Source organism: Hibiscus syriacus, unplaced genomic scaffold (genome assembly GCF_006381635.1).
Source record: "Hibiscus syriacus cultivar Baekdansim isolate YM2019G1 unplaced genomic scaffold, ASM638163v2 tig00112428_pilon, whole genome shotgun sequence".
In the NCBI taxonomy this organism is placed as follows: Eukaryota; Viridiplantae; Streptophyta; class Magnoliopsida; order Malvales; family Malvaceae; genus Hibiscus; species Hibiscus syriacus.
The window spans coordinates 374,338-486,293 of NW_024063329.1; the positions used below are offsets into that span (position 1 = coordinate 374,338).

The 111,956-nt window shown below is 35.1% G+C and overlaps 13 protein-coding genes and 2 pseudogenes across 14 annotated transcripts; 7 read left to right on the forward strand and 8 right to left on the reverse strand.

Moving 5' to 3' along the window:
- The first annotated feature begins 664 nt into the window (after window positions 1–664).
- LOC120179482 (pre-mRNA-processing protein 40C-like) lies at window positions 665–8,732 on the forward strand. Of its 2 annotated transcripts, none has more exons than XM_039185063.1 (15): window positions 665–832; window positions 1,036–1,200; window positions 1,698–2,310; window positions 2,430–2,593; window positions 3,075–3,112; window positions 3,730–3,808; window positions 4,989–5,450; window positions 5,568–5,651; window positions 5,997–6,137; window positions 6,251–6,357; window positions 6,929–7,052; window positions 7,278–7,421; window positions 7,534–7,680; window positions 7,936–8,058; window positions 8,222–8,732. In XM_039185063.1, the coding sequence occupies exons 2-15, from the start codon at window positions 1,090–1,092 to the stop codon at window positions 8,540–8,542; spliced, it is 2,658 nt and encodes an 885-aa protein (XP_039040994.1). In that variant the 5' UTR covers window positions 665–832; window positions 1,036–1,089; the 3' UTR covers window positions 8,543–8,732. The 2 variants fall into 2 exon arrangements, with proteins under 2 accessions (XP_039040994.1, XP_039040993.1); XM_039185062.1 differs by having other exon boundaries at window positions 665–803.
- Window positions 8,733–10,032: 1,300 nt separating this feature from the next.
- On the forward strand, window positions 10,033–10,889 carry LOC120179511. The gene is made up of 2 exons (XM_039185087.1): window positions 10,033–10,138; window positions 10,291–10,889. Exons 1-2 carry the CDS (start codon window positions 10,033–10,035, stop codon window positions 10,887–10,889), a joined length of 705 nt encoding a protein of 234 aa, XP_039041018.1.
- Window positions 10,890–14,385: 3,496 nt separating this feature from the next.
- On the forward strand, window positions 14,386–20,074 carry LOC120179485. The gene is made up of 12 exons (XM_039185067.1): window positions 14,386–14,950; window positions 15,461–15,577; window positions 15,695–15,887; window positions 16,022–16,188; window positions 16,310–16,484; window positions 16,968–17,029; window positions 17,538–17,619; window positions 18,463–18,520; window positions 18,601–18,725; window positions 18,985–19,068; window positions 19,169–19,239; window positions 19,731–20,074. Exons 1-12 carry the CDS (start codon window positions 14,499–14,501, stop codon window positions 19,864–19,866), a joined length of 1,722 nt encoding a protein of 573 aa, XP_039040998.1. The 5' UTR covers window positions 14,386–14,498; the 3' UTR covers window positions 19,867–20,074.
- A 1,647-nt stretch (window positions 20,075–21,721) lies between these two features.
- LOC120179522 (BTB/POZ domain-containing protein At3g19850-like) lies at window positions 21,722–23,806 on the reverse strand. The gene is made up of 3 exons (XM_039185100.1): window positions 23,542–23,806; window positions 22,311–23,444; window positions 21,722–22,237 (listed from the first exon to the last, which is right to left on the reverse strand). Exons 1-3 carry the CDS (start codon window positions 23,602–23,604, stop codon window positions 21,785–21,787), a joined length of 1,650 nt encoding a protein of 549 aa, XP_039041031.1. The 5' UTR covers window positions 23,605–23,806; the 3' UTR covers window positions 21,722–21,784.
- A 5,399-nt stretch (window positions 23,807–29,205) lies between these two features.
- Window positions 29,206–35,116, reverse strand: LOC120179483 (microtubule-associated protein 70-2-like). The gene is made up of 11 exons (XM_039185064.1): window positions 34,622–35,116; window positions 34,394–34,479; window positions 33,152–33,217; window positions 32,903–33,073; window positions 32,619–32,789; window positions 32,331–32,486; window positions 32,083–32,229; window positions 31,931–32,002; window positions 31,324–31,839; window positions 31,057–31,244; window positions 29,206–29,456 (listed from the first exon to the last, which is right to left on the reverse strand). The coding sequence occupies exons 1-11, from the start codon at window positions 34,878–34,880 to the stop codon at window positions 29,417–29,419; spliced, it is 1,872 nt and encodes a 623-aa protein (XP_039040995.1). The 5' UTR covers window positions 34,881–35,116; the 3' UTR covers window positions 29,206–29,416.
- Window positions 35,117–39,778: 4,662 nt separating this feature from the next.
- Window positions 39,779–47,642, forward strand: LOC120179494 (annotated as a pseudogene).
- A 977-nt stretch (window positions 47,643–48,619) lies between these two features.
- On the forward strand, window positions 48,620–49,514 carry LOC120179486 (probable calcium-binding protein CML25). Its single transcript, XM_039185068.1, has one exon. The coding sequence runs from the start codon at window positions 48,890–48,892 to the stop codon at window positions 49,499–49,501; it is 612 nt and encodes a 203-aa protein (XP_039040999.1). The 5' UTR covers window positions 48,620–48,889; the 3' UTR covers window positions 49,502–49,514.
- Window positions 49,515–54,319: 4,805 nt separating this feature from the next.
- On the reverse strand, window positions 54,320–55,216 carry LOC120179512 (ricin B-like lectin EULS3). The gene is made up of 3 exons (XM_039185088.1): window positions 55,160–55,216; window positions 54,715–54,804; window positions 54,320–54,550 (listed from the first exon to the last, which is right to left on the reverse strand). The coding sequence occupies exons 1-3, from the start codon at window positions 55,214–55,216 to the stop codon at window positions 54,320–54,322; spliced, it is 378 nt and encodes a 125-aa protein (XP_039041019.1).
- Window positions 55,217–56,284: 1,068 nt separating this feature from the next.
- On the forward strand, window positions 56,285–57,097 carry LOC120179513 (mitogen-activated protein kinase kinase kinase 17-like). The gene has a single exon (XM_039185090.1). It carries the CDS (start codon window positions 56,285–56,287, stop codon window positions 57,095–57,097), a length of 813 nt encoding a protein of 270 aa, XP_039041021.1.
- Window positions 57,098–68,444: 11,347 nt separating this feature from the next.
- Window positions 68,445–69,100, forward strand: LOC120179517. Its single transcript, XM_039185094.1, has one exon. It carries the CDS (start codon window positions 68,558–68,560, stop codon window positions 68,948–68,950), a length of 393 nt encoding a protein of 130 aa, XP_039041025.1. The 5' UTR covers window positions 68,445–68,557; the 3' UTR covers window positions 68,951–69,100.
- A 13,185-nt stretch (window positions 69,101–82,285) lies between these two features.
- LOC120179514 (protein PLANT CADMIUM RESISTANCE 11-like) lies at window positions 82,286–83,387 on the reverse strand. Its single transcript, XM_039185091.1, has 4 exons — window positions 83,183–83,387; window positions 82,844–82,915; window positions 82,512–82,724; window positions 82,286–82,402 (listed from the first exon to the last, which is right to left on the reverse strand). The coding sequence occupies exons 1-4, from the start codon at window positions 83,385–83,387 to the stop codon at window positions 82,317–82,319; spliced, it is 576 nt and encodes a 191-aa protein (XP_039041022.1). The 3' UTR covers window positions 82,286–82,316.
- Window positions 83,388–86,697: 3,310 nt separating this feature from the next.
- Window positions 86,698–87,919, reverse strand: LOC120179515 (protein PLANT CADMIUM RESISTANCE 2-like). Its single transcript, XM_039185092.1, has 5 exons — window positions 87,849–87,919; window positions 87,519–87,715; window positions 87,360–87,431; window positions 87,058–87,276; window positions 86,698–86,783 (listed from the first exon to the last, which is right to left on the reverse strand). Exons 1-5 carry the CDS (start codon window positions 87,917–87,919, stop codon window positions 86,698–86,700), a joined length of 645 nt encoding a protein of 214 aa, XP_039041023.1.
- Window positions 87,920–90,573: 2,654 nt separating this feature from the next.
- LOC120179490 (protein PLANT CADMIUM RESISTANCE 2-like) lies at window positions 90,574–91,741 on the reverse strand. Its single transcript, XM_039185070.1, has 4 exons — window positions 91,242–91,741; window positions 91,092–91,163; window positions 90,787–90,999; window positions 90,574–90,707 (listed from the first exon to the last, which is right to left on the reverse strand). Exons 1-4 carry the CDS (start codon window positions 91,573–91,575, stop codon window positions 90,622–90,624), a joined length of 705 nt encoding a protein of 234 aa, XP_039041001.1. The 5' UTR covers window positions 91,576–91,741; the 3' UTR covers window positions 90,574–90,621.
- A 4,684-nt stretch (window positions 91,742–96,425) lies between these two features.
- LOC120179525 (phosphoglucomutase, cytoplasmic) lies at window positions 96,426–102,617 on the reverse strand. The gene is made up of 19 exons (XM_039185104.1): window positions 102,587–102,617; window positions 102,404–102,494; window positions 101,645–101,726; window positions 100,633–100,688; window positions 100,001–100,114; window positions 99,798–99,860; window positions 99,580–99,699; window positions 99,400–99,500; window positions 99,019–99,078; window positions 98,816–98,915; window positions 98,548–98,705; window positions 98,358–98,453; window positions 97,796–97,859; window positions 97,624–97,705; window positions 97,384–97,559; window positions 97,231–97,307; window positions 96,995–97,127; window positions 96,796–96,912; window positions 96,426–96,712 (listed from the first exon to the last, which is right to left on the reverse strand). The coding sequence occupies exons 2-19, from the start codon at window positions 102,479–102,481 to the stop codon at window positions 96,641–96,643; spliced, it is 1,749 nt and encodes a 582-aa protein (XP_039041035.1). The 5' UTR covers window positions 102,482–102,494; window positions 102,587–102,617; the 3' UTR covers window positions 96,426–96,640.
- An 8,157-nt stretch (window positions 102,618–110,774) lies between these two features.
- LOC120179527 lies at window positions 110,775–111,640 on the reverse strand (annotated as a pseudogene).
- Between the last annotated feature and the right edge of the window lie 316 nt (window positions 111,641–111,956).

The window sequence follows — 111,956 nt, forward strand, 5'->3', positions numbered from 1 at the left end:
TTACTAATTTTATTTTAAAAAATATTTAGAATTATGATAAAAGTTCACATATGAAAATAAAAAAAACACAAATCAATATATTTCAACGATTAAATGAATTATTGTTATTCTTATAGATTTTAGGTTCAAGCACCATAGATTATAGAAATATTCGTATTTTTATTTTCAAAGGCGAGTCACATAAAAAAATTATTCATATGTCTAAATCTAATTCAAAGATCCAAAAAAAAATTAAGATGATAACAAATAAAATTAATAATAAATAAAATTAATAAATACGAGCAACATAAAATTCCTACTAATGTTAAAGCAAGATACAACGGCGAGTGCTTTAATATCCCTTCCCTTTGGGTAAACTACACATTTAGTATTTAAATTATTAATTTTGGTATATTTTAGTAATTAAAATTATACCTAATGTTTAATTTTTATTTCATTTTAGTACCTCATAATTAAAAACCTAACGCATTCAGTACCTAAAATATCAATTTTGGTCTATTTTAGTATCTAAACTTTTAATCTTTTTCAAAACTTAACGTTAAATTTTAAACTATACTAAAATGAAATAAAAACTAAACCTTAGGTACTATTTTGAAATAAATGAAAGTTTAATTACCAAAACGTATTAAAAGTGAAAGTTTAGGTACTAAAATTATAATTTACACTTTTTCTTTTCGTTTCTTGTTGTTTAGTTCCAAAAGCCCAAAGCCCCAGACCCTAACCCTAATACTCCATTCGGACCTTGACTAAAGGCATCGTCTCTATTCCTCCTTGTTTTGCTACCAAGACGGATTCCGATGAAGGTTTCTCGGTAGTCCCAGAATCCTGTAAGGTAAGTTATTTACTTGAAACACCCGTAATTTTTTTAATCAATGTTCAAACTGATTGTTCCAAAGGAAAAAAATGGTGAATAACCACGCAATCTAGTGATTCTGATTTCTTGATTGACTGTCGATAGAGTTTTTTTTAGTTCGATTTTGTTTATTTTATACACTTTTACGGTATTTGATCCCGTTCCTATATTTCCTCCTCCAGGTATCATTGCTTGTATCATCGTTCAAATTCTTCATTCAGTTTTTTTCATCGATAATGCAGCCTCCTGTACCAGTGCCGCAGGGAACCATGTCGAGTTCTGGTAGCTTTTCCTTTTCTCCAAATCCTCAGTTGGTTCAGAATGCACAAAATCAACCCTCTAAATCTGTAAGACAATGATAAAGCACTGAGTTGTAATTTCACTTTGTCGGCTCGAGTTTTCAAAAATTTCAATGCTCATTACTTTTTGACCTACAACTAGTAGGATTTTCCGCAAGTTTGGGTTGTTTGTAGCAATATTTAGGAAGCTTTGCTGTGTCAAGAATATTTTCGAATGGAGGATGGGACATAAAATTTTGCGGATTTTTAAATATGTAGGAATTAAACAGTATGCCTCAATTTTAGGCTCTGTTTGTTGTCATCGGATTTCATTGAATGGAGTCTGAATGCAGTTATAGCCGTAGTTGATTAGGGCAGTACTTCCTAACATGGTTCCTGTTCAGCCTTTGAATTCTGTGCAATCTCTTTCAATCCCATTCTCAATTTAGTACTTCACTGCTTGCAAAATGACGTCTAGCAATTGCTTATGCATCTACAGAATGGATTTGATATGGAGTTTTTTGCATGCCACTGTCTTACTAGTTGAACTTTTTGGCTGATTGCAGGATACACCAGCCACTGGTACACAAGCTGCTACTGTATCATCTATGTCAACTGTTTCTCAGCCTGGCCAATTGCTGGTCCATAACTCTTCAGATATTACAATGAATGCATCTACCACTCCCAGTTTTGCTCCTATAACTTCACGGATACCCGCCACTTCATCTTTCCCCATGTCTAGTGGATCTTCAGGAACTCCAGGAGCACCAGCACACCCTGGGTTAGTACCATCTATCCAGATGATTACTGCCTCGGCTGCTGCTGATTCTCCCTCTCCTGCAGTTCCTGGACCCAGTGCTCCCGTTTCATTAAATCCAGCTGTCCAACAACAAGCATACCCTCCCTATACATCCTTACCTCCTATGGTTTCTTCCCCACATGGATTTTGGATGCAGCATCCTCTAATGGGTGGCTTTTCCAGGCCTCCGTTTGTGTCTTACCCTAGTATTTATCCCGGACCCTTTCCTCCAACATCAGGTGGTATGCCTCATCCTGCACCATCATCTGATTCTCAACCTCCTGGTGTTAGACTTCTGGGAATGAGTCCATTTGCACCATCTACTGCTGCTCTTGCTAACCAACCATCGGCAATACAGACAGGATTACCACAAGGAATTGGTACGTCTGGGTTTTCATGCTAGATTACTGATCAACTAACAATGTAAGAGCTGTTTAACCTTCATTAGTGTATCATGAAGTTAATTTTTTCTTCATTCGTATTTCATGGGGTTCTGCAGATAATAGGAAACTTGTCCATGATGTTGGCACCAAAGCTGAAACTGTTTTCAGTGAACAATCTGATGTCTGGACCGCCCACAAGACTGACACTGGGGTTGTTTACTACTATAATGCATTAACAGGAGAGTCGACTTATGAAAAACCTGCTGGATTTAAAGGGGAGGTACATGTGGATATGTTTTCTATTAGTAACTTTGTTGGGGTGAACCATTTTTTTTATTGTAGGCATTTTAATTGACTGATACGGTTTTCAACAAATTTCCCCAAATATTGGCCGATTAGCTTTCTTTAATGGATGCTATATGAAATTTCATATACAATAAAAACCCAGAAAATGTTGGAGTATCGAACGTTAATCATATTATGCTTTTTAAATTAATCCGAAAATTCCACATTGTTTAAGTTGATATAAAACTATAAAGATTTGCATATTCGCATTTGTGTTTACTTGTGGAGTATATATGATATTATTTCTGGCTCTCCACTAGTAGCTATATTAAAGTCGAAAATCAGTTTCTGTGGTTTTTGTGTATATAAAATTTTCTATGATCAATTTTCTCTGGCATATGTGTTTTCTGGTGGCTTCTCAGATGCTAATTCAAATTAATGCGATGCCAACTTTTTTCTTTCACTTGTCTGTGCAGCCTGATCAAGTTACTGTGCAGCCAACTCCAGTTTCCGTGTAAGTTATTTACTTTCACATCCACAAGTTGCTATGTGGCCTATCTCATCAGTCAGAACTGTAATATTGACATTGCTGAATGAAATATACTGTTAATTACTTGGTTTTTAGGGGGGGAATGAGCTCTCAATTATTTTCAGAACACCATAAAAATGCAAAATACTTAATAAACTTCAAAATATTCATTTATTTACTATTCTATTGTTGGATATTTTGCAAGTATTCTCTAAAAATAACTGTAAATTTGGAGATATAATAAGTAACTATAATTTTTTTTAAATATACCTAAAAGTAACTGTAAAATAGGAAGTAGAAAAGTTACATTTAAAATTTTCTTATTTTACTAGCAATTGTTTAAAGTATTCCCTAAGAATGAGTTACATTTTATTTTTAGTATTCTTTTGAAATTTAAGAGAATATTATGTTTTTCTTGAATTCTTTTGTAATATTATTAATCAGTATTTTAAAATTGGGTATTATTGTTTAAAATATCATTTAGTTATTTAATATGCTATATTGCAGTCAACCCTTTGTGTGTTGGATATCATTTTAGTGTCTGGAGAAATTGTCGTTCTTGGTAAAATTTCATCTTAAATGTCATGTCTCTTTTTTTATAGGGAGCAATTGGCAGGAACGGATTGGGCACTAGTTACCACAAATGATGGCAAAAAATATTACTACAACAGCAAAACCAAGGTAGTGTGTCCAGTCTAATTCACATCTCTAGCCTGTTTTACTCCAATGGGCTTGTTTAATTGAATTTTTAGTGTTAATTTTTTTCCTGTTAATAGAACAATGACATGCTCTTCTGCCATATATATGTGAATTGTTTTTACTCCAAGGTAGTGTGTCCAGTCTAATTCACATCTCTAGCATGTGTTCTTTTTTTGTGTACTCTTAAGTCGGTGCTAAACACATTCGTTTATAGGATATGAATGAGTTGTGTCTGGAATTTAGTGGGTTAGAAGTGGAACTATAAGGACTGTGTTACTTGTACTCGGGTGTAACTGTTGGACACAGGTATGGTTAGACTTTTCTAAGTTTTCCATATATTAGAAAAATCCTTGGAGGTCTTATCCTCATATCCAAGAGTCGGGTATGGGTACTTAATGAAAAATGAAGAGTCCGATCAACATGGATAAGGAATTTATGGTTATGGTTATAAATGAAAGATTTTCGTCTGGAATTTTGATTTGCAGTGGTCGGACCTTAAGAATTAAAAAGCTGCTGCAACACGGATTGTGATTGTTCTAAAATTTGGGAAACAGAAGATCCAGGGCTATATAGCCAAGCTATAGTTGCTGTGAAATGCTCTGTAAAAGTGTTGCTGGTATATGGCCACAATTGGGAAGAATATTGTGCTGTTCCTAAACGTTAAATAGTAAAGTGAAATGTGCAATCAAAATTGACAATTTTTTGGGAACCTTTTTTATTTATTCAAATTTCTTCTATAAATGTAATATGAAAGAAATGCCAGTTCCTTGCCTTTAATAAGAGGATCTATATACGGATTAGTCATTAATTGCTTTAACAGTAAAATGCTTTGCTGTTTGCAGACGAAACATAATAACCAATGCCTAATGGAGTTGACTTATGTCTAAACTGCCACATTCATCAAGCCTTGTGCATTTTCAAATTAGCAGATAATGATGTTTATGTGCTGTATTCCTTTTACCTCCATGTTGCTTTTGATGATGTGTTTCCCAGGTTTTACATTATCTTCATCCTTATGAGCCTAGTTTTATTAATCACCTTTTAGGATTTTAGTGAATTTTAAGGAAACAAATAATGGACATTGCTAAAACTGTTATGCTCATTGAACTTATTTCCTAGTTATTGATATGTTCCCACTTCTCATTGTGTTTTTATCCATCAGATTAGTAGCTGGCAGATACCCTGTGAAGTTACAGAGTTGAGAAAGAAACAAGATAGTGAAGTATCGAAGGAGCGTGCAGCACCGGTATCAACTACTGATGTAGTGGCGGAAAAAGGATCTACGCCAGTAAGTTTGAGTGCTCCTGCTGTTAACAGAGGTGGCCCTGATGCCATGCCTTTAAGAACATCAGTGGTGCCTGGTTCTTCATCTGCACTGGATTTAATTAAGAAGAAGTTGCAAGATTCTGGAGTTCCTTCTTCCTCAACTGTTCCTGTCATGCCTGTAACAGCAGCAAATGATTTAAATGGCTCAAAAGCAGTTGATGTTAAGGGCTTGCAGAGCGAGAACAACAAAGATAAGGTAAAAGATGACAATGGGGATGGTAACATATCGGATTCCTCTTCAGATTCTGAGGTCGCAGACGCTGGGCCTTCCAAGGAAGAGTGTATCATGCAATTTAAGGTATCTATTGTGCCATATTTTGTTGTGTATTCTCAAATTTGGTTATCCTTGGTTTTATTACTGCCATCCAATATTGTAGCTGGAGTGAATTGTTTATCATGCAAGTGAAATTCACAGGAAATGCTCAAAGAACTGGGGGTCGCACCATTCTCAAAATGGGAAAAGGAACTCCCAAAGATAATGTTTGATCCACGTTTTAAGGTTTGTTGAGGCTAAAGATTATCTATTATATTCTCTTGTTAGTTATAGGGAACTTACCTGCTTTTGGAATTCATTGACCAGTTATCATTATGAATCTTGTTGAATGAGAAAAAGGAATACTACTAGCCGTTGAACTATATGTCATTCTTAATTATGACAAAATGATCGCTTACATATGCGAATGATGAAATGAAGGGATCTTATTTTGCAGTTAATAATTAAGATGTGCCTTCTCTTTGTTGCATGCTCTTTTAGTTGGTAACAAATTTACTTTTCCTCTTTGATGTACTTCAATATGAAGTCATATTGTTGAGTTTTAATTTCTAAAAGTGCATCCTGTTGCAGTCTATTCCAAGTCATTCTGCTAGGAGATCCTTATTTGAACACTATGTTAAGACACGAGCTGAGGAGGAACGCAGAGAAAAACGAGCAGCTCAGAAGACTGCAATAGAAGGATTTAAGAAGTTGCTGGATGAAGCATCAGAGGTTTCTTAAATTGTCCAAAACTCAGTGTCATTTTTTGTTGCATATGTTGAAAATATTGCTTTGAAACTGCCAAACTGTAGATTTTTACAACCTGATATTTTTTTATTCTAAAGGATATTGATCACAACACCAATTATCAGTCTTTCAAAAGAAAATGGGGAAGTGATCCACGATTTGAGGCTTTGGACCGTAAGGATCGGGAACTTTTATTAAATGAAAGGTAACATTACTAGGATAGACTCAATCATTATTTTTATTTAGTGTTTGTGCTTTATGCAGAAGGTCGGCAGTAATGTGAAAGAGCTACGTGACTATTCCTCTTAGACATCATTGAAAAGCTTTTAACCTTTCTTCTCTACTATTAGCTTCAATTTTTTGGTTTCTTTTATAGACTTTTACAGCATATTATTTTCTTTCTTTTCCGTTGTGCCTTCATTTTGTTTTGAAGTAAGATAAATGTCTTGGTTATATCTGTTGCTTATATCCAATTTGTTGTGTTGATCTCTCTGTGCAACATGTGTTGTGCGATTATAATCGCATGTGGTATGTTTTGATTCCAATACTTGTGTAAATTTATGTTGAACTTGTTCGGTTGACTCTAGACGGAGATGTTCTAATAATAACATTGAAAGCAGCGTTTGTAAGCAGGTAGTAGGCTAGAGACCAGATTCTAAGATTCAATTTGGGTGTGTCCTTTAGGCTTATATCTCTTTTGGTTTGAATGGTTAATGCCTGAATTTTTCTTGTCCTTTTCTCGAACTGGTTAAGAAATGTTTCTGCTTCTGTCTCAGGGTTCTTCTTTTGAAGAGAGCAGCTGAAGACAAGGCTCGAGCCATACGTGCTGCTTCTTCTTCTAGTTTTAAGGCCATGCTTAAAGAGAAAGGAGATATCAATGTTAATTCCCGTTGGTCCAGGGTATGTGCAATTTAAATTTGGACATTTGGTTAGTGGTTTTTTTTTCTTACCTTATGGAGAGAGTATGTTCCTGAACATTTAGGCATCTTGCATATCTTTTGCATCTTCCTTGGGTTGCTCACGTTTACGAGTCTGCAAGCATGTAAAAGATAAAGAGAACTGGTTCTTATCATCTTTAATAAATATGATGGAAAATATGACCCATTTTCTTACCTTTTTTTTCAGGTGAAAGATAACTTGAGGAATGATCCAAGGTACAAATCTGTTAAGCATGAGGATCGAGAGGTTTTGTTTAACGAGTACATAACTGAACTCAAAGCTATGGACGAGAAAGCAGAGCGAAAGGAGAAAGTGAGAAAAGAGGAGGAGGTATAATTTCTCTCCCCCTCTCCCTCTCCCTCTCCCCTCTCCCCTCTCCCCTCTATCTTTTATGGCATAATCAAACTAGTATTATAAGTAAGTTTGTCCTGTTCCGCAACAGGATAAACTGAAGGAAAGAGAGAGAGAGTTGCGAAAAAGGAAAGAGAGAGAAGAACAAGAAATGAAAAGGGTGCGGCTTAAAGTTCGCAGGAAGGAAGCAGTTTCATCTTTTCAAGCTTTGCTTGTGGAAACAATTAAAGATCCCCAGGTATGTTTTTTTCTCTAACAAATTTTCAGATGATACAATACGAAATCAACTGTTGTTTTGAATTTATTAATATTTACTTTGTATGACCATATGTTTTGTGGAAATCTCACTTGCTTTGTTTCCTTGTTTTATAACTTGGATAAAGTCCCGAATCATTCAACGTCAAATTAAGGTCAAAATTCTTAAATGCTTGCTTTTGTTGGTTCATTTGGAATCTGTAAACAGTTGATGCCTTTCTTTTATTAATCTTTCTAGGCATCTTGGACTGAATCGAGGTCTAAGTTGGAAAAGGATCCTCAGGGACGTGCAGCGAACCCTGATTTAGATTCATCTGATATGGAGAAACTCTTCCGTGAACACATAAAAATGCTGTTTGAGGTAATCTACAACCACGCTATTATCAATAAAGAAACTGTTCATTTACGAGTTGAAGAAACGAAAGGATGGGAAATTGTAATTTTTAAGGGATTTATTGTGCATATCGTTGAACTTCTTTTAAACAACCGTTCCCGACATAACCCTTTGATTCGGCCTCCTGTAGAGATGCTCGAATGACTTCAGAGCTCTATTATCCGAAGTCATAACTCAAGATGCAGCTGCTCAAGAGACAGAAGGTGGTAAAACAGTCCTCGATTCATGGTCAACGGCCAAACGTCTTCTGAAGCCAGATCCCAGGTATAACAAAATGCCAAGAAAAGAGAGGGAAGTACTATGGCGCCGACACGCCGAGGATATGTTGCGGAAGCAAAAATCAGCGACTGATCAAGAGGAAGGGAAGCACACAGATGCTAAAGGCAGAAGCTCTGGTGGTGATTTTAGAAGATACTCATCAGGTGCCAGGAAAGTCCATGAACGTAGATAGCTTGGTTTCTTGGGGGGAAAACTAGGAATTTGTAGAATTTGCTGATATATATATATATATATATATATATATGAGTTAGGGTCTGGTTTAGTTAGTTTCCCCCATGCTGAAGTAAAACGGGTTAAAGAAATTCACCCATATATTTATCATGTAATCAATCCATTGAGTTCTAATATTGTTACAATTTCTGTAATCGGAATTTGTTTGAGATGCTTGAGATGTAGCTTTTTTGGTCATTTGGTCTGTTTTAGTACTAAAATTTTTAATTTTTTGAAAATCATACCTAACGTGTAAGTTTTGTTTCATTTTAGTATCGCGTCGTTTAAAGCTTAACGCGTTTAATATTTAAACTATCAGTTTTTGTTTATTTTAGTATTTAAACTTTCAATTTTTTTCAAAACTCAACTTTAAGCTTTTAAATGGGGTATTAAAATGAAATAAAAATTAAACTTTAGATATGATTTTGAAAAAATTATAAGTTTAAGTATTAAAATATATCAAAATTAATAGTTTAGATACTATTGAATATAAAATGATCACTCGATTATTTATTATATTCTAAGTTTATTCTTTTTCATTGAAAAATTGACGGTATTTTTAACTAAACGTTAACTAGTTGATTATGATATGATAAAATTTGATCCCAAAATCTCAAATGATTATTATATTTTAGTCATCATATTAACGTTCAACTTAGACAACGGTTAATTTTTTAACAAAAAAATTATGATTTTAAAATATAAAATAGTTGAATAACCAAAAATCGGAGGATTTAACAAAATAACATTTTATATTTAAAGAAATATTTTATAATTTTTAATAATAAAAATACTTAATAAAATAATATTTTATAGTTATTACCATTTTTACGGTTTACGCGAAAATGATAAAGCATTTATGGATATTTAAAAAAATTATAATTTCTGTGACTTTCTTCCTCTAACCCCCTGTCCATGGCATCCAAATTTCACAAATCGAAACTCAAAGCATATTAATTATTTCTGAGATTTGTCAGTTTATAGGGGTGAAAGAGAAACATCTCACAAACTTCATTGCCTTCACTGTATAGTTCTTCGTCTCTCAAGCAACAAGCACGGTGGTAGTAATAATAATAGCTGCAATGCTGTCAGTTCAGTGAATTTAGCATCTTTTTTCGTATTTTTGTTTTTGGACTGTTAGATTGAAAGGAAATCGGTCATCATTTTCATGGATTACGAGAGAATACAAAAGCCTCAGGTACGTATTCTTCTCGCAAATCTCCCCCTTTTTTACAGCTTTTTCTTCGTTCAATGCTTTGTTTCTTTGTTATTTTTGGTGAAGTGAGAAAGCGAGCTAGAAAGAAAGAGGAGATTTCGATTTCATTTTTCAAATTTACACATTTGCTGATCTTTTGCTCTAATCCATTTGTAACTGAAGAAAAGGAAATTCAAATATTTGTTTGTGAAAATGCGTAGAGCGGAGGTGGATTTTCCCCGGCTAAGCTAAGGACTATGCTATTAGGAGTAGAAAAAAAGAGAAAGCAACAACATGAAGAAGAACAAGCTGAATCTTCAATAGATTTAAGATCTCAACTTTCTCACCTTGATGATGATTCAGGTATTTTTCAATTTTATTTTATTTATTGTTTATTTATTTATTTTTTCATTTGATTCATATGAAAATAGATTCAACCACACAAAAAAAGTTGAAGAGAGTGGAAAGAGAGTAGAGACTGTTGATTTTTATTTTTAATTTTCTTTTTTGTGCAGGGAAAAGTTGTTCTGATAGTTGCAGAGATGTAGATGTGGTGAGTGTTCTTCCAGAATGTTCCACTTCTACAACAGCAGATTCCATGGCTGCTTTGCAGAATGGTGGCAACAGAAGATCAAAGGATCATTCTTTATGCACGACGCAGAACCAGTTCATCGAGGATCATCATGGTTTAGATTATGACAGTGGACATGACAACATGAGTGTGTCCTCATCAATCTTTGAGTTTCAGAAGACCGAACGGGAGCCGCAAAGGGTTCCCCTTGGTCCATTCTCTAAGCCAGCTCCATCTAAATGGGATGATGCCCAGAAATGGATAGCTAGTCCTACTGCGAATCGGCCAAAGGCAGGGCTGGCTGGCCAAGGGGTGGGATCAAGAAAAGAGGGTAATGTTGGTTACGGGAGACAGTCGTCTTCTAAGGTGGTTGTTGAAGTTCCAGATCAAAGGATGGTTCCTTTCGAAGAGCCAGATACAAAACGGGTCGATATGAATCATGCCAAGAAGGATGATGGGATGCAGAAGTTCGTGAATTGGGAGAGTGATTCATACCCGGTGACCGGTTGTGGATTCATATGGGAAGCCTGTACTGATGATTGAGAATTCTGTTGCAGAGAAGAAAGGGAGTAAGGTGTACAACTCATCCTATCAATAAATTTGTTGCTTACGGTAAACTAATGTCCAAGTCATTTACAGTCAAACTTGACAGCATCCGCATTCCAGAGATCATAGGAGAAACTCAAAAAATTCCCGAATGAAAGAAGGCAGTAGAAGAAGAACTTTCAGATCTTGAAAACAACAAAACCTGGACTATTTGTTATCTTCCTAAAAAAAAAAAAAAACAGTTGGTTGCAAATGGGTCTTCATAGTCAAATACAAGGCATATGGCAACATTGAACGGTATAAGGTCAAACTTGTGGCAAAATGGTTTACTTAAACTCAGGGAGTAGACTATCAAGAAAATTTTGCTCCAGTTGCAAAACTCGACACTGTAAGAGTACTTTTATCCTTAGCAGTTAATAAGGATTGGACCGTCAACTTGATGTCAAAAATACATTCCTCAATGGCAATCTTCAAGAGGAGGTTTATATGCAAATTCCACCAGGTGTGCAGATGAAATCGAAAAATCAGCAGGTATGCAAGTTATCGAAGTCATTATATGGACTAAAATAATCCCCTCGTGCCTGGTTCGATAGATTCACGAAGGTACTCTTACAAGACAACTATAAGCAATGTCAATCTGATCATATTTTGTTTGTGAAGACCAGTTCAAACAATAAAAGGACAATCTTAATTGTCTACGTTGATGACATCATCATCACTGATGATGACTTCAGAGAAATCGAAAATTTGAAGACATTGCTAGCAAGAGAATTTGAAACCAATGACTTAGGAACCTTGAGGTATTTTTTGGGCATGAAAGTGGCAAGATCAAAAAGAATGGATTGTCATAAATCAGAGAAAGTATATTATGAACTTGCTTTCTGAAATTGGATTTACAGATTACAAGCCTTCAGAAACTCTCATGGAAGCAAATCTAAAGTTAAAGGAAAATGGAAGTCCAGTAAACAAAGAACAATATCAAATGTTAGTGGGCAAGCTCATCTACTTGTCACTTACAAGACCAGACATAGCCTTCTCTGTGAGTATTGTGAGTCAGTACATGAATGATCTTAGAGAAAAACATTTGGAAGCAGTATATCGTATTTTAAGGTATTTGAAGATGACATTGGGTCATGGGTTAATTTTCAGAAAACATGAAGATAGAACAATCAAGATCTTCTCAGATTCAAGTTGAGCTGGAGAGTTAACAGATAGGAGATCAACAATCAATTATTGTTCGATTGTTTAGGGAAATTTGATGACTTAGAGAAGCAAGAAGCATGTCATAGTTTCTAGAAGTAGTGCAGAAACAAAATATCGGACAATGACACTTGGAATTTGTGAAGGCATTTAGTTACAACAACTCTTAACTGAGTTAAGAGTTAGCGACAAAACCCACTTTAAATTTCAAAGCAATAACAAGTCGGTTATAAACATTGTTAAAAATCTGATACAATATGACAAAATTAAGCATGTAAAGATAGACAAACACTTCGTTGCATAAAAGGTGAATGGTGAAACCGTAAGACTCAATTATGTCTCTTCAAAAGATCAATTAGCCGATATTTTGACCAAGATACTTTTAAGAATCATTTTCGACGATATTATATCCAAGTTAGGTCTTTACAACATTCATGGGGAGTGTGAGTTATGGTTTAACATTTATTTCCATCCTCACCATCATCCGATTCAGCGCCACCTTCGTCCACGGCGCCGGAAAAGATCGGACCACATTTCCGACGACTTCGCCTCGGCGTACAAGGAGCAAAACCCTGACCCTGGCCCTGGAAAAAACTCATCCCACCGATATGAAAACACGAACCGCAACATCTCAGTCTTGGAGAATTGTGAAACCTTCCCCCGCTGCTGCAAACGTGTTCCGAAACCCCAACCGACAAATTACAACAACGAGGCGACACAAAGCTTGTCATAGTACCCCGTAAAAATTTACGAAATTCCCAAAGCTTTAAAGGGAAGAAGAGAGTGAAAGTGAAGAACTTGAAACAGTGAAGATGGTTGAGAAGGAGAAATCTAATGAATTTAAACTAGAGAGAGATAGAGCCATTGAGATTGTTTTTGTTAGAGAAATGTGGGTTGGGTTTAGGATAGCGTGTGAGCCAATGATCTTCTCTTCCCCCACTCAATTAATCAACACCGTTGCCTTTCCCTCCTAAACTAAAACTGAGTTCGTTGGAATTTTCCACAGCAATTGTACTCGTAAATATACAGTTTTGGTTTCCAAACTTCTTTTCAAGATTCAATTTGGTATTCAAGTTTTTTCCCCTAGCTAAATACTTGAATTTGACTTTAAAGTCCGAGCCAATTAAGTAATTAAACTTGAATTCTTAGCACGAATCGAGTAGCTTCCGTGGTGAAGGAGATAATGTTATTTTTTGAAGACTCAAGTTCGAGCAACAAGAATGTCAATGTGTAGGTATTCAATTTTAAGAAGTTCATACTCATCTTTGAATAAATATTGCCGGGTATTTACCTTAGATTTATATAAAAAAAACTTGAATTCTTAGTTTAATTAAATAAGGCATAACGTCTAAATTAGGCCACAACGTTTATAAAAATGGTCATCTTGCCTTCTATTATATTTTTTGGAGCATTTTATCCATCAACGTTTCATTTAGGATAAAAAAGTCTCTAACATTTGATAGAATAATCATTTTGTCCATTATTCTTTTTTTTTTTGAAGCAATTTAGTCATCAATGTTTTATTTTAGGTTTAAAAAGCTCATATTTTAGAGTGTTAATCGTATGTTAACTAAAGTTTCTCATATGTATAGGGAGTTTTTTGCTTCAAAGTGAAACGTTGGAAGTCAAAATGTTCCGCAAAAAATAATAGGGGCCAAAGTGATCATTTTGGTAAACATTGGGGTTATTTTTGGAATTATGAATTCAAGTTTAGTAATCATATAACAGTTCGATAAATTTAATGATCATTTTATAAATTTTAAAAAATTTAAATAATCATCAATTTTTTAGCTCATTCGAATTCAATTGAAGTATAATATTTTACTCGTTATTTGATTTAACTTAAGTTAATAACAGTTCTATCCAATTCAAAACTGACTCGATTTTTAAAGTAAAAGCTATCTTATATATATATATTGTAATTTTTTTCTTAGGTAAAATAGGAACTTAATTGGAAAGTATAGAGAAAATATTATAACAATTATCTATAAATATATAAAAGATCAATGATATTTTTATTTTTCGATCGAATATTTTTCACTTTAAACTTGAATTCAATTCGACATCATCTTTCAAGAGATCAACCCGACTAGGATCTAAATTAATAAATAAATTAAAAAATCAAAATTAATCGATTTCGAATCAAATATTAATCCTTGATTATGAGTAGTTTAAGTATCTTAATCTATAACAAAGCAACTTTAATGAAAGTAAATATGAACCTTCAAATTCAACAATTTTGCCCAAAATGTATAAACTTATGTATTTATTGATGATCCTTTTAAACGAAACTCCAAAGCCAAAGTAGCAGTTCAATTAAAGCACAAAAATGCTCAAAAAATGATTCATCTAAAACCCTAATTTCAAACCCTCACCCCTTTTATTTTTCTCTTTCAGAAATGATTAATGGTAGCGATGATGATGATGCAGCAGGCGTCACCGCCGAATCCTCCACCACCTGCTTCCGACGCTTCACTTAGATCCCCTACACCAACTCCCACGCAATCCCCTCTGCCTCTCCGCCCGCGTCAGCCCCTCGAGCATTTCGCTGTTCCGATCTCCGCCGCGCATCCTTCCGGTGAGCCTCTCGTAAACATGGGGACTACCCAACTTCCACTCGCCAGGGTTAGGCTATCAGATATTTCTCCCTATGATGGTGCCCCATCTGCTTCCTATGTGAGGGCCGTAGACACTTTTTCCGGTTCTTTGATGCGGCATAATGCGGTGGTGATTGAGTTTGGGAACGAGGATGCTGCATTGATGCGTTGCGCGCTGGAAGCCGCGCGGTTGTACTTTAGGAGTAGGGTAAATACTGTTGGAAAAGGAAGCCGTGGGGTTTATATGTATAGGGCTGGAAGGTATGTGTGTTTTCTTCTGTCTGCTCTATTGGAAAAAAATATATATATATTGCTTTTTCTGTTCAAAATTACTTTCAGTGTTTAAACTAGCTAAAGTTTGTCTCTTTGCTCCGTATAACAATAATTCTTCAGGTCTGGCAATTGAGCTTATTGCTAAAGCTCGTTAATTATTGAAACAGCATTCACCATGAGTCAGATTGCTTATCAAAATATTTGAAAACCAAGAATACTATATGAAGAACACATATTGATTTAAAAAAAAATTATTTATGTTAATCTTCTATGTCTTCCCTAGTTGCTATGCAATTTTGCAGCATTGTTAGTAATAACTAGAAGTAGTTTTGTTGTGGACCTTTTCACTTAAATATTTTTTGACACAATAGTTGTACCTTTTTTCCATATGAAGAATCTTGTAAGTTATAATCTCTTAACTGACGCAATAGTTTATACATATAAATATATAATTACTTTTTGGACAATTGGTGACAAATCATTGGCTTCTTGTGGTAGAGCTTTGGAAGATTGTGACTCGTCTCCACCATGCATGGCTGATATATTTAGGTGCATGGGGAAGGCAGCTCGTGTTGCTTTATCTGCAATAGCAAGGCACCTGCGTTTACAAAGCGAGTAAGGATGGTGATGTTGATGATGAATTATTATATTCATTAATTTGCTTAATTTTACTTTCTGCCTAAGGCATTGGTTTTGATACTAAAATGCAAATTATGTATTATACTTATACAGCGTGTTCAATCATCTACTTGACGATACTCCATTACCTGCTAACGAGGTGTCTTCATCAGTGCTTGTTGCAACATACTCTCACATATCTTTGCAAAATGGAAAGGGGGCTCTTGGAGGAGGGAAGCTGGGAACAACTGCTGAAGTTGAGAAGGGGTTATTGACATTGATTTCTTCAGATGGTGCTGGTCTACAGGTCTCTTTATTTTTCTCTCTTGACAGAAGAAAAAATGGTTCTTTGACATAGGGATTTTCATAATCAAGTATTTTTTCATGCACATGTATGCATGATCCTTTTGGGGCATATCTGTTAAATATTTTCTGTCTTAGGTTTGTGACCCCAACGGTCGTTGGTACCTAGCAGATGCTGGATTAGCTCCTGGGGATATTTTACTTATTACTGGCAAGGCACTTAGCCATGCCACTGCTGGTCTTCGTCCTGCTGCCTCCTATAGAGCTGCTCCTGAGTACATATCAGGCATTAATAATAGTGGCAGGTAACTTGTAGTCATGTACTCATGTTTTGTTCATGCTTTGCTGCTTCTACTGTGGTAGCAAAGTTAGTTAACTTGTACTTCTCGACTCAAGTGAGTAACCCTTTGCAGCACTTGTTATCAGGACATCACTTGCATTTAGGCTCATGCCACAAGGCAATGCTATATTGGATTGCTCTCCAGTTGCAGCTGCTGGTCATGTAATTCCACAAAGCTGTGTACCAATATCCGTTAGCCAGTTTATGGATGAACTCTCTGCAGAAGAAGATGTAGGGTGCAATCGTTCTGATAATACATGTGTAAGTGCAGACTTGTTGCATTTCATGCAATGATTATCAGGTGCAAAAGCAGAATATAGGAAAAAACAAGTGATGGTGAATAACTCTCTATCAGATATAAGTATTTTTATTGTTTTAACTGATTTTAAGGTGTTTAAATAGTCCTTTGGAGAATTTGAAAGCTGATTTTGTGTATAAAATTATGCTGTACCATGTTGAGTTGCTTCTCTTCTTACTTAGGAAATCAATATCTGTCTTTGTTTACTTTTTATTGTGAAAAGTTTCAACACATGTGGGCCTGGTGGTTGATTGAAAATTTGAAAGTGGTATTGTTTACTTTTTTTATTTGATCCCCAGTTTCTTGGAAACATTTTATTTGTCGCACATGATTTCCCCTTTTTTAACGAACCTACTTTATTTTTGTTGCTTGCATATTGCATTTTGATTTTCGTATTTAAGCTCAATTTTTGTTAGAAAACCTTATCATGAATTGTGGATTCCCAGGGAGCTCAAAACAATTTGAATAAGCAGCCTTCGTTAAGAAGTGTTCTCTCAGACCCCTTGTCGTAAGTTGTCTCAGTTTCACTCTCCTTTTTCCCTTTCCGTCGGTTAAGCTATTTTGTTACCTCTTTTTAAGTTTTGATTGAAATGCATCCCTAGCATGTCTTAGTATCAATAAAATTGCTTATAATCATATTGTGACTTGTGAGTGAATCACCATAACTAAGTCATTGTTGAAAGTTCCGACCCCTGTTTCCCCTAGTCTTTCCTTACACCTTTGAACTGCAGCATCTTCCAGTAACACAAATCTTTTTATAGGACTTTTCCAGGCTATTCTCCCTCATGTATTATAGACCTTAAATTGCTTTTCTCATTTTGTGCTTAATTGGCACTGCATCCACCTTTCCTAGGATGCGCTATCTGTTTTAAGCCTTCCTGAAATACAATGAGCTAAGGTATTTGCATAAAACTAGAAAGAAACTAACATGTACCATGGATATAGAAATACATTTCTCTTTACACATGTACCATTTCTCTGCTGATTTATTTTGTTGGTTTTGCCTTGATGCTTAGTGGTGCTTTCCTTGAAGATGCTATGGTTGTTTCTTGTGGACATTCATTTGGTGGTCTCATGCTGAGGAGGGTCCTTGATATGGTAAGAATAATATTGCAATTAACAAAAATGGAAATGCTACTCTGTTTTCAGGCTGCATGGGTTCTGCATTAAAATGACTGTTCTCATCTTTCTTGGGATTTAGAGGTGAATCATTGTTTAAATGCAGGGTGAGTTACTAATTTGATGTTCAATAGATTATTTAATAATAAAGTAACACCAGCATCTCTCTTTTCTGAGAGCTTTCTCTGTGGCCAACACTATCTCTAACAACTCTTCATGTCCTTCGAAAAGAGAGCAAATGAGAGGTAGACGAAGGCCACACCTATTAATTAGAAATTTAGCTCTCTCGACATGCTAGGAGGCACTTGCAATTCTTTTTGAGGGAAAAACTAAAACCTTTTTAGGCCAAAATATTTTCAACGTGTCTAAAGCTGCTGTGTTTTTTATGGATAGAATTCTTAAGATACAAGTTAGATAAATAATTTTGGTTTTCTTAAACATGGAGGTGCACCTTCATTTAATCTGTTGGTAAAATCAAAATATTTTGATCACCTTACGCATTTTTGAATCATCTTCAAAGTCTACTTTAGTTAGTGGGGTTAAATTCCTTTTTTATTCTTTTATTGCAAAAAATGGTGTCAAGTTCTAATCAGGCAATCTGCAAACTAATATAAATATTAAAGGAGTTAAAATATAAATCTGACATGCCAAGAGGTCTGCTAATTTGAAGGAAAGGAGATGTCATTTTGTGGCATATATAGGCTGTTTTTTGGTTATCGTACATCTATCATTTTCCTGTTGTTTTCTTTTGTTTACAATGGATTTATTACCTTAGATGGGAAGAGACAAGAACCATAACCACAATTGTTGTTTGCATCACAGTCAAGATGTACGCTTTGCGGTGCAGACATAGACTCTGGATCATTGATCCCTAATATTGGTATGATCTGATAGATTCAAATATTTTCTCCATCCTTTTCTTCCTCCTCTTGAACCATTTTTCTCCCTTTTGTCGCTCAGCTCTAAGAGCTGCTGCCGCAGCTGTGAAGCAAGAGGATAATCGAAGGCTATTCCATAATGCAGCTCTCCGTAAACGACGAAAGGAAATGGGTGACCAAATCGATTTATCAAAGAGATCGAGCAGGGTATACTCCAAATTTCTTGACACAGTCCTTTCAAACTTCTGTTCGGCATGCATAAACTCTCAGCTCGTTTGCAAATGCTAATGGGAAGGGATAGATTCCACATGGGCAAAAAATATTGCTAGAATTTACTAAGTTCAGCAATGTTGCTTCTTGAAATCTGGTTATTTCTAATGCTTTTAGAATCAAACTTTCCAAAGGTAAATCGCTACAGCATTGTTTTCAACTTCATATTTGACGCTTGTCAAATGCTTTTCTGTAGGATAATGGAGATTTTGGTGCTAACAACGGGTTGCATAGGGGTGTGCAATATCCATTTTCGGAGAACGAGAAGGTGTTAATTAAGGTTACATTTTGCCATCTCTTTATTGCCAACTATTGATTATGGTTTTCCCGCCATAAAAGTTAGATTGAAATTTGACACGGAGTGTATACTGATCGTAAAGGGAAACAGGAGAACACCAGAAAAGTTTGTTGGAAAGGAAGCCATTATTACATCCCAATGTCTCAATGGCTGGTGAGTTGGATTGTTCCGAGATCTTACTGTTACCAATGCACGAAACCTAATCGGATAAGGAAAAATACAAATTAAGATGCTAAATCCTAATGTAAACGTAGAAAACCAAATGTAACTCTAGATTTATAAGATATTAAAATCAAGCCTCTTAGAGACAACAATGGCAATAAAATAAAAAGTAGGCTAATCCCTCAATTAGTAGCATCATAATGTTCTATGGTTGACATGCATTACCGTTGTTTTCAGAACCTCAAGTAGGGGAACGTATACGATATTTAAAATTTTATTTCCTTCACTCTCATCTATTATAGGAAGAATGTTTCTCTCACAATGCATTCATTTCATTTATATCGAGTCAACTTTTGTTCCTCCTCCCTCCCCGCCGCAAAATAAAAAATAACCGAATTAGACATGTTAGCACATCAGAGAGAGGATGGGAGCTTTAGATATTAGTGGTGAAAGTTCCCATGGTTTTCATGAAATTCTTGCAGGTATTTGCTTAAGATCATCGGAACCGGTGAGAATGTTCGTCTACAATATCGATCTCTTTGTAAGATGACCAACCCTCAATCCACCACGGAAGAAGATAGATTTCCTTCGCAACCGATTCAGAACAGTAGCTCATAGTCATAGATGTAATTACCTTTTACTCACGTCATTAAAAGAACCCTCAAAATACCAAGAGGAATAGGGAACTCGTCCGGCTACCATAGATATGCAATTTGCTTCTCTTTGGTTTCCTTTTACTATGCTGCTGTTGTATTTGAATGTCGTTTATTTATCCGGGAAAAGTTGGGTATTTCACTCCCAGTATCGTGTAAGAAACTCTGCTTAGCGACAAAGGAACTACGGAATACATGTATTATACGACCAGCTTGTGTGTTTTTGCATGTTTGCCTCTATTTTCTCGAATACGTTCATGATCGTTTGTTTATTTTTTGGAAAATTCGAACGACGAAGGAATCAATCACTGTTGTTGGCAGTTGAGCCGATTATTAAAACAACCAAACCACTTTACACAAGCAAAATGTTGTTTGTTTAATGTTGGAAAAAGATGGTGCAGATGGTGTTCTTTAGGTGAAATGGTCCTACAAGCCTAAATTATTCTGTCTTTTTCATCTAAGTTCTAAAGAAAAAAAACCTTCTCTTCAACCATTGAAGTAATTTCATACGTTCAACAAATCAATTAATAATTGATAATATTAATTAATAGTATATGATACAATAGACTTGAATATTTGGTTTCAAAATTATTAAAAACAATCACGGGAGCAGCAGATATAATCCAGTTGGGATTATTATATTTAATCACATGAACTTCTTGGCTGGAAAATACAATGACACATCCAAGTCGGTTTGGAATACACACCTTACACTCTTGGCCTTTTCCCCCACAATCTCCTTTTTTTTCTTTTTAATTATTATATATATATATATATTTAGTTAATCTCAGGTAAGTACAAAACAATATATGTTCTGAGATAACTTTTAACAAATTTGACATTGAACACTCACACTCGTAACATTTTTTGTACTCGAACCCGGAAACTCAATGAATAATAACAATTCATTTACCGCCGACGTTACTTGATTCATATATATATATATATATATGGGATAATATCCAATTATAATGTGTAAAACTAGTTTAGTTTTACATTTTAGGATCATTAGAAAAAGAAACAAGGAGTTAATCTCAGCATTTGATTTTTATCAATCCAATAGTCCTAAAAAGATTAAAACTAATAAAAATTTATACAATATAAGTGAATCGTAACCCATATATATATAATGTATCGATAATGTATAATTTTATACATTTTAGTGAATTAATTAATGTTACACTATAAAACTTTGAATAAATTAATTTTTAGTTCTTCAACTTAATATATATTTTAATTCGAGCATCAAACTTTTTTTTTGTTTATATTAAATGATAAATTTCTCATATCTAGTCACTTGATTATATGAGATTCTGAGATTATAACAAGTGATCAAATTTAAGAGTGTCACATTTATCAAAATTACCCAAAAAAAAATAGTTCAGGACTAATGTGTAAAATAAGATTCAAGGACTAAATCTTACTTTATCCCTAAAAGTGTTTATTATATATAAACACTGCATTTGTTTTTTCTTTTCTTCTCTCAATTTGTTTAAGAACTACTTTCTTGTCAAGATTTGTATTTTTCTTTGGTTAATGGTGCAATTTGATTTTGTATTAATATATTTTGTAGATTCAATACTTTCAAAAGTTTATTTAATTTAATATTTTGTTATTTGTATTAAATTGAATAATTTATAATTTAATGGAGAGATTATTGAGTTGAATAATTTATAATTTAATAATATAACAAAAAGGAAAACTTGTCTAAATAAAATGAAGAAAAAATATATTTAAAGATAAAAATACAATAGCAATGTAATATTATGTACTTTTCAAAGTTACCATACATTTTCTCAAACCAAAAATTAAAAAAGAAAAAAAGGTGAATCCCCTTTGCTCCAATTTTGCAAGAACCAGCCCCCTTTTTGTACAAACAAATTTCAGCAAAATCTTGGCAAAGTTCCATTGTAGAAAGGGGTACTAATGCCAGTGTTATGCCTTACCAACTTTGACATCTGTCCCTTCATTTCTTTACATGCTTTCTCCAACTCCACCACCCTACATTGCATCTTCTGCAAATTGAGTTTCATATCTTCAGTCCCTTCTGAAAAGCTCTCTGATGATGATGATAATGATGATGAATCCATGGTATTGTCATTGAACAACACCATATGGCCATGTGAGTTCTTGCCATGGCTGCCATTGGGAGTTCTCTGATACAAAAATCCATTCTGTGGCACTTTAGATTGCTGTGAAATGAGTGCTTGGACTGAAACATTTGGTGGGATTCTGGGATTTTTGGCTAGTTCTTTGCTTGCTTCAAATGAGAGCTTTTCATAGTTTAGACATCTGCATAGCTTTGATCTGTCCTCAAATGAAAGGGTTGGATGGGACTGCAATGGCCAATTTACTCGATTAGCAAATTTAACATAAATCAAAGGAAATTAGAGATGTTGAAATGGTCACCTGAAGATAGAAATCAATGGCTCTATAGACTCCATCAAAGCAATCTCTTGAAGAATCTGGTAAACTCTCAGCAACTGCAAGGAACTTAGAGATGTTGAGGTTCTGGTCTGGAGATATTTCTCTCAAGTACTTATCTATCAATCTTCCAAGCTTTTTCATCTTCTGTGAATCCACCTCTTCACCATTGACAAACACTCTAATCAATCTTATTACAAGGTTGACATCATAAACACCCCTGTTATGTCCTGATACCAACAAGTCATCCACAGTTGCTTCATCAAGATTCTCACCGATCAATCTCTCCAAACCAGCCCTATAGTCTTTGCTGAGGTTGAAACCAGAAACAAGTCTCAAAACCCAGAAAAGTTTCCCGCAAGAAAATTTGGTTTTCCCCACTAAAATAACCCCATGAACAGCTGTGTCAGCCAGGCCACTGTATTCGTATTTAGAGCTTGAGGAAGAACCTTGGGGTCTGCTTTTGAGGTAATGGAGAATGAACCTTGTGAGTGTGAAGCTGTTGTTTTGGTCCCCATAAGCACCCAAATTCCTAATGATTTTCTCAATGATCTTTGGACCTAAATTTGTCAATTCATCAAACCACCAATCCTTGCCTGATTTAGTACATGGACTGGCTGGATCAGGTGAGGCTTTTGATGTTGAAGAGAATCTGAAGCCAAAACTCGTCACTGGTGAAGATGATGAAGAAGAAGAAGCTATGAAGTTCGTATCTGAATTCTGAGCAATCTTTGCTAAAAGTGCAAAGATCAGCTTTTGGATTAGACCATATGAATCTGCATATGAAAAGAATGGTTCACAGCTCCTTAGGGACATAATTATATCACCCCAGGACCAATAAAACATCCCCTCCAGGAACTTTTCTGTTTGTTTCAAGAGATTGTTGGTTGAGGCTTTCTCTGTCATGCCAAGGAAAAATGCACAGCAATAAAGAAGAGACACATTGGAAACTGTGATTTTAGCTCTTCCATGATTGTAACAGAACCTTGAAACTTGCTCAAATCCATCTGGTCCACCAGGGAAATCATTGAGCTCTATAATGGAATCCTCAATCTGGGGTTTTCTCTTTTGTTTTCTAATGATCTTCTTCAACCTTCCTGAGAAAGCTGACATAATATTCTGGGGAAAGAAATTTCCAAACAAACATATTCACAAACAGTTGTTCTACTTCTACATACATAAATGAAAAAGAAATACAATAAACAAAAGAATTTACCTCATGAAGAAAGAAACTTTGTTCATCATTAATGACGATTTGAAGATTGATGAACCGAGTCATTGCTATTGCTAAATTGCTATCTTTTTCTTTTCAGGCTTTACCTTTGCATTGAACGTATCAAAGAAACCAAAATAAAAGAAGGGTTTTGTTGGTATGTGGATGTGTTTATATATAAGAGAGAGCAGCCATAGCCTAAAGCTCCAAGCTTTAATTATTGAGCCATTTAGGTACGGGTAAAACCAGCAGTGTTTAAGCCATATTGCCAAACATGCTCCGGGAGGTGCGCTGCCAATATATATTAATCAATCATCTTGTCGACCTTATGCATAACTTTGCCAAAAAGAATCCTACTATACTATTAGGTTAAAGACAAAACCTTCAAAGCCCTTCATGCATGCATACAATATATATATATATATAGAGACAGAGAGAGGATGTTTTCAAGGCCCTTCATGCATGCATACAAAATATATACAGAGAGAGAGGGTACTAGAAACGGTTTTATTTTAAAAATTCTAAACTCTCGTATAATTTAAATATTTTTATTGATAATTTAATTTTATTATAATCCAATCTTATATGATCATGTTTTTTAAATTCGAGTTGGTGTCAAATCTTTTTAGAGTGAAAATAATAATATAATTATCTCTTATATATAGGAATGGATAGAATTGCCTGTCTAGCTCAATTGGTACAGCGCAAGACTCTTAACCTTGTGGTCATGGGATCGAGTCCCACTGAGGGCAATTCATAACGGAGGTTTTCCACGAAAGTTGCTCTCAATCTGGCGTTGAGGGTAGCCAACAACCCTACCTCCCCTTACCTCATTACATATGGAAATATGGTTAGCTAATTTTTTTTATATATAGGAATGGACATGGGACCCGAACCCGACGGGTTCCGACCCAACCCGATCGGGTTGGATTTTTTTAAAAAAAAATCCAAGTCGGGTCGGATCGAGTTTTTTTTAAGTGTGATATTCGGGTCGGGTCGGATTTAGGGTGAAAAATACCTGACCCGACCCGACCCAAAATATATATATAATTTTACCTTATATATTTAAGAATAATTATAATGATACCCCTCTATATATAATTTTTTTCAATTAAGTCACTTTTTTATTGAATAAAAATATATTTTTTATTATTATTTTGGGTCGGGTCGGGTTTCTAAGTTATATATCGGGTCAGGTGAAATCTTGTTTTGGTTGGGTCGGACCTCGGGTGAAGGTTCCCTTGTTCTCGGGTTAGGTCGGGTGGACCAAAAACCCGACCCATGCCCATCCCTACTTATATATTTAAGGATATGTCTAAGTATATCCCTCTCACTATATGTTTGTCAATTAGGTTCTTGTTTTACCTAATTCGTGTGTGTAGCGGATCTGATTGGGTGTTAATTTTTACCCAAAAATTAAATCGAGTTTCGGATTGAGTAAAACCTCTTTAAATATAGATTGGATCGAGTACCGAATGAAATGTTATAATACTCGAATTAGAATCGGATTGAGTAACGAATAAAAGGTTATAATACTCGAATTAGAATCGGATCGAGTAACGAATGAAAGGTTATAATACTCGAATTAGAATCGGATCAGCCTAAAACCCAACTTAACTGGATTTATGATATTATTTTATTAACAGTAAATAAAATATTTCACTAAAATATGCGAGGACCAGAAAAGAAGAAAACATTTCACTCGAGCATTAGAAGCGATACATAGGGCAGGACCAATCATTTGGGCCAAAGAGTACACCAGTGGCAGGCTAGCAACTACTGCCCGGCCTTGACCTTCAGAGTCAGAGCCAGAGCCAGTCTCCCTCCTTAGGGATGGACCACCGAGGAGCCACTCCCTAATGGACAAGGGTCAGGGTTGGATCGGTTTTTAACAAATTCGATATGACCCGAAAAATATATTTTCTTTATTTGAAATTTGATTCGATCTGAGTTTATGATGACTTCACTCAATCAGAATATAATCCGTTTTTTCGAAATAAAATTTGAACCTAACTCAACTCGATATAAGAAAATATATTTATAAAAATATTACTTCCATTCAATAAAAACAAAGATATAATTGAAAAAGTTAATATATAAATGAATATTATTGTAATTTTTTCTAAATATATAAGGTAAACTATATTATTTTTTTTAGTCGAATATTTTTCACCTTACACTTGAATCCAATACGATTCGAACATATCTTCTAAAAAACCTAGATTTAATCTAATCCTATCGAATCAAATCAAATCATATCAAAATACGTAATATTCGGTTCCATGACCATCCCTACTCCCATTCATGTCATTAGCTACATGGTCCTCCAACCAAACATCGTCAGCAGCCACAGTTGGAAGATCTCTACATAAGCATGTCTCAAATACACCTTAAATAATAGGATCAACTACGCATTTAGTACCTAAACAATTAGTTTTAGTTTATTTTAGTATTTAAACTTTTAATTTTTTTTCAAAAGGCTTAATACCAAAATAAGTGCTCAAACTATAATGTTTTCCCCAAATAGGTGTCTAAATTATTTTTTGACTCATCCAGGTGCCTAACGTTACAAACCGTTACCTATTTAGGTGCCCGTGTCATCAACGGTGTTAATTTATTATCAAAATAATATTCTAATTATACAAGGATAATTAAATGTAAATATTAAAATTTAAATATGCACCTCTGTAGTAGCCTTTTGATCAATGAGTAGCCGAATTTCTTCCAATTCGTCCTGTATATCACGATGATTTTTCCTTGTAGATAACCACTTTTCAATATAGAAAATATAATTCATTATATACGAACTCAGTATTGAAATTGCATAAATAGTAACAGGGAAGACAAACGAATCATTCATGACCAGACATAAAAAAGGCATGTGATGCCATATCCATGACTGGAGAAAAATGAGACATCCACTAATAACATTTTTTTAATAATATGCTGTCTGACACATTTCTCTATACAGAAATGGCAAAACTGCAAAGCACCAACTTAATGTATCGACAACTCGAAATTCATCGAGGAGACGCAACCACATACAATGAAATTGGTTGCGAGATTTGTCTGGGCATTAAGATCCCTCCTATGAGTTGTAATATGTATGTCCCAATAAATTTTTTAGCCTGATATTCGAAACAGTTTTCACTTAATTGTGGAAATTTGCTTCTCAGCCACCATAAAGGTATTCGACCACCGTTGAAATCAGGCATAACATCTCCAATATACTATTGGCACAACCAATGCCAATCACCATCTACCACACCAGAAATAACATCTCTATCTACCGGAAGCCCCAATTGCATAGAAACATTCTCCAGCATAATAATGCACTCCCCACACGGAAGATGAAATATGTGTGTCTCTGGTCTCCACCTCTCAATTAGTGTAGAAATAAGGGTGAGTTCGAGTTTACAATGTCTTTCATATTTCGCTATGTAACCAAATCCAGCCTCGACTAAATATGACCAGACAAGATGCGGTATTTCTAAATTAGCTTTACGAATAAATGCTTCTAATATACGATCATTCCCCTAATTAAATAAATAATATATGAATTAAAATATAAACTAATACTAAAAATAAATTAATAAGATATTCACAATAATTTAAATAATACAATTTAATATTATTATCGTATCAACAAAATGACTCGAGATATGATCCTCATCAAATCGCAGTATCCCACATTCCATTTTACAGCTGCAAAAAGTAATAAAAAAATAATTAGTACAATAAAAAATTTATAAAATATATTAAATAAATATAATATAACAAAAAATAGTTTCAACTTCTAAAAAATATAACAAAATCTACTTAGTTTAATATAATAAAGAATAAGGGAGCAATTTTGGTGTGGTTTGAGTGTTGAATGGGGGAGGGGCGGTTGGGCGAGATTTATGGCTGGTAGGTGGAATTTAAATGGAATGCGCACCCCTGAAACACACCTTCCACGTGTCAGCATTTCCTCACGAAGACGCATCCCCTGGAACACGCCTTCCCACCGTGGCTCCAGTTTGGACAAAACTCATGGAAGGCGTGCCCCTACAACGTACCTTCCGTCCACGTGTAGAAGGCACGTTTAACACAACACGTCTTATTATCACTCTGTTCGAAAGGGTGCTAAATTTATAAAATTTAAAGAATTGATGCCTGAGTTTATTATTAGGGTGATTTTTCAATAAAAACGCCAAAATAATTAGATATTTATGTTGGTGACTACAAACAGAGCGCATGCAAGAGATTGATTTAGGGTTGAATTTTTATTTCATATTAATACCATATTGACTTGACAGATCTGGGTATCGTATTTTAGATCTCGACAATAAATTAAATTAAAGTTAATTTAATAATATTATCCTTATATTATTTGGATCAAAGTTAAAACTATAAAATTTAGAAAAATACATAAACTAAAATTAATTAAAATCTCATACGGGAATTTGACTCCTTTTTCTTCTGTTTTTAGACTTTTAGTTTCCTTGAGCTGACCTACGAACGCCCTTGATTGTGATTTCTTCTCTTATTTTTGTTAAACTATATATATAATTTCACGTTAGAAACACTTGTATTACATTAAATATTGGGAAAATTATACATTTAATACATAAACTATCAATATTGATTCAATTTAATATCTAAACTTTTATTTTTTTAAAACTATACCTGAAGTTTAATTTTCATTTCTTTTTAGTACTTCGTTAAAAAAAATTATTAAAAATTTGAAAATTTAAGTGTTAAAACAGATTAAAACTGATAGTTTAAATATTAAACATATTAAGCTTTTGATGGTGTGATACTAAAATGAAATTTGAAAAAACTAAAAGTTTAGTTACTAAAATAAACTAAAACTGATAATTTAGATACTAAATGCATAACATACTAAATGAATAATTTACCCTAAAATATTTTGTAAGTAAGAACTCATTCTTCTTACCTTCACGCAAGAAGCAAAACTACTACATTTTTCATTCACATTACTTGAACCCTAAACTTTATTCTGAAGCCATTATATTCCTTACCATATTTGACACCACCAAATTGATATGGGAAGTGGTTCCCACTCTCTATTCGACGAGTATTTTTTAACCTTTGCTTCCCTTCCACGACAAAGAATCAATCAGTCCCTTGTACATCAATTTCCCCCCTAGTTTTGAACAACTTTCTCTTCTAGAAAATTCAACCTATCTGGTGCACATTCCTAATGCAAAAGCTTAGGGCTAAGCATTTTGTGTTTCCCGCATTCGATGTTCGATCACTTTACCACGGCCGTATCGGACATAAACAACGAAAACAAACTCATCAAGATTTACAGGCAAATCATAGCAATTAATGAGGATAACACAACCCAGCAGCAGAATAGGATTTGATTACAAGAATATTAACAAACTTCATTTTTTTTTTAAAGGGACAAATCACACTACCTGCACTACAGATTACAAATATCGACTGAAAACCCGGCAATAAACAAAAACCAACTTCTACCTATACACCCAACAGTCAATAGTTCATATCTAAGCAGAGGAAAATAATAGCACTCTGTGTTAGACGGGTGCATACTGATTCCGCAAATTCTTCCTCTGATTAAATCATTTTTTCTTTTAGTTCATATCTAAGCAAAGGAAAATAATAGCACTCTGTGTTAGACGGTTGCATACCAATTCGGCAAATTCTTCCTCAGATTAAATCATTTTTCCCAGATTTCTTTAAAGATCAATATCGGTGAACATAGGTTCATCGGCATGCAAGTTATATAATGTTATAATCAATCACCAAAGTAGAGGTAAATATATATATTATAAAGAAAAATAAAACAAAGGACCCAAGAGACCTATGCAAATTTTGCTCCTCGCCGCTGCTGCAATTAAATACGTCGTCATTGAGTGCTGCGTGTTAACCCACTTCGGGATACATTTCTGCGTAAAATCGAGAACTTCAATGTTCAGAATATACTACCAATGTAATCAATGAAAGCTAAACTAGTATGTGAACATCTATCTATTCCAGGCCTTTGACTTCAACAAGTCATACAAAATCAATTTGGCAGCTACTAAAAAGGAATCAACAACTAGATTCATTGGCAGTCTTTATATACCGTGTCCAGAAGAGTATGTAACATTCTAAACAGAAGTGAATACAGTGGAGACAGGAAGACCAACAACGAGATAGAATTATATTCTTCTATGTATTAATTAGATGATTAAGCGACAAACAATGGGACAGATGATATAATGTCTTGCAATGCAAAATCTCCAACAGCCTAACACTGCAGTGAAGACAGAAGACGAACAAAAGCAATTATCAATCAAATTATACTTTTAACTAGGTAATTAATTCACTTTAGATCATGGGAGAGCATTATTCGGTTATAACTTATAGCAGACTTAACCAACCCAATCAGTTGTCGTTTTTGGCAGTTTTGTCGATCGGTTATTAGTTATTAAAATTCATAACTGAACCCACCGACTTAAAATATATTATTATTATTTATTTAATTATTTTATTTATTTTAAATAATAAATGAATATATAAAAATACATATTAAAAATAAATCGGTTGACAACTGATGTCAAGTCATTTTTTTTCGAAGTTGGTCGGTTGGTTTGGTTAAGTTAGAAAACTGACTGAACCAACCGAAAAAAATCTGATCACTCACCCCTACTTTGGAATGGTTAGTATGTTTTCTATTGGCATGTACAAGTGTATAATTATAGCTCAGATAATTTGCACACACTCTCCATCTCTCATTTTATTGCTCAAATACCTTTTTCTTCTTAGCCAGCTACCTATAGGTTCTCAAAGATGCTGACAAAATAATAGAGAAAAAAACAATTTCATCAGACGACTCTCATGTGAAAAAAATCCAGACTTGGATATGGAAACGAATATTGCTGTGAAATCAAGGAACTAAAAGACGAGATTAGTTCTTGGTTATTTTGGGAAAGTCCCTTGGCTGTATTTTATGTATTTATTATGGTTAATAAAATTTTTAAGGTACTCTTTTCCCTCTTCTGCTGATTGATGAGCTTCTCTACAAGCTCATACAATTAAGAAGGGGGTTTTTAATGAGGCCTTCAATTCCTATAAAAAAAAAAAGACGAGATTAGTTTTAGGTATCAAAAGTTTTTGAAAAAGCTTAATAATATAATTATGATGCTCCATTTTTCAAAAGGCATTAATTTGATCAGCAAGACGACAGTCTATGCTACTACTTCACTGCAGTCCTAAGCAAACACGGGATCCAGACACTGGATAAGAATTCTGTCTATAAGAAACCTAGTTCATTTTTAATCGCATATAAATTTCAAGTTAGCATGACAGTATAAATTAAAACATAAAAAAGAAACTACGTCTGAAAATTCAAATAAAAAAGAAGATGCAAACATGCTAAAGCTAGAATGTGCAGGTTGGCACTATGGCTGCTTACCCCACAAAATAATGGGAAAATGCAACAAAAGCAATATAGAGAAAGAAGAAATATCTAAATCTAAACAACGAAGTAAAGAATAAAAGCACCTTCCAGCAAGCAGCTGGGCAGCAGATCCCTTAGAGTTGGAGTTACCAAACCGCTTGGCCCTATTCCCGTGTTCTTTCTCCACACGCATGGCAGCAACCTCTTTCTCCATTGCAGCCACTTCTCTTCTCATCTTTTTGGCTTCAACTTCCATTGCCTTTGTCAAGGTTTCCACCTTCTTAGCAAGCATCTGAAAATACAAGGATTACTTGAGCATATCCTGAAGGATAACTTCCAATGGTATTGAACTTAAAGAACAAAGCATAAACCTCAATTGCATCATCTTTATCCTTGAGGCTTTGATCTTTCTCGTGACCAGCTTTCCTCAAAGTTATGACCTCTTTCTGCAGCAAATTGTACAAAATTGCTGGAACATGGTCCTCTGTGTCTACAGGCTGGAAATCAGTGGGTTTTTCATCATTTGGTGCCTCACCCTCCTTGGTTCCATCGGAAGGTTGGTTGAATGAACTATTTGAGCCTGTTCCATTTAAAAGTGATCTAGCTCTCTCTAATGATCTTGTGCCTCCATCAAATGACTTGGATGTTCCTTTAGCATGCTTCAAAACTGTACTAGATGACAAAGAGGATCTCAATTGAGAGCTTGGTGATCTCTTGGATAAAAACCCATTGGATGTAAGTTTTGAGAAGATATCAACTCCACCCAAAGACTGACGCCTAGAAGGCCCGTTGCTCATGTTTCTTACATCTGAAGTACAGCGACTAAGACTGTTAGGAGTTCCTCTCAAACTCTCTTCAAGAACTTTAAGCCGCAATTGATATTTCTCCTGGAAAATCAAAATAAAAGCTCTTATTTCAAAAGAAACAGCAGCATCAACATATAGAACACAATGGTAAGTGTCACAATCAGAATATTACTTTCAATTGTGCCTCCGATTTTGCAGTTCGTTCAGTTATAGCAAGCTTGTCACGAAGTTGCTGCATTTCTCCCTGTAAGAAATAAAATCCACAATGAATAAAAAGTGTTAAAGGGCCTATATTAATACTGAATGGAAGAAACCAAAAAAAACCTGCAAGAATCGCCGCTCTTCGAGCCATTGTTTTACAGGCATCACTTTTTCATTAGAATCTTTCCACTCATTTGCTACAACCGTGGCCACTCTATTTGCTGTTACTTTTGCACGTGCCAACTCCCTGTCAAGAGTTTTTCTTTCCTCCTAAGGAACAAAAACAGTCGCTTATTCAAGAAGAGCTCTAAGAGTATTTCAACATAAAAGGATACGGAAAACTTGGACACTTAAATGCTAAGCAAGATTACATTCATCTCCTGAACTTTCCGCTGGTAATCCCTAACTGCATTTGCAGCAGCACCGCCAGCAAGAACAGCCTCCTCCAGTTCTCTTACTGTTTGTGTAAGCTTTTCAACCTCTGCAACCTTTTGGCGATGCATTTTGTCCAAAATTTTGTTTTCTTCCTACATAGACAAGTCAAACATGTGACTTTATTCATTATATAAAATATAGACTAAGCACCAAATATTAGGATAAACTCATAAGTCCTAAATTTGATGCACCTGAAAAGGAAACACCGAGAACAACTACCATACCTGGCAAATTTCTATCTGCTTCATCAGCTCCTGGTTTTTATTTTGGAGATCATCCACCATGGACGCTTTGGCTAGTGCAACCTGTACAGTCCTTTCAGCTTCAAGTAAAGCTGCTTCTTTTGATTTAGTTAGACGATCAAGGGCTTTATTATCATCTTGAAGCTTTGCAATCTGCAAGGAACCAAAAGCACTAATCAATAAGAGAATAATCGATCACATATAATTTATAAAACAACTCAATTATTTTTGTGAGACAGAAGCAATAGTTCAAGTCACAACAAAACCTCTTGCCGAGCAAGCTTCAGTTCAGCCTCCAAGGGCGCAAGAATTGCTTCAATAGGAGGCATATCATCGTCCTTTTGAGCAGCATGGACCCTCCTCAGAGTGGCCTCAGCAGCAAACTGAGCCGCCATTGATGACTTCTTCTCATCATTTATTTTCTTGATTTCAAGGTTCTGCAAAACACGTTTATTAACCAATTATAGCAACATACCAACATAAGATAAGCTTGAAAACATTTCCCACAGCAATACCTTGCTTTCCAGAAGAGATTCAGTCAACTTAAGCTTCTCTTCCATCCTCGAGACCTCATCAGTGAGCTATTGATCAAAAGAGAAGCAAAGTTAGTATCCATCTCAATCAAAAAAATTATATAAGAATGCCAAGTCAGATAATCCATGTTAACCCACATTTCAGATGTGTCCAACATTGCAAACAGCCACACTTATACGGTATATTCAATTACTAAAAAAATGTTGATAAACAAAGTCTTCGATGCAAAAGCATTGACAAGTATGTAGAAGAGCAAAAAATTACATAAAGGTGGTTATTTTTCCTGAACAATAAAAGGGATCATACGCAATCCAGAAATAGTAAGAAGATAAAACAGGAATTAATCATCTGAATCCCTGAACAACAAAACAACTCATTAAATCATGAGGTCGGGATCGCTAAACCCATTACAGATTTAAATATAGGAAGTAGAAAACATAAATGGAAGAATAACATTTAATCTAACAGGAATCTACAACATAAGTTCCAGACTACATGTAAGAAAGAAATCTTATGACAAATTTTACACGCCAAATGAAATTAACAGACCGAACCAAAACAACTTAAGAGATGAAAACATTGAAATTATCTACAATTTTCAAATCATATCATTCAGGTACTACAAGGCAACCTGAAAATGAAGTTGGATAAAGCATCATAAATGAAGTTAGATGAGACAGCCCATCAATGACTCTCCAAAACTACTGAGCATCAATTATCAATGATGAAACTACCAACCAACATGACTTCGACAGAATAGTACGTATTTCAGCAAATTATGTCCCCAGAGACCAATAAACTAACTTTCCAATAGTCAGAAGTTTAACATAGATTTGCTATCACCAACGGAAACACAAGCAGACACAAAACGTACACGCAAAAATTTGCAGGATCTACTTTTCTTCAGTAAAATAACAATATACACTGAAAATCTGGAATATAAACAGTCTCATCCTTTATCATTTTTTACCAGTTATTATCATCTATAAACCGTAATCTTCCCCAAAATAAAATAAAATATCCTTTATGTGGAGGGAAAAAAACAATGGACTTCATCACTACCATACTAGGATCACACAAAGAAAAAAATTAAGCATTTTCCAAAATTTTCAAAATAAGTTACTACTTAAATTACAATCATTACTAAAGTGTTTCCACCAATTAGTTAAAACTAATTTCTTCAATAAAAATAAAAACCAATAATTTTTTAAAAAATAATCAACCTCTTCGACAGCCTTTTCTCTAAGCCTTTCAGACATCCTTAATGCCTTAATTTCCGCTTGTGATTCTCCCAATTCTCTATCTTTATCTGTAACCCAATCAAAAAATAATAATTAAAATTCAAAACTATAACAAGAAAATTAAAATAAAAAACGGTTAATAATAAGTAAAAAGCAGTTGATTGAGCCGAATCGAGGAGAAAAACAACTAGATCGAGCAACATTCTTCACCTCTAACTTCATTCTCCAACCGATTTAGCTCTACTTTCACCGGATCCGACCCGTGAAGCAACGTAATGAACTCATTATCCGCATCGAAGCTAGGCCTAACAGGTCTCCTCCGGGACGAACCTTTCCCTCCGCTCTCCTTAAACGACGCCGACACCGTCAACAACGGATAAGCTCCCGCTGAGGTCGACGTCATCCTCACCGGCGACTCACTCCCCGCATTGCTTCCTACATCCACCATTTCGCCGTCAATCTCCGACATCTCCGATTCAAACACTCCCTCTCACCACTCTCACGCCCAGAATGCAACCAAAACCAACAAAAAGAAAACTATTTCCAAACAGAGAAGCTTGCTTCACATCTAATACTTCAAGTGGATCCAAATGCTAGGGTTTCAAATCAGTTGAAATTGTTTAACAAATTCCCAGATATTGCAGAACAAAAATAATTAGAAAAAAGAGAGAGAATGAAGATAAAGAAAATAATGTTTTGCTCCCTTTTTTTCTAATTTATCTCCCTGTAGATTGTGGATTTAAATCTGGACCTGGTAACAGTGACGGGAAGAGTGAAGAGAGAGAAAGAGAGTAATTAGCAATGGAGATTAAATTAATTGAATTAACTTAATTAATCATGGATTAGTTTAATAAGTGGTTTTGTGTTAAGCTGGAAGGTTTTAGTTAGGGGTGTAAAAGAGTCGAGTGGAACTAAGTATTCTTAAATTCGATTCAACTCGAAAACTCTGGAGTTGAGCTCGACTTGAATATTCGTAAGCTTAAAATTTTTAAGCTTGACTCAAACTCGAAATCCTGAACTGAAGCTCGTGAGCAGCTTGAAAAGACTCGAAATAAAAAAAAATCTTAAACTCAAGTGAAACCTCAAACTCAAAAACGTATTTGAACTTAAATATATGAAAACATTATTATATTTTTTTAAAAAAATCAACACATAAATATTATTATTATTATTATTTTATTTTTTAAAATTTAAAACATTAATATATTATATTTTCGAGTCGAATATTAAATAGTTCATTTTAGCTTGTTAATAACTCGAGTCGAGCTCGAATTGAGTCTATTCAATCCACATATTTATTGAAACTTAATCAAATCAATCTCGAATAACTCACGATATGTCTAATCTCATTTTCACCCTTAGTTTTAGCTGTTTCAGCAGACAAAAAAGCGTGTAAGCTATCGGAGACTGTATTATGGGACAGTAAAAGTTCAACTTCTAGTCGAGCTTTTTTTCTCGGGTAAATTATACGTTCAGTATATGAACTATTAGTTTTAGTTCGTTTTAATATTTGAACTTTCAGTTTTTTAAAGTATACCTAAAGTTTATTTTTTGTTTTATTTTAGTACTCGTTGTTAAAAACTTTAATTTTTGTTTCATTTTAGGGTATGTTTGTTTCACTTAAAACAGGTTTCGAAAAATGAATTACACTTTCTGAAAAATATTTTTTGGAAATCATTTTATGGTGTTTGGATGATGTTGTGTAATTCATTTTCCACTAGTTGATAAATTTAAAAAAAAAATTATTATAAACATCAAATACAATTTTTAAAAATTTCTTTATTAAAAAATCAAATACAAAGAATAATATTATTTTTAAAATAATAGAATGTTTTATTTAATATTATTATTAAAATATTATATCTACGATTTTATAAATAAAAATATTATGATTATTATATTTTATTAAAATATTTTTTTATAAATTATATTAATTATTTATTAAAATAAGAATAATATATGATTAATTACATTAATTGTTTATTAAAATATTAAAAATTATAATATTAAAATCATATTAATTTTATGGGTAAAGTATAGTAATGGTCACTGAACTTTTCTAAAGCTTTCATTTAGGTCCCCAACTTTTAAAACTTGCAATATAGTTCCCTAACATTTAGTCTATTTGTAATATGGTCCCCCATCATTTAGTCTGTTTGCAATATGGTCCCCGACCATTTGATGTTGTTCCACTACCGTTAGTACGTTTGTAATATGGTCACTGAACTTTTCAGGCACTTGCATTTAGGTCCCCCAACTTTTAAAACTTGCAACACAATCCTAAATTTAATTCTAAACCCTAAATTCCTTTTCGATCTCAATTTTCCTTTTTCGCTTCTCTATTCTCATTTCCAGCGTAACTTTTCAGTCGGGGATGCATGAGAAATTCTAATCTAACTTTGAATTATGTGGAGGTGTTGACTTGAATAAGGGTCCATTGAGAGAAGACCCAACCAAGGGACTATCGGGACCATCAACGATTCAAGGTGTAATGTTAGATACATGTCATCTCAGGTGAAACATAGATGTTCGATGAAATGTTTGTGAGAAAAAATGGGGTTAGAAATTCAGAGTTGACAAATACTACTAAGATGAACTAAGTATCATTGTTGAAAGTCACCAACAAAGCTGGAATTATTTTGTATAAATGGCATATAATAATTTATTTGTTTAGTCTTTGTGCTTAAAGATTTTCCAACAGATGATCAAATATAATGAAATCTCAAACAACGCATTCACCTCTCGTTTGGTTTTTGTTCTTCAATTTTCCGCCATGAAAAATTGTAAACTCAAGTAGTGCTCTGTCTTTCATCTTTTTATTTACAAAGAAAAAATTGAGGAAGAATTGTTGGAATGCAACACCGATTACGTTTATTTCTTATTCTCTCCCCTCACTTGCAAGAAGGTATTTATTTTCTCTTTTGGGCTATCCGGAAATAAGCTTTTCCTCTTTCGCACTTTCTCATTTTCAGCTCGCATTGTGTGTTTTTTGTTGAAATTTTCATGTTTATGGAACTGCATGTCAATGATCTAGATATTCAGTGTTAGTTTTGAACCAAAACCATCTAATTTTCTTTCTTTCTTATTTATCAAAACTTTTAGTACTCTTTGTGAAATATATTCAGTCCATTAGAATAGAAGTGAAATAGGGTCCTAAGCTAATTTTTTTTTTATCTTCTTGTTTGGTTTTTCTTTAAATCAGGGAATTGGTTGTGAGTATATACATAGTGAAATCGTCAGGCTCAATCCGAGAGACTGCTGATACTAGTTTACTGGGAATTGTATTGATTCGACCTGTGGTTTTCGGAGTCCTGTGAGCTCGTATTCTTTTTAACAAGTTCATGTTGATTATGGGATTGATATATTGTGAAGGAATTAAAATTTTTTACATGTTCTAGAAAATTTACAGTTGAATTGTATTGAATTATAGTTTTAGAAGACAATTCTGCATGCACACAACTCGGAAGACATTATGACAGGGTAATATATTTGGAGCAACTACTTGACACTGTCATGATGAGACTGAGAGGTGAATGCAATGTTTGAGATTTCATTATATATGATCATCTGTTGGAAAATATTTAAGCACAAAGATTAAACGAAGAAATTATTATATGTCATTTATACAAAATAATTCTAGCTTTGTTGGTGACTTTCAACAATGATAGTTCATCTTAGTAGTATTTGTCAACTTTGCATTTCTAACCCTATTTTTTTCTCACAAGCATTTCATCGAACATCTATGCTTCACCTGAGATGGCATGTATCTAACATTACACCTTGAATCATTGATGGTCCTGATAGTCCATTGGTCGGGTCTTTTCTCAATGGACCCTTATTCAAGTCAATACCTCTACATAATTCAAAGTTAGATTAGAATTTCCTATGCATCCCCGACTGAAACGTTACGCTGGAAATGAGAAGAGAGAAGCGAAAAAGGAAAATCGAGATCGAAAAAGAATTTGGGGTTTATAATGAAATTTAGGACCATGTTGCAAGTTTTAAAAGTTGGGGGACCTAAATACAAGTGCCTGAAAAGTTCAGTGACCATATTGCAAATGTACTAACGACAGTGTAACGGAGTCAAACGGTCAGGAACCATATTGCAAATAGACTAAATGTTGGGGGGCTGTATTGTAAGTTTTAAAAATTGTGGGACCTAAATGAAAGCTTTAGAAAAGTTCAATGACCATTACTATACTTTACCCTAATTTTATTATATATTATTAAAATAAAAATAAAAATAAAATTATATATTATAATAATATAATTATAACAATAAAATAAAATATTATATTATTAAAATTATCAATAAATATAATTCCAGGTATAACTAACTCCCCTGCTTGAGTTTCCACTGGTACCTGCAATAACCGAGTCGAAACACGCGTCGACCAATCAACTATCCGAAGACTCTGGCTCGAAAACCTGGGTACTCAAATTTGAACTCTCCTATCTATAGCACGTTTAAAAGTAAATTTTCAATAGCAATACCAAATCGGCCCATATGCATCTAGTATTTTTTTAAATTAAATAAATTCTCTAAACTATTTTTATTATAAATTGTGGGACAAGTGAAGTAAATGTGAAGGTATCCTTAATTTGGGTATATATGTGGCAAACATGGCACTGGCAGCAATGTCCATTTTCTCAATAAAAGGTCATTTGTAGCTTAAAAAGGAAAATTGGAGTCATAACTTAATTAGATGGAGGGATGTTTACAGCACCAAGTTCATTGTTGTTGAAACTAACAGAAAACCACGGTTCAGGGATCATTTTATTTTAGGGTAATTACGTTATTAGGTCATTGAAGTTTATGTAAATTTATCTTTTCATTAATGTTAGTGATCGTTTTGTAATTCAATTGAACTTCTATACTAAAAGGAACTTATTTAAACTTTAGTGACCAATAATGTTGGTAGTAGATTCTCATATTGATATGTCTCAAAGATAGAAAATTCTATAATGGATGCGAAACATTGATATCAACCACTAATTTTATAAGATAAAATTAATAAATGTATATTTAATTATATCAAAATGATTTTTTCAAAATTATAAAATGATTAAGTGTTACTTAATTGTATTTAAATAATATGTAATATATATATATATACAACACATTATGTGTTACTTAATTGTATTTAAATAATTATATTAATTATTAGTTTTTAAAAAATTATAAAATAACAATTGAATTTATTGAATTATCACAAAACGTAATAATTTTCCACAAAAATAATAACACAATAAAGAAAATTATAAAATAAAGACTAATCGTTTCTGAAAAGTTTCACCAGATCTGAATTTTCCCTCAATTTCCTTTTATTGAAAAAAAACCCTAAAAGGACCATTTGAAGTGAAACGGGAAATTAGAAGAAATTCTAAGAAAAGAGGAGATTAAAAGAAGGCTATGTTCAGATTCGAGTTTGAAAAGATAAGGAAACGAGTTTGATTTTATTGGAAGAAAAATTTTCCCCTTTTTTTCTTAATTTTCTGCTATGGCAGACGCACTCTCCGTGATTCCCGCATCAGTTCTCCGTAATCTGTCCGACAAGCTGTACGAGAAGCGCAAGAATGCCGCTCTTGAGGTTTTCTTTCCTTTTCATTTTGCATTTCACTGGAATTTAATTTCCAGGTCTTCGTTTTCTTGCAAGGATTGAATTGCTTAACTCTTTTTTTTGTTACGGTAACTGTGTAGATTGAAGGAATCGTGAAACAGCTGGCGTCGGCGGGAGATCATGATAAGATATCGGCGGTGATCAATTTGTTGGCCAAGGAATTTACTTACTCTTCACAATCCAATCACCGTAAGGTTTGTGGATGATGGGTTATCTTGTGAATTTTTTAGAACTTTTACGAGTATTTCTATCCATTTAATTTGAATTCTTGCTTACTCTTGTTAAATTCTGGTGTTGTGTATATGTAGGGAGGACTGATTGGTTTAGCTGCTGCTACTGTTGGGTTGAGTTCCGAAGCCTCCCAATATCTTGAGGTAAGCACTAGTTTGCCTTCAGTAGCTGTCTGTTAACATGTTCAAATCTCTTACAAACATTGGACAATCTTTACCATGTTGTTGTTATTCACAAGCCAAGAAGTATCTCACAAGGTTTAAAGACTTATGCTTTACGATTGTAATGTTTTAGGGTTGTTAATGAAGGTTACATGTTTGTTTGCTAATTAGAAAGCAATTATTAGTTATTACCTGAGACAAGCTATGGGTTTTTTCATTATGAATTAATAAATTTTGTGATTAATTTGCTCTTGATGCTATCTGCCAGCAAATTGTGCCGCCGGTGCTTAATTCTTTATCTGACCAAGATAGCAGAGTGCGTTATTATGCCTGTGAAGCTCTATATAACATTGCAAAGGTGAAAGAAGATTGATTTAGATATGTTTTTCTTGTAATTTCATGTTTTCTTTACTAATAGTGGACATGATATACTGTCTTCTTCTTGACAGGTTGTCCGAGGAGATTTTATCATATTCTTTAATCAGATATTTGATGCGTTATGCAAGCTATCTGCTGATTCTGATCCCAATGTACAGAGCGCTGCTCACCTTTTAGATAAGCTCGTGCAGGTTAATAATTGCTCCCTCATCTAAATGTTGGAATTTAATTATGTGAAATATGGGAATTTATTGTCCTATTTTTTACTATGTAAAACAGGACATTGTTACTGTAAGCGACCAATTTAGGTATGCAATGTTCCCTAACGACTTCACCTCAAGAATCTTGTTTTATTTAGCTCATTTGGACTTTCTGAGTTCTATCTTTATAATATTATTTGTATGATTGCCTTGCTGTCAGTATTGAAGAATTTATTCCATTACTAAGAGAGCGTATGAATGTCCTGAATCCCTATGTCCGCCAGTTTTTGGTTGGATGGATAACTGTACTGGATGGCGTCCCAGATATTGATATGTTGGGCTTCCTCCCTGATTTTCTTGATGGTAATAAAATCTCGTGTATTTTAAAAATATACTACTTCCCTATGAAAGGTTATTTTAATTAATCAGTTCTTGACTACTCTCAGGTTTGTTTAATATGTTAAGTGATTCTAGTCGTGAAATACAGCAACAAGCTGATTCAGCACTTTCAGAGTTCCTCCAAGAGATTAAAAATTCCCCAGTAAGATTTCTACTAACATGTTCATTGATTGTTGGATTAATGCCATGGCCACTTGTCTTGAAGTTACTTATGCTAAGATTTTCTGTTTTACAATTTTTTATGGGAATAACATGATTTAATGCTTTTTTACTGAAAAAGGCTATGGATTTATTATACGGCACTACGAAGTATTTCTCATTAAAATAAATGTTTGGTTCATTTGTACTTTTCTGACTCGAACAGTGCTACTCTTGAAGCCTGTAGATTATGGTCGCATGACTGAGATACTGGTGCAAAGGGCAGATTCTCCTGATGAATTCACTCGGTTAACAGCTATCACTTGGGTTAGTAGTGTTTGACTTTATTTTTCCATAGATGGGGGAATATTGTTATAGCAGAAAAGAGGAAAATAATCTTGATAATTGATTCTTTCTTCCCTTGTCAACCTATTTGCTCATACTATAATTTTTTCCTTTCTATTCTAAGATCAATTATTCCATTACCTTCACATCACATCATAGATTTGTATTCTCTTTGGACAGATAAACGAGTTTGTAAAACTAGGTGGAGACCAACTTGTTCCTTACTTTGCTGACATAGTGGGAGCCATTCTCCCTTGCATATCTGATAAAGAAGAGAAAATTAGAGTGGTAATTTTTTTATAGTATCCTTATTGAATCATAAATAACTTTTCTGCAATAAAGCTCATTTGAGTTCTTTCCTTTACATGTTTTATTTTAATATTTTTACATAGGTTGCTCGTGAAACCAATGAGGAACTTCGTTCAATTAAGGCTGATCCAGCAGAGGGTCTTGATGCTGGGTCCATTCTCACCATTGCAAGGAGGTGTGGTTTTTATTACTTGAGAAAAATGCTAGTTTTGAAAGTTTACTAGTAGTTTGCACTCCGTCAACGTATATGCCCTTCTGTATTTTGAAGAGATATTGAAAAGTGCTTTTAATGGTGTCTTTGTGTTATTTTACTCTTGAAATAACTTCATTGTACAGTTACTTTGTAGTAATTACTATTTTTTTGACTGATCAGGCAACAGGATAGTGAGTGGGAAGCCACTAAAATTGAAGCATTGCACTGGATATCAACCCTTTTAGATAGACATCGTGCTGAAGTGAGGAAGCATTTCTTTATGATTTTCGTTCACATCTGGTTATGTGTGTGTTTTTTGTTCATACTTTGTTTTTTCATTGATCTTGCTTGCCAAAATCATCTTTGAATTCCAAATTTGTGTTACTGTTTTACCATTTAAATTCTTTGCAATAAACCTCAAATCTCTTAAGATTACACATCAAAGGTGCCTGCTTTTCATGTTGTTACTTTATATTTTTATTTTCCTTTTGAACAAGGAGTGTCTACCACTTTATGCATTGGTGGTTAAGATGTTTTTAGTCCTTTCTTTGGACTATTGTTAGCACTTTCCATAGACACACATGTGATGCTGCATACCTGAAATCTTATCATGCATCAAACATACTGCATTGCCTGTGTAAAGGTATGATAATTCCATCATAAATTGAAATAAAAAGTTTATGATCTCATGTAAAATTTGTAATTTGCATGTTATATTTATTTGCAGTTTCTTATGCTAATGTTTCCCAATATGTGTGATGGTTGATTTTTTTTACCTGAATCAGGTGTTGCGTTTTCTAAACGACATATTTGACACCCTTTTGAAAGCTCTATCTGACTCTTCTGATGAGGTATATTTCTACTTCTGCTTATGTGTATATTTAACTTTTACAGTAAGAGTTTTATTATATTTTTTTAGTATAGTTTCCAAATTTTTAGTACTATAATTACAACAGGATGTGCCCTCTATGTATAATTTTGTTGTTTCTTAGATTGATGAACTGCTACTGAAACCTCCTAGGCCCTAGCTAACTCAGTTCACAATATCCTTATAGTCTCTTCAAGAACCTGAAAAAGGTCTTGCTTTTGCTAGAGGTTCTCCTACTGTCCATTCTGTCTTTGTAAACGACAGTATTTTGAGGATCAAACCCATAGGAAGATATACAATTTTCTTGAAGTTGGCTAGTGGGTCTGTGTTTTCTTCTTAAGTTGTGTAACTTGTGTTCTGTCAATAGTGGATATTGGTTCTGTTCGAGCGGTCTTGAATGTTGGTGTGTAAAAGATAGAGTAACTTTTAGGTGTGAGTTAGCAGTTTGCTGCAGGTTGTATTTATTTGGTTTTGAATAAAATTTCTGGGCACTCTTTTCCCCCTTCCGCTGTTTGAGGATTAATCTCAGATTAATATTTGATTACGAAGGGGGTTTTTAATTAGGCCCCACCTTTTTTCAAAAAAAAAAAAAAAACTTACTTCCTGAAAATGTAACTAATTGATTAATTAAAGCTTCAGCTGCCAAAGTTATTAGTGGACCTTATTAGCTCACACTAAAGTAGATCACAAAAACATGAATGAAACTAGTTTCGACAATTATTTAAACAATTAATTAATGATTAACTAAATCAGATTGTAGACTTAACTTGGAAACTGTATGGAAGTATGATTGATTAGTGACTTTCCATCATAATTGATTAACTTGGGTAATCATATCATTGGAGAAACACATTGACGACCCTCCAATTATAAGGTAACTAGGACTTATCAATATCCTAGGCTTCCCCCTAGAGGTTATGGATTGTCTCACATCCTAATCTGACTCTCCTAGGATAACTGAACCTAAATAACTTGGAAACTAGTATGGAAGTATGATTGATTAGTGCTTTCCATCATAATTGATTAACTTGGATAATCATATCATTGGAGAAACACATTGACAACCCTCCAATTATAAGGTAACTAGGACTTATCGATATCCTAGGCTTCCCCCTAGAGGTTATGGATAGTCTCAGATCCTAATCTGACTCTCCTAGGATAACTGAACCTAAATTCTCACCGAAATCCCTTCCTAGAACTCAGTTTCTCATGCATCTTAGTTAACCTTATCCCTCTCAGTACTAAACCTGGAGACAATCCATTTCTAAATTCTGTAAATCTAAGGTGTTTGTTGTAATGGTGTATATCACCATAGGAGGATATTCCGTGTTTTCCTATGTATTGGGTATTATTATTAATAAACTATGATGTACTCTTTTCTTCCTTCCAATGTTCGTTAACATACTTCTTAGTATGTGAACGAATACGAAGGGAGTTTTTAATGAGACCTCCAACTTCTATATATAAAAAAAAATCTGTAAATCAGCTAACTCCCTAATTTGATGTAAAGGTTGCCTTGCTTAAAAACCGCAAAATTAACCGTTCTCCTGCTTATGTCATGCGTGGTGCCATGGCACCAGTGTGTCTTTGCACTTCAGTTTGATTCATTACAATGCTCTTTTTCCTACAACGTAGGCTCGGATTAGAATTTTTTTTTAATATAAAACTATGACCTTAATTCAAAATCTAACAAAATATTTTGAACGATGACTTTAAAAATGAAATCTAAACACCGTCATAGGAAATGAGCAAAATCAACTATAACAGTGGATTTACCCAAGAACAAGCTAATAGGTCGAAAATAGCTTGCTTTTGGGTAGGTATCATATATGCTAATTTATAATGCAATTTTGATGTTTCCATCAGGTTGTGCTCCTGGTTCTTGATATTCATGCGTGCATAGCACGAGACCCCTTACATTTCCGCCAGCTTGTTGTTTTTCTGGTGCATAATTTCCGTGTTGATCATTCTCTGCTGGAGAGGTAATTCTAGGTCCCTCGAGCTTGTTGTAAATATTTTTGTTGAGTTGAGCCCTCATTCAGGCTATGCGGCCAACTTGTCTTCTAATCATGTACATGTGTCTCTTCGCTTTCTTTTGCAAATCATTCTCCTTATTCTTAGGCGTGGTGCTTTGATAATCCGTAGACTTTGTGTTCTCTTGGATTCCGAACGGGCATACTAGAGGGAGAAGCAGACCTGGATTTTGCTTGCATTATGGTTCAGGTTCTGTATTGTATTTAAGGATTAAACTAATGCAATAAGGCTTGTTTGTTGAAATAATAAAATGAAGCAGCTCCATAACATTAAAATATGATGGTCATGACATAATCAGAGTTGATATGTATTTTTTTTATAATCCTTTAGTAGAATGATATTTCCATTGTGTCTGATTTTGAATCTTTTCCTTTGTGTTTCAGGCTTTGAATTTGATTCTACTTACTTCTTCTGAGCTATCCGAGCTAAGGGAACTTTTAAAACAGTCACTTGGTAACGCTGCTGGAAAAGATTTATTTGTTTCTTTGTATGCTTCATGGTGCCATTCACACATGGCGACCATAAGTCTTTGTTTATTAGCACAGGTAAGAAATTTTAAACTCCTTTAAGGGCCAACCAATTCATCCCTCTATTTTCATGTGGTCAGCCACGCTTTGACCATCTGCTTTCATTATTGTTAATCTATTTTATTTGCTTGATAGGCATACCAGCATGCAAGTTCCGTGATTCAGTCCTTGGTTGAGGAAGATATTAATATCAAGTTCTTGGTTCAGCTTGATAAATTGATTCGCTTGCTGGAAACTCCCATCTTCAGTTATCTTAGATTGCAGGTGCCTAAATAAATGCTAACTGGGGTCACTTGTCCTTTTAATATCTTTAACATGCCTGAGTGGCAGGACTTGTGATATTGTATATGCTCTCTTATTTATAATTTGTTTGCAGCTTGCTGCACATTTTACCATGCCAAAATATATTAACTTCATTGAATTCATTAGTTGTAATTGTATTTGTACTTTTGTTGTACGTATTTTCCCCTATTTTCCTTGTTCATCTTTTAAATTTAGAATGTCTATCATGTAGCTGATCCTTTTTCTGATTTCCAGCTTCTTGAACCAGGAAGATATATATCATTGCTGAAAGCATTGTATGGTCTTTTGATGCTGCTTCCACAGGTATGCCTGTGCTACTTTCTTAGTTTCTTACTTTTCTTGGCACCCCTGCCTCGAGCCTAAAATATGGCTGTCATCAAACAGGTCAAACAGTTTCTTAGCGCATGCAACAGACTGACACAGTTGCATGAACACGTGTTGGATTTTCATTGTTAAATTATATTGACTAGTTGATTGAACTACAGCAAAGTGCTGCATTCAAGATTTTGCGGACTCGTTTGAAAACTGTGCCACCATACTCCTTCAATGGTGACCAACTCAAACAAGCATCATCAGGCAACTCATACAACCAGATTTCACAATATAGTGGATCACAAATCACGGAGGATGGTGACATCAGCCAAAATAATGAGAATTTACGTAATGGAATTAACTTTGATTCAAGGCTGCAACAGTTTGAGCAAATGCAGCGACAACACCGAATGCTTGAAAAATCAAAGGTGCGATCACTGAAAAGTTCCACTTCTTCATCAAAGGTACGTGAACTGGTTGTTGATCTTGTTCCATCATTATTTTAAAGATTTTATGATTAGAGGCTTTCCATAAGAAAAGTTGGTTCAAACTCTATGATTATCTTTATATTGCCATTGGCAGAAAAAGAAAGGTCCAGTTGGCTGGTCTTTCTTCATGATGTACATCTTTCTGTTCGGCTGTTTGCACCGTCTTTTATGGTTTCCTAGAAGAGAATCAATTTATCATCTTCCCCCTTCTCTATGCAGGAAGGGCCAGAAGCAGAAGCGTACCAGCGACCTTCAACATCAGGCTCAAACGTGCCACCTTCAACATCATCTAGAAGAAACCCGGGTTAGTTGCTAATTTGTTCACCTGTGCCAGTTCAGGGTCATTTGTACTATGATCTCATGATGGTTGAGCCAGAGGTGAGATCCAAGCTATAGTATGTAAAATTGTATATCATGGTAGTTTGTTTTCATTGAACTCATGGAGGGGGGAATGATTCCAAATTAGGTTTTGGATATAAGCTTGGAGGGGCCTTTCCGGGCTATTCTTTCCCCCCCTCCTTTGTAAACAGGATATGCCCTCGTGGTTCTGTTATTTTTTAAATTGAAATCCACATGGAATAGAGGGAGATAAATGAAATTAGAAAATGCTGTTCTTCTTTTTCCGTTTACAGTACTCATATGAACACCATGCCTTTATTCGACTCTGCAATTCGCTGTGAAAACCCCGGAAATGTGGTTGGAAAGTGAGGTAATACTTGCTTCTGTCTAATAGTTTATGATGGTTCTTTTAACTCGTTTGCTCTTAAGTTGGACATAAGTACTTATGATAGGGAAATGATGGATCACATATGTTTCAGCCGACAATGGACTTAGGTAAGACTTATGATAGGGAAATGATGGATTACATATGTTTCAGCCGATAATCGAAGGAAGACGTAATGTATAGTTTTTGTTTCATTTTAGTATATGTTAAAACTTAATGTGTTTAGTATCTAAACTATCAGTTTTGGTTTGTTTTAGTACTTGAATTTTTAATTTTTTTTCAAAACTTAACGTTAAATTTTTAACAGGGTATCAAAATGAAATAAAAATTAAACACTAGGTGTGATTTAAAAAACTAAAAGTTTTAGTACTAAAATAGATTAAAATTTATAGTTTAAATATTAAATGCGTAATTTATCTTAAATTATATTAAAATTTAAAATATTTAAGGGTGATTATCTCTACCCTCTCACAATTCATCCATGAATGGATAGACTTGTTTATATTATAATTAAATTAAGGGTAAATTATACATTTAGTACATAAATTATCATTTTTGATTCATTTTAATATTTAAATTTCTAAATTTTTAAACCCTGTCATTAAAATTTTAACCCGCTTAATACCTAAACTATTAACTTTAATATCTAGATTTTCATTTTTTTCTTTATTTAAATTTTGAATGAGATATTAAAATGAAATAAAAATTAAATTTTTTAACAGTGATTACTAATATGAAATAAAAAGTAAATTTTATGTATAGTTTTGATAAAAAATTAAAAGTTTAGATATTAAAATAAATTAAAATTGATGTTTAAATACTAAACGCATAATTTTTCCTTAAAATAATTTAGAACTTTTCTTTTGTATATCATAATTTTTCTATTTCTCCTAACAAATTATTGCATATTTTTTGTAGAGATAATGGTGGATTCTTTTATTATAATATATATAACATTAAAAAGTAATCAGTGACAAACAGGAAATTCAAGTATTCAACCACCCAACAAGATGCTTCCAAGTTGTTTTTTCTCCACAAATTTTGTGATGCAATCACCGCCTGAATTCTCTCTGTGTAGCAAACCCAATAACATTCCTTCCCACTGTTTATAGCAATCGATCAATGATTATTTGCAGTAACAACGAATCTCCCAGTTTTCCTTTCGTCTCCTAATTCCATATACGATCCGATTTCCCTTTTTTGTTCCATTTTTTGAGTGTTTTGATCACGAGGAGGTTCCAAGCTTAATGGGATTTGGGTCGATTTTCAATCGGAAGAAGAAGCGAGGTTCCACGAATTCAGCTGCTTCTTCACCGGATGTTCCATCGAAGAAATCGTTGTTCATCCAATTCCCGATGCGATCCTCCTTGGGAAATTTCGCCCAGACCCAACTCCAAGAAATCGAAGGAGTGTTCAAAACGTTGGACGCCAACGGCGACGGCAAGATCTCGGCGTTGGAGCTCGGTTCCATCTTGAGATCACTCGGCCAACGGCCCTCCGACGAGGAACTCGACGAGATGATCAAGGAATTCGACGCCGACGGCGATGGGTTCATCGATTTCAACGAGTTCATCGAGCTGAACACCAGAGGGATCGACCACGAAGAGGTTCTGGAGAACCTGAAGGACGCTTTCTCGGTGTACGACATCGACGGGGACGGTTCGATTTCAGCCGAGGAACTCCACGAGGTGCTCCAAAGCCTCGGGGATGAGTGCTCGATCGCCGAGTGTAGGAAGATGATAAGCGGCGTGGATAATGACGGGAATGGGATGATTGATTTCGAGGAGTTCAAGGTGATGATGATGGCTGGGGCCACTTTTGGCTCCATTGAATCCGATAAGAGAAAGGTTGCCGTCTAAATCAATTCATCATTGGTTTTTCCCTCTGGTAATTTTCCTGGAATTCTCTGATTAACAGATTACAAGCAGCAGCTTGCTTATTACTTGTTATGATCTTAATAGAGATTGTGTATATTTTGAACTCTATGGAGTTTAATGAACATTATACGGTAAATTCATTTTTGCCCAGAAATTTTCTGTTTATGCATATTGTAGATTCGATTCAACTACGAAAAGCTCGCCGATGGAACTCATAGTGATATCCCAATGATTGTTCCTCTAATTGATTAATGGTAGCTTCAATCATATACCTTGTATATGGTACATTCTAATCTCCAGGTTTCATTTCAAGTAAAATGTTTTCTGATCAGATAAAAATTATCGATTGACTAATGATCAACTCTTATTGTTGATACAACAAATTTTACGTGTCCAATATGGTGACATGATATATCGCATCATTTATATAATCTACTTTTTGTTAAATAGGTCAGAGATGATTACAATGCATTATCAGTTCAAAATCTTTATTATTCATTAATAAAGACTAAAAAAATAGTCATTAACAACACACTAACACCTTAAAACCTATAATCAAACAAGGGTGGATCGACTAAGGATTTAGGATAGGCATCCTGAAATCTATTTTTTTGTTGTATAATCACATATTTTAATGGTTGTAACCACCTGAAATTTTAGTTATACCTATATGATTAATGTTATACCTATATGATTAATGTGTATATATATATATATATATATATATATATATATGTGTGTGTGTCTATATGAAGTTTGTGTTATAGGAGACCAATACTTGTTTAAGGCTAAGTTCTTGTCCTGTGTAGGGGTGTAAACAAGCCAAATAGAACTCGAATATTGCCGAGCTCAATTCAAACTCAAAAACTTTAAATGTAAACTCGACTCAATTCAAAAACTCGCAAATCTAAAATTTTCAAACTCGACTCAAACTCGAAAGAAAATATTAAAACTCAACTCGAACTCAAAAAAACTCAAACTCAAAAAAAAATTCAAGAACTCGACCCAGCTCAAAACTCAAGCTCAATTCAAGCTTGATTCAAACTCAAGTGCTCACCACTTGGCTCCGTAAATTAAATCATTGAGTTTGAGCTTTAATTTATAGGATCACTTGTGGAGCACTTGCTTCTATCTTAAAGATGTGGGATATAAGGCCACATGTTGTGTGTGGGATATACAGTCAGAACTTCACCCTCTTCCCCGTGCTCTTCACCCTCTCAACACCTTGTTCATCGGAGACTGCTAAACAAGCTTCATTGAAGCCTCCAACACAGCAACATTAACATCATCATCATCAAGATCAAGGGATACCACCATCAAGATTGGTGGCACCAAACGGAGAAGACCGTGCCAACTACTTCTCCTGTAAAAACAGTAGCAACTTCTTTCTTGGCAATTGGCATCTTCTCCAGCAGCGAAGCCAGTGGTTACTAATACCACAGAGAAAGTTTCACCTGCCAAGACACCTCCAACTGCAACATCAGTGGCAAGTTTCCCAACCCAAACGCCTACCTCCTCTGTGACCATCACCACCCGTATGCCTAACCCTAAATCATCAATGACCAATCTGACAACTGGCAGACCACCTTCTCCTTTTGCTCTCCCACCTTTCCAGTTGAAAGCTCAAGCTGAGACTGATCCCAAGAAGATTCAATCTGAGACGGAGCAAAAGACGATCGACAAGCCCAAGGGATGGCTATTTGGAGGCACTCGCAAAGCAGCATCCAAGGGAAGTGAGGCAAAGGGCAACAAGTATTCTTCTGACTCCGAGGATGCAGGAATGAGGATCATAACAATTACCGGTGATAATCAAGGCGCTTTCATGGAGATAAACCAACCATCTCACCATAAAATTGGGTTTCAGGGAACTCTATTTCGCCTCGAAAACATTTATATGCATGTTTAATAAATTTATAGTTTGGTATGTTATATTTTAATTTTTGTATTTCAATCACATTTGTTTAAATTTTCTTATTTGTTTTAAATGTTCAGGTGTCATTTATGTTATTTTCCATATTATTTTAGCTTAAACCGAATAGGATTAATTGCATAAAAGACCCTATAGTTTATATGCATTTTGTATTTAAGTCATTGGTTTAATTCCAATTTTGTAAGTTTAATTTTACATTTACGTGAATTTAATCATCATTCTAAAGTTAGTATATTTAGCTTAAATTAGTCCTCACATTTAGATTTCTCTTAATTTAGTCCCTGTTTAGGATTGTTTTCTTTAATTAGTTGTGTATATTTATTTTGCATGTTGATATGTTTATGTATAAGTATGCGATTGATTTATTTAGGAGTCACATAATATCATTTTGCATAATTTGTATGTTACATTCATGTGCATAACTTAACCCCTATCACGTAATCAGATTTAGGTTTTAGGATTTAGGGTTTAGGGTTTAGGATTTATTGCAAAGATATTAATTAATCGACTTGGTATCGATTTATGAGGTAAGTACAATTTAGGGTTTATGATTTATGATTAAGGGTTTAGGGTTTAAAGTTCATTGCAATGACATTAATTAAAATTTGAGGTAGTTGTATTATAGAATTTTTAATATATTTTTAAAATTTTATAATTATCAATAGTGTATTTTTAATATATTTTTAATAATGTAATTTTAAAAAATCTAAAATTATAATATAACATTTTTCGAGCTGCTCACAGGCTTTTCGAGTCGAATATCGAGTAGCTCGTTTAGGCTTGTTAAGTACTCGAGTCGAGCTCGAGCTCGAGTCGAGTCCATTCGATTCGAGTATTTATCGAGTCTTGATCGAGTCGATCTCGAGTAGCTCACGATCTGTCTCGCCTCATTTACAACCCTAGTTGTGTGGAAACTACAGTTCGCTGGTTGTTTGCCACTTTTCCTGTTTTTTTTAATCCATGAGCAGATATAGACGTATGATTTTACGTTAGAAGAGTAAATTTGAACTTATAAAATTCAAGAGAAAAGAACTTAAACTTAAAAAATTTTAAGAAACGAAAATAGATTTTTAATAAAAATACATAAAATATCTAAAATATATAATAATTTTAAATTTTAAATAGAACAACCGCCCCTGACTCTCCCGCCTGGTCCATACCCGTCTATGCTATCACCCCCACACACCCATATGGACATATAGCCATACAAATTTTACATATGATCTCGTGCTGCTTCAAGTATTTTTTAACTTTCCACGTCTACGGAAAATTCTGGTGTTTTAAAATTATATATAGGGTAAATTACACTAATTACCATTCAACTTTAAGATTTATATTAATTTCATCAATGAACTTTAAATTAGTTGAATTGTACAATTAAACTTGATTTTGACTTCAATTATAACATTAAAATCGTTAACTCGTTAATAAACAAATGATATGATAGTTTGGTGCTTACGTGAAAGTTTAAAACTTAATTTTTAACTCTTAACTCATATTCTTCATCAAAACTATGATTTTTTTTACCTACTTTTAGTTATCGTTAAAAATCATCATTCTCTGACGTATTTTGTGATCACTCTAGAAATTGGTAAACTCATCTCGTCGTCTTTTATCATTTTGATTTTTTTAAAATTTCTTTAAGGTCGATGAGCTTAAATACAAAAAGTCCATCATTTTTGGGTTTGGGTTCTTTATTGGATTTAAGTGATTTGGGATGTTTGATAAAAAATTAAACGGTGACCTTATTTTGAGAAAACAAACTACATACCTCAAAAATTAATATCATTAGACGATCATTCAAAGAGATTGAAGTATTAGCCTGTCGAAGTTGTATATGTATTTTCGTCGATTTGAGTGGATTTTGTGAAAAACCAATTCAAAAAGAAAATAAGTGAAATAAGAACACTCTGATACTGATATAGTCACGAATGACGACCAGTGATGAACGACGATTAATCACTAACGGTGGCCAGAAAATTCAATACCTAAAAATAAAATGTTTTAGAATTTAGTGATACAAATAATATAGAAACTAAAATTAATGGAAAAGAAAATGGTCATATCGTCATATTATTAATGATTAACGATCCAATGTTATAACTAAAATCAAAATCAAAATTTAGTCATAATGCAATAAAATAATCATAACGTTTGATAGTAGTGTCAAACTTGCCAGTATTATTTTTTTGAAACATTTGACCATTGAACGTTTAGGTCAAAAATCACCCTTGATGGATGGAAACCGTGAGTCAGTCAACTGATGGTCAATGTCAGATATTGACGGAGCAAGCACACATTGACGTGAAAGTTGACGTGACATTTCCATGTCGGATATCATGATGATGTGACATTGTCATGTTAGAATTTTTAAAAATAAAATAAATAATTTTATGATTAATATTATTTATATTTAATTATTTATAACCAATCAGAGAGTGACACGAACCTAGGCAAAGGCTATGGAATAGCATTACATTTATCGATGCTGACGGAGTAAGCACACATGGACGTGGTATTTTCATGTTGAAGATCATGATGATGTGGTACTGTCACGTCCGAATTTTTAAAAATAAAATAAATAATTTTATGATTAATATTATATATATTTAATTATTTATGACAAATCAAAGGGTGACACGAACCTGGATAAAGGATATGGAATAGCATAACTTTTACCACTAGACCAAACTCCTTATTTGATTAAATAATGAACTAAATGATATTTAATAGATTTCACCGCCCCCGTCACACAAAATCACGTTAAAAACCAATGGCTCGTGTTGGTAATAGAGATTACCAACATTCGACTCACTTTTTAGGTTTATCATATGAAGGAAAATGATAGTTAGAAACTTTGCTATGATTAACTAACAGTATGGTGCAATCCTCCATATCTGGTTATCTCCCTTGTTCCATTGCCACAACACAATGGTAGTACCATTGTGGATGCCACCGGATTTCTTATCACCATGGAAATCATCTAAATTCAGGCGAATGTTATTAATCATTCTTATAGCTCTGTAGCCATCATGGACTTCCTTTCTCTCGCTCCATAGTACGGACTCGTCAAGATTTGGCTTGTAAGGTACCAGTTGGACCTGCAGGAAAAACCCCATTTTATGCAAAACTTCAGGGTTGATAAATTCAAAATGTTCTGTTATGTTTTGACCATCTGAAATGAAATAAAAAATCAAGATGCACAAACAAATTCTTTCCACTGCCGGAATCAAGAAAGAAAGGGCCCAATAGAGTGTTTAATGACTTGACCAGTGGCCTTATTAGCCAGACAAAAACTGGGGAAACTCACTTCATCTTTCACCCTTGTGCTGAGCTTCTCATCTTTGTACCAGTGCTAAAACAACAACAAAAATCAACATCCAGATCAAAATAAGATCAATGCTTTGCCCTAATCTTGAGTTTCAACAGTCAAAGGGGGCTTTTGGGTTGTCAATTAATGAGTTTAATCAAGTTATACGGCTTTGAGCTACAGGGAAAACTTATAATAAACCAAGTTGATAATTTTGTAGATCAATCCATAAAAATTAAGTTAAAGAAAATTGTGAATCTGCTGATACAATACCTGGAATTCATCAGAGGGATCAGATGGAGCAAAAACAACTTTTCCATCTCCGATCGTAAATGATAACTTGGACCAGCTTTGCAATAGACTTTAACAGTAGGTTTGTTGTGGAATTCGGGTGGCAAACGAGATCCAAAAGGATGATGATGATCAATTCTTCCGTGGCCACTTTCATGGGCAGCATGTGTAAAAGATGGTGGTGTTGGTGTAGAGTAGTTCAATGAACTATGCTCAGGCTGGTCGTGGACACGAGTCCCATGGGTTGGTGGTTGGTGCGGCGGGGGTGACGGAAAGCCCGGTTGCTAAAAGTATGGTTGTGTTGGTCCATCAAAAGCAGGCTGCTGGAAGTATGATGGTGGTGGTGGTGGTGGTGGTGGATATGGTCCGTCAAAGGCGGGTGGTGGCGGGTAGTGCTGAGACAGCGGAGGAAACTCATGGTGATGGAGATGTGGCGGTGGTGGTCTTTCTCGGTTGTCTTCATCATCGTTCCCATGGTGACGAGTTTGAGAGTGATTGTGACCGAAAGGGAACTCTATTTCTTCGATCTGATCGACTTTCTGAAATCGTACTTCCTTCTTATCTTTTGTTTAGTTGTGTTCAACAGTTTGGCCACTTAACTATATCAAACTAAACAATAGGGAAAAATTTAGTTAATTATTTATGACATCTTGTCATAAATAATTAAATTTAAATAATATTAATCATAAAATTATTTATTTTATTTTTAAAAATTCTAATGTGGTAGTGTCACGTCATCATATCTCTAAACATACCACGTCAGCTTTCACGTCCATATGTGCTTGCTCCGTCAACTTCTAACGTTGACCGTCAGTTCACTGACGGTTTCCATCTATCAAGGGTAATTTTTGACCCAAATTTCAACGTTCAGTGGTCAAATGTTCCAAAAAAGAACAATACAGACAAGTTTGATACTACTGTCAAACATTATGATTATTTTGTTGCATTATACCTTTTAATTTTATATTTACACAATTAATTAATAAATACGACATGCAACACATGCGTACCAAGTTTATTTAATATAATTAATTTTACGTGCACAATACACAAAAAAACAAGTTTTTCTAATCTAAATAGGATAATTGAGAGGTGAAATTAGAGTCCAACTTGGATTTAAAAGGTGATATATATATATATATATATACCCACATAACTCGCCATTCTCATTCGATTCAGTGTTTCAGAAACCCTAAATATTTCTTTCATCTGCTTCTTCGCCTTTACGTTAACAATGGATCAGTCCAAGCCAAGAGGACCATTTTGTATTAGTCCGAACCTGGAATTTGTCAAAGTGAAGAGCATTGGCGAGGTTGTAGACTTGGTGAAGACGGTAAAGGGTGTTCCTAGGTTGCTTGCGGTTAAATCTTCGCTGTCACCGAGTTCTTCGCTTCGAAAGGAATACCGGATCCTTCAAGAGTTTATCGGTTGCCCTAGTATCGTTCAATGCCACGGTGATCAGTTTTTGAGCATCGATGAACTGGAGGTTGAATATGACAACGTGAATCTCGAGTATGCCTCCGGTGGGAGCCTTCTGGATTTGATCGGTAAATACGGCGGTAGAATACCGGAATCCGATGTTCGACGTTACACGAAGATGATACTCGAAGGGCTTTACTATGTTCATCAGAAAGGTTACGTGCATTGTGATATCAAACCAGAAAACATTCTTGTTTATCCATTGGACGAATCTGGTTCTCGTTTAACTTTGAAGTTGGCTGATTTCGGCTCGGCCAAGGAGCCCGGCGAACAAGACCCGAAGCCGGGTCGGGGTTGTGTTCGGGGTACCGCTCCTTACATGTCGCCGGAATCTGTGAAGCATGGAGAAATCAGTGCTTCTTTGGACGTATGGTCATTAGGGTGCGTTGTTAGGGAGATGATTTTCGGATTACATCCGAAAGACTCGGCAACGACAAGTGGTTGCTCGAGGGATGTACCCCGAGTTATGTCGGTGGCCGGGACGGATTTCTTGAACAAGTGCTTTGATTTGGATCCTAAACGACGTTGGACTGTTGATAAGCTGATAGGGCATCCTTTTTGTTTTTAGCTGATGAGTCTCCATTGTTGTATTTTCTTTCATTTTAGATTATTTTTGTACATCTAAATTTGAATTTATCTCATATATATATAAAAGAACTTTATCAATATATAGAATTTATCTCATATATATATATGTATTTATAAAAGAATCAATTTATAAAAGAACTTTATCAATATATAGAAGTTTTGTGGCGTTTTGTCCCAAAAACGTCGCTAAATGTTATGACATATAGCGGCGTTTGTGAATGTAAAACGCCGCTATTGACTAGGTATATAATGGCGTTTTTGGTATAAACGCTGCAAAAGATCTAGAACTTTAGTGGCGTTTTTCAAAAATATCATTATTGAATATGTATTTAATGGCGCTTTTTTATACAAACGCCGATAGTTAAAACTACTTTTTCAAATCTTGTTTTCTACTCTTTTGTTACCCAAATTTAAAATTTTAACCTGTAACATTATCCAATAAACTTAACATCCATAATAACAAATTTGAAATACATAACAAGAAACTTGAAATCCATAATAATAAATCAAAGTTCATATTAACATAAAATATAATATAGTTAAACATTGTTAACTAGAATAAACAATAATAACACCTAAGCTGGTGGACTTTGAGGCATCATCCAATTCAGATGCAACTGAAGATGATGCTAGGCCTGAGCTATTCTTTACTCTTTTTTTTTGAAAGAGGGTACTTTGTATTAAGAATAACAAAATACACCACCTCAAGGATCTCATTAAAAAACCTCCCTAATCCTAAATGGAGGAAAAAGAGTATACCTTAAAGTGGTAATGAACAAAATACACATAAAACTCTACATGATACAAGCCGTACCCCGGCCTACCCCAAACCCCAAACCGACACATAATAACTAACACATACAACCCGACAATATGAATATAAAACACACTAATCATCAAACACAAACAGCAAGCCATTGGTAAAAATCTAAGAGCACTAACAAACCCCACTAAACTAAACTTGGGACGAACCATTAAAAAAAGCATTGATTTTTGCTAAAAGATGGAGCACCACCCTTGACTCCCACGTTATCACCACCACGAAACGTTGCCCACGCTTCAATAATTCTAGCTCTGTTTGGACAGCAACGAAACTCCTGATCAGGCTGCTGGGATTGAGCCAATTCCACCAAGCAAGATTTTACGAAAATTCCTCGCTCACTGCTCTATTTAACGCTAGATTCCCACCACGTGCATCATCGCCCTTGATTTTATGACCAGCAAAATCAAAGATTGGAATAACGAGCATATTCACAATCAACATCAACCCTCCTTTCCACTAGCCCCATACTAGTTGTCTCCAATTCAAAACGATAACGCTCCTCTGGCAGAACGCTATCAATACACTCCAAGAAAGAAGGGCTGAGGACCTCGCTCAAACTCGACCAAAAACTTACTTGCAGAACTTCCACAGGAAACAACTCCCAAATCACAAATCTGCCAATGATCTCAGACTAGGACAAAAACGGCCCATCAATGACACTATGGGCACGTTAAATAAACTATTACCAACAGCCACCTCCATCCCCACAACAAGAACTGCATGCAGAATCCAGGTTTTCAGGGCATCTTCTTCACTTTTCCTTTTAGAGATTCATTGAAACTATCAAACTTGAGCACGAAACCAGCATAAGCAGCAGAACCCCCCTGATTCGCCGCTCCACCACCGGCCGAAAAGCCAACAATGAACACACAATGCACTACAGAAACTACAGGAAAGGCCAATGGACATCACCTAAAAATCACACTAGAGAATATAATCCTAGCCAAGCTCACACATTCTAACACGACAAATCACCAAAGCACAAGAAAAGCTAAAGAAGACCCGGCTGAAATTCTTTATGAGCAGCTGAACGATATGAACACATCAGACTCTTCTCCATACAATTGAAAACATCCTTAAGATGATTTCTGTTACCAACGCCATTGACAAAAACGAGCCAACACTTAGGAACCGAAGAAGGACATACAACAAATCAATTTCTTCCTGACGCTCACACCAAGGATTTAGACATACAGAAATTATATAAGAAAGAAAAGAAGCAAAGTTGGACAACCCATACAATATGATAAACCAACAACAGAACCAAGCCTTAATCTTCTTCAGCAAACACAACAACCCTAATTTCGAGCTTAAATCCAAAAAACCCATAAGATACTAATAACCCCCTCACTCAAAACAAGCTAAACCCCATGGTCTACCAACAACACAGAAATAAATCAGCAAAAAGGTAAGCTATTGAAAATTCAATATTAGCTTAAATAAGTTCACACCTAAATTAATTTGATGTCATTGCTTACATCAATTTAGTTTTGATGTCATTGCTTACATCAATTTAGTTTGGTGAAAATTAAGTATTTTTCTCATGTTTTAATTTCAATGGTTTAGATTATTTAGTGCTTATTTTAATGAGTGGTTTAGATTGTTTCTTGTAACCTATAAATACTCTACTTGTATTTGAGTTTTATCATCCAACAATCAAAGCTTAATTATAAGCATTTGAAAGCTTTCTTAAGAGTTCTTCCCTTTTGCAATTTTGTGAGATTATTCTAAAGAGTTTTTTCTTCTTCTCGATCAATTAGAGTTTTTACTCTATTTTGATTCAACAATTGGTATCAGAGCCACGTTTTTAAGGTTTCTTGAAATTTTGAGTATGCTCTGTGGCTGCAGTTTTTAACTGATCTTCCACATCAGAAAATATTTCTTGAGTTATTGTCGGGGTTATTACAAACCTTGTGGAGCTTCTTTGTGTTTAGAGTAATTTAGTACTCTGCACGTTTGTTACTCAAGCTTGTTCGGTGTAGTCAAAGCCTTACCGTTAAGATGTGTGATCTTCAAGTAGTTGGAGGGATCAAGAAGCTCAACAACAAAAACTACAACACGTGGGCAACATGTATGGAGTCATACTTATAAGGTCAAGACCTTTGGGAGGTTATCGGTGGTGGTGAAGTTACACAACCGGCGACAGAAGATGCCAATGGAATCTTGCGAAAGTGGAAAATTAAAGCAGGTAAAGCAATGTTTGCTTTAAAGACCACAATTGAAGAAGAAATATTGGAGCACATTCGGGATGCTAAAACACCAAAAAAAGTATGTGACACTTTTTTTACACTCTTTTCGAAGAGGAACGATAAAAAATTGCAACTTCTCGAGAATGAACTTCTATCAATGGCGCAACACGACATGGCGGTTGCCCAATACTTTCACAAGGTGAAGTCGATATGTCGCGAAATTTCAGAATTAGATCCAATAGCTGCTATTGGGGAAGCCAGGATAAAAAGAATAATTGTCCATAGTTTGAGACCTGAATATCGAGGGTTTGTTACCGCTGTACAGGGATGGCCGACGCATCCATCGCTTTTTGAGTTCGAAAATTTGCTTACAAGTCAAGAAGCCATGGCCAAGCAAATGGGATGAGTCTCGCTGAAGGGTGAAGAGGAAGCGCTCTACACCAGCAAAAGCAGATGCACTTTTCAGCGATATACTGGCAGTGGATCTAAAAAGGATGGTGACAAGGTGAAAAATTACCAAGGAAATGAAGGCCCTCATTCAGGGGGGGCATCCAAAAATCGCGGTAATAGTAGAAAGTTCGATGGCAAGTGTTATAACTGCGGGAAGATGGGTCATATGGCAAAAGACTGTTGGACTAAGAAAAAGCCTGTTGAAAGTAATACTGCTACTTCTTGTTCGAAGGAGAATAGTGAAGATGGTTGGGATGCTGAAGTGTTATTTGCTACGGAGGAAGAAGAATTAGCTCTCACAGTAACAACACCAGAACGGATTGACTACAAGAATGATTGGATCGTAGACTCTGGCTGCTCAAATCATATGACGGGTGACAAACAGAAGTTGTAAAACCTGTCTGAGTATAATGGAGGTCGTGTGGTGGTGACAGCTGACAACTCAAGGTTACCGATAACTCACATCGATAAGACAATAGTTACGCCTCGATATAATACTAACCAGGTGCAACTCCAAGATGTTTACCATGTCCCAGGAATGAAGAAAAATTTGCTATTTGTGGCTCAACTAACATCATCAGGCCATCATGTCTTATTTGGTCCCCAAGACGTTAAAGTTTATCGTGACGTCAAAATCTCAGAAACACCAACAATGGAGGTACGACGTTTGGAATCAATTTACGTGATGTCAGCAGAGTCTGCATATGTAGACAGGACAAGGAAAAATGAGACATCAGATCTATGGCACATGCGGTTAGGTCACGTTAGCTATTCCAAGCTAAGTGTGATGGTGAAAAAGTCGATGCTTAAGGGGCTTCCTCAACTAGACGTGAGAACAGACACGGTCTGTGTGGGATGCCAATATGGTAAAGCACACCAATTACCATATGACGAGTCGAAGTTTAAAGCAAAAGAACCGTTGGAGTTGGTTCACTCTGATGTGTTCGGACCGGTTAAGCAACAATCAATTAGCGGTATGCGGTACATGGTAACATTCATTGATGACTTTTTCAGGTATGTGTGGGTTTTCTTTATGAAAGAAAAATCTGATATTTTCTCAAAGTTTAAAGAGTTCAGAGACTCAGCTGAAGGAGAAGTGGGAAAGAAGATATGTTGCTTGCGCATAGACAATGGAGGAGATATAGATCAAACGAGTTCTCTCAATACCTAAGGGAATGGCGAATACGTCATCAGTACACTTGTGCCAACACGCCACAACAGAATGGTGTAGCGGAAAGAAAAAACAGGCATCTTGCAGAAATTTGTCGAAGTATGCTACATGCAAAGAATGTACCTGGAAGGTTTTGGGCTGAAGCAATGAGGACTGTAGCCTTTGTGATCAATAGACTTCCTCAACCAAGGTTAGGATTTGTTTCACCATTTGAGAAACTATGGAACATAAAACCTACAATTAGCTACTTTCGAGTATTTGGCTGTGTATGTTATGTGTTTGTTCCTGATCATTTACGAAGCAAATTTGACATGAAAGTTGTTAAATGTATCTTTGTGGGATATGAAAGCCAGAGAAAGGGGTGAAAATGTTGTGATCCAATTAGTGGAAGATGCTACAAGTCACGAAATGTGGTATTTGATGAAGCATCTTCTTGGTGGTCCTCAGAGAAAGAGGTGTTGCCAGATTCGAGAGAATTTGGAGACAAGCTACAACAAAAGATGGGGGAGCATGCTGTTCAACTCCAAACAAGTTCAGATGAATTAGAAGATCCAAATGGCGATGATGTCGAACAAAGAGTGACTCAGAATCCTTGGCAAACTGGTGTGTATCAACAACCAAACGAAGAAGGTGGGCCTAGTGAAACAGAAGAATCAATTCCACAATCTCAACTCCGAAGGTCAACAAGAATACGAAGGCCAAATCCCAAATATGTCAATGCAGCCATAATTGAAGAAGCAACGGAGCCTGAGACGTTCGAAGAAGCATCGAAGAGTTCTGAGTGGATGACATCTATGAAAGAAGAGATCGATGCACTTCAGCAAAATCGAACTTGGGATATTGTACCAAAGATAAAAGATGTGAAACCCATATCTTGCAAATGGGTTTACAAGATAAAGCGCCGTCCAGATGGGTTAATCGAGAGGTACAAAGCGCGATTGGTAGCTCGTGGTTTCTCTCAACAATATGAACTAGACTATGATGAAACATTTAGTCCAGTGGCGAAACTTACAACCGTACGAGTCTTACTTGCACTTGCAGCCAACAAAGACTGGAACTTGTGGCAGATGGATGTGAAGAATGATTTTCTTCATGGAGAACTAGATCGAGAGATCTACATGACCTAACCAATGGGTTTTCAGAGTCAAGATCATTCTGAATATATGTGTAAGCTGCGAAAAGCACTCTACGGATTGAAACAAGCACCTAGGGCGTGGTATGGTAAGATTGCTGAATTTCTAACGAAAAGTGGTTATTCAGTAACACCTGCAAATTCTAGCTTGTTTTTCAAAGCCAATGATTGTAATCTAGCTATCGTGCTAGTGTACGTGGATGACTTAATCATAACCGGTGATGATGAGGCAGAAATTCTTCAGACGAAGGAGAATTTATAAGTTCGTTTCCAGATGAAGGAACTTGGACAACTTAAGCACTTCCTTGGTCTAGAGGTTGATCGCACACACGAAGGAATATTTCTATGTCAACAAAAATATGCTAAAGTTTTGTTGAAGAGGTTTGGAATTCTCAAATGCAAGTCAACTTCAACGCCAATGGAACCAAATATCAAAATGTGTGCACATGAAGGAAAAGATTTGGAAGATGCAACAATGTATCGACAATTAGTAGGTAGTCTGATCTACTTAACCTTGACCCGACCTAACATTTCTTATGCAGTTGGTGTGATGAGTCGGTATATGCAAAATCCAAAGAAGCCTCATTTGGAAGCAGTTCGACGAATACTGAGATATGTGAAGAATACAATTTTGTGAGATTATTCTAAAGAGTTTTTTCTTCTTTTCGATCAATTAGAGTTTTTACTCTATTTTGATTCAATATAAGCTTCAGCAGAAAGAAAAACCATTAAAACGAAGGAAAGGCAATGACTGCGGCAACCATCAATAGACAATAAATTTCAAACCTTGCTTCTCTGAACCCGATTCCCAAAACCCCCAAAATAATTTTGGGTTTAAAGTTACGGTTCAAACCTTTCAAGCAAAACCACTCACCCAAATCAAGCTAAGAGGCGAAAAAGAGGAAACAACGGCGACAAACAACGAAACGCTTCTTCAAAAAGAGCAGACTTGAGAACGAGAACCACTACACATAGTCAAGAGATATACCACTGAACAGTCAACCTCTTACGAAAACGGACATAACCTCTTTCGCAAGGCCGGTGCCTGCCTCCACCACCATCCTAGCAGCTTACAGACAGCTAATGAAAGGAAAACTAACAAAAAAAAAAGAAGAGAGGAGAAAAAGAACAAGAAGGATCGACGGCCAGCAACCAGCCTTGAGGGCTGGTGCCGCCGCCTCCTGTTGTTTTTTGACTATCTCAAAAAAAGAGAAGCTTTTTCGAACTATTACCTTAATCACAAGCTTTTTTTAGCTGCAATGAACAATATTGTCAACCAAAAACCAGAATGAGACGTTATTCTTTACTTTATCTCCAAGTCGATGCAGCTGACCCTTATAAACGGAGATGGCCTTCTGACATAATGGAATTGCTTCTGATGGTTTGTTACAATCTCCAAACACATACATATTCAAAAATTTCTAGATATATATACATATTTATATACAAATTCATCTAGAACCTCGCTCATAGAAACAATTGCTTCTTGATCTGTAGTCGTCGGATTCTTGATTGTTTCCTCTACCCAAGTTACAAGAACTAAAGCGACCTCTCGAGGCCTCAGGTTTATAACCGCCTCTACCTCTTCCCCTTCCTGGTCATTTTGAATGACAGAATCATGCCAATAAAGCAAATTCACTTCGATAATGATAAAGTTGATTACCATTTGTAACCCATCCATGCAAATCAATTACAACAAATGCATGTTTAAGACAAGCAGGAAGAATAGTTTCCCCCCTTCTTTTTGGTTCCTTGGCATAAGGAAGAAGAATGTAGTAATGCAATCCTAATATGTTACAGACGCTATAGAATCACATTCTTAATGTTCAAGATGGTAAATTTGCTATATGGAGTTGACAAAATTAATGATTACCATAGTTACGAGTTTATAATGGAAGTTTGTTTATCACCCAACCTTATCCACCAAGAGGATTATCATAGAAATACAAAACTTTAGTGAACATGCACAAGGCTCTAGTGACCAAAAAGTTTTGCGAAGAGTCTTTTTGGACAACAAGAATGCTTTTCTGCATGTTCTGAAGATACCCAAAAACAACAACATTAAAGAGCATTTTACTGAAAATATAGAACAAAATTCTAGAGCACATAAAAAAGCTTGTGGCACATACTTCCTCCACGTATACTGTTGCTATTTGGTTTGCGCTCCTCAATGTAGACGTGTCTTCCCCCCAATGGTATAGGAGAAACCTATAGAAGGAACACAACCCGTTTAGTATTATTATAAAAAATAAGTACAGAAGCCAAAATAAATACAAATTAGCTACAAAAATAAATCATATTATGTCATGGCACCAACTGAAGCATTTATTCTAATATATATGTATATAAAAAGTAATTCATACGAGAAACTATAAAGCTTCGACACTTGAGGGTACTATAAATCAATTCTGGTTTAAAGGAAAAAAAAGGAAGGTTTATATCATTTACCCTCCTTTCTCGTAATCCACTTCTTTTTTTTCATGTATTTACTCAAGAAGCTCTTTCATGGTTGTGCTAGCCACCTCCATCTCATTCATCATAAGAAACAGAATAAAACCATCACAAAGGTACATGGATGCATCTTAAATTTGATCCAATAGAATAGACAAAAATGAAAAAAAAACTAGAATGTAATCAAAATGGTACAATGTTAAAAGATAGATCAAAGCTCCTTTTACATAAAACTCAATGTTACAGACAAACACAAGCTGAACAAGTAGTTCAAACATACAATGAAAATAATTCAAACAGGAGCTTAGAAAGGAAAAATGAGAAAACGTTGATCTTTTAAAATTTTAAAATGAAATACTGAAAGTAACTAAGCTACTAGCTGCAGTCCTACATATTCGCCGGGGTGAAAGCACAAACAACAATGAAAATTCATACCTTGATTGCATTTTGAACAGCAAAAATGTCTTCAAACTCCACAAAAGCATAACAAACACCAACAACATCTTGCATGCAACTAATACAAATTTAGTTTGTTTTAAGCTATATACGAAAGATAATCAAGAAGAGAAGAAAAATAAATTACCTTGCGGTTTCGGATAAACACACCATCAGGCTTGATTCTGCCAAAATTCTTGAACTCCTGCTGTTCAGTAGCAGTAACAGTAGAAGGCAATTTCTCACATAGACAAATTTCTATTCACCAGTAAAACCTAAAAGAATGAGGATCAATAATCATATTTCAAATATTAATCTAAGTATTATTTAAGCATTAATAAGCATTTCAACCAGTGATATATTGTATCAACTCTAAGTAAGAAAAGGTATTTGAGAAATGAAATGATATAAACATCCAGGCTCTAAACCATTATTTTTCGGCTGTAGAAACGAAACCCTGATGCTCAATGGGTCAAATTAAATGCCCAGATGGCCCATTTTAAAATTTCATTTCCCATTAATCAATGCAAAAGCTAAATAAGCGAAATTGATAAGAATGCAAAACAAACCATCTAATTCAAACTATACCACTATAAGTCCTAAAATAAACAAAACATGCCAATGTAGATAGAGCTAGACTAACATTCTTCATAAACCAAGCTTTCCTTCACAGCTTTCTCTGCTGTAGATTCAGACACATCTGCCCAAGTATGATGTGGTTGTTGACTAACAGGCTCTGGTAATGCTTTTCTGCATGTTCTGAAGATACCCAAAAGCAGCAACATTAAAGAGAATTTTACTGAAAATATAGAAAAAAAAATTTCTAGAGTGGATAAAAAAGCTTGTATTAAGGCATATACTTCCTCCACGTATACTGCTGCTACTGCGCTCCTCAATGTAGACTTGTCTTCCCCCCAATGGTATAGGTGAAGCTTATAGAAGGAACACAACCCATTCAGTATTAATATAAAAAATAAGTATAGAAGCCAAAAGGAATACAAATTAGCTACAAAAATAAATTATATTATGTCTTGGCACCAACTGAAGCAGCTATTCTAGTATATATATATATAAAAAGTAATTCATACGAGAAACTATAAAGCTTCGACACTTGAGGGTGCTATAAAACCCAAGTTGAATCGGGTGAGTAGGAGCCAACTTGGCGTTGGCAATGTCCTAACGAACAGAGAAAATGTTAAACAATAAAGAAACAAAACCATCCAATTAGATCTTTAAAGAAAACGAGGCATTGTTTTGAAAACCTCAGCAGATTTTTAGGCTGTGAGGGTGCTCTCTGCAGCTTCCTTGCGTTCTGCTCCAGTCTTGAACTCGGCCAAATACCTATGATAGTCTCCCTCCATCTTAAGATAAAAGACATTGAAATCTCCGGAAGAAGCCGAGGGGATAACCTTGGTATCAAGGAGCTTCAAGATCCCGTTACAGATAGAAGTAAGCTCGGACTTGATCTCGGCCTGATAATCACGGATCGTAGTGACGTGATCATCGTTACCACATCTCTCCACTTTCTGCTCGATGGAGGAGATGATGCACCAGGAAGTACGGCGAGCGCCAATGACGTTCTTATAAGCGACGAATACGAGGTTTTGTTCCTCGACGGTGAGCTCCTCGTTGTCGGCGGAAGCAAAGTCTTTCTCCATGAACTCGACCATTTCCTCGTAGAATTTGGCTTACTCGACGAGTTTTGCCATATAGACATTTTCCTCACTGTGAGAAAAACTAGCGACGACGGCCATTGTCGATCGAGAGAGAGAGGCAAAAGGTAAAGCCAGTAAGAGTAAAGACTAAAGAGAAAGGGGTAGGTTTTGAAAATGATAAGATGTGAGATTTGGGGGGAGTTTTTTATGGCGAATGCGATGATTGCGTTGAGGGAGGAGGATCAAATATGAATTGTTGGATTTAGGAGGCAAAAGCAGAGTAAAGAGTAAAGTACGAGTATTTAGCGGAGTTTGTATATAAACGCCACTAAAGTTCAATATTTAGCGGCGTTTATATAAAACACTAAAGTACTAGTATTTAGCGTTGTTTGTGCTTAAAAAGCCACTAAAGTACGAGCCTTTAGTGGCGTTTGTATAAAAAAAACCACTAAAGTATGAGTATTTAGCGGCCTTTGTATAAAAACATCACTAAATTATAGTATTTAGCAGCCTTTGTGCTTAAGACGCCACTAAAGGCAAGTACAAACCTTTAGCGACATTTATATAAAAACACCACTAAAGTACAGTATTTAGCGACGTTTATATAAAAACGCCACTAAAGTACTAGTATTTACCGAAGTTTGTTAAAAAACGCCGCTAAATAAAAACTCATTTTTATCCATTTGTTTTCACTCATCCAACGGTCATAAATCTGTGTAAAACTGAAAGAGTTTTACATTGTGTAACAGGATCTTATCCCATTATGTTTTCTTGTTACTTGTATCTATTACCTATATTCAATGAGGAGATTGACCAATGAACCTGATTAATACAATATTGAATCATTGAGGGATTCAATTAAAATATTTTGAGATTAAGGACCAATTTAAAATATATTCAATGTATTGGGGATGCTTAACGGAATTAAGCCCAAACTAAAATCCGAATTACTTGTTAGTCGGCCACCTGTAACATAATCCCACGTGTCCCTCGCTCCATTTAAAAAATAACAAATAAAAAAAAACCGGTTCTCCACCTTCCTCCCTTCTTCCTCGCTAAGAAAAGCACATTCAAAGCTCCAAAAAATCAAAACCTAAATCAGATTCAACAAATTTTGTGCAATTTTCACGCAAAATGGCTCTAGAATGGGTAGTGCTAGGCTACACCGCCGGTGCCGAAGCCATCATGTTGCTCCTCCTCACAGTTCCAGGCATCGACGGACTCCGCAAGGGCTTGACCGCCGTCACGCGTAACCTCCTGAAACCGTTCATGTCAGTGGTTCCATTCTGCCTCTTCCTCCTCATGGATATATACTGGAAATACGAGACGAGACCTAGCTGTGACGCCGAGTCATGCACCCCTTCCGAATATCTCCGTCACCAGAAGTCCATCATGAAGAGCCAACGCAACGCGCTTCTCATCGCCGCCATTCTTATTCTGTATTGGCTCCTTTTCTCTGTTACTAGTCTTCTTGTTAAAATCGAGCAGTTGAACCAGCGACTCGAGAAGCTTAAGAATCGCGATTGAGATAAGTGATGTGAACTTTAGATCTGTTGTATTTGGCGTGCTTCTTATTTTCTTTTTCAATAATCTTTTGTTTGCATTTCCTTACGGATTTGTTTGGATGATTTGGAATACTTATCTTACGATAATTATATGATGTTATCATTGCATCTCTGTTTTTCAATTTCGGATTTGATTAAAAAAAGTTAATGTTTATGTCAATTTACTGATATTGCTTCAACACTGAGAACTGCTTCTGAAGTTGAGATTTAGGCTTTACTAATTTCCTTCTCCCTGGCCCTGCAATATCAATTAGAAGAAGTTGATTATCTTCTAGGATTTAACTATGCAAGGCTTGATGATCGAATAGACATAATCGAATCTATAGCTCACTACATTAGTTGCCCTAAGAAATGTTTGAAATATGCATTTGCAGCTAAGAAATGGCTTTCTTTAGCCCTTTTTTTCTAGCTGATATTCCCTTGCTATAGTTGTTCACTCTTGAATGAAGATGGTGCCATTCGGCTTTCACCGAGTTAGCTTTAAGTCTTTATCGGGAAGCTCATTCATGGAGACTTTTCTGTTTGCCCGAGTTCTGATTTCTTTGCTAATTGATGTATCTTCTTGTACCTTATGATCCTCCATTCATGAATCATGATGACTTTTGAAGCTTCTAACCCTGGTCGAACTCGGTGCTTTCAGGAAGGAACGAAAATCCCTTCCTGATACCTGCATTATTCGGGTAAACTTAACCCCTTTACATATGAATGATATTTGCTCGATCGCCCATCGGTTGGAGGAAATATTTGAATCCTGAACTACTAACCAGTTCGCCGATGAAGGAACGAGAATGGTGTCTCTGACTAGCCATATGCTGGAAGTAGGGAAAAAACGATCTTTGTTCGGTTACTACTTCTAGTGTCACCGGTGTGCTAAGGGTGGCATGAACTTCTCGGCACAATGGCTTGTTCATCGGTTACCATAATTATAATATCCAGGCCGTTCTTGCTCATAAATAGTTGGGTTTAAACATGTTTATAATGTATTGATAATGATGTTAATCGAATTAAATATAAGGTAAAGTACACAAATGGTTCTCCGACTATAAGATATTATTTTATTAAGCCATCGATTATTAAAAGTTACAAAATGGTTATTCGACTATAGAGTTTTGCTTAGTTGAGTCTCTCGACTATTAAAAGTTACAAAATGATCATTTGACTGTTCATTTTGTAACTTTTAATAGTCGATGGGCTCAACATGGATTATCATTTTGTAAATTTTATAGTCGAGAAATTTAAATAGTCACTGGTTCAAACTTTTAATTTAAATTTTATTTTAAAAAATCTGACGTGTAAATTTCACATTAGCATAAAATAGTGACGTGTAAATTCCACGTCATCATCGGTGACCACATGTGAATGCTTAGTCAGATGGACCCGTTGACCGTCAGTTGACTGACGGTTCCATCCAACGGGGGGATTTATGCCTCATATTTAAACGTTGTGGGTACAATTGCTCCAAAAAAACCATTTGGGCAAAAATGCATATAGTATCAAACATTAGGGGTATTAGTTTGCATTTTGCCTCAATTTAATACATCGAATCTTCTTTTAAAAACAATTAAGGACATGATTTTATAAATAAAAAAATAATTAAATTTAAAAATTGGGAACAAAGCCCCTCACGCTCTCAAATTAATTTCGCCTCGAACCTTACCCCTTTATAAATTAAGATAAATTATGAGTTTAATACATAAACTATTAGTTTTAGTTTGTTTTAGTATCTAAATGTTCAATTTTTTCAAAATATACCTAAAATTTTGTTTTTATTTCATTTTAGTACCATACCGTTAAAAACTTTAGTTTATATTTCATTTTAATACCATCGTCCAAAATTTAACGCTAAGTTTTGAAAAAATTGAAAGTTTAGGTACTAAAACGGATCAAAACTTATAATTTAGGTATTAAACACATTAAGTTTTTAACGATAGGTATTAAAATGAAATGAAAACTAAACGTTAGGTATCCTTTGAAAAAATTGAAAGTTTTGGTACTAAAACGGATCAAAACTTATTGTTAAGGTACTAAATGTGTAGTTTACCCTATAAATTATTAAAAAACGAGCATAACATAATCACATAATGAAATATCCATACACAATATATATATTAACGATAACCCTCCAAAACATTTATGTTATTGGGAAACAAAAAAGGGGGAGAGAAATAGAGCCTTGAAAATCTAGATAATTACAATATGAAAACCCAAGACAAAATGAACATTTCATAGTAACCAACAAATTGCGAAAATATTTGTCGCCATGAATCAAACTCAACACTTAAGAAAATGATCACCACTCTCTTCTTCTTCTTTTATCTTTTCATCCCATCTTTCACCACCGGCGGCGCTGCCATTTGCATTGCCTGTCGTTGGAACTTCTCCATATTCGCATCCCATCCTATACATACATAAACTTACGTACTTCAATACATGCTTATAAAATCACCATTAACATAAAATTTTACGTCCATCTCTACACAAAAGTGTAGCGCGAGTGTTGCTTTTACCGATGTACATGTCGAAGCCACGGTTTTGGAGCTCGCGGAATTCTTGACACAATTCGCATTGCTCGCAGAAGATATGAATGCACCAGTCTGGGTAGGGTGTCTCGGCCAACATGAATTGATGCCTCATTTTCGTGCGGTAGAAGGATGAGTACAGACACGCTAGCCCCGATAACTATTGGATTATCGAGTAAAGAATTCCATTTGATATGCATGCTGTGTTTCAGTACGATTAAATCGAACATCGTGACAAATAGGAACAGAATTAAGATTAAACACGCAGATTCATCCCTATGACAAGATATAAGATAAAAGAATAAGAAAGAAAACTTACAGATTGATCCATGATCGACAATCTCAGCAATCTGCCCAAAGGTGATGCAAGGACAAAACATTGTGATGATACCTAAATAAAAAACATTTTGATAGATATTATTAATTGAGTAATGGTTAATGCTTATCGACATGACAAGTCTTATGTATCTAAACTGATGATATATCATGTGTCATGTTATCGCTCGGACATGTGAAATTAATGTGTCACACCATCACTTTGGACACATATGACTTTTCATGTCATCAATAAGTGTTGATTGTTAGTCAACTAATAATTTTCATTCAATCAAAGATACCTTGACTTAAAAAAGAAACATTAGATTAAAATACTTACAGTTTTGAATATCATAGCAGCAATCACAAACTCCTGTGGACCAAAGGACTTTCCCGGCATGGTGCATGTAATGATTTTGCATAGGGTATTGTTGGCTCGATGTGGTGACGAGACCGGCAAACGGCGGTGGAGCCGGTTGTCCGTATTGATACGACGGTGCTGAACATTGTTGTAGCGGTGGTTGGTCCGTTGGGTACATGACCATGGTTGCGTTTGTTTATTTTGTTTTGAAACGTAGAAGGCTTTGAAATCTAGGGGGAGACAAAGAAACCTATTCAACGAGAACAGATTTCCAATACTCCCCTTTCGAGTATGTCTAGGTTTTTCTTCTTCTTATGAACAGATTTAATCACCTTTTTTTCTTTTTTGGTTTTAAGTTGAATTTTTTATGTTATTTATTTATTTATTTTTGACATGCGATGGAAAAAGTCATTGAATGGCCACTAAAAGTGGCACTAAATTAGGAAGAGAAATGGTGCAGAATTTTTTGACAGATATTTTGTATAATTTATAATTCTGAGTAAAATCAGATGATTTAGTTCGAGTAAAATTGGATAATTGAATCAACAAAATTTTGATGTTAATCTGATATTATTTTTGGTCCTATGTGATTAGGATGTTTTTTTAAAGGGATGTTTCTTATTATATTTAAAGACATACAAACAAAACGAGATACAATATGAATTTCAATGAAAAACTTCTCTAAAACTAAGCGGAGGAAGAATAGTACTCCATGTACGTATCAATAAAGATAATATCACTACACCATCGGTACTGCCAAAGCACTTACACACTACCATAACAATACATTGCCCAACACAAAAAAAATATCAAAGCTACCTAAAAATAAGAAAGGGAACACGAACACTGTTGCCCCTCAAATATGGGGTCGGGCCCATATTCATCACTCAACTCAAAAATTAGGCAATCGACCAACCTTGCACAGTGTCACGGACTTGCCTTTTCAACTAGGTTTGCAATCCGTGCAACACCTGAAAAGAGACTCTCCCCAAGTCAAGTCAGCCTTTATCTCGTATATCTGGTCAAACAAGAACAAACATCACGTTAGATCTTTGTAGCCATATGGTCCCTCGATCAATAATCCGAGCCCGTGGGGCATAGCGGATGTACACCTCAACCCCCGGACTTCTCCAAGAGAAAAATGTTTTATTAATAAAAGAAACATCGACTTACAGAAGACTCACCCACACCATCGATTAGGCCGTAGGGGCGGCCCTCGATGATGTTAACGAGACACGTACCTTTACCTGTTGATCAGCCCAAACTCTGCTGGCTGTCCACCCCCTACATATATGCGAAAATAAAATAACATAAATGCTACCTGTAGACGTTGAAAAGATCAAACAGGGGACAGTAAGACATACCCCCACTCCCTACATAAAACATTGAAATGCTTGAAAAGAGGACAAGCTTATTCTACCCTGCCATTAGGCCCTATACATGGTTGGCCTTGGCGTACCTATTCGGTTGTGGCCACATAAGAAAGGGACGACCACGACATTCTACCCCACCCAATTAGTCGATGTCTTCATCGACGAGTGCTTCTCGAACCTTTTCCTTTTGACGTTGTGTTGAGGACTTATCTCGTGGTAAAATTCTTCCTTTCCAACTTTGGCAGCAAAGTTGTCGGCACTACACACGGGTTCTCTCCCAACAACATCAAGCAACTTGTAGAAGGCATCAGAATAACTCGTGCTGACATAATAAAGTCGATACCTAAGACAACATCAAAATCATCCATCGAAGATATGGTAAAGTCGACTTCCCCCTCCCATACTCCTAGTTTTATCTTCACATTCTTAGCGGTCCCACATATCACCACGGCGGATGAGTTCACTGCCTTCATCTGCCCCTCTTCCTTGGTAACATTCAATCCGAACCTCATAGCTTCCTCAGGGGAGATGAAAGTATCGGTTGCTCCAGTGTCCACTAGGGCCCTTGAAGTTATTCCATTCATTACGAGACCCACATACATGAGGCCCCTAACTGGCTCTTTCCTTAACTTACTAACTTGAGTTTATAACGCACACAAGAATCGAATCGAACCCATTCTTGCTGGTTCATTTTCAGTATCCTCTTCCGATGGATCTTGTTGTGATTCATTCCTCGATGTGTTCACCAGCACATTGAACGCCCTCCTATGTGGACACTTAGCCAATCGATGAGAGCCTTTACATAAATAACACTCCAAGGATGGCCTGGGTCTTTCCCCACTTTGCCTATGCCCATTCTTAGGATATGAATCCACAAATTGCCTCAGTTTATCGCCACTTTGCCTATACCCATTACTTGATGTATTCAGTATTGGGTCTCAGAGAAAAGGCCTCTTAAGTGATTCCCAACTGAAAGCTCCATCCCTTCTAGCCACCTTATTCCCATTACTCAAATTCATACCACCATCACCCCTAAACAGATTGTCCTCTCCTTGATAGGGGCCTTTTCGCTTGACTATAACATTAGTATAATCGTTGAGACACTCAGCGGTATTCATAGCTTCAGTCACATCCTTTACTCGTTATCTCTAGACCTCTGTTCTAGCCCACGGTTTGAGCCCTTCCAGGAAATAGAACATTTTGTCGTTTTCAGCCATATCTCGGATGTCTAGCATCAGTGTTGCAAATTCTCTCATATATTCACAAATAGTCCCTGTTTGTGTTAGTCCCCTCAACTTCTTTCGTGCATTGTACTCTACATTTTCCGGGAAGAAAGTTTTCTTCAATTCTTTCCTCAAATCATCCCAAGTATTAATGGAACACACGTCGTCAACAAACTTGGATCGCCACCATAATTTGGCATCTCCTGTAAGATACATTGAGGCCATAGAGACCTTGTCCTCTTCAGAGTTAGCATGCGTCACTTTAAAATATTGCTTCATGTCTAACAAGAAATTCTCTAACTCTTTAGCATCCCTAGTCCCGCCAAACCGTTGAGGTTCAGGTACCTTGACCCTTTGACTTTTGTCAACAATGCCTGAACCCAGATTACCCACAACGAGTTGAATTAAATTGACTTGAGCCTTGAATTCGTCGAATGACTCTAACACATAACTGATAGCATCTTGCGCTTCAGCCTTAAGTTCGTTTAAGGCTTTTGAGAGTTGAGCTTGAGCTACCTCAATCACTCGAACTCGATCTTCCAAAATCATCCCAGCTTTTAGTGCCGCTACTTCAGCTTCGAAACTTTCAATTCTGTTCTGGTCTACAGAACCACTGGAACGTATTCCAACCATTTTCCAATATATGTTAGGTAACACTATAAAAACAATAATAATCACAAGTAAGTACCAAAATGCTTGGAATATAATTTGTCACAACACAAATTTTTCAGCATCCTTGTGCCAAAAGTATCGCCTTGATGTTAACAACACAAATAAGCATTCTTGCACAAATGTTACCATAAAGCACCTCTGTGCTACATAAAGCAAGATCCCCTGCCAAACACTGTTATTACATGTGCTTGTATTGTTACTCAGATGAAAATATCCCTGCGCAGTTTCACAATTGAGCACCATTGTGCCTAGATAATCTTATTTCACCCGGCCTACTCCACACGTTAAGGCGCTCGGCGTAAGATCAGGTCATCATGTCTACTCCCCTCTGGAAGTGCTCGGCATGAACTCTGTCTACCCTGCCTACCCCACACGTTGAAGCGCTCGACGTGATATTAAATCATATTTTATTTCACCTGGCCTACTCTACACGTTAGGGTGCTCGGCATAAGATCAGGTCATCCTGCCTACTCCCCTCTAGAAGCGCTCGACGTGAACTCTGTCTACCCTGCCTACCCTACACGTTGAGATGCTCGGCGTGAATCTGGGACACCCTGCCTACTCCACACGTTAGAGCGCTCGACGTAAGATCAGATCATCCTGCCTACTCCCCTCTGGAAGCGCTCGGCATGCACTCTGTCTTCTCTGCCTACTCTAAACGTTGAAGCGCTCGGCGTGATATTAAAGCACATCTTATTTCACCCGGCCTACTCCACACGTTAGAGCGCTCGGCGTAAGACCAGGTCACCCTGCCTACTCCCCTCTGGAAGCGCTCGGCATGTACTCTGTCTCCCCTACCTACTCTCAACGTTGAAGTGCTCGGCGTGATATTATAGCACCCTGCCTACTCCACACGTTAGAGCGCCCAGCGTAAGATCAGGTCATCCTGCCTACTCCCCACTGGAAGCGCTCGGTATGAACTCTGTCCCCCTTCCAACTCTTAACGGTGAAGTGCTCGGCGTGAAATAGGAATACCCTGCCTACTCCATACGTTAGAGCGCCCGACGTAAGATCAGGTCATCCAACCTACTCCCTACTGGAAGCACTCGGTATGAACGCTGTCCCCCTTCCAACTCTTAATGCTGAAGCGCTCGGCGTAATTCCTTAAGAGAAACAAGGGACACAACTCGTCTACCATGAATCATTTTGCTCTGATACCAAGTGTCACGAACTTTCCTTTTCAACTAGGTTTGCAATCCGTGCGGCACCTGAAAAGGGACTCTCCCCAAGTCAAGTCAGCCTTTATCTCGTATATCTGGTCAAACAAGAACAAATATCACGTTAGATCTTTGTAGCCATATGGTCCCTCGATCAATAATCCGAGCTCGTGGGGCATAGCGGATGTACACCTCAACCCCCGGACTTCTCCGAGAGAAAAATGTTTTATTAACAAAAGAAACATCGGCTTACAGAAGACTCACCCACACCATCGATTAGGCCGTAGGGGCGGCCCTCGATGATGTTCACGAGACACGTACCTTTACCTGTGGATCAACCCAAACTCTGTCGGTTATCCACCCCCTACATATATGCGAAAACAAAATAACATAAATGCTACCTACAGATGTTGAAAAGTTCGAACAGGGGACAGTAAGACATACCCCCACTCCCTACCTAAAACATTGAAATTTTTGAAAAGAGGACAAGCTTATTCTACCTTGCCACTAGGCCCTATACATGGTTGACCTTGACGTACCTATCCGGTTGTGGCCACATAAGAAAGGGACGGCCACGACACACAACACCCTATCTAATTACTTGGTTTCCAATGACTAACGCATCAAGAAACTACCCAAAGGAAACCTGGTCCCGCTTCAATAAAACTACAACTACAAGTACCATTTTAAACAATTTTAAAACCAGACCCTCTTCATCGAGAAACCAATAGTTCGAGCAAGGAACTCATGACTCTCCTTTCTTCCAAAATTCATGTGCAGATGAACCGCCATGGTCAAGTTTCGACTTCCCACTTCACCAAATTGTTGAGTCGTTCAAATCCAAACGAACCTGCATGGGAAAACTTCAAACAAAAGCATGACTTTATCTCGAGAAAAGATTCACAAGATCCAAGTCTCGGATGTGTTTGGATGATTTGGAATGCTTATCTTACGATAATTATATGATGTTATCATTGCATCTCTGTTTTTCAATTTCTGATTTGATTAAAAAAGAAAGTTAATGTTTATTTCAATTTACTGCTGTTGCTTCAACACTAAGAACTGCTTTTGGAGTTGAGATTTAGGGTTTATTAATTTCCTTCTCCCTGGACCTGCAATAATAACTAGAAGAAGTTGATTATCTTCTAGGATTTAACTATGCAAGGCTTGATGATGATGGAATAGACATAATCGAATCTATAGCTCTCTACATATGTAGCTCACTACATTTGTTACCCTAAGAAATGTTCCAAAATATGCATTTGCAGCCAAGAAATGGCTTTCTTTAGCCTTTTTTTTCTAGCTGATGTTCCCTTGCTATAGTTGTTCATTCTTGAATGAAGATGGTGTCATTCGGCTTTCACCGAGTTAGTTTTAAGTCTTTATCGGGAAGCTTATTCATGGAGACTTTTCTGTTTGCCCGAGTTCTGATTTCTTTGCTAATTAATGTATCTTCTTGTACCTTATGATCATTCATTCATGAATCATGATGACTTTTGAAGCTTCTGACCCTGGTTGAACTCGGTGCTTTCAGGAAGGAACGAAAATCCCTTCCTGATACCTGCATTATTCGGGTAAACTTAGTTAATCCCTTTACATATGAATGATATTTGCTCGATCGCCCATAAGTTGGAGGAAATGTTTGAATCCCGAACTACTAACCAGTTCGCCGATGAAGGAACGAGAATGGTGTTTCTAGCTAGCCATATGCTGGAAGTAGGGCAAAAATGATATTTGTTCGGTTACTACTTCTAGTGTCACCGGTGTGCTAAGGGTGGCATGAACTTCTCGGTACAATGGCTTGTTCATCGGTTACCATAATTATACTATCCAGGCGTTCTTGCTCATAAATAGTTGGATAATGAGGGTTTAAACATGTTCAATATCATGTATAATGTATTGATAATGATGTCAATCGAATTAAATACAAGGTAAAGTACACAAATTGTCCTCCGACTATAATGTATTATTTTATTAAGCTCTCGATTATTAAAATTTACAAAATAGTTATTCGACTGTAAAGTTTTGCTTGGTTGAGTCCCTCGATTATTAAAAGTTACAAAATGATCATTTGAATTCATTTTGTAACTTTTAATAGTCGATGAGCTGGCAAAACTTTCGAGATAATGTTCTGGAAGAAATTAATTCATGAACTAATGCACTCCCAAGACTAATTACTCAAATAGGGTGAAATCCACAGTGTTTGTCGTAGGTCGCCATGCACTGCGGGCGACCTACCCTTGCTCAAACAGAGAGAATGAAAGTGTTGCATGGCACATGCACGTCCCAACACATAGGTCGCCATGCCCTCCGGGCGACCTACCATTGCTCGCTCGCTCGGATGCCCTCGCATAGCTCGCTCGGCTGCCCTCGCATAGCTCGCTCGGCTTCCCTCGGATGCTCTCGCATAGCTCGGTCGAATGGCCTCGGATGCCCAGCGTGTTGGGACGTGCATGGCACATGCAACCTCTTGTAGCTCGCCGAGAAGACATGGCAACCTAGTAGGTCGCCCGGAAGGCATGACGACCTACGGCCAACACTGTGGATTTCACCTTATTTGAGCAATTAATCTGGAGAGTGCATTATCTCTTGAATTAATTTTTTCCAGAATATTATCTCGAAAGTTTTGCCCATGAGCTCAACATGGATTATCATTTTATAAATTTTAATAGTCGAGAAATTTAATAAAACAATAGCCTATAGTGTGTGATCGTCTGTGTACTTTACGCTTTAATTTAATTAATAGACTATTTCTAAATTTTAAAATATATACGTAATATAAACATTAAAATATTTGTCTATATTTAACTAAAAGTTCCATAATTAAATTTGGATTGAGTCGGACAACTAGGAAAAGTAAGGCACGTATACTTGGTGGAATGTCATTGGTTAAATTAGCGAAATCCAGGTCGTTGAACGTCGTGCGATATTTTTTGGAATCTTTTAATAATGGGTACATTACGTGTTTAGTACTTAAACTATAAGTTTTGACATATTTTAGTACATATTCTTTTAGTTTTTTTAAAACCATACCTAAGGTTTGGTTTATGCTTCATTCTAGTACCTCGCCTTTCAAAATTCCAGTTTTTGTTTTATTTTAGTACTCGATTCAAAATTTAATGTTAAGTTTTGAAAGAACCCTGCTTGGAGTTCGAGCTACTAGATCCGATACTAGTTAAACGATAAGTGATCCCTTCGTTTCCTGCAGCTGGCCAGAAACCTCGCACGCTAGACGACAAGGGGTTGGTCCCTTCCGAGCTCATCAAGTTCAAGCCGATTGAAACCGATTCCGTAGTCTTCACAGGGCTTTCAAACGAACTCTTGGAAACTATTACCCTGCAAGATGTGGCATTTTATTTAGGACTGCCCATTGATGCGAATATTATTGAATTTTTACATTTAGCGGGTTTCTAATATATCAGTAGTATAACTGGTGACGGTGTGAAATTACATCCTGTACTTATAAATGCGTTGGTGGAAAGATGGAGATCGTAGACGCGCACGTTTCATTTACCGTGTGGGGAGGCAACTATTACCCTGCAAGATGTTGCATTTTATTTGGGACTCCGCATTGATGGAGTTGTTATTACTGTGTTGTTGGCGCCCCTAGAAACGTATGTGGGTATTGCTCGGAATTGATCCGCCTGATGATGCAAACGATGGTGGAAAATTTAAAATTAAAGTTGTGGATGAAAATTTTACGAACCTACCCTAGAATGCGAAGCCTGAAGTGAAAGAGGTAAATATAAATGTTTTTATCTATGAATATTTATTAATATTTCAATTTATTTATTTAATTTTTTTGAAAATTAAGTAGTTATATTATTTTATTAATTTTTTGAAGTGGTTTGCTCGTGCACATATACTACGAGTTATTGGGGGATTTTAGTGCTAGAAAAATCTCGAAATAAGGTGCATATAATGTGGTTGAATCATTTGCAAAATTAGAGTGATTCAAGAAATATAAGTTGGGAGTCGGTAGTTTTGGCATTTTTGTTACGACAGCTTTGTAGAGCCATGACATGTTTTTATAATATTACTAACAAATAATACAATTTTATTGTATTAATGATAGGTGGACTAATGAAACCTCTCACGCCCACTTATCAACACATCAACGAGACTTCAGGCTCTTGATTGATAAGTTTGGAGGTAATAAAATATTTTTCTTCGACTTTTATCTTATAATTTTAGAATAATTTAATTTATTTGAGGTTTTTAGCTAACAAAGTTATGTAATTTTAATTTTATAGTTCTTGTGTACGCCTTATTGCGATGCTGCTATGGGGTAGATCTCGGAAGGTTTCCTCACCAACGTCTTTGACTAGTTGAATTCACCACCGACACAATTGGCGGCTAACTTTAGATCCGATATTGTTGTGCAGACGCCACCGCAGAGCATATTCTACCCCGATCCTGGTTCCAGTGCCAGTGGTGGATCGATTCCATATACAATTGACAGTTCTGATGATGATGATATTGCTGAAGAGGAATAGGAACCGCAATTACATCCGCATCGGACTCATCGTCAACCTCAATGCGAAACTGCAATACGACCAGATTATGCACTACGACGAGATAAAAAAACCATGTCATCCACAGTCAACCCAAATTTTTTGTGACGAGAATTTGGTCGAATATTATGAAAGAACCGGACAACCGAAATTATGCTCTATATGTAGGAATCCCGGACACACGAAGAACAAATGTCCCAATTTCTCAGGCCCACGTATCAATTAAATGGGCTTTTTGCATTATTTCTTTTTTTAATTAACAACACATATTACTCATATTTACAAACTAGAAATAACACTCCAATATGTCTATCAAACCATTTTTTCTTCTTCCTTCACAAAACCATGATTTCTAACCATTTTTACCCCTCTTAAAATGTCTTATACATATTATAGTCACCTTAAAGATAAATTGCAACATTACGTGTTTATAATTAAAAATTTTAAAAAAATCAGCTTTCCACTCGAATATTGTATCCAAACAAAGCTATAGACACTAAAGGGAAGGTTGGGAATCTATTGTCCTCGCGCCTCGCAGGCCATGAGGTCCCACATAAATTGGTGGTCACTTAAGCTTGACGTTAACGTTTAATGTATATATGATAAAATATAATCTTAGAATTATTTGAGTTTTATTTTATCAACCGACTCTCTGTTTGCATTATATCGTCAAACCGGTGCTTAAAACATTGCGTCGTTTAACAAGTGCTTGAAAGCAACGGTGGTGCCTGTAGACAACATTAAAATATGATTTTGTTAAATCCTAGTCACCATGTTAACGTTCATATCAGACAGCCGTCCACTTTTTAATGAAAAATGTCGAGTTTGGAACAAACAAATATTCAAGTGATCATTTTTTAACTTTTAAAAGTCGAGAGACTCAACAAAATAACACCCAATAATTGATGGATCATTTTATTACTTTTAATAGTCGAGAGACTCAATAAAGCAACACCTCATAATTGAGATTCGATTTATATATTTTACTCATTAATTTAATACGTCGAATCTTCTTTTAACAACAATTAAGGACATGATTTTATATATAAAAAAGAATTAAATTTAAAAATTGGGAACAAAGCCTCTCCCGCTCTTGAAGTAATTTCGCCTCAAACCTTACCCCTTTATAAATATTTGTCGCCATGAATCAAACTCAACACTTAAGAAAATGATCATCACTCTCTTCTTCTTCTTTTATCTTTTCATCCCATCTTCCACCACCGGTGGCGCTGACATTTGCATTGCCTGTCGTTGGAACTTCTCCATATTCGCATCCCATCCTATACATACATAAACTCACGTACTTCAATACATGCTTATAAAATCACCTTTAACATAAAATTTTACGTCCATCTCTACACGAAAGTGTAGAGTTTGTGTTGCTTTTACCGATGTACATGTCGAAGCCACGGTTTTGGAGCTCGCGGAATTCTTGGCACAATGCGCATTGCTCGCAGAAGATATGAATGCACCAGTCCGGGTAGGGTGTCTCGGCCAACATGAATTGGTGCCTCATTCTCGTGCGGTAGAAGCATGAGTACAGACAAGCTAGCCCCAAGAACCCTTGGATTACCGAGTAAACAATTCCATTTGCTATGCATGCTGTGTTTCGGTTTGATTAAATCGAACATCGTGATAAACAGGAACAGAATTAAGATTAAGCACGTAGATTCATCCCTGGTGATAAGATATAAGATAAAAGAACAGGAAAGAAAGCTTACAGACTGATCCATGATCGACAATCTCAGCAATCTGCCCAAAGGTGATGCAAGGACAAAACAATGTGATGATACCTAATTAAATAAAAAACATTTTGATAGAAATTATTAATTGAGTAACGGTTAATGCTTATCGACATGACAAGTCTTATGTGTCTAAAGTGATGATGCATCATGTGTCCTGTTATCGCTCGGACATGTGAAATTAATGTGTCGCACCATCACTTTGGACACATATGACTTGTCATGTCACCGATAAGTGTTGATTGTTAGTCAACTAATGATTTTCATTCAATCAGAGATATCTCGACTTAAAATGAAACGTTGAATTAAAATACTTACAGTTTCGAATATCATAGCAGCAATCACAGACTCCTGTGGACCAAAGGACTTTTCCGGCAGGGTGCATGTAATAATTTTGCATAGGATATTGTTGGCTCGGTGTGGTGACGGGACCGGCAAACGGCGGTGGAGCCGGTTGTCCGTATTGATACGACGGTGCCAAACATTGTTGTGGTGGTGGTTGGTCCGTTGGGTACATGGCCATGGTTGTGTCTGTGTGTTTCATTTTTCAACGTAGAAGGCTTTGAAATCTAAGGGGGGAGACAAAGAAACCTATTCAACGAGAACAAATTTCCTCTGCTCCCCTTTCGAGTATGTCCAAGTTTTTCTTCTTCTTAGGAATAGATTTCGCCAACCTTTTTTTTGTTTTTTCTTTCTTTTTTTTAGTTTTGAGTTGCATTTTTTATGTTATTTATTTATTTTTTTTTTGACATGTGATGAAAAAGTCATTGCATGGCCACTAAAAGTGGCACTAAATTAGGAAGAGAAATGGTGTAGAAATTTTTGACAGATATTTTGTATAATTTATAATTAGTAAAATCAGATGATTAAGTTCGAGTAAAATTGGATAATTGAATCAACAAAATTTTGATGTTAATCTGATATTATTTTTGTTACTATGTGATTAGAATGTTTTTTTAAAAGGATGTTTCGTATTGTATTTAAAGACATACATACAAAACGAGCATAAAAAAACCTCCCTAAACCGTGGAGGAAAAAGAGTACTCCATGTATGTATCAATAAGGATAATATCACTACACCATCAGTACTGCCAAAGAACTTACACACTACCATAACAATACACTGCCCAACACAAAAAATTATCAAACCTCCCTAAAAATATGAAAGGGAACACGAACACTGCTGCCCCTCGGATATGGGGTCAGCCCCATATTCATCGCTCAACTCAACAATTAGGCAATCGACCAACCTTGCACAGCACCCTATCTTATTACGTGGTTTCCAATGACTAACGCATCAAGGAACCACCCAAAGGAAACCTGGTCCACTTCAATAAAACTACAAGTGCCATTTCAAACAATCTAAAAACCGGACCCTCTTCATCGAGAAACCAATAGTTCGAGCAAGGAACTCATGCATCTCCTTTCTTCCAAAATTCATGGGCAGATGAACCGCCATGGTCAAGTCTCGGCTTCCCACTTCACCAAATTGCCGAGTCGTCCAAATCCAAACGAACCTGCATGGGAAAACTTCAAACAAAAGCATGACCTTGTCTCGAGGAAGGATTCACAGGATCCAACCAGTACATCGGCAGATCGACCCTATTACAGACTTTTCCTCACCTACAGTCCTGTTATCGCTTGGACACATGTTACCACTAAGTAGCATTCATGTCTCAGCAATCGCTTGGACATGTAGACATGTGAAACTAGTTAAAATGAATTAGTTAAACTCTTTCTTGTTGGACATGTGACCAATTAATTCAGTGGTCGAATTGAATCAGGTAAAATGAATTAATTAGTTGATTAATCGATCTCAAATTGAATTGAATATTTTCAGTTAACTAGGTTGATTAATTGATCTTAAATGAATTGAATTAATTAATATTGAATTTTAAAAAATAATTATTTACATATCTAACATCTAATTATTTGATTAATTAATCGAACTAAATTTTAATTTGATCAGATAATTTAAATAAAATATAACAATAAACACTTCTATAAACGTAGTTCAATAATTTTGATGTCAATCTGATGATTCTTTCCCAAGTTCGATTCTTTATTTAATTACTCAACATTAATGCTGTTAGATTTTCAATTCTCAGCATTATTAATATTTTTAAATTTCATATTTTTAGGCTTAATTATAAAATAAAAGTATCCAAATTATACTTTTTTTAAAATAGGTGTTCAAATTCTTTTTTTAATCATCCAGGTACCTAACGTTACAAACATTACCACTTTAGGTGCCCGAGTCGTAACTGCCTTTAAATGACATGTTTTATGTTTTGGTAATTTTAAAATTTTATTTAAAATAAAAAAATATTTAAAAAACAAAATTTTTGAAATGACCCGAAACTTTGAAAACTCACATTTCAAACCCTAAGGGTGCGTTTGGTTCACGGAATAGAAGATTACCAGTGGGAATGTAAGATTACCAGGGAATAGGATTACTGGAATGTTGTATTTTGTGTTTGGTTGGTTTAGCAGGAATGTAAGATTATCGTGTTTGGTTAAAAGAATAAAAGATTATTGGAATGTATATTTGACCAAATTGTCTTTATTATATATTTGTTTTTTTAACAAGTTGGAAAATATTTATATATTTTCTTTAAAAAATTTAAATTCATAAAATTTATATAATTTTTTTACAAAATTGAAAATATAAAAAGGTTTAATGAAAGGGTAAAATTTTATTTTAACCCCAGAATTTCATATAAAATTTTAATTATAGACTTTTTTTGTAAATCTAAAATAGTTTAAGGATAAATTTGTAATTTAACATTCGTAGAATTTTTATTATTCAATGACAGAAAAAAGATATTTAAAAAAATTTAAGGGCATTTTAATCCAAAACGTCGGGAATCCAACAATACCTAAGGAAATGGAGGTAATGACATTCCCGGTAATATACCCCAAAAAATCAACTATTAGTAATCTTACATTACTGAGAATGAGATTTCCGGACTAACCAAACGGGGGAATGTAGATTCCATTCCCATGGGAATCTCACATTCCCCCATCCAAACACCCCCTAAAGGCTAAATTGACGTCATTTGTCGTCGACGAAGCTCTAACCGACCTCACCTCTTCCTGACGATCAGTAACCCTATGAAACTACAATCAATTGACGTTTTTTACCCCATGAACCCTACGCTGAAATTTGTGACCCCACACGATCTCGACGGTCAATCGCCGACAACTATTGCGACGTATAACTAGGAAGATGGTAGGGACCACGTTGTCGACGATTTGAGTTTTTTTTTTTGTAATTTAAAAGAAATTAGAGTTTTTTTAATAAATATAATAATTTTTTAATTTTTTAAAAAAATTAAAAATTACTAGAATGTGACAAGTGTCACTTAACAGAGAAAACTAAAGACAATTACGGCGCGAGCACCTAAAGTGGTAACATTTGTAACGTTTGGCACCTGAATGATTAAAAAAAAGTTTGGGCACCTGTTGGGAAAACGATATAGTTTAGGCTCTTATTTTATAATTAAACCTATTTTTATGATGTTATTAAATTTAGTATTTTCATAAAAATAAATAAAAAGAATTGTAATTTGACCAAATTAAATCGAATATATTGATCAACAGAACGAAATCAAACCGAATTTTACACATCAGTCCTATGTGAACATAAAATCTTCCATTCTGCCATAAATGTATTCATCTATCTATATGAACATTTGTATTTTCAGTCATATTTATGTGTAATGTGTGAGACCAGCCAAACCAATTCCGTTACGGTTTGAACGTTGACAATCATAAAAAATGCATTGTTCTGTGAAACAAACCAAGAACCTTCCCATCGGACCAATAGCATTCTATCCTTTCATGCCGGTTTCCACCGCCGGAGCGGCTGTCGTTTGAGCTCCTTGATTTTGTTGTCTCGCCATGTTCCCATGACATCCTACATTTTCCAAACAAGATTAAAAGTCATGGAGGACTCATCCATTCTGATTCAGATGAAAAGTTACGATCGATAAAAGAACGATAATTGATTAGTATTTTTGTCGATGGATATTTGTAAATAGTCTTAACTGACATCAATATACATATGGTTATCATGATTATTTATAAATCAAGAGACTAGGTAGATCTGATAGTAAAAATTTTCGGTTTCATTACGATAAGTCACGAAATCTGTCGAGATCATGTGATTATATTATAATGAATGTGATTACCGAGGGACATGTCGAAGCCCCGGTTCTTGAGCTCGCGGTATTCTTGGCACAGGGCGCATCTCTCGCAGCATAAATGTAGACAGCAATCGTTGCAGCGGCCCTCTTCCAACCTGTATCGACTCCTCATTCTTTGCCGATAGAAGCCGGAGTAAATACAAGCACACCCACACCCTGTAAATACAGCTATTAATGTGTACACTGCTCCCCTTGCTCCGCATGCTGCACATGCCAATGCCATTCATTAAACATTTTTGTTCAACTTCTTACAACTTTCCCCAACAGCAAATAAAAGAACAACTCACAGGTTGATCCCTCCTCCACGATCTCGGCAATTCGTCCAAAGGTGACGCAAGGGCACCAGCATGTAATACAACCTATACAATCCAAGTTCAAAACAACGTGAGTTTAATTAATCTCATCAAGTGGCCATTTTAGGGTTACTTTGAAAGGAAAAGGCTTACAGTTGGGAACATCGGAGCCGCAGGCAAAGAGTCCCGTCGACCAAGGGACTGTCCCCTCCGGCTGCTGCGTAGGACATAGCCGGCTTTTCGAGCTAGCTGGAGCACCGGTTGATGGTTGTTTTCTGGAGTGCATGGCGATGCCTGATGTGTCTTCCAGGGAAAAGAGATGATGTGCTTTACCACGAAACGCTGCTTCCCTGAAGATTTAAATAACTAGAGAACACGCCTTCACCGTATTAATCGGGTCCATGTTAACAGTGTTAGGTTAAACCGTTATATTGTTTAATCAATACAAATAAAGCATCGGCTACATTGGCCTGTTCTGTTCACCGAACCAGGGAAAAAGGTAAAGCGTAAACTGCATAATATGGTTTCCTTTCAAGTAGAAGTTGAAGACTCATGGGAATAACGCATGAACCAATCCGAATTATACGTATCGAAGACACGTAATTAAGTTAGAATGAAAGGAAAGGAAAAGAGGTGACAAAATTAGGGAAAAAAATTATATGAATTTTGTCAGAAAGGAATCCATGTGCACGAAACGCATCGAAGATACATAATTACACGAGCACACACATGCAACTACGTCTCTTCGACACACATCGACCGTACGGACAAAACCATCGTAGACATTTTCGGAGCTCTAAGCGAAAAATAAAAAATATATCTTTATAAAATGAAAGTATATTTTATTATTTTAAACAATTAATTCAATATTACATAAATAAATCATAGAAAAATGATTATTTTTTATTAATTATTAAGAAAACACATTAAATACAACTAAGAGAGAATAAATATAAAAATATTGAATATGTGTACGATACATAGCTTGATTTTGAATAATAAATAAATAAATTGTATATTATTTTATTGTTAGATTAAGATTGAAGAATACTAAAAATTAAAAAATATTTGATAGATTGAAGAGTAAGATTTGAATTAAATTTAATTCAAAATTGAATGAATTAATAAAAGAAATGAAAAAGGAGAGTAAAAAACTAAACATTTTATGAAATTATAAAAACTAGGGGTCCAAAATATAAATATAAAAAATTAAGGGTCTTAATTATAAATACAAAAAATTGGGCCCTGAGCAGTTGCTCAGGATGCTCCCCTTAGAGTCGGCTCTGAGTAGGGATGGACATGGGTCGGGTTGGGTTAGGTTTTTGGTCCACCCGACCCAACCCGAGAACAAGGAGTCCTCCACCTAAGACCCAACCCGACCCGACCCCGACCCGATATATAACATAAAAACCTGACCCGACGCAACCCGAAATATATAGAGGGGTATTATTGTAATTATTCTTAAATATTTATCGTAAAATTATATATTTTTCGGGTCGGGTCGGGTATTTTTCACCCTAAACCAAAACCCAACCCGAACTCGAGTTTTTTTTAAATCTGACCCGATTGGGTCAAGTCAGATCGGAACCTGTCGAGTTTGGATCTCATGTCCATCCCTAGCTCTGTGTACTACACATGTTGAATTAAAATGAAAAGAACTGGCAAAAAAATAAGAAAAAAAAACTAATACAAATTTTATCCAAAAAGAATAAACATACGTGATATATGTCAAAGACAAATAATTACACATGCAATTCTATGTCTTCTACACACCACACACGCTTATTCTTTTATTTCAATTTAGTTCAACATGTGCTCCTACCATCCAAATTTAGGTGCGTTTCATAAAAAAAGTAGTTGGGATAAGTCACATTTTGCCCCATAAATTTGGTTTATTTTTAATTTAGGGTCTATTTGATAGATTGTAATTGATTTTCTGGAAAATAATTTGCGTAAAATATATTACATGAAAATTGTTTTACGTTAAATGAAATACATGAAAACTGTTTTACGTAAAATGAATTATATTTTCTAGAAAACAGTTTTTAGAAACTATTTTACGAAGTTTTGATGGTATTGTGTAAACCATTTTCACTAATTGTTTGATACACTATAATTGATTTTATAGAAAATGATTTACATAAAATGAATAAAGTTTGGTTCGATTAATATTTTAAAAAAAACTGATTCGATTAACGATTAAAGGAAAAAAAAGTTCGGTTAATGGTAATTCAATTCGATAGGTGGCAAGATTAACCATTTAAATACGCTTAATTTTAAATTATTAGTATTTTATTAACATAATACTAAATTATCGTATTAATACTAAATATATAAATTAATATTCCTTATTATTAATAATTTAATAATATTATGTTTATAAAAATAATAGTTAATATTAATTATATTAATAATTTATTATATATTATTAAATTTAAAAAATAATATAATATAATATATTTGAGTACATATTAATATAATATTTTAAATATAATATTATTAAAATTATATTATATTTATATTAAATATTTTAATAATTAATATTTTTATTAAAATGATATTAAATTATTAAATTAATATTAAATAATTAAATAATTTTTTTGAGTACTTATACTAGTGAAAAGTTAGAAAAATATTTTACGAAAAATCAGATGATAAAACATTTTACGGAAAATACAAAGAAACTAGGAAAATCAATTACATCTATCAAACACTAAAAAATGTTTTTTATGAAACCAATTACAATTATCGAACACTGAAATATATTTTTTCAAACAAATTTTTCCAACTATCAAATACAAAAAATTAAAAAAAGCATTTTCCGAAAAATATTTTTCATCTATCAAATACACCCTTAATCTTTTTAACTTTCCTTTTATCTATATTAATACCTTGGAGTTTTGGGTCATGAACTTATATTTTCTTTTGTCCTTTTGGTGTCATGACACTTGATTAAGTTATATCAACCCTTGAGAATTAAAAAAAATTCAAAACTACAAATTTAAAAAATTATTATTATAATTTTTTAAAATAATAATATTTATTATACTTAATATTTATAATTAATAACTTTTAAAAGAATTATCTAAAAACAAAAAAAATATTTTACTTGTAATCATTCAAACGTTATAAAATACTTAATCTTTTCAGGAAAAAAAGAGTATTTCATTGTACAAGAATCATTTTCCAACAATTATTTTCACTGCAACTATGTATTGTTTTGTGGCCAATTCCTTTTGGTGAAAAGAGTTATGTCTCATCTTTTCATGCCACTTTCCATCACCGGAGCCGGTTGCATGGGCATGCCACGATTTTGCTGCCCCGCCGTGTTTCCGTGCCATCCTACGTATAATTAAACATTCGTTGGTATCTTTAATATTCTCACATACATGATGCTGATTTTATAATGATCACCATTTACCGTGGTACATGTGGAAGCCATTGTTCTTGAGCTCGCGATATTCTTGGCACAAGGCGCAGTACTCGCACCAGAGATGAACGCAGAAATCGTTGCAGGGACTCTCCTCCAGCATGTAACGACTCCTCATTCTGGAGCGGTAGAACCAGGATAAGATGCAAGGGAACCCCGTGAACACTCTGATGACTGCATAGATTGCTGCACATACTTCACAAGCTGCCATGGTCGACGATATCATGAGCAATTTGTCCATGGTCGTGGATAGAAAATATTGGAAGTCGATCGTGAGAGAAGATGGTTAAACTTACGGACTGATCCATGGTCGACAATATGAGCAATTTGTCCGAAGGTGATACAGGGACACCAGAATGTTATGCAACCTATGAAATTTGAGTCGAATGGAATTTGTGACTGATAAAAACATTACAATGATGGGGGTCTGGTTTAAAAAAGCTTACAGTTTGGAACATCAGAGAAGCAGTCGTAGAGTCCTGTTGACCAAGGGACCTGGCCATCCTGCTGCATGTAGTTTTGGGAAGGGTAATGGACGTGGTGGTTCGTTGTGGCGATGGGGAAACCAGTTTCCGGAGCTTGTTGAGGAAAGTAATGAGGGGGTGCCGAGTTCGGTTGGCCGGCATGTTGCATGTAGGTCTGGGGAGGATATTGTTGGTCCGTTGAGGCAATGGGCAAACCGGTCGCCAGAGGTTGTTGAACAAAGTGATGAGGGGGTGCCGAGTTTTTTTGGCCAGCCGGTTGCATGTAGTTTTGTGTAGGATATTGATGGAGTTCCATTGCTTAAGTTCTGACCGAAGGACCGTGATGACCTACGAGCAAGTAATACCTTACGGTTCAACTAAGGACGAGAGAAGCTTATAATGGGTGTTATCAAAATCGATTACAACACCGGCAATGGAACGAGATGCAGGGTAACATGGCGGAAGGCCGTGAAGCGCCGGTGAAGGAGGATAACCGGCGAGTGGAAGAGGAAAATTTCAGTCCATGGATGGATTACTATGCGACAAATTTGGAAGCAAAATAGGAAGGCGTACAACAAGATCCGAAAAGAAGGGTGTTCCTATTGGTGGCTCACCATATAATACGTTAGCTGAAGTTAATGAGGACAATATGAAGACATCCGAAAAAAATGCATTATATTGATGATTCTTGCACATTTTGTCGCGATAATGATTTTTTTATCGACAAAATTATATATATATATATATATATATATTTACTCTGCAAAATTAAATTTATTAAAGATAAAGATCGAGATAGAGTCTTGTTAAAAACTTCTCTAATCTTAGGCGGAGGAAAAAGATTATCTTATCAAGGTACAAGGAACCAAGGCAACACAGAAATTTGGTTTGATAATTTTTCTATTTCCTCGAACAAGTCCCACCACCTCCAAGGCCTCAAAGACAAAGATTCGATCCACTTCAGCGCTACTTGGGAATCCGATTCAACTATCAAACTAAAGATTCCAACTCAACCAGTTTCAATGAACAACAGCAAAGTAGTTTTTATTGCCATCAATTCTGCAAAATCAGCACTTACAGGAGCCACCGGACCGGAGAACAACGCTTTAGCATCTCCATTGCTCGATCTTAACACGCCTCCACAGCCAGCAGACGAAACATTGAAAGCACCATCCATGTTAAATTTCAAACAACCTGCTACGGGAGGGAGCCACACCAGATGAGAGTTCTTCGCAATTAAACAGTCCACCGGATTGTTCCACCAATCAGCTTCAGAGACAAGAAGGTTGCCGTTTATTGCTTTAATCCAAATAAGAGTCCTCATCTTGACAGTGAACAAAAGGTCCTTTTGCGATGTTGATTTATTATCGAATACCAAATCATTTGCGATGGCAGACAGATTTGAATGTAATTCAGAGGATCAGATAGAGAAGCGAGCCTCTCACCCCAGTAAAGTCAGTAAAAAAATTCTGTTAAGGTAGCGATTTTTGGTGTCCCGTCAGGAACGGGCGTCGCAGAGATGACCTTTTTCAAAGGTTTAACTTTCATTCTTAGAGAGGTAGTGGACGTTATTCCTAAAGTGCAGACAGTTCAGTTAATCACCTAGGGTGCGTTAGGGCCAACAAAATCCCCATTAGAGAGGCTAAGGAAATATCAGACAGTCAATTTCTTTGGTTCAGGCCATAAGGATCTGATTTTAGCCGATCAGTAGCTGTGAGAGACCATTGGACTTCCAGGCAGCTTTGCCTTACCCCAGAGTGTAAGTTGGAGTGTGTCGCCGTTGTTGTGGAGCACTTACGTAAAAACTTAATGTTACGTAAGATGCTATAACAATTACGCAAGTATACATATCGTTCAAGTAATAAAATGGAAGCTATAAAAGCTTCGGATGTCGAACCCACATAGAGCGTACGTGTCACAAAAAAGTTGTTGGCAAAGGAAAATATAAGTAATGTGTATTTTAAGAAGGTATCATAAAGATAGCAAAGTAATAAAATCAAAATGATAAAAGTAGGGGAATGCTATAGCAAGCAGTGGAGCAATCAGACTAATGGACCAAAGATTGTTGTTGTTATCTGCTAGCTTACAGTACAATTATAATGCGGCAATACAATTATGAGTTATGCAGCGATTAACACATTAATCTTCTCTCAAGAATTAAACACTCAACCAAATGGAATTAGCTCTCATCAATATCATAGATTAAACAGTTAACGAAGCATAACACTCGACATCATACATCTCTATATGATTTAGTTTACTCTCATAAACACTGACGCTAGAGCGAAAGTAGCAAGCAATCTTAATAATTCTTAGCTCTAAAAACAAACAAGATTAACACACATGAATATGAAATTATCATAAAGTATGCATTTCATCGAACACCTTATGTTCAAATCCAAATAAAACAAAGAAATCAAAATATCCAACTTCACAATAATGTTTCTCCCTTCTCAATTTGAATACACCAAGCAAAGATGAATCTCAATCGGTTATCGCTGCTACACGGTTGCTCCACACTATTAGTACACTCTTCGACGAATGACTTAGGCGGCCATGGTGATGGTAGGAGAAAAAATAAAAGGAAGTTAGGTTTTTTCTTAAATGGGAAAAGTGTGTAGAAAAAAGTTATATTATAGCCCATCAAGGCTAAACTTTCCACCAATAGAAAAGTTCTCTTTTTTGTTCAAATTTTTTTTAAGTTTAAATTTCAGCTTTTAATCCTGCAGCTTTATCATTTCCTAAAATTTCTCCAACCACCTTGTGACTCAAGAGTTGTTGCAGAATCATCTCAGCACTCCAATCTAGCATCAACATACAGTATCGGTTACAACATTAATAATGTCACAACATCAGTTTTGCAACAAAAACATCAAAATCAGTCCAAGTACCAATGATTCACTCCTAATATGCAAATGATGTAAAATATTCTAAAATAAATATAAATATGATCCAAATAATACTAGAGTGCAAACTTAACCTACGTAAATAGGATATAAAATATAACTCTTTTAGAGAGTTATTACACCCCCAAACCTAAGTGTTTGCTTATCCTCAAGCAAAGCATGACAACAACTTTCTCACAACAAATAGACATCACTCTTACACTTGCCTTGCACTTGTCACCTCATAACCTTAGTAATTTTCTGCCAATCACCTTTAAATCTCAAGACAATTATGAAATCAACTCAAATCAACTTATGATGCTCGTGTATGTGTGTGTGCTCTTAATCGAGAAGGTTCACTACCATGGGTATTTGCAGAGAATATCATAATTATCAAAGTAATTAAAAAAGCAAAAGATGTCACAACAATTACTATTTAGTTTAGCTAGAGCTTCAGCTCATCAAAATTATCTGCCAATACTTGAGTAGTAAGATGTCAACAAAGAACCCCCTAGCCTTTTAGGTAGAGTCATCCCGTGAAGACTTCCATTCACTCATGCTATTCAAGACTGTCTTCCCTAATTAGCATTCACTAAGCGTACCAAACTTGCCTTAGCAACGGAGTGTTCTACAACTAAAATATTGTTGTGAACATTTTATTCAGTTAGAGCCAGATGGGAAGCTCTGACAATTCACACATAATTTAAAACAATTTTTTTGGGTTTTTTATTTGTTTAACATGGAAGATAACTAAATATTCACCAAAATACCCACAAGTGAACGTAACACGACATTCGATAAATATTTATAGCATCACAAGAATCATTAAGGTAATTTAAAATTATCTCTAAATCATAAGATTATCAGCAGATATTAATACTACAACTAGATTATCGATACTATCCTCTTTCTAAGATCAGTTTCGACCTGATTAAGGTCCGTAAGAGCTTGAGATTTTTCATAAGGATAAAGCTTAGCTCGAGAGGGACGTAAATGGCCAAAGAAGCCTAGAGACACTCGTGACGGCTTCGTCTGACATGAGGGCGATGGTTCAGGGTCCATTCAAGAGCTACTTGGGGCGGCCATGGCAGAAATATTCGAGAACCTTGTTCGTGGAAAGTGGTTTGGACGGTGTGATCGATGTGGAAGGATGGTTACCATGGAGTGGAAACTTTGCTCTAAGTAGTCTTTACTACGCCGAGCATATGAACACCAGCGCCGGTGCAAGCACCGGTGGAAGAGTGAAATGGGGTGGATTTCATGTTATTACTGCTGCCGATGCCGCGAAATTCCGGGAAATTCACCTTCGGTAATTTTCTCGCAGGGAATGCTTGGATTCCAGGAACCGGAGTGCCGTTTGATAATGGATTGTGAACTTGTCGATAGGGTATATGTAAATATGAAAGTGACACCTATGTTGAAATTTATAGTTGATTTGTATATCGTATAGGTTTTGTGTAATAGGGAAAAAAATGCTGAAATTATTGTATTTATGAAGGAAATTAATAATAAATACGTTTCTTTAGCTACATGATTTTTTATCTTTATTTTTTAAATGAAATTATTCGTATAATTATAAATATATTTTTAAAATAAATACTATATATTTAAATATATCCAGCAGTGATGGTTGAGAAGTTCACGTTTGGCAGATGCTTAGTCTAATCAAGAACTGAAATATGTCGTTTTAGGGATAATAATATTATTAATAATAAAGCCAAGTTTAGTTAATTAATTAGTTTTAGCGCTTGAGCAATACTTGGCTGCCTTTTATATTATATTTTTCGTATATAATTATTGAAACGTCTCTTCTCTTCCTACCTTTTCTTTTCCTTTGATAACCTTAGTTTACACTTCATTATCCATACACCAATTAATTACAAAGAATTTAACTACTCCATTCCAATAATAATCTTCCCACATGAGCATAGACAAATATATAATTCCATGGTAAGGGATGTGAACTTAGAAACTTATATTGTACATTTAAGAGTACAAAACTATAAAAATTTAAAGGGTGATAGATTTTAATAGAATATAAAAAGACAATGACTTCTATGAAAATTTAAAATTTTCAGGTGTCCAATCAAGAACAGGGCTAGGATATTTAAAATAAAAAAATAGGAGGGGGCAAAGTGCTTATTTAATTAATATTTAGATTAAAAAAGACCTAAAATATTATTATATCAAAATATTAGGATTATTTTCTGATATACCGAGTGTTTTTTCAATTTCACGAACAGAATTTAAAACCCGAGCCAAATCAACACCATACCATCCAGAAATGAGATTTAGGCAACAATTCAACCAAAAAGATAAGGAGTATAGGCGCCCTTAACATTCAAATTATTTCATGAAATATTTCGAAAATTTCGATGAGCATCATCATCTGTCAATCATGATGCTCTAATGTAGTCTTAGCCAGTTTATTCATGTTTACTTTCCTCAAAAGTAGTGCTTTGCCTCGTATGGACAACAGTTTGTAGCAGTATGAATCTATGTGATGACCGTAGGTGCGGATCGGCCGGTGAACTCCTGCATCTTGGAAAGTTTCAGAGCAACCTCCACCTGGTATCAAAGGCAAGAGTCAGCCTATAATATGCAAGTAATCTGGAACACAGGACAATTTAGACAAGTTCGAGGATGCTCACGAGAGGAGCAAGTGCTTCTTGGGAGTCTCTTCCGGTTTTTGATGAATCCTTTTCGTATTGCTCGATATAGAGGCGGATAGTTGCACCTTCTGAGCCGGTTCCGGAGAGACGGAAAACCTACGCATGGGGGGGTGTTAAAATCAAATACTGCTCGAATAAGATTTTTTTTAGAAATAAAGTGGTGAAGAAGTTGAGTTACCAATCGCGATCCATCCTCGAACAAAAACCGAATACCCTGGTGCTTTGAAACAGAGCCGTCAACAGGATCCTTGTATTCGAATTCATCAGCATTAACAACAGTTGACACATCTGAACGAGCCCCCTTCACAATGCTGCATTATAACAACAATATGATCATCAAAAGAAACTAAAATATATAACCAACGGAAATTTTAGTCCCAATAACGAGAAACATCATAACAGCGATATGCATACCTATTGATTTCATCGAGAGATGATTGTAATTTGACCAGATACGCCATTAAATCCTTCGCTGCACCAGCATCGACATTCTTCAAGAGAATAAATTATTTAGCACTCTCAATCACTTCATCGCCTAACACAGAAAAGATCTACAAAATGTTATACCTCATAGTCGTATCGAGTATAATAATGTCGACCATAGGCAGCCCAATGCTGACGGACTATATCCTCAACAGTCACAAGCTTTTCCCCATTGAGATTTTCCTTGTTTTTATATGCAAGTATTGATAACCAAGCCAAAACAGCCCAGATTCCATCTTTCTCTCGTATATGGTCAGAGCCTGCCCACAATAGAATGTTTTAGTTCCAAATGTATACTTCGTATTCGTTACATCAAACACTTACCAGTTCCAAAACTTTCTTCTCCACAAATTGAACATAATCCAGCATCCATTAAATTGCCAAAAAATTTCCACCCAGTGGGTACCTAGCAAATAATCGATTAATAGCTACCTTACAAAAGTAAAAAATAGTGGCAAGTAGGAAAAATTATCAAAACCCATTTCCCATGGTATACCTCAAAAAATTTCAAGTTCAAGTGCTTGGCCACAACATCAAGGGCAGCTGATGTAGGCATACTCCTACAAGATGCAGAAAATAAATCTTCAGTTTCAATTTCTGTCAAGATAATTATAGTTTAACACTATATATATATATATATCAGAGTTTGAATCGCAGAATAGATGTGAATATATTGGCAATTTTATAGTTTAATTAAATACAACACACCATTCTAGCATGGTGTGTAGGCCTGAACACAAATCACTTTTTCTGACATTTGCAGTTTCTAATTTAAACTTAAGATATCATACAAGGTGACAGAGTCTGAGGTATTATTATCATGTAGAGGAAGGACAGACACATTTCACCTATTCATTGCATCTTATAAAGGCTTCAAATGTAGAATCACCTTTCTTTAAGCTTTAAAGACATTAGCATGTTAGTTGTTTCATGTTTATAACCTTTAAGTTGTAAGTCCAACATAATTAATAGTTTCGAAAGAACCAGCTGGACAATTGCGCTGGTAGAATTGAATGCTCCAATAGAAAGCATGTTAAAAAACGATAAAAACAGTTCACCTGGCAACTCCCTTCAAACCAGAAGAAAAGTAAGGAATTGCGTTGACCGCATTGGCAGCAATGATGGCAACTGAATCTGATGGAGTGACAAAGAACCTAAAATGGAAAAAATATATATATAAGATAAAATTATAGGAGGCGTAGTTAATATTAAGATCTTAGATTTTAATTTCCCAGACGGTATGAGTACCTTTTTCCCAGTATCATATTACGATCAGCATCACCATCAGCAGCGGCACCAAACTCTGGTGGCTCAACTTCAGAGTTCGATTTGCCCAATCCCATGCGAGCAACTAACTCCTTTGCATAAGTCAGATTGGGATCAGGATGCCCTCCTCCAAAGTCCTCCTGGTTTGCATCATGTCAAAGCATTAACAAAGAATAATGTGACCCATTCAGCTAAACAGAGATGTAACATATCACAAGCCTAAAAAATTCTTCCACCGCTTAAAAAAGACCTTGGGTACACAGTTCAACAGTGAGATTTCTTTTGCCCCAAGCTCTTCCACAAAAATGCGATGAGCATAAGCTCCAGCAACTCCATGCAGTGCATCATAGCTTCAATACAAGGTGAAAGGGTTACACCTTTTGGCCAAGAATTATAGTTTATTCCAGAAAATTAAAAGTCCCGTTCTTAAAAATAAAAGGTTTATCTACATACCAGAATGTAAATTTCGAAGAGGAAAGCAACTTGCGGATAAGATCAAAGTCAAAAATTGACCTGAAAATAGAAGCAAAAGGACTTCAATATTTAGACTGCTTGCATATACAATCAATGTTAAAACTCTTGACATTCCCAGAATGAAATAATCAGGATATGAATAATACGAAGGGGAATTATGACACAACTCACGAGATTTTTAATCAATGAAAATGATTTTCTAGAAGCTTTTAAGTTTCAATTCTAAATCATAATAATAATAGCAATTTCCAATCAAAGGGGATACACAAGGATTCAAGAGAAGAACAGATATCACCATTTGAATGATACTGCTAGCCAGTATTTATTAGGTAAAGCACATTCACTTGACGACTAACTTACTTCATCAATTTCACATAGTCATTTGCTGAATCAAAAACCTCAACATCAAACTGTCCCTCAGGCCCCGTAAAATTTGCAACACCAATTGTACTGATTTCTACCTGGATAATGCAACATGTTGATAAGATAAAGTTAGAGGTGGAAAGATGAAAAATGTTGTTTTAGGGAAGCAAGACGAACATTTGGTAGATCTTCAGCAATCAAGTATTCTGTTATTGTTTTCGTGTTTTCAAAGATCTTATCAGTGATAGCCTCTGAAGCAGGTCCACCATTTTCCATGTTGTATTTAATTCCAAAATCCTGCAATAAAGACAGAAAAGCCAAAGCAGACGTACATTTTTCAGATGCTGCATGCAAAAAACAATCTTTGGAAGTTAGACAAATCAGCTTGGGCATACCTCATTAGGACCACCTGGATTATGACTAGCTGTCAAAATAAAAGCACCAGTTGCTTTGGATCCCTGATATTGAAGTTTGTAAGCAGACCTTTATATTGTCAAAACTAACTCATATTGAATAGCTTCTCACAACAATATAATAATGGAAATGAAAATTAATACATAAACAACCAGATATAAGCAATAGGAGCAATGTTACTCACATCCACACCAACTCTTTCACGAATTACAGCTGATACAGCAGGAGTTGAAAGCAATCCATTTTGACCAACCCATACTCGTCTTACTCCATTTGCAGCAGACATTTTAATTATTATCTGTCAATTTAACACAAGGGAATGCCTCACTGAGCAAATTTTGTACGATGATCAATAACTTATTGCCAAATGATAACATCATTGAAGACATCATAATACAAGCAACCACTCAAGAAGCCCTTGGTTGCATCCACTTAGAACATAGGAATTTGAATTTGGGCACAAAATTCCATCATAATAATTGGACAAACCATAAACAACTACTATATATACTGTATTAAGTACATATATGAACAAAGCTGTCAAAGAGTTATTGGATCCTAAAAGCAGGTTTAGAAAAGTTAAACTAGCCAAGCCATAACCCACTTAAACATGGCCACCACAAATGCGTTGATAAGTTGAAGGCTCAATCTCTTAACATGACCAAAATGCCTAACAAAAATCCATATAAAAAACAATTCATTGCCAGACGGAAAAAATCATTTCAAAGAGCACCCCTTCAATGAAATAACAAGAATTTTTCCCATTCTAAGACGATATGGTTTTATGATATCTATTTAGATATAAAGTTGCAGCACCTGAATAGCATCCTTTGAGAAATAACGACCATCACCAGAAATAACAAGTGTAGCACCTATAACCACGAACAGAAACAAGAGATAAGCCACTGTAAATCTGTAATCCACTGAAGGTATGCAATCAAACAAAGGAAATATGAATTGTCAATATCATTTTTCTCTTTACATAAACCATCTTTCAAGATAAGGAATGGACTTCTTCCGAAACAAAGTAACGGTTTACCAAACGAGCTAGCAAAAAACTAAAGTGGATTTGAATATGTTATACAGTCACTATTCCAATAACTAAGAACTCAATGTTGTAAGAGCATTAGATGAAGCCTCAGATGCAAGGAATTGACTTAGCAGGCAATACAGAAATGCACCATTAGGAGCAAAATTCCCCTTCCCCTCCCCTTAGGTAGGAATTGTTCAAAAAAAAGGGTAAAAATACCAATATTCTTGGTGTTCTTACTTCTTATCAGGTGTTAGGAACTTAGGATAAAGATCTTAAATCTGAGGTGGTGCTCTTATCAAAGGGTAGGATAAAAATCTTAAATATGAACCGTGCCCATGGTGCTCTCCTCTTTTACATACAGAAAAATACCTGTAAACAAGAAGTGTGTATATATCGGTTTCAAGGTCGGTATAACTCTACTATTGAGATATAACCACCTAAGGTCCTAAACCAATGTAGTCAAGAAGCACGCCTAGTGACTGAGGTGAAGGAGAGATTTGGAAAAAGCCTTGCACTAGACAAGGCAGCTTTATCGAAGCTCACAAAGGCAAATTCCCTTTGTTTTCTTCTCAGTGAAAAACTAAATTATGAAAACAAAAACTAAAGAGTTTTATGCAAATTGTGACTCTATTAATCGATCCCTCTAAAACAAATTACAAAAGATTGATCTCGACTTGTAAAACTCCCCCAAGATTCTAAGAGCCCATTAATAACATTATGCCTCTAAAGATTAAGCAGTAAAGACTACCAGGTACATTTAGCATACAAAAATGCATAACATCAATAAACCCCTACCTTTAACTTTCTCTGGTGTAAGGGCATCGAATGTTGACTGAACAAAGTTTTGCAAATAATGAGGTTGAACAAAAACTTTCACCTGGAAAGATCAAAACATCACAGTATAAAATTTCAGTAAAGAAAATAGAACAAAAATCCTCCCAACGTGCATATAAAAAGGGCTCCGACAATGAAGGCGACTATAAATCTAATATACATATCCTACGTAAGAAAATTGTAGAGAATACTGTTCAAACAATATAAGTAATAACTCAAGAACTATCGAGTAGTGTTATATTTTTTTATCATCGGTTGGAGAGTATTAAAACAGAAAATTGTACTGGTCAACAAACATCCATCAACCATAAACAGTTATAGAATCGTTCATGTATAGAAATATAACACAAAAACAGTTATTAATTATATTTTAAGCATTAGATATTAGACTTCTACATGCAAAAGAGATAAAACCAGACTTTAAGTTCAGATCCGGAATAGAAAAGGAGGAGGAAAGTAAATTCGCATGTAAATCAGCACCGAAAATGCTACACTGTTCCTGCATTTCTTCGGTTATATGGTATATATTACTATAGACTAAATATGAATCTATGAAATGAAGATTTATAATATAGTTTAAGAGATCGTCTAATTAAACGAGGAAAGATTGCAGGCGTCAACCGGACGGGTTAAATTTGATCACAAATTCAGATCAGAGTGATGGAACACGATAGATCAAGATAGCCGGTCTCGATCTAACTAAATGGAATGGACGATTACCTTCTTACGGAGGCCAGAAGTTCCAGGCTTCTGCCCTTCGAACGGCGTTGTTGAGACTTTGGAAACCTTGAAAACCATCTCTTAGCTTTCTCTGTCAAATACGCAGCCCAGATCAAATCAATACGAATCTCTTCAAAGAAAAAGAAAAAAAAAAGTTGAAAATAGGGAGAAAGATGAGCTCACTCGTTGGAGAGATCAAAGTGAAACTGGCAAAAATGACGAAGTGACGGACGGGGTAACCTTTTTCAAATATATATATATATATATATATATATATATATATATATATTATAATTTAATATAAAAAATAACTGTCAATGTTATAGATAAAGTTAATTTTTATTCTCTAAAGAATTTTTCCATTCATTTTTAAGTATTTATTATTAATACAGCTCGTTAAATGATATTTATTGTGTTTATATTTTTATTTTTTAAAATAAAATATTTTTTAAAAATATTTTTCTAAAAAATCTAAATGTATAACGAAAAAAATATTAGACACTTGTTTTTAACGAAAAATTCTTTCACCACTAAAAATTAATTGAGTATAAATTGGACATTTATTTTTACAATTAAACCATATATATTATTTGTATTTGCCCTTTTAAATAAAACAAACGCCAAATAAGAAACTTTGCTAAAATAATAAATGGATTATAAAAACAGAAGGCCAAGTACACTATTAGTCACTTGGTTTTTTTTATATATATAGAATACAAATTATCTTCGACTATAGGACGTTATTTTATTAAGTCATTAACTATTAAAAGTTACAAAATAATCCTTCTATTATAGGGTGATGCTTTGTTAAGTCCCTCAAATATTAAAGGTTATAAAATGGTCACCTTATATGTCACAACCCAAAATTCTTGGAATAATTTTAGTAATTTCAATTATCTTTTTTGAGAGATTAAATTGCAATAATTTGAAAATTAGGATCCTTTTTGTGAGCTTTATGTTAGTTCAAGGAATTGAATAGGAATTTACCTTTTACAAATCATAAAAGATGAGAAAAGAAGAATTTGAAGCTATTGGGTTTTGAATCCACGTCTAGAAGCACAAAGAACCATGTCCCTACAATCTAAACTAGTTACTGTAGTGTAACAAAATAATAATAAAAATATGAGAAATCATCTTTTATTGGATTTTTAAAATCCTTGAACTAATCGGCCCTCAATTTCCCTTACAATTTCGAACAGGAAATAAGTTTCAAGAAACACCCTATCGCCGCTGCTGTTTAACGTGTTTCCGGCCGATCCCGACCGTCGTGAGCCACACGACTATCATCATCGGACTCCTCTTCCTGTTCCGATCAAAACCCAACCAATGGGTAATTCCACAGTCATTGTTTTCGCCGTCGTCCCCGTTGGTAAAAACCCTAACCACTTTTTCGATTATTTCATCGACTTTTGGTTGAATATTTGATTTATTTTTGGTCGATTTTAGTAAATGATTAGTGTTTATTTTGTATTATATTTTGTGTTTAAATACTCCTTAATTGTTCATTATTATTGTTGATTTGGACATTTTTACATGATTTTTGTGTATGGCAATTATTTCTAGAAAATGTGCTTAAAATGTCTAAAAATTGCACTTTTTATTTTGGAATCAAGGCAGAAACAGTGGGCATGAACATGTGCATGAAATGACTGGTGTAGCAGTTCGTCAGTAGCTTCTAGAAGGTCTAGTCAGCAATTCTAGAAGGAGGACGGATGACTTGAGCATTTCAAAATTCAAGTTTTTAGGAATTATCTTTTTATTTTTAAGATTTAAATTAAAACAATTATCATTTGTATTTTCAGCTTAATTTTAGGATTTTTAGAATGCTATAAATACCCATTTTAGGGTGAGCCTAGGGGGTACTTCACTTGTCTTTGAGATCATTGTGATCAAAACCCTTCTTTTCTTTTATAAAAGTTCTCTTTTAGTTTCTAATTTGTTTATTTGATTTTATTTTTAAAATGTTAAGTATGACTTATGTCATGCTTAGCTAATTTTCTTTTAAGTTGAGGGTTAAAGCGATGACTCAATTCCAACATAGGGATTTAAAAACACTTAAACAACTTCGAATATCTCTCTCAGTTGTCTGAACTTATTTTCAAAATTAAAACGATTTCAAAAACCAAATATGTTGGTCATGATGTTAAATATGTAGGAGGAATGATCGACTTATTGAAAGCGGATTCGACTTCCTAGGAACACACTTCGTAAAATTGTTTGCTAAGAGGAAACTAAGATCGGAATCGATTATTATTGAAACAACATAATTCGAGTTGATCTTTTATGAACTTAAACATTTTTTATCTACAATATTGTTTTTTATTATATCAATTTCCAAAATCGATATCAAAGGTGCCACTTGTGTATTCAATATACAAAGCATAATCACAAGGATTGATCCTTGTAGATAAGTAACCGACGTGAATCTCGAAGTAAAAACCTTTTTCGATGATAAAATGAAACTGAGTCAAAGCAAGAGCCTAAGGCTGACTTTTACCATGTTGAATATATTTCTTTATAATCTTCCTTATAATCTCTTTATTTTATTTCATTTCATTTTATTCGCAAATCCTCACCTTTACTTAAACATTTTTCAACTTACTTCTTGGCTCAGAGATTAAACAAGTATAAATCAGGAAGTTTTTGTAGTCCCTGTGGGATTGACCCTTACTTCTCTCTCACTACGTTTAATTTCCTTTATTTATTATTTGAGAAGAATGGATTATTTTGATGCGAAAACGATGCATGTCAGTAAGATGATAAATTTAAAGAAATTGGTCGCCTGAAACCTCATTCGTCACCGTCGCACGTCTCCACCGCGCATGGGGCAACTCCCTCAACACATATCCTTCTAGAATCGGTATGGTCAGACCGAGCCGGTCTGAACCAGGTCTACCCGAACCAGTCGGACCAACCAAACTGACAAAACCAAAGCGTTAACTTTCTTGGACCGTTGACTTGACCAGATTGTTGACTTTGACATGATCGTTGATCTAACCTGAGTTGACTTTGACTTTGACCATGGTTGATCGTTGACTTTGACCAAAAAGTTAAATTTTTCAAAGAAACCATGTTTTATGTTTTTTGACTTCTTTAGTTCAAATATGAATTCTGTTTTTCTAAATTTCAACCTAATAAGTTGTTTTTCAAAGTTTTATCTTCTGATTTTAATAGTTTTCCCAATTAAGTTTTGTTTCCAACGTAATTCGTTTTGCTTTGTATCCAAGATATTATGGGACGATGAATTCAAGATCGAGAGCGATCAAATGGTTTAATGCCAAAAAATATAGCTCAAAAATCGAGGAACACTCTACTATTTTTTGTATGTTTTTCGGAACTTATTGGTAAATGCATGAATTGAAATAATTAAGAAATTAGGTGTATTTAATTATTGTTGAACTCAAACTGAATACAAAGTAAAGGTAGTAAAATGTATAAGACTCACATGAATTTCATAAGAAATTGAAAGATCGATAAGAAACAATTCCAAGTATAGTGATTAATTAGTAAATAAATTGACCTCATGATCCGTAAATTCTGTTTAATTTCTTTAAAGGTTGAATGTTGGGAATACTTAGATAAGAAATTACAAAAAAATAGCCTTATGGAGTAAAATTGTGAAATACCCTTGTGCTGTAAAAAGACCAAGATTACCCCTGAAAGTGAAAAATAACTCTGAAAAGACATACTTGACCCAACTTAAACTACTGAGACACCTTTTAAATGCTTGTTTTGTTTAAAAAACTTTCGATATTCGATTTAAACCTCCGATAAAGCAAAAGATTTATAATTCTGATTCTTGAATAAACACTTGTAGACTAATTTCTTGGAAGTAATACAAACGTCATAATTGAATGAAACGACTGAAATACCCTTGAGATGAAAAAGGGACCTAGATCTCCCCTGATAGTAGAAATGCCCTAAGAATTTATTAATGTCTTGATAGAACTACAGATTCATAGATCTGATTGAAAAAGACTGATAAACGATTTATAGCCTTCGAGATAGTTACATATTCAAATATTCTGATTTCTGAATAATAATCCGATGGCCAAATTACCAAAAAAAGAGCATATGTTTGGATTGAACAAAATTATCAAAATGTCATCAAGCTGCGAAATGACTAAATTAACATCTAGAATTAAAATGACCTAAATACCCTTACGACTTAGATTAAGTGAATGCCTCTGGATATACTTAAGAAACATCGATAAACGTAAATGTTATACTGCCCCTAAAGGTTATGGAACACATCCAAGTCGTCAGACATTTTGAATACTATTACAATGCAAAAATAAATAATATCATCGGCATACATGTCCGTCCCCTCGAGATATGTTAAATGGTAATTTTGATGGTAATCAGTTCAACTAATGTTGTTAGTATTAAGGAATATTGAAATTCTGATAATTTGATATAAGTTTGGCATACTGCGAATTATCATTGTATTTTACTAGGAATTCTTATGGTAGCAAAATTGATTAAAATGCCTCTGATGGCCTATATAATGAAATTACTCTGGTTATATCTGAATATGAAATTGTTCTGATGTGAAGGTTCATGAATACCTTTCAAATGCACTCGAATCCTATATGGTTCTGAAGCTTTAATTTCTAAAAGTTTGATTAGCTTCGTTAGTAGTCGAACCCTTTTAATAAGGACCCAATACTTGAAATCCAACCAATTTTACGTAAATTCATGTTTTTTATTCCTGATAATTACCAAGCACCTCTGAAAAATATCTAGATCATCTAGTGTGTTCCTGAAGCACAAAGATATTTTTCTCTAATTTACAAAAAGTCTGACTCTGTTATTTGAAATAAAAACATGATTTCTGATTACTAGTTTCTGATTTCTGGTTTCTGATACTAGGTATAACTATCTCCTGATTTCTGATATTATTGGTACTGTCTAAAACTGTTTTATTTGGGTAGGATCCTAAAGTTCTAAGGTTCAGCTTTGATCAAGTTAGTAATTTCTTACGGACCTAAGGTGGCCCTTGGGTAGGCCCATAGGCCCTAATATACTCTATTAGATTAGCTCCTACACCCAATAGGCCTAAAGTAAGTCCTTATGGATATAGTTATAGGAAACCGTATATGGAGTGTTTGGTTAGAGGGTAACTCTGACCATTTGTGTACTTCACGCTTCTTTTAACTTTGCTTGGTAGGCAACGATAATTGTTTTCATGTTAGTCTTCTACAGTTGATTTTCTTTAATTTTCTTTTCCCCCTTTATCACATATTAGTTTTTCCTTTAACTTTTTTAGTTTTTAGTGACTTTATTTTCATGATAAATTTGTTGTCCTTATGATATTATTTTATCTTTTGAACCATTCTCGATTTTTAGACATAAAATATTTTTATTTTTAGGGTTAGATTTTATATCATTTTGAGTGGTCAAGAAATTATTTATTTGTTTTCATGTTGTTATTTTATGTTTTAAACTGTCATATTGGATTTAGATAAGTAATTTGTATTTATAGATCATTTTCTCATATCGTTCGATTATAATTTGTGATATATATGTGATATTTCAGTAGTTTGATCTCTTTTTATGTTTTCCTTGTTGATGTGAGCAAATATATTCTTAGTTATCTTTTGTTCAAGTGTTTTTTTGTTAGATTTTCAATATTTTCTTTGTATAATATTTGTATGATCTTAAATGATTAGTTTTTTTTCATAATTTAAAAAAAATCATAATCATATGTTTATGCTGTGGTTATCATTGTAAACTTTTATTATAATTTTAAATATTTATTTATTTTTTATAAAGGAAGTGGAAAGATTATTCGGGATTTTAAATAATATTTTTATCATAATAGCATAGCCACTGAAAGTTGAAACTATGATCCAACGGCCATAAATGAGAAGCTTCTGGTTTACATTCAACGGCTGTTCTTTATTACATGATATGACGTGGATCAGTGACGTGGGTGGAAGCTGAACTTGGATTGGTCCGGCTTCTGAACTCTGGATTTATGGATTTCTCCCTCTCCTTTCTTTTCAAATCCCATGGATTTGAAGTAAAAAAGGTCTTTAGATTTTTCTTTCCACGTGTCAATGTCTTGTTGGTTCCCTTAATGCTTTTAGATTTATCTAAACAAATAGAAAAGTGCCACGTAGATAGAGAGAATTGAATTTAGAGTAATAGTTAGGGATGGACCTAGAACGATGCCGACGGATTCTAACCTGACTTAACCTTATTTGGTCGTAGTCTAAAAGTTATGTTTGATTCAGACCCATTCGAGCTTTTTTAGAGATAAAGTTAGAGTTAGGTCGGTTGGACTGTTAGAGGTATTCTATGGAAGTTGTTTTTAAATTGGCGTTGGAGGCATCCTACTATTCTACCTCCTCTTTATCCTATTGCATATGAGAATAGGGTTTTGTTGTTTTTATTTTTATTGTTGTTGTTAGAGTTAGGTCGGTTGGAATTTAAGATAAAAAATATATGATCTCATTCAACTTAAGAAATATAATTTTATCTTATATTTAGGTATAATAATAAGACTCCTCTGTATATTATTATTTTTAAATAAATTTTTATTTTTATTGAATAAAAATAATATTTTTTTTGTTTTAGGTCGAGTCAAGTTTTTATAAAAATATTATTTCCAGTATGATATGGTTCGAATTATATCTCAAAAGGACAGGTCAAGTTCAGGTCGGATAATGGGTATATAACTTTTGGATCAGCTTCTATTCACGTAGAGAATGTGTAATTTTTAGGTTGAGTCGATTGTACTGGAAACCGATCCAACCCTATTATAGAGATCCCTAAGAAAAATTAACTTTAAAGCATAGACGAACCTAGGCTGGGATGGTCCCTAAAAATCTAAAATATAATTTTAAATTTTTTTCTATATATTTTTTATTAAAAATTTATTTTTATTTCTTAAAATTTTATTCCTCGTTTGAAATTTTATAAATTTAAATTAACATAAGATTTTAAGTCGTCCCTACTTTAAGGTACTAGTATTCATGATCGTACAGTACCATTGACTGCCTCATACGGATACGATGTTATCCAAACCGTACAATCATTTTCAGATCAGAGGCGTTAAAGACTGCATCGGGAGCTTTCAATGCGGATTTCATTTCATGGGGTTTGCAAGAGCCGGAGACGAAGTAAAATAAGGGTGAGTTTGATTGGAAGAATATGAGATTTTTATTAGAATAAAATCTATATTCTCCTGTTTAATTGGTCTCGAATGTCATTACATCTATTTTCTTAGGTATTGTTGGATTACCGATGTTTTTGACTAAAATGCCCTTAATTTTTTTTCTTTAAAAAATATCTTTATTCTGTCATTGAATAATCAAATTCTACGAAGGTTAAATTACAAATTTATTCTTAAACTATTTTAGATTTATAAAATAAAATCTATAATTAAAATTTTATATGAAGTTCAAGGGTTAAAATAAAATTTTACTCTTTCATTAAACTTTTTTATATTTTTAATTTTGAAAAAAAAATTATATAAATTTTATGAATTTATTTTTTTAAAAGAAAATATATAAATAATTTCCAATTTGTTAATAAAACAAATATATAATAAGGACAATTTGGTCAAATATACATTTTAATAATATTTTATTCATTTAACCAAACATGGTAATCTTACATTCCTGCTAAACCAACCAAACACAAAATATAACATTCTCAGTAATCCTATTCTCTGGTAATCTTTATTCCCACTGGTAATCTTACATTCCGTGAACCAAACGCACCCTAATAGGTATGAAGGCTATTCCCTGGTAATCTTTTATTCCCACTGGTAATCTTTTATTCCCACTGGTAATCTTTTATTCCCACTGGTAATCTTACATTCCGTGAACCAAACGCACTCTAAGAGGTATGAAGGCTCGAACACAAAATTTTAAGTTAAACATAAATATAAATTTATAAAATTTTAGAAGAATAAAAATAGAATTTTAATAAAAAAATATATTAAATTTTTTTAAAATATATAATAATTTATAATTATAGAGGCGACTGCTTCCCTACACCCCGTCTAGGTACATCATTGATTAAGGTTAAAAGATTTATGATTCATTCAATAAAAAAATTACAAGAACTAAATGTTGATCGTAACGATTTTAATACGTCTAATGTCGTGTTTTCAACATTTATATTCCATTTTAATCTTAAAATTTTATTTTTTTATATCATTTATTCAAATAATTTATTTATATTAGTTAAGGATAACAATTAGGTTTTTTTATTACAGGCGTGCTCCCAAAAGGAAAAGTCGCTACAATATTTTATTACAGAATGATTATATGTAAAGTTTCACTTTCACCCCATTTGATTTAAATTAAAAGAAAGAAAGATTCCTCTACGAAAATATGTAAACACAATTCCAAACTCTAAATACAGGCAAAAAATACAACATCACTGATTTACATGCAAATCACGAGTTAAGCTACAAATCTAAACCCTGTTTCAATAGATAACAATACTTTTTTTCCCAGTTCCCACGTTGATTTCAAACCCAAAAAATAATTAAAATTGAAGAAGAAAAGGCCTAAAGAATCGATCAGTGGAGAAGAGAACTAAAAGATGAAGTCATGCTAACTTCGCCTTTTACTTTAAGCTCCAGCGCTTTACTTGAGAAGCCACCGTGGGGTTACACCTTCGGCGGTCGACCGCGGCCTCGCTTAACTCCAGGTGGTGGAGGGGCGATCGCCGGTGTTGCTTTAGCAATCTTCGGGGGGCGTCCGCGTGGCCGTCCGGTGCTGACGGGGGTCTTGGGCTTAGGCGAAGCAGACGGGTCTTTGGGAGGACGACCACGTGGTCTAGGCGGAGAGACGACGGCGCCGGGTGGAAGGGGAGTTTTGGCTTAGGAGGACGGCCACGGCCACGCTTGGGTGGAGCATTGGGGTCGGGCCTCATGTAATTGTTCTTTACCATCACATTTGACCGCCGTTTTTCATCTTGTGAGGTGGTGGGAGAGTACAGTGGCGTGAGCCGCTGGGAGATCCGAGTGAGTCGACTCGATGTGCTTCGCTATTGTTGACTTATTCGACCCGGCTTTCTCGTTCAATGCGTCTATGGCATCCAAAATCATCTGCAAAAAGCAAACCGAAAACGGAAAATAAGATAACATAAAACGACGAACAAGACCCAAAAAAAACTTCTGGGTAAACCTCAAATACCTGAGGATAGTCTGGGAGTAAAGATTGTTGATCCCGGGGAGGACCTTGAGTTTCATTAGCCGCCATTGAAATTCGAAGCTCTTTTCTCTTTCTTTTTCGAGGGAAAAGAGAGGGACTGTTGTTGTGAAGGTAGAGTGATGAGAGAGGTTGTAGGGTTTAAATGAAGATGGGAGAAGAAGAAAGGTAGGGGCTATGATCCCACGGCTGGGAATTGCTGAATTAGTTTATTATGAGATCACCAAGATCGGTGACGTGGGAGGAAGTCTGGATTTATGAATTGGCAGAATATCAAAATTAGCCCCAAAATTTACTAAAGGATAAACACAAATGGTCTCGGATTATAGGATACGGTTTTAATAAGTCTCTCTATTATTAAAAGTTATAAAATGGTCTCC

What these genes read in the sequence shown, in the direction of transcription:
- LOC120179482 (XM_039185062.1), top strand. An exon ending in AAAATCAACCCTCTAAATCT is followed by an intron (nt 1,201 to 1,697) that starts GTAAGACAATGA and finishes GGCTGATTGCAG; the next exon opens with GATACACCAGCCACTGGTAC. An exon ending in AGTGTATCATGCAATTTAAG is followed by an intron (nt 5,451 to 5,567) that starts GTATCTATTGTG and finishes TGAAATTCACAG; the next exon opens with GAAATGCTCAAAGAACTGGG.
- LOC120179511 (XM_039185087.1), top strand. Translation starts at nt 10,033, where the DNA reads ATGCTATTAGGAGTAGAAAAAAAGAGAAAGCAACAACATGAAGAAGAA. An exon ending in TCACCTTGATGATGATTCAG is followed by an intron (nt 10,139 to 10,290) that starts GTATTTTTCAAT and finishes TTTTTTGTGCAG; the next exon opens with GGAAAAGTTGTTCTGATAGT.
- LOC120179485 (XM_039185067.1), top strand. Translation starts at nt 14,499, where the DNA reads ATGGTAGCGATGATGATGATGCAGCAGGCGTCACCGCCGAATCCTCCA. An exon ending in CACCTGCGTTTACAAAGCGA is followed by an intron (nt 15,578 to 15,694) that starts GTAAGGATGGTG and finishes ATACTTATACAG; the next exon opens with CGTGTTCAATCATCTACTTG. An exon ending in CAGATGGTGCTGGTCTACAG is followed by an intron (nt 15,888 to 16,021) that starts GTCTCTTTATTT and finishes TTTCTGTCTTAG; the next exon opens with GTTTGTGACCCCAACGGTCG.
- LOC120179522 (XM_039185100.1), bottom strand. Translation starts at nt 23,604, where the DNA reads ATGACTCGGTTCATCAATCTTCAAATCGTCATTAATGATGAACAAAGT. An exon ending in AAAGTTTCTTTCTTCATGAG is followed by an intron (nt 23,445 to 23,541) that starts GTAAATTCTTTT and finishes TTCTTTCCCCAG; the next exon opens with AATATTATGTCAGCTTTCTC. An exon ending in CCATTGATTTCTATCTTCAG is followed by an intron (nt 22,238 to 22,310) that starts GTGACCATTTCA and finishes TGGCCATTGCAG; the next exon opens with TCCCATCCAACCCTTTCATT.
- LOC120179483 (XM_039185064.1), bottom strand. Translation starts at nt 34,880, where the DNA reads ATGTCGGAGATTGACGGCGAAATGGTGGATGTAGGAAGCAATGCGGGG. An exon ending in TGAAGCTTGCTCGGCAAGAG is followed by an intron (nt 32,790 to 32,902) that starts GTTTTGTTGTGA and finishes GGTTCCTTGCAG; the next exon opens with ATTGCAAAGCTTCAAGATGA. An exon ending in GCCCAGCTGCTTGCTGGAAG is followed by an intron (nt 29,457 to 31,056) that starts GTGCTTTTATTC and finishes GATTTTACGCAG; the next exon opens with AAATGTATCCCGAAGTGGGT.
- LOC120179486 (XM_039185068.1), top strand. Translation starts at nt 48,890, where the DNA reads ATGGGATTTGGGTCGATTTTCAATCGGAAGAAGAAGCGAGGTTCCACG.
- LOC120179512 (XM_039185088.1), bottom strand. Translation starts at nt 55,216, where the DNA reads ATGCTGCCCATGAAAGTGGCCACGGAAGAATTGATCATCATCATCCTT. An exon ending in TCATCATCCTTTTGGATCTC is followed by an intron (nt 54,805 to 55,159) that starts GTTTGCCACCCG and finishes TTGTTGTTTTAG; the next exon opens with CACTGGTACAAAGATGAGAA. An exon ending in CTAATAAGGCCACTGGTCAA is followed by an intron (nt 54,551 to 54,714) that starts GTCATTAAACAC and finishes TTTTTCCTGCAG; the next exon opens with GTCCAACTGGTACCTTACAA.
- LOC120179513 (XM_039185090.1), top strand. Translation starts at nt 56,285, where the DNA reads ATGGATCAGTCCAAGCCAAGAGGACCATTTTGTATTAGTCCGAACCTG.
- LOC120179517 (XM_039185094.1), top strand. Translation starts at nt 68,558, where the DNA reads ATGGCTCTAGAATGGGTAGTGCTAGGCTACACCGCCGGTGCCGAAGCC.
- LOC120179514 (XM_039185091.1), bottom strand. Translation starts at nt 83,387, where the DNA reads ATGGCCATGTACCCAACGGACCAACCACCACCACAACAATGTTTGGCA. An exon ending in CTGCTATGATATTCGAAACT is followed by an intron (nt 82,916 to 83,182) that starts GTAAGTATTTTA and finishes TTATTTAATTAG; the next exon opens with GTATCATCACATTGTTTTGT. An exon ending in TGGCTTCGACATGTACATCG is followed by an intron (nt 82,403 to 82,511) that starts GTAAAAGCAACA and finishes ATGTATGTATAG; the next exon opens with GATGGGATGCGAATATGGAG.
- LOC120179515 (XM_039185092.1), bottom strand. Translation starts at nt 87,919, where the DNA reads ATGAGTCTTCAACTTCTACTTGAAAGGAAACCATATTATGCAGTTTAC. An exon ending in TTACCTTTTTCCCTGGTTCG is followed by an intron (nt 87,716 to 87,848) that starts GTGAACAGAACA and finishes TTAAATCTTCAG; the next exon opens with GGAAGCAGCGTTTCGTGGTA. An exon ending in CGTGGAGGAGGGATCAACCT is followed by an intron (nt 87,277 to 87,359) that starts GTGAGTTGTTCT and finishes TGGCATGTGCAG; the next exon opens with CATGCGGAGCAAGGGGAGCA.
- LOC120179490 (XM_039185070.1), bottom strand. Translation starts at nt 91,575, where the DNA reads ATGGAACTCCATCAATATCCTACACAAAACTACATGCAACCGGCTGGC. An exon ending in CTTCTCTGATGTTCCAAACT is followed by an intron (nt 91,164 to 91,241) that starts GTAAGCTTTTTT and finishes CAAATTTCATAG; the next exon opens with GTTGCATAACATTCTGGTGT. An exon ending in TGTCGACCATGGATCAGTCC is followed by an intron (nt 91,000 to 91,091) that starts GTAAGTTTAACC and finishes CGACCATGGCAG; the next exon opens with CTTGTGAAGTATGTGCAGCA.
- LOC120179525 (XM_039185104.1), bottom strand. Translation starts at nt 102,481, where the DNA reads ATGGTTTTCAAGGTTTCCAAAGTCTCAACAACGCCGTTCGAAGGGCAG. An exon ending in CTTCTGGCCTCCGTAAGAAG is followed by an intron (nt 101,727 to 102,403) that starts GTAATCGTCCAT and finishes TGATCTTTCCAG; the next exon opens with GTGAAAGTTTTTGTTCAACC. An exon ending in GGTTTGAAGGGAGTTGCCAG is followed by an intron (nt 97,860 to 98,357) that starts GTGAACTGTTTT and finishes TGCATCTTGTAG; the next exon opens with GAGTATGCCTACATCAGCTG.